The sequence below is a fragment of the Adiantum capillus-veneris genome, chromosome 14 (assembly GCF_014529385.1).
Source record: "Adiantum capillus-veneris isolate H3 chromosome 14, ASM1452938v2, whole genome shotgun sequence".
In the NCBI taxonomy this organism is placed as follows: Eukaryota; Viridiplantae; Streptophyta; class Polypodiopsida; order Polypodiales; family Pteridaceae; genus Adiantum; species Adiantum capillus-veneris.
Genome location: NC_140944.1, coordinates 30,300,615 through 30,436,811, shown reverse-complemented (window position 1 = coordinate 30,436,811; position 136,197 = coordinate 30,300,615). Strand labels below are relative to the sequence as shown.

Below are 136,197 nucleotides of genomic sequence, written 5' to 3'. Positions count from 1 at the left end.
ATTGAGATCAAGTAATCATTAGCTGTACAATAATGACAGTGCAACTTCTTTTTGACATTTTTAAAATAATTCCAAAAGAAATTGTTGCCGGCACAAGCATTAGGAACATGTAATTTACAACTCACAGAAGAACCATGAAAAGTGGCTACATTGTTGTTACCACCTTTTCTTTGAGCAGCAATAAAGGCATGATCAACTGCACACTGTTTAGCCCTTTTTTTTTTTTAAAGTGACTATTGTAGAAGCAATGTGATAATGCATCAAGCTTGATAACTTTTGGATTTCCTTGGGTCATAAGTCTTCAAGTAGTAGCAAAAGTTTGGTAAGAATCTAGCAGAGCATCAAGAACAGTCTGCACAAGGGAACTATCAAAAATGACTTCGCCTACAGAAATAAGTTTCTCATTAATATCATCGACACTAGCAAGGAAAGTGTCCATCTCATCTTCCTCATGCAAAATCTTTGACTCTAGCACTTTACGCAGTAATGCAATTTTGGCCTCATTGAGACTTGCATAAAGACCAACCAGAATATCCCAAGCCTGTTTTGCAAATTTTGCTAAATGAATATGGGGAGTAATAGTGTGCTTCACAAACAACACAATTAATGCATGAGCATGCACATCTCTTACATCCCAACGAGCTTGCTCAGCCTAGGCAAAACAAATATGATGATAGTAACCCTACCACCAAAACCTGCAACATCCTCAACATTGCTTACGTTCTTAGAACAAGGACGTACATCCATGCCCTGTAGAATATCCGAACCCCCTTTGACAAAAGGACATGTTGCATCATGAAAGCCCACATAGGGTAATTGTCCCCATTGAGTCTATCCTCAGTAGCAAACATCTTGAACACATTTGTGTTGTTGTCAGCCACGGGGAATGCATGCACCTGATGTGAAAACTGCCTAAAAAGATGAGAAACAAAGCGGAACCAATATGTGCTATATAGCACAACTTGTAGAAGACTATAAGAGACCTGTAATGCAAAAAAGGGCACTCACAAAATTTCTGCACAAAATGACAAAAACGCCTGTGTAGTGGTCTGTAGTGGAAATGGAGGCCGAAATGAGCGCAAATAAAAAATATGAGCAAACTAAGCCCTACAAGCATACCCAAAGAATTTTTCGACCTGTTGATGCTGACCAAAGGTCACACAAATAAGAGAAAGTGTGTAGGCATGTGCTGGAGCTACAAACGACTAAGCTCGGGAGGATGCAACCTACTCTGATACCAATTGTTGGAATTAGGGTTGCAAAACACACACAACTTCGCGAAGATGAAGGAAGCTCAAGGCATGCACAACAAAGAGTATATTACTTAGTGTACAGTGGAAAGATAAGATAGGCCTAGAGCGATGGGTGTATATACAATGCACAAGGGAAAAGACCTCCTAGTGAGGGAAACGGACCTAAGTGTGTTCACACACATCACTACCACATTTATATGGTAACACTCTGTGTGTTCTGCTTCTCCACGGCCCGTACTGCTCCTAACTCTTGCACTCTTCAAAAGTGATATTGAGGGCACCATTCAGTTGTAGAAGCAAGAACTTAACCATGGTATGTCCTTAACAGCACCATTGCAAGCTTAATCATGGTATGTCCTTAATAGCACCATTGCAAGCTTTGGTACTTGCTAACAATTTCTGTCAGCAAAGCACGGTAGCAATCTTCAACTCTACCTAGATTCACGTGATTGTTATTTGACCTTTTTCCAAGGGAAGGTTTGACTTTCCAATTGAAAAGTATTTTTCCTTTTTAAGAAAAATATAAAATTAATTAATAAGAAAAATAAGAGGAATTTTGGAGCAAATTCCCATGACACCATTGTGGATTTTGGTTTAGACAAATTTGAAGTGTTTTCACACTTGGTAAAACCATCCAAAGTACTTAATTTTTTAACTTAGTCTAAGAGCCTTTTTGCACACACACCTTGTGAGCGAGAAAGACACTATTGGGAGGAGTCTTCTGTGAGAATCACTTCACAATATTGCATACTATAAGGGGCATACTATAAGGGATATATATACACACATATGCAACATAAAATTGCTATTATGGCCACCTTTAATGGTGGTAATTTCTTCACTCAGTAGAGCAAAACAATATATTCGCTCATGCGTAAAAGCTTGTGGTACTTTATTGGACCACATGAAGATGTATCTGCACCTATCACTATTATGGAAACTCAAAAGGTACTTGGGTTCATTTCTATCTCACATATTTTTGGTATGAGAGATACTAAGGAATCATGGGATGTTCTCAACAAAGAGTTTGGCACAACATCTAAGAGCTCAAAACCAACTTGTTAATGCAGTTCTGCAACTTAGAAATGAAAGATGATGAGTCTCTTGTTGCCCATCTTACTTAAGCAACAAATATAGTAAAAGAAAATTTCAAACAATGAAGTAATAGATGTGCTTCTCACAAGTGTACGCGAGGAAGACGTGCCCATTATACGCAAGATTGTTGGGATTAAGAAGCAAAATGTTGCAATAGGAAAAGAAAATGGAGCACCAAGAGAAGCAACTACAAGCAACGATCACCCAATTTACCCTCCCTTATTGTATGATGTTAGCACTTTTCAAGGTTTCGGACCATTTATAGTTGGAAACTTGGGGCACCATTGGCATGCTACTCTACTAGAACATTAAGTGCATAGGGCATGGGGTATGCAAAAGTTGTAACTTTGATTGGGGGTATTTGTAGACTATTTTAGAGGCTCTTTGGGAATGAACATTTTTGAGCAAGCATTTATGAGAAACCTTGTTCCATTTTCACCCCTTGTGTCATGAGTGTCGTGATAGTCCAACATGAAGCCACTTGCAAATTATCTCTAGCAAAAGTGATGCAACAATGGCAACACTAATTTGCATACTCCTCTTGCAACGACAAAGTACATCATAGAACTTTGGTGATCTACTATTTTGTGAGTCATAAAGGCATCTAGTTGAATGTTGATTGCAGGTTTGTCTCTCCTAGCTTTTGGGCGAGCGCTTTTTAAGAATCGGGCCGGCGGATTCCCAAAATATCCTCTCTCTCTCTCTCTCTCTCCAACTAAAAATGTAACATTGAAAATTGCACGTTCAGAGCCAACTTACATTCAAACAAAAACATGATTTACCACCATGGATGCATTCAATACACTATTGATAAGACAAATAGAAGTTCATTACCCACGATTATGGTCTATTTGATATAGCAAACTCCAAATCTATGTGCTCCATTGCATCAATAGTAAATACATATGGGGGGGGGGGATACATCATGGCGGTGAGGTGGATGAAAGAAGAGCGGTGGGGGGCCATATGCTTCGGGAGGAAACAAAGGTCGTGTCAACGGGGGCAGTGCACCTGTGGGACGCATGTCTAACCTCACTATCCCATCTTATTGCAATATTAGCGAGAACCACGATTAATTTGTTAAACCATGGGACGAAGCTGACTCAACTAGTGCATAGAGGCTACAAGAGGTTGTCAATCTCTTGGAAAACAACTAACAACTCGCATCTAACTCAGGCTACACTCAAGTGACTGAAATCACCAAAAGCCAATCGCTCATCGACAAGCAAATCACATCCGTTACAGCATCAAATGACATCCAAACGTAACGAAACTTCTAGGACAAGTTTATAAGACCTACGCACACATGCCTATGGCCTCAAACCCCACTTTAGGTCAAGTTTCAAATTTGTGTATTAACAGCAGTGGATTTTTGACATAGTCGTTTTCGACCTAGAATGCATCTAAATGCTTAGCAATGATGCCCCAATATCCCGCCTATGCTTATTTTCGTTTTAAAAGTGTAAATTCCTAGTTATGATGAAATTAGGCCGCGGGTCGGCGACGCCAAAAGCTACGAAATATTGTGAATGGCTTACGTGAATGCGTAGAGCTCTTACCTGCGGTTGCAATGCAACAAACGCATTCACAATGTGACAACCAGAGAGGGGGTAGGAAGCGCGAGAAGGAGAGAAGTGAGCGCGTTAGCTCACGCTGTGTATTTCTTATCCAAAAACTTATAAAAAACTTACAAAAATTGGCTTTTATACCTTAGCCAAGGTTTTTGGGTGGTCAAAAGTAATAAGCTGGAGTTCTACCAAAGTTGGGAATTGAATGGCTGATACAATCTAGAAGCTTGTAGCCCCGGCTCATTAATTACAAGGTTTATCAAGAAAACAGGAGTTACAATATTCCCGATTTATCAAAATAATAATTGTTTTACAAGGAGAACTCCGAAAAATGGTGTCCACGTTAGCTTGTTGCTAACATTCCCCCCTCCTCGCCTATGTCGTCCCTTGACACAGCTTTATGGGATGAAGTAATCTTCGGGTTGACGGCGGGCGAGGCGGTCCTTCAATGCTTCCAGTGTTTTTTCATATCTGATTTTGCGTTCTTTGTCTGGCACTTGCAAAAACTGCATGGTGACTTTGTTTTTTAGTTCTACTGCGAGTAGCCTACAAATGTTGCTGTGAGGTTGCTTATCACCGGCGCAAATATCTTCGTTCGCCATGTGAAAAAGCCAGTGTAGAATGCCTCCTCAAAAGCTAGCATATTGTGCGATGGCAGAAACATGCATCGGGTGTAAAAGCCATAAAGAACTTCTTTCGAGGGTTGCCCACTTAGATCATAGCAGAGGCCTTTGTTTCCTTCCAAAAATGAGAGCCATGGGGCTTTGAGATACCGTATTATGTTGAATCCCCGTTTTAGAACAAGCAGCTACAAATCCTTGAGCCAATGTATTCAAACCCATGATTGACCTTGGTGGAATGTTTTGGAACCATGTCAAAGCTTTTCCTTCTAATGTCATTCCAAACTCCTTGAGTATGGAAGTCGAATATACGCTCTGCTCTTAGCACTTGCTTGAAGCTTGCTAAGTGGTCATATGGATCTCCTGATCCACTATATTTTCTGACCCATTTTTGGAAATCAGTTGGTCTGACACATCTATTCGGTTCAACTCCAGGTCTTCTGGGAGTTGGTCCTGTTCCGAGTCCTTCAAACTAGTCTGTCGAAAATAGTGACTCATGTAGCCCTGGGCTGGCCTTAGTGTCACCCGTTTTTCTACGTGATGAGGTGGTTTCTGGTTTCTTTACATTACTCTCAGATGATCTCTCACGATGTTCATCTCTTGGAGTGGTTTCTCGTCCTTGACCCAATATCCAATCCCGTATGGAATACCCCTAGTATTTGGTTTGTTCTACTTCCTCAGGAGTCATCATAGCAAAATTGTTGTTATAACAATCCCTAAACAAGTAAGTTGGTAGATCCGCAGATCCCTTATCTTTGATTTTGAAGATATAGATGATCTTCATTGCCGTTAATTACCCTGGTCTAGCATGAGAAGTCCACAAAAGATCTTTTTATGTTTCTATCTTCCCAACAATAGACTCCAATCCTAGGATTATCCGTACTAAGACGTTTCAAAGGCTTCAAGTCTACTTGATCATATCCCTCGAATTCCAAAGTTGGTGGTCCTTCTTTTGCTGACATATCTGGGATTATAGTGTTTACTTCTAAGCCCCATTTGTCTATCACATCAGGATTTTCAACCTGTACATATTGAGTTCTGTTTCGATCCATGTACATTTTTTGTTGTTTGTTTGCCCTAACCTCTTCTTTGAACTCAATACCATGATCATCAATGCGAATAGCATACTCTTCGTTAGGATCCAAGTAAACCTGGGCTCCATGATGATTAGTTTTGTAAAAAGAGAGTATATGCTTATAGCGCATTGTCGTTCCGGTTTTTCGAGTGGGTTGAGTAAGAAGACATTTCGGATGTTGAATCTGAAAAAGTATCCGAGACTTCTTCAGGAATTGTGTGCAAGGAATTGTCTTGATTCACGCTTTCTTCAGTGGATACTCTACTGGTGTTTTCCCCGAATAGGCCTTGATTTCCTATTACATGACCGGATCTAAGGTTCATATAGACATATGAAACCCTGGATAGAGTACTCACCTGGGATTGACTTGTCGTCAATGTCCACTTGATTCAATTGCAACTTCCTGTCTAGCCACTGATTCCTCGTCTGCAACCTCATTCCTGTACAAAATTTATCAAATTAGCTATTTTTCTATAAGGACAGTAGAGCTCTTGAGAACCCCAGTGACTAGTCTCTGTATTTCACTTCAATTTGTGCTATGGAAGTCAAATTTTGACTTTCAGATTCAGCTTAGCAAAATCAAAGGTCTAATCTGCAATCTGTAAACTGAGTGTATCTGTACCAATAATGATCCAATTGAACCCAACATTTTTCTATGGCCTTATATTATACTGGTCTAACACTGTATAAGCCCAAAGGTCAAAATTGAAGTCTCTGGATGGCAGAAGTAAATAATCGCGACTATTTACTTTTGTCACTTTTTTTCACTTTTTGGATTGGTTTGGCAAGTATACAACTTGTTATAGCCCTTGGGCAAGTTTCAACAAGTTTGGACAAAATTTGATCAAGTTTAACCACTGTTCCGTGTCCGCAGACTCTGATTTTGAGAATCTGGCTTAAGTCTCACTTTTGTGGTCCAAATTTCACCAAAACTGATTTGTGGGGTTCAATTGATGTGCTTGACCTTGTGGTATACTCAAATTTGCAAAATCACCAAGTTTTGAAGCAAATGTAAATAATCGCGATTATTTACTCTTGAAATTTTTTTGCAAATTTTTGTCCCAACTTTGACACAGATCTATTAAGCATCTTATGTTAAGGTCACTAGCCAATTTTCATCAAGTTTGGACAATTTTTTGTCAAATGGTCATCAATTATCTGTCCGCAGACTAACTTTGCAATTTTTGTCACAGTTTTCACTCCAGTGATCCAAATGTTACCAAATTTGGTTTGTGGGCTTATTACAACATGGTAAAGCTAGTGGTATGCCAACTTGGTCAAAAAAAAATTCAAAGACAGAGCAGAAGTAAATAATCACGATTATTTACTTTTGTCAAAATTTTGCAAGTTTTTGGTCAATTGAGCATATACACATGTTTATCACATCAATATAAGCCTATGAGCCAATTTTCAACAAGTTTGGATAATTTTTTTCTCAATTCACACTCCAGTCCAAACTTTAGTTTTCACCCAGTTTTTTGTCATTTTAGTGATCCAAATCTCTTGGGCCTTTACAAAAGTTTTTTGTACACATGCAATGAGTCAATGATATGAGTCTTGGCTAATTTAGAGCAAAAAGTTAAGAATCGCGATTATTTGCTTGAGGCTTAAAATGAGCACTTTTTTGTAATTTTCTCAAAGACAGTTCTTTTATGATGTTTTTTAAGCCAATAAATCAAGTCAAAATTTAATTTGGCCTAAAATGTCAAGAAAAAGTAAATAATCTGAGTTTTGATCAACTTCTTGAAATTTTTACTTCGAAGTGTCCTTGAGCTTACCCACTGGTTCGGACAACTCTTAGGCTTACTCCCCCAGTTGGATTGAGTAAATTCGAATCTTTTCGTACTAATTTATAGCCGTAGACCTGAAATTCTGCAGCTTTACATAACAACTCACACTTGATTCTTTCAGAGAGAGCAATGCTATGAAATCCACCTCGGATCCTACTTACCCTACTCCTAGTTTCTCATGCAATGGGGTTGTGGAAAGTGTCCACAAACACTCGTTTTCTTGTGTTTTTTATGTTTTTCGGAGTCTTGACCTTAAGACTTGTCTCGTCTACCAATCATTATCCAAATCCTAATCTAAATCTACAATCCTACAGTACCGATTACTTCCAAGCTACCTCTACACAGCAAAAGACGACAATCTTGAGCTATGGGGTTTCTAAAAGAGAGTTTTGAACTCTAGGCGAACCTAGAGGAAGTTAAAGGACAATTACACAAGACACTCGTGTTTCTCCTAGTTTAGGTCTCTTTGATCCCCGACAGTGGCGCCAAATGTGAGACGCATGTCTAACCTCACCATCCTATCTTATTGCAGTATTAGCGAGAACCACGATTAATTTATCAAACCATGGGACGAAGCTGATTCGTCTAGTGCATAGAGGCTACAAGAGGTTGTCAATCTCTTGGAAAACAACTAACAACTCGCATCTAACTCAAGCTACACTCAAGTGACTGAAATCACCAAAAGCCAATCGCTCATCGACAAGCAAATCACATCCGTTACAGCATCAAATGACATCCAAACGTAACGAAACTTTTAGGACAAGTTTATAAGACCTAAGCACACATGCCTATGGCCTCAAACCCCACTTTAGATCAAGTTCCAAAAGCGTGATTATTAACATCAGTGGATTTTTGACCTAGTCGTTTTTGACCAGAATGTATCTAAATACTTAGCAATGATGTCCCAATATCACGCCTATGCTTAGTTTTTGTTTTAAAAGTGTAAATTCCTAGTTATGATGAAATTAGACCCTGGGTCGGCGACGCCAAAAGCTACGAAATACTATGAATGGCTTACGTTAATGCGTAGAGCTCTTACCTGCGGTTGCAATGCAACAAACGCATTCGCAATGTGACAATCCGAGAGGGAGTAGGAAGCGCGAGAAGGAGAGAAGTGAGCGCCTTTAGCTCACGCTGTGTATTTCTTATCCAAAAACTTATTAAAAAACTTACAAAAATTGGCTTTTATACCTTAGCCAAGGTTTTTGGGCAGTCAAAAGTAATAATCTGGAGTTCTACCAAAGCTGGGAATTTAATGGCTGATACAATCTGGAAGCTTGTAGCCCCGGCTCATTAATTACAAGGTTTATCAAGAAAACAGGAGTTACGATATTCCCGATTTATCAAAATAATAATTGTTTTACAAGGAGAACTCCGAAAAATGATGTCTACGTTAGCTTGCTGCTAACAGCACCAAATGGTGGGGGAACTCCTCCAAATGGCAGAGGGTATGAACCATATGTGGAGAGGCCTGTAGATAGTGAAAGAACAATGGATCAACTCCGGGAAGGGTGGAGGCATTGAATGCACTGGGGGATGGTCCCGTTGCACGCCATGCCAACATTGGGGCCGTGAAAGTAGTATGTGGAGCTGCTATTGTCCCCCCCTAATTGCTGAGTGGTGTCAGCAAAGGTGGCTCTAGTGGATGAATCTGCTTTGTCACCCGCTTCGGATGCTCAGTTATATAAACTCTGTCACTCCTACGTAACATCAATGTTGAGCCTAAATCATAAGGTAGGCGCTGAGCCGACTCTAAATAAGCATTAAAAACTGACCAATCCTTCTCACAACTGATGCAATGCCTGCATAGTAGTAAACATTGTGCTGCCAATGTCCCCACTCCTGCAAAACAATCCAACACAACATCTCCCATGTTTGTGAAGGTACCTAGTAGCCACCTACAAAACAACAAAAATCCTTAGATTTCTTATACCTCCAATTTTTTAGGAACATGAAGTAAAAACATCCAATAAGTTTCTAGCACCTGGCAAACGCTGGACTCCTCTAAACACCTCTATGATAAGGCCTGTCCATACGATCAACCGTCCACTGTGTGGGATCTATACCTGGTAGCTTCTTCCACAACATGTAGTCATCTGCAGAGAAGCCGCGTACATTTGCTGCAATCTCTCCATCCGCTCGATCATACCTCGGATGCCAACACCCGTCGGTTTTAGGGGGTGAAAAAATGACTAGCAACAAAGTACCAACCTACGAATAACATTAAAACGTAGATATTTTGAAATGTGAACACCAAAGATATTGATCAACATTAAAACAAAAAACAACATACCCCCTCTACATAGTTCTGAACAGTCGTGCAGCTAGACTCTGGCAGTCGTATATACAATATCCTCAACAACTGGAAATGAGCTCGCTCTACCTTCAAAGTGACAATGGAAAGATGTTTTGCACCTCATGTTGCAACAACCATGCCATCAACCAAAGGAACCTTGATTGCGAGAAGGAATGCAACATCCACAAGCTCGCTATCCCATTGGTTTCATAAAGGAACTCCACCCGTACTAGCTGCATGTGGCCTAATGTGCAAGGGAAAGGCCATGTACATCAAACATATGCCACCCAATCTCAAGTTGGGGTTCATCTGCCGTGTTTCTACTAGAGAGCCCAAGAATCTACATAGTGACTGCATAGAACTGCATGCAATCTTTGTTAGCACTAAAATTGTGGACACAACTATGAAGGCAAAATAGTGTGGCTTACTATCATTGCACAACACATCTGGAATAGCTTCTGCCAAGCACTTGACACTAGCATGCACTGCAAGGTGGCGTGGCTCTACATGCTTATCTGTATGCTCAACATAAGATCAAATATATCTTGCATGCAATTCTAAAAAGAAAAACACAACATTAACCATTTTCATGTATCTGGAGGGTTTTCTCTGACCACTCTGACCATGTCCGATAGGTCCTCTGTGGCCCTGCCCTGTGATAGTGAACATGGAAGGGACTCCTGGGTACCCCCTACTGGTCTCGGAGTGAAGGAAAGTGTTATTACTGTTAAGTAAGGAGTCTTATTTTCCCTTGTAATTTTCTGTGGTAAAAACGTACATTTGTAAGGCACCCATTATGAGGAGAAGCCATCATGCGCGAAGGAAAATCACTCGCCAAAATATTCCTTTTCGTCGGACTATTCCTTTTCGTCGAAATAGTATGGCTGGACGGCGGCGGCGGCCGGAAAGTGGTTGGTAAAACGACCAGCCGGTTGGTCGGTTGGCCGGTGGCCAAATTCAATGGCTAGTGGCTGAATTCAAAAGCGGACTTGTCTTCTCAAGGGCGACCACACATGGGCGGATTGGAGGGTCCGATTTGGACTTATTTACACAAGGGCGGCTACACATGGCTGCCTCTCATGAGAGAGGGCAGCCCTTTTGGCCTATAACAGGAGGCCATTTCTACACACATTTCATAGTGTGAAGTTGATACAACAAGGTGAGCGTGAGGTGGTGAGAGTGAAGAGGCGGGAGCTCTATTAAGGGTATAATCCCTTTGTAAACTACTTCTTGTTTTGAAGTACTAAAACCATTGAGTGGTTGCTTTCCCGTGGACGTAGCACACATTGGGTGAACCACGTATATCGTGTGTACTCTCTCTCTCTCTACTCTATAATCTCGTGTGTGTGAAGTCTATCTCTCTCCATTAAGTAATCTACTCAAATATCTATTTAGCTACGTCTTATTTCCTAACAATTGGTATCAGAGCAAGGTTTGCTCGTAGCTAAATTATCTCAAGGAAAGGATTCCTTGAATTGAGTGGGAGTTATGGCGGAGGAAAGGAAGCTCAAGATTGAGAAGTTCAACGGCAAAAACTACTAACATTGGAAGATGCAGATTGAAGACTATCTCTACCAGAAGAACCTCTATTTCCCACTAGACAGTCTTGCAAAGAAGCCTGCAACGATGGCAGATGAAGCATGGATTGTCCTTGATCTAAAGGCACTGGAAACAATCCCGTTAAGCTTGGCGTCAATGGGGGCCTTCAACGTTTCGGAGATGAAGACCATGGAGGACTTGATGAAGTCACTTGATGACTTCTACAAGAAACCATCGGCATCCAATAAGGTATTTCTTATGAAGCACTTGTTCAATCTAAAGATGGCAGAGAATGGCTCAGTTGCAGAACACCTAAATGACTTTAACACAAACATAAGTCAACTTCGATCGGTGAAAATCAATTTCCATGACGAAGTGCGAGCTCTCCTTATACTATCATCTCTACCGGATAGTTGGGACAGCCTTGTGATGGCTGTAAGTAATTCTATTTCTGGCACAAATACTTTTAAGTTTGATGATATTGTGGGTGTTCTCCTAAGCGAGGAAATACGAAGGAGAAGCACATGAAAATCATCAAGTGTTGCACTGTCAGTGGAAACAAGAGGAAGGCCTAAGGAGAGGTTCAAAAACCAAAAGGGTCATGATCGCTCAAGACGGAGCAAGTCATGCACAAAGTCAGTTCTTGAATGTTGGAACTGCCGTAAGAAGCTGGGCCATGTCAAGAAGGATTGCTGGTCCAAGAAGAAGAAGGAGACAGAGTCTCAAAACAACAAGCCAACATCGAAGGCCAATGTGGCAGGTAAAGTAGAGCAAGATGCTCTAATTCTCTCATTAGAGAATGTGTCTAATTCCTGGATAGTAGATTCCGGGGCTTCATTCCATGCGACACCACACAAGCAGCATTTCCAAGATTACACCAAAGGTAATTTTGGGTATGTATACTTGGGAGAGGATGAAGCTTGTGAGATTGTCCACAAAGGTACAGTTTCTGTCAAAACTGCTAACAAAAATGAATGGAAGCTTAAAGATGTTAGGCATGTTCCTTCTCTTTGAAAATATTTGATCTCTATAGGACAATTGGACGATGGTCACAACATTGCATTTGGAAACAAACGGTGGAAGATCTCAAAGGGATCTTTGGTGGTTGCCAAGGGAGAAAAGGTCGGTACACTTTACTTGTGTACTATGAGCATGCAACCTTCAGCTTGTGTAGCAACTACAGAAGTTGACAGTGCGGTGTGGCACTACCAGCTTGGGCATATGAGGGCCAAAGGAATGCAAATCCTTCAAACAAAGAAGCTTCTACCAGGTCTGAAAGAAGTGGACTTAGAGTTCTGTGAAGATTGTGTTTATGGTAAACAAAAGAGGGTAAAATTTTAAAAATCAAGAAATGAAAGAAAAAATAAAAAACTTGAGTTGGTTCATTCTGATGTTTGGGGTCGTGCAAGTACACCATCACTTGGTGGCTCATTGTACTATGTAACATTCATAGACGATGCGACTAGAAAAACATGGGTTTATGTCATGAAGAATAAGTCCGATGTATTTTCTTTATGTCAAATGAACACTATGAACATCATTAGGTTTCGAAGGTCAGTATCTAGTTTACGAATAGGGGTTGACAAAGAATCTTTTGGCATTGATGCACTCTTAAAGCTGAAGCGAGACTGCACATATGACTTTTTCCATGGAAGCAGGTTTCCTAGTCAAGGTATGGAGGGGGAGAAATGTTATGTCTTCAAAATGTCCACAATTGGTCCAGCATCCGGTGTGGACGTAGTGAACCAAACGAGACAAGACAGGGATGGCGATCTTCGACATGCGTGGATCCAGTTTGATCACACTAGACATGTTAACGATTGGGTGACTATGACCTGTCATGTCTATGATCCAAGGTACATGGTGCACCTTGACAACATTGTGGGTTGCCTTTGACTCTCTTTCTAACAATTTGTTTGCAGCATGAAGGACCTTTTGACTATTGCAACTTGTGAAATGAAACAAGAAGACATGGAAATGCAATGTCTGTTTTGGGAGTGCCTCAATGATGTAATGCTATCATGTGGGTGCGATAGACCTAATTTTTTTGGTTTCATGGCGGATGAAGCTCAAGCGAATTGGAATGCAGTTCAAATTGTTTTCAATGGTGGTGACAAGACCAATACAATGAGCGGTCGAGAGCGTTCTTGTTTTTTATATTGGAAGCAAAGCTTGAATCAACACACGATAAAGTATGTGGTGCAAGCTTCTCAACACAGACACACAAAGAAATGTGTGAGAAGTGGAGGCAAGCACCAACAAAAGAGGATGCATTAGTAGAGGCTCATTTGATACGCCAATGGTGGCGTAATGATCATTGCATAGACCGTAACATTCCATACATGGATTCATGGCTTAGTTGCTGGGGCGTGTGTAGAAAAAAGCTCTGATGGACCAAACACTCCACACACAAACCTTGCAAAGAGCGAGCATGGCAGCTGGCTAGCAGGGGAGGGTTTTCCTAAATGCATTTCATTATATGATGCATGTACAACCGACCTTGCAAATTCCATCTTGTAGAGCACAAAGGCCATTTTATACAGCCATGGAAAACACATTGGGAAGGGTCCATCAATATAGAAGCTTGCGAAACGCATGAAAAACGTCCCAGTCAAGTAACAGGAGTGAACGAGGCTATCGAGGGCACTCCAATGTATAAACAATCAACTCCATTGACATGAGATAAAGAGACATCAAGGCAAAAATGCAAGCCAAAATGAGGTTATCAATGTGGAATATGATGTTGTTGGGGTGGTAAAGCCCAATGTGTTGCGCCTAAATGTTGGACGATTGGAGACCTAACCAGGAACTAACATTGACCATTCATTCTATATAAAAGAATAAGGACTCATAACCCTAACACTATTGTGTTTGGAATCCACCCAAACCTCAGTCTTCTCTCTTCTCCATTGCTGCACACACACACGCTCTCGCAGGCACACTTCAACTGGTATCAAAGCTCAGGTATTGGGAGCACCATTGGAGCTCAACAGGGAAGTAAGCAGAGAAGCACCAAAACCTACAATACGTTTTTGCAGATATGTTTCGACCTATCAAAACGTTTTCATTCAAGCCGATTCCTCTCACACATGATCGATTTTTTGTCCTCTTCAACTTTGCAGAAGAAAGTTTTCTCAAAGTCTTCACCAATTTTGAGATACGTCACTTAGATTACTTGTAGGTTGTGAAGTACAAGCTGCAGATTTTTATAGATCTATGTTGACCTATAAAAATAGCTTATTTCATGTCCATTCCCGCAATTTTCACCCGTTTTTGCGTGGTCTACAACGTTGTAGAAGGAAGGTTCTGCAAATTTTGCACGGTTTGAGAGATATTTAGTTCAGACAGCAGGGTGGCCTACCTTCATCGTTTCTTCTACATACAGGTTTTTATTGTAGACTCTTTCTGCAATCTCTGTCACATGCATATTTGATGTAAGATCTTGATGGTCTCTTAAATCAAACAAACCGCCACAGCGGTTACAGAAAAGAGTTTCTGTGGTTGATGTAAGATCTTATGCGGTTTATGTATTGAAATGGAAATATGCAAAGCCTATTGTTGAGGGTCGTGGTAAGGTTTTATTGAGTTGGGAGATTTTCAAATGTGGAGATCCTTTCGGTGATACAAGTTTTGGAGCGAGCCCCCAATATCCCCATAGTTTCAGCATCGACATAGGATGTATGTCTATGCGGTTAGTGCACTATTGGTGTGCATCTCCTGACCCGCCATTGTTGGCATTGCTGTCATCTTTATGCGTATGCGTTTGATAGTGTTCAGTTGGTCAGAGATACTCTTCTAGAGTTGGAGACACTGACAGTGACAGTTTTTTGAGATTCTATCTTGCAGTTTAGCCACTTTGAACAGCGATTCAGTCATTGTACACATTTGTTTTAGGTTCAGAAGTCAGTTTTGTAGGGGAGACTCTGCCGAAATTTTTCAGGTTTTCTATCATCTTCTTTGGTGCAGCGGATCTATCACTTTTGTTTCTTGTCGAGTGATGGCTTCATCATCGGAGAACTCTTTGTTCAACATTGAGAAGTTAGATGGCACTAACTTCCCATTTTGGAAGGAACAAATTTACAATGTCTTAGTACAGAAGAAGTAGATCCAACCGACAAAGATGAAAGGGATAAAGCCTAAGGATATGGATAAGTATGATTGGCAGGAGTTGGATGAGCTTGCCAGGTCTACCATCATGCTGACTTTGTCAAAGAATATGTACTTCAATGTGAACATTTAAAAGACTAGCTATGAGCTGTGGAAGAAGTTATGTAACATGTATGAGAAGCAAAGTGCAACATCGCAGGTTTATTGGGTGAAAAAGTTAGTTGATTTGAAGATGGAAGAGGGCACACCAATGTGCAACCATCTCAATGAGTTCAACACAATTTTCAGTCAACTCTCTGTGCAGGGAGTCAATTTCGACAATTCAATCAAAGCAATGTTCTTGCTAGTTATGCTGCCAGACAGTTGGGATACTTTTCACACAGCCATAAGTAACTCAGCACCTCCTGATGATTTAACATGTGCTGATGTTGAGGACACTTTGCTTACTCAAGAGGTTAGTAGGAAGAATCTTGATACTTCTCGTGGTACTAGCAATGCTCTTGTTGTTCGTGGTCGATCACAAGAAAAGGGCAAGCAAAATCAGAGATGAAAATCTCGTAGCAAATCACGTGGCCGAAAAGACATTGAGTGCTATTATTGTCACAAAAAGAGTCATATGAAGAAAGACTGTTGAAAGTGGAAACAAGAGAAAGGTAAAAACAAGAAGTTGGAAGAAGGCAAGACAAAGGAAAGCAATATAAAGATTGAAGAAATCAACAATGTTTTTGTTGAAGATTCTGACGGATACATTTATCTCACATCTGCCATGGATTCAGCGTTTTTGGTTGCCACTAATGACTACGCTTTACAGGATTGGGTTATTGATTCAGGTGCACCGTTTCATGTGACTCCTCACAGAGAGTGGTTCAGTACATATGATGCAGCTCGTACAGGTCGTGTTTGTCTTGGCAATGATTTTGCTTGCGACATAGTTGGTGTTAGCGATGTGCAGCTGAAATTTCAGAATGGTTCTTCATTCATGCTCAAGAATGTGAGACATGTGCCAAAGCTTACCAAAAGCTTGATTAATACAAGGCACTTCGTGGAAGATCACCAAAGGTTCTTTAGTGGTAGCACATGGTTCAAAGTCTGGGACTTTGTACTTGCTACATGTATCCAATGTTAAAAACCATGTAATTTGTGTAACCGAGCAGCCAAGTGTTTCTTTGTGGCATCGCCGATTAGGACATATGTCTCAAAAGGGAATGAAAATCTTGTCTCGTTTTGGTTATGTTCCTGGCTTCAATTTCTCAGCCTTTTCAGTTTGTGAGCATTGTCTTTATGGTAAACAAACACAGTCACCACACAAAAAGGGAAGCACTCGGTAAAGTGAGCCATTAGAGTTAGTGCATAGTGATGTGTGTGGACCTATGCCTAACATATCCATGGGAGGTTCATTTTACTTTGTTACATTCATTGATGACTTCTCAAGGAGAGTGTGGGTATATCCTCTCAGGAAGAAGGATGAAGTTCTTTCAAAATTTCAAAATTTCAAAATTTTGTGGCATTAGTGGAGAATCAGTCTGGCAAGAAAGTCAAGTGCTTAAGGTCAGACAATAGTGGTGAGTATGTCACTAAAGCCTTTCAGAATTTTTATGATTCCAAAGGCATCAAAAGAGAGTTGACTGCTCCATATAACCCTCCACAAAATGATATTGTTGAGAGGATGAACCGTACCATACAAGAGAAGTTACATAGCAAGTTGTCTAATGCAGAGTTGCATAATGGATTTTGGACGAAAGCGTTAGCAACTGCTGTCCATCTTATTAATAGGTCTCCTAACAAGGCCGTAGATGAGAAGGTACCTAAAGAGCTTTGGTCTGGGAAGCCACCTTTTTATAGGCATCTTAGAGTCTTTGGCTGGAATTGGAGCTGATCTCTTGAGACAACTAATTCCGGTGTTGGAAGATTTCAGCTACTAGTGTGGGAAGATTTTAGACAACAGGAACCAAAGACTAGACTGAAATGTGGATACTGAAATAAGAATCAGACTTATCTACTGGAAATAAGGTTCAGATTCAGATTCAGATTCAGATTCAAAAGACTAGACGAGAAGTAAGTATAACTGAAATATATTCCATGATTGGGATTACAGATCAAGATTACAGCGAATATGATTATAGAGAGAAAGTACAGCCGACAATACTGCCAATGATTCTCAAGTACAAGTATAGCCAAAGCGCTAACCCAAATGATAATAATTGCCAACCCGATTACAATGTAATGGGCTCTATTTATACACTTCAGGTTTACTGTAGTAATTACTATAGTAATTACTAAGTAATTCGCTGCCCATCTTCTAAGAAGACGTTCCCACCTAGTGACTATCCAGCCGTCTACATCCTTCCCTTCTTTCTTGAATTTTGGCAAGATTCCAAAATTTTTGAAAATTTCCCCTGTCTGATTCTGATGTGAGACTGAAAAATCCATCGTCTGGTTTTGATGTTGGGATGCCGGCTTGCCCACTGATAGAATGGCCATTCAAAGATTACGAGTAGGCAGCTGAAAAGGCCAAGCATAGCGAGAGGCGGCGGAAAAGGCCAAGGTGGAGCTCTCACCAGGCCAAGGTGGAGCTGTCATCAGGCCAAGGTAGAGCTGTCATCTCTCCCTGCCTGCTGAGAAGAAAAGTCGCCACTGAATTCTGAGATGGAACTACCCAGTATCCTTCCATTAGACCGTCTTCCGTTTGCCTTTGCCCTTTGACCTGGACGGTGCCTGAGAAGTCCCAGTACCAACATTCTCCTTCTGAATCAGTCGATAAATGGCCTTCTGCTCAAGCTGATCCCGCCGGTCGGTGGTCATCTCTACTTCATAAGGCGTGAGAGAATGATAGGTTTTGGTGTCAGGATCATAGAGTGTATGCCTGCCCTTGCTCAGTCTTGTTCTAGCCAGCTTATGACAATGCGAAGTAGTATGGATCCATCCTTCTGGAAGAGGCTGATTAGTTTTGACTCGAGCTTCGAAAAGAATCTCAGCCATCTCCCTGTACTGTGGTGCCAGACCCGGCTTTGCTGCAATGTCTTTTTCAAGCAATTTGGAAGATTCTATTGTGAGTTGTAGCAACTGATTAGTAATCCTGGTCAGTCCTCTGACTTGAATCTTCCACTGGCCCATACACAGCTGGATCCTTTGCATCTCCTCTTTTAGTGCCTGAATGTATTGATTTGGAGAGCATCATTGAACAACGTCGGCCAAGTCTTCCATTCCACAGTTGAGCGCTCATACCAATCCTGAAGCTCATCAGTAATTTTGAAGTATGTGAGACGATCAACTGGTTCTTCATGTTGAGGATACAGCGCTGGAAAGAATCTTGGCAGCTCGGTTTCTCTTGCTGGAACAGCATACAAGAGAACTGGAGAATCAGGCACAAATTCTAAGAAATTGAGGACAGCCTGGTTCTCCTGCTGCATCATCTTTCTGGTGATTCTCACTAGCTGGAACAGTGTTCGGAGAGCACTTGCATGTGATCCGACTGACATTCGCGTCTGAGGTCCTCTTCTAGTGGCTGTCTGGTCCTCAAGCATGGCTTTGACTCTCTGATCCAAAACACCTCTGGCAGTTTGCATTTGCACCAAAACTTCCTTGAGTTGTACCCTAACATCCTTCATACAGCGGTAAGTTCGTTTGTTACCCAGCAGAAGTTCCAGTTCCAGGGCTAGGGAGCGACAATCTGCAATAGACTGCCTTTGCCAATGCAAGTTTGCCACTCTCTCATTAGCATTGAGTATCCATTCATGAACTCGTTCCAGCAGCTGGAATGTACTGGGATGCGCAGGTAGTCGGCAAGCTTCTTTATCATGGAAAGCTGCTAATTTCCAATGTTCTACCATTTCCCTCGCTCCACATATAGCCTTTGAAATCTTTCCAAGTTAGTCAAGAGATCATCATCCTCAAGATACTGTCTGGTGATGGAGGCCTGTTGATGTCTCAGTTGCCTATTCAGGGTAATGAGCTGAAGTGAATGCTGATGATCAACAACTGGTCCCTCATCATGTACTTTCACTTTCCCTGTAGCATCTCTGCTGAGATGGGACTGATCAGTTGGCTGATTCCCAATGTGACTGGGTTGCTGCTCTTCAGTCTGTTGATTACCCGACTGGTGCTCTTTGTCGTGTCCTTCCTGTTGGCCCTCATTCTGGTCTAGCTGGTCTGGCTGTGAGACTGGCCTCCTTCATTTGGCCCTGTCCCACCAGTACCAGGTCTTGGAGGTGGAGATGGTGGTGGGGCATCATCATCATCCTTTGTATGCCCATCTTCTTAATCATCCTCCTCCTGATCAGCTTCATCTTACTCGTCTTCTTCTTTCTCATCCGGAGAAGTCTGTTGCTCAATATAATCCATTATAGCTTGGTTCATTAGAGCATTATTGTACTCACTCACCTTGTCTTGCAAATCGCTCTGCATACTTTCCATCAAGGACTTTAAATTCTCTAAATTGAAAACAGCATTGCCTGATGGATTTAAAATTTCAAACAAGCTGTTATAAATGTATCTTTCAGTTAGAGAAGCCTTTAGAGCTGTATGGTGCACTAGCAGTTTTCTGAATTCCGCCCGCTTCATCCTGAGCATTGTTTCAGCCCGCTCGACAGCTCTCAGTGCTTCATTCTACTGATTCTTGATGATCATTATTTGAGATTCAGCTTTAGCTAACTTTTTGTTCAACAACTCATTAGTCCTTTCTGAATGAGCTTCCAGTACCCTCTGTTGTATATTCTGCTCTTCCTGGGCTTTCTGGAGCTTTTCAATCTGATGATGTGCTTCTGTCAAGTCATCTTTGAGCTTTTTGACTTCCTCTTCTGATCCAGCAGCCTCCATCAGTTGACCCATACAACTGACAATGGTATTCCAAGAAGACTATATAAGGACTGAACATCTATCTTTGACTGTGGTTGGATCAAAATCAGTAGGCTCATATATTGCCACTGGAGCCACGTAGGGTAGAGTTGCATAATCAGCTTTGTTGAGAAGAAGATGCCCTTTCAATTGCTGAGTCTGCATTTGCTACAACTTATCATGTTTTACCAGTTGCAAAAGGTTTCCAGTATTTGTAGGAACTCCTCCAGGCAAAGTCGAGAACACTGGACCTTTCCCTTTGTCCAGTTGACTCTTGCCTTTGTCCCTTGACTGGTCTGCTATCCTCTCAACAGTGGCTGGCTTGGCATGATCTTTCCCACACCAAGTAGCAGCTGTATTTTTTTACAACTGATTGGTCAGGCACAGTCTTCTAAGCAGATTGCTGCTCAGTATGACTCACTACAGCTTTCTCAGTGGTTACTGTCTTGACCTAGCTTTCTATCTGCTTCAAAAATTCACTGCTTTTTGTCAGTGTAATTTTTGGCTTCTTTGAACTGCCAGCCTGTTCTGTAGTTGCTTTCCTTTTCAGGTCGGTTGAAATGGTTTGACTGTCTATTTCCTCGTCATCTGAGGACAGTTCAATGTTCTTTGGTTCAGGAATTGGCTTCTCACTCCAAGCCTTCTTTACTTGCTCATTAACATCTGCAGCAGTAGCCCAATACAGGAATTGCCAAACATACCAGGCCTTGAAAACATTTTGAGATTTTAGCTTGGCAGTCTGTTGGAGTACATTATGCGAGAGAATTTGACAAAGGTTGATAGGAACCTGTGGATCCAGTATCTTGGCCAATAGCATAGCAAACAATTTTTCGGATACATACGTTGGGTTGTTCTTAAGGCTTACTGCTTCAACTACAAACCTGTAAGCAGTGGAGGCTTCCAGTCCTGCTACTGGAACTCCTTGAGCACTTGCGTTGCGCTTTCGTCTAGCCGTTTCATCCTCCTTCAGAACTATTCTTATCTACTGCGCAGTTGCCATAGAAGGTTTGGGCTCATTGGGCATCCGAAATGCAAATGCTATGGCTTCTGGTGTCACTGACACCTTCCTACTATTTACCATGGCACTACCATTTTCAGCGTCGAAGAAATCAAGAACTTGCTTGATGATATCTGCATCAAAAGAAATTCTTGTAGCTTGCAACACAACTCGAAGATCCTAGAGTTGTAGCAAAGTCATTGCTTGATCAGTAAATACGTAACGTTGGATTTTACTGTATGGGATAACGGGAAGGCTTGCCTTTGCCTCAACAACTATGGCCTAGGTTTCCTCAAGAGACTCCTGCATCTTCTCTGAGCACTTCCTTCTACCCATACACTGTAAGGTCGATGACGATGAAACAGGTGAAGGAGAAGATGACTTACTTGTCGTGTCGAAGCCGTTTCCTGATGTCGCTGGCAAGACTATCTGACAGTCAATTGTCTCGTTAGAGGTCGAAGTTTGCGGCTGCAGCGAAGAAACCTCGGAGCTTGGCGATGGCGAATGGTTAATAGGAGGAAAGCATCGCGCATGGGATTTATGAGGAAAAATGCTAACTCTCCTGACTGTTATACATGTTCGCGCCATAAAAGCTCCACCACTCGCCACTTCTAGACTTGTTTGCATCGTTGCTGTCATGGCAAACATGCATTAGACAAGATTGCGACCCATCCTTGAAATAATTACCCCTGGCGTGCCATTTGATCGTTGGGTGCTTAAAAATTGGAAAATGTGTCCATACTGGTACTGGACTGATTTCCAATCTGGCTCGACCATACTGGTACTGATTCTAAGGTCAGCCTGATCTGGTCCTTCTGGTACTGGTTCTGAAGCTAGAACTAGTTGCACATCAAAAAGTCCAAAAATGTCTGATTCCGGTATCTCTTGATCAGCAACCTCCAGTTCCTTAGTACCTTGTTCTGGCCCAGTTTCTCTGGTCTCTGAATAATAAAGCTTGATCTTTGCTCCATTATATACTCCTGGCAACATCAGTCCAAATAAATCTTTCAATCTGACTGTGCCATTGGAGAAGACCCAGTCTATCTCAAAAGGTCCTACCCAGGCAATCTTCAAGTTCAGCTTCTTTAGACCCAGTCTAGACTGATATAGAAGCACTAAGTCTCCTTTCTGGAATTCTCGAACTTTAATTTGGCGATCATGCCAGTGCTTCCTTCAATGTTGAACAATTTCTTGTTCCAATATGGCCCTTTGCCTAAGTTCATCTAATTGCATCAATTCATCCAGCCTCTTCTTAAGATTATGGTTGAAATCTAATCCATACTTCACAGCCATTCTCAGACTGGGGATCACAAACTCCATAGGAACCACAGCTTCAATGCCATACACCATTCTGAAAGTGGTCTTTGCTCTATCTTCAGGAGCAATCTGTAACTGGTTATAGCCGCTATAACCATCCATGAAACTATACATCTCATATCCTGCGATCTCATCAAGCAACATATCAGTAAAAGGTAAGGGAAATGGATCCTTAATATTCTGGGCATTTAGTTTCCTATAGTCGACACAAACTCTCATTTTCCCATTCTTTTTGGGAACGACGACTATGGGAAATAGCCAATCACTGCTTGCCACTTCCGTAATGAACCCAGCCTTGAGAAGATTATCAATCTCCTCCTTGACCTTCTTTGCATAGTTGGGGTTCATCCGATATCTTTGCAATCTTACTGGCCTAGCATCCGGTTTCAGTGGTATTCAGTGCTGACAGACTTCAGGATCTACTCCCTTCAGATCTGTATGTTCCCAGGAAAAAAACATCTTTATAGTTTTGGAACATTTTTCGTGCCTTTTCCTTCATTGCTGGGTTGAGGTGCTTGTTAACCTTGATCATTCTGGGATTTTCCTCTGATCCTAGGTTCCACTCTTCTACTTCCTGATCGTCTGGAAGCAACCAGTTTGGTCCGCCTCCTTTTCATTTGGTCGATTCTTCAACGTAATCCCAGGATGGTCCATTCATTTGCTGAATCATTATTCTGATTCAGTGGGTACTCTTCATAACATACTGGTTCCTCTACTATATCAGTATCGGCCGGTTCCACCATCCTTCCAGTTAGCTGAACTGTTCTTTCCCTTGTATTGACTTCGGTAAACTGACCAGGGAATTGTCTCTTCTGCTTGTCAGCCTCCTCTTTGTTCAGCAAGACTGCATTCAAGTCGATTTCTGCCAAAGGGAATATGTTCATAGCCTTTAGCATTCGCTCGATCTTCTTGGCTGTGTACTTATGACACAACTCCTTCGGCCTCAGTTCCTTTTTCCAGCTCCTGGTATTGTTGGTCTAGATTTGGATTCTGCCCCACTGGCCCCTTCTATGGTCAAAGTTTGGTTTGCATAGTCATGAACAACATGTGTTGTTCTTAACCATGGGCGCCCTAGTAGCATTCCATATGCTCCTTGCACATCCAAGACTAGGAAACTGGTTTTGAATTTCTCCCTCCCAACTCTTATCTGCATGTTTTCAATCATACCCGTCACCTGTACGACTCTATGATCTGCCATTCTTACTTTGAATGGTGCTGGTTTCATATTAGTGATACCCATTCTCTGTTGAAGATGGGCTCCCATTATGTTGACTCCTACCCCTCCATCCAGGATAACGCTTGAGAGAGGTTCCCACTGCTTCCTGACCTTGTAGTCTACCTGAATAAATGGAACTTCATCATCCCGGATAGCCGTCAGGTCCACTGTTCTGGCCTCTGCCTCTGCCTCAGCCTTCCTACGCTGTCTGATAAAGTTGGCCACTTCATGCAACGTTTTTCTTATATCCTCCAGCTCTACAGTCAACTTCTGGATTCTATAATAAATTTTCACCTGAATTTCTTCTCTCTCTTGGTCAAACTGATTGTCAGAGCTTGAAGAACTGGTATCTTCACACTGCCGTTCTTCTTTTGCAGTGCTTCCACTCTTTCCATCCACTCCCATTTCATCAGCTAGTCCATGTACCACAGCCAGCATGGCCTCTGTCATGGCCGGTACTGACTGATCTTTATCAGTTGATTGGGCTGGTATCCTCTGAATGACTCTAGCTTCAGAACTTTTTGGCTGCTTTGGCAGCTTCTTAGCTAAATCCTCCGTGATTTTAGCTGCTAGTTCTCGTTGCTCTTGCCACTCATCTACCACCTTTTCTTTACCTTTGGCCTTCCAAACTTCCCTTTGTTGAGCCCACTTGCTGCTGTTAGGATTTACTGGTACTTCTGAAGTGTCTGGGATTTCTTCAATGACTACTCCCTTGCTCCTGGTAACTACCTTGACTGGGGCTGGCTCTGGTGCCTTAGCCTCAGTAGTAGTCGTTACCGGTGCATCTGAACATTGGGCTGCAAAATGACCATACTTCCCACAAGTATAGCAATTCATGCTCCTGTTCTGGAAGTTGCCTCTTCCTCTGCCTTTGCCCATTCCTGGTTGGTATCTGCCACGTCCCTGACCAGTACCATTGGTACCTGGTCTCTCCTCTTGAGCTACTTTGATTGGTTCTACCTTCACTGGTTCAATGTAAGCAACCACTGACACATCCTTTCCTTTCTTAAAATGGTGAATTCTGATGCCACAGTTATTCCATAGGTGACCAAAGGCCTTGCAGTAAGTACATTGTGGACATTCAGTGGAGATATGGTCCTTGGATTTGCATCTTGAACACCAAGTCTCCATCTTTCGGACTGGCTGTCTTGTGTGGCTAATTTCTACAATCTACCTAGCCATCTCTTCAATTTTCTTGGTCCATAATCCCTTCTTTGATTTCTCCTTTGCTCGTTCATTGGAGCTGCTCTCGGAGCTACTGGACATTTCACTGGAATCAGAAGTTTTAGTAGCAGAGCTACTGCTACTGGTCCTTCGCTTCTTGTGGCTCTTTTCCTTCTTATCCTGCTGTTCCAGCTTTAATGCCCTTTGGACCAGATCATTTAATTTTTTTGTAGGGGCTGGTACTTCTTGTTCCCTAAGCTTCTTGCTTCTGAACCCATTCAGGAACCATGCCCTTCAATCTCTTCTCAGATGGCGGTTCTTGCAACTGCCTGGTTAGCTCTTTTATCTTTTCCACATAGCTGCGGACTGACAAATTCCTCTGTTTGATCTTATCTAATTCACAGAGAATATCTTCGTCCCCTCTATTGTCGGAATATTTCAACCTGAAGGCCTTAAGCAATTTGTTATATGATCTCCGCTGGCATGCAGGGTAATGGTAATACCATTTCCTCGCTGCCTCCTTCAAGGTTTGTGGAAAATATTTCCCCCAATCATCTTCATCAATGTTTTTAAGTTCAACATACTGCTCGAAAGCTTGTATTTGAACATCTGGATCATCCTTTTTCCCCCCTTTGAATATTGGAAAGGAAATCTTCAGGGAAGTTGTGTAATCATTTCGATTACTACTGATCTTGCCACTTCTCTTCTTGGCTTCAGAATGACGCTTGGGAGCCTTCTTGCAATTGTCAATGTCAGCATCCCAATCAATCTCTGTCTCTGTCTCTGTCTCAGTGTCAGTGTCTTCTCTGGTTTGTCTGCTAGAAGTACGGTGACTTCCCTTACTGCCCTTGGTATCCTCATCTCTCTGGCGAGACTGAGAACTCTTGGAACTCTTTGCCTTCTGTGCTTCCCGTTCTGCCCGTCGGCATCGAGAATGACTGGAGTGTTGTGAGTCCTGCGCCTCATCATCCTAACTATGCTCCTCCTGAGCCTCAGTTGCAGTCATCTTCTCTTGCTTTGGGTCAGACTCTCTTCCTGACTCCTCAGGAATGGGGTCCGCAAGAATGGTAGATTTCCGGCCACGATTGGATTTTGGTGCCATTGTTGAAAACTTCAAACTAGGAGAAGTCTCTTTAGTCAATGAGCTTCAGCTCGAGCCACCGTGATCGCCAAAATGGAATTGGAGCTGATCTCTTGAGACAGCTAATTCCGGTGTTGGAAGATTTCAGCTACTACTGTGGGAAGATTTCAGACAGCTGACTGAACAAGAATCAGAGACTAGACTAAAATGTGGATACTAAAATAAGAATCAGACTTATGTACTGGAAATAAGGTTCAGATTCAGAAGATTGGACGAGAACTAATTATAACTGAAATATATGCCATGATTGGGATTACAGATCAAGATTACAGCGAATATGATTACAGAGAGAAAGTACAGCCGACAATACTGCCAATGATTCTCAAGTACAAGTATAGCCAAAGCGCTAACCCAAATGATAATAAATGCCAACCCGATTACAATGTAATGGGCCCTATTTATACACTTCGGGTTTACTGTAGTAATTACTATAGTAATAACTAAGTAATTCGCTGCCCATCTTCTAAGAAGACGTTCCCACATAGTGACTATTCAGCCGTCTACATTGGCTGTAAAGCGTATTGCCATGTTCCAAAGGAGTTTCGAAGCAAGTTGGCTCCTAAGTCAAAGAAATGCATATTTCTTGGCTATGGAAATCCTTGCGAGATGGGATTTTGGTTATGGGATCCTAAAGCTAAAAAGATAGTTCGCAACAATGACGTATACTTCAGTGAAGAAAAGATGCATAAGGAGCCTATGCATACATTGGAGGTTAGGAGAGTTTTTTTCCAAGAAGATGGAATTATCCACAATAGGGTTGAAGTGCCTAATGTCAGAAAACAAGTATAGAATCCTCATGTAGTACAAGATGTTGTTGAGGGACAACCGGCTCAAGCGGTTATTAGAAGGTCTACAAGAGTTTCAAAGCCACCTGATAGATTTACTCCCTCATTGGACTACATTATGTTGACAGATTGTGGAGAGCCTTCCTGCTATAAGGAAGCCATGTCAATGGATGACAAGGAGAAATGACAAAAAGCTATGCGATCAAAAATGGACTCGTTGCATAAGAATCAAACTCGGAAGCTGGTTTGGTTGCCTAAAGGTAAAGAGGCATTGCCATGCAAATGGGTGTATAAGCAAAAACTGACACCTCACGATAATAAACCCAAGTACAAGGCAGGACTTGTTGCTAAAGGATTTAAGCAGCAACAACAGGGTATTGACTTTGATGAGATCTTTTCTCCGATTGTCAAGATAACTACTCTGCGGTGTGTACTTGCATTGGTTGCTAAAGACGACGTGGAACTTGACCAAATGGATGTCAAGATGGCGTTCTTGCATGGTGATCTTCAAGAAGAAGTTTATATGCAGCAACCATAAGTTTTTTGTTGAGAAAGGCAATGAAGACTTGGTGTGTCAGTTAGAAAAGACTCTTTATGGTCTAAAACAATCATCAAGGGAGTGGTCTCGTAAATTCTACTCGTTCATGCTCTCTCAAGGCTACAAACGTAGCAATATGGACCATTGCATCTACACTAAGCGAGCTAAAGATGATATTTTACTGATTTTGGTCCTTTATGTGGATGATATGTTAATTGCCGCAAAATGCAGGGATAAGAATTCAGCCTTGAAGTTAGAGTTACATGCAAACTTTGAAATGAAAGACATGGGTGAAGCAAGCCATATCCTTGGCATGCGCATTAAGCGAGACACATGCAAGAAATTGGTCTATTTGTCTCAATTTGAGTACATTGCTAAAGTGCTCAAGAGTTTCAATATGGAGAAGGGGAAGACATTGAGTACTCCATTGGCTCCATATGTGAAACTTTCTAAAAATGATTGCCCTAAGTCTGAAGAGGAAAAGGCTGAAATGGCACAAGTGCTTTATTCATCTGCAATTGGGAGTTTGATGTATGCTATGATTGCTACACGTCCTGATATTGCTTTTGTAGTGGGAGTTGTTAGTAGATATATGTCAAATCCAGGCAAGAAACCTACCCATCCATCTTTGGATGACTTGAAGTACTGAGATTGAGTTTAAAAATAGCACTTCAAAAGTGATTGTTGAATGTTATGAGCATGTTACCATATATATGTGGTGGTTACGTGTGTGAACAAAGTTAGGACCGTTGGGGCATTTTTTCCCTCACTAGGAGGGTTTTTCCCACGTGCATTGTATATATGTCCATCACTCTAGGGCTAACTTATCTTTCCATTGTGCACTAAGAAATATACTCTCTATTGTGTGCCTTGAATTTCTTCATCTTCTCCAAGGTGTGTGTGTTTCCCTGCAACCTATTTCCAACAATTGGTATCAGAGCACGTTGCGTCTTTTTGGGCATATCCATCAGCATCGCCAACACATGCTTGCTCACTTTCTCCGATTTAGATGATGCATCAATAGGTCGACAAATACTTTGGGCAAGCTCATAGTGCTTGGTCTGCTCAAACTTTTCATTCGGGCTCATTTCGATCTCCGTTCCCAATACAAGCAGTACTACGTAGGCAATTTCGTCCTTTTGTGCATAGTTTTTGTCAGTGCAATTTTTTTGCAACACGGGTCCCTTACTGTGCTCTATTAGTTGTGCTTTATAGCACATGTTGGTCCTACTCCATTTTTCCTCGTTCCAGGCAATTTTCACATCAGGTGCAGTCACTTGTCATGGTTGATGACAACATATATAATTTCAAGATGTTTGTTGATGGGCGTAATTAGCCAATGTGGGCTTACATGATGCAACATGTTCTTGTGTCAAAGGGAGTTTGTTAGTCGTGCATGGCATTGTACGTCCGTCCGCCTTCTGTGAATACAGTCTTTGTTAAGGATGTTGTAGGTTTTGGTGGCAAGACTGTTGCTGCTAGAGCTGTTTGCCTACGGCTAAGCAGTCTTGTTGGGATGTTAGAGATGCACAGTCCCATGCATTAATTGCATTATCTGTGAAGTGCACTATTACTCCTCACATTCGCTCAGCTAAATCAACAAAACAGGCTTGAGATACTCTACTTGGTCTTTATGCGTGTCGCAATGAGACTAAAATTGCATTGCTACGTAAAGAGCTGGAATCGAAGATTATGCATGAGGAACATGACATGGACGCTTTACTTGTTGGTATCAAGGATATTAATGAGCAACTCATTTCTGCAAGCGAAGTCATTTTTTCTGACAATTCACTTGTCAAGACTGTTCTTGATGCATTGCTAGATTCTTATTTGTGATGACAAATGTACAATTCATGATCTCACTTTTGGTGATGAAATTGTTGCATCTAATGTTGCCATGGGCTGTATAAGCTCACTTTGTATAACAAGTGTGGGCAGAATTTTGCAAATACAGTTGTGGATGCAAAGGCTATTTTAGATGCAAAACTTTGGCATGCACGACTTGGGCATCTGAATTTTGACAGTTTGCTACATTTGCAAAAAATTAATGGTTGCTTCTTTGCCACCTCTTGAAGCACCTTCGAAGCATGTTTGTGAAGGGTGTATTTTGGGTAAGATCTAGCGTTCAAAATTTTCAAAGGATGTTTCAGTAAGGGCTACATGTAGATTGCAGCTTGTGCATAGTGATGTCTTTGGGCCTCCGTCCTTGGGCAAACATCTTTACTTCGTGAGACTTTCATCAATGATTACTCCATGCATGCATGGGTGTCTCCACTTAAAGCTAAGTCCAAAGTGTTCATGTGCTTCAAGAAATTTCTGGTTTTTGCTGAAAATGTCTCTAAATGACTATGGGCACCCTCTGTTCAGATCGAGGGGGGGAGCATATGTCTCATGAGTTTAATGCATTTCTGACTGATCGTGGAATAAAACACCAATGTACAATGCCGTATAGACCTCAGCAAAATGGTGTTGCTGAAAGAAAAAATAGGTCTCTTACGAAGATGGTACAATGTATGGTCAAGCTTTGCCACATTCATTTTGGCTTGAGGCTATCATGTGTGCTACTTATGTACTTAACAGGTCTCCTGCGAAAGCTTTGTAGTCTATGACTCCTTATGAAGCATGATAAGAAGCCATATGTTGATCATACGTTGGGAGGAGAGTAGCATGCCGGTTCCCTTGGTCTCTCAATGCAGGACTATAGTAGCCAATGGGAGAAGGTTCTAGGCCAAGGATGCTAACCTTAGGGGTCTCCTAAAGATATTAGCTAGAGGGTCCTATAAGAGGAGGTGGTTGGGAGGAGAGTAATACACCACTCCCCTTGGTCTCTTAGGGATTTAAGAGCATGTTCGACCTCAACAGCTATTCTTATGGGCAGGGAAAGATGCCAATGCTAATTATAGAAAAAAGCTGCATGGAATTGGCTGCTAAGCAAAAAGAAGGCAATCAACGATCTACATGGTCTGGAGCACAATTGACACCAAAAGGTGCACCTCTAATTTGTGAGCAACTTGCACTTCATTAGCTTTGGCGACGCATCCTCTACGTGGCACATTCTCCTCTTTTTCTCCAATATTTAAGTGTTGGCCCTTTGTTTTATTAAGAGAAGTTCACATCTTCAAGAAGCTGTGCACTTGAAGATGTCTTGAACAAGATTGAAGTAAACTTTTTTACAAGTCGTGCACTTGATCTAAATTTTTATGTTTTGTAGAGATCAAAGGGCAACAATTTTTCGCAACAAGCCGATTGTGCTTGTAATTTAGAAATTGCAACGAGTTGACAATATATATGTCAAAGAAATGGTGGACTATTTTCAACATATCCTATAATTGATTCACAGCAAGGCGATCTGAGTAAAACAACAATTTTGGAAGAAAATCAGGTGTGTTCTAGTCCAATTAGAGATTGCAGTTAGCAAAAAGCTCCTTTCGTTGCTTTTTGATAATATGTACATTAGTAGTTTTACACTAGAGTGTGCAATTTGGGCTAGCTTGATCATACGAAGGATCACATTTTGCTTTCTCAACTACAAAGTGTTGTATTGTGCAAATCATTGTCGAGTCTCAAAATCATTTTGGTAACTTATGCATCACATCCTCAAACATGTCTCGTTGACCAGGAAATGCATGTTCAAAGGTGATACTTGTTATAAGTTGAGAGAGGGTTTTGTGATAAGATTAGAAAATGTGGAATATACAATGCTTCCTAAAATATGAGACTGACCTTGAAAGCATTTGACAAGGAGGCCTTCAAGTGCAAAACTCTCTCTCTCTCTCTCTCTCTCTCCCTCCACACACACTCACATGCACACACACATATACATGGAACCTCTCTCTACTCTCTTCTTCTCGTTGATAAGTGCCCTTTTAATCAATCTCTCTCTCTCTCTCTCTCTCTCTCTCTCTCTCTCTCTCACACACACACACACACACACACAGCCGTTTTTTGACCTAGTAGACAGCAGTTCACTCTTTTGACCATAACTTGCTCATCCGAACTCCGATTTAGGTGATCTATAGCCTCAATCGAAGAGCACGAAGCCCTCTACGCATTGATGTAAAGACAGAATTTTTCTGTGTAATGGAAGGCTTTGCTGTAACAGCATCTCAGAACTGAAAAAACTGTCAAAACTTTGCGTTTTTGTTGCCGACTTGAAGGCAATGTCAGACAAAACTCGCAAGGGTGGAAAAGCCACACTCGCCATGGAGAATGATGCAAAATCTCCAAGGAATTTGGATGCTAATCCAACCACATCGTCTACAACAACGGAAGCAATGATCATGGCTTACTTGATCTCGTTACAAGAAACCGTCAACAAGCAAGGTGAAGAGTTGCGCGCACTTGCAATGGAAAATGGTACTTTAAGAGTTCTCGTTGTGGAGAATGAGCACCTCAAGAAGGTTCTTGAAATGCAAACAACGCGCTTGATGCATCTTGAGAATGAAGTTCAAGAATGTAAACGCTCTCTTGTGGACATGAATGTAGTGAAAGAGCGCTTGAGCAAAGTTGAGAGTGATCATGTATTGAAAGAGGAAACGATAGATACAATACGACATGATGTATGTGAGATGAGAAATGCATCCAAATCATGGGCTGATATATGTAAGAATAATGTGGTTTCTACATCTCCTATCACGCAAGCCGTTGTCCAAGCAAAGAATGTAGAGAATGTGGACACTCAAGAATTGCAAGAACGACAAAAACGCTCAAAGAACATCGTCATTCGTGGAATCAAGGAGGAAAGCATGGAAACACCCCAATCTCTTGCGGTTGCTATTGAAGAGTTTTTTGCTACACACTTTGGCATGTCAGGAATCATGGCTTATGGTGCACATCGAGTTGGAAAACAAGGAGTCCCTCGCTCGGGAGAAAGACCTATTGTATGTACCATGGCTGATGAGGTAAAGAGAAAGATCATCCTTGACAATGGTTGGATCTACCTCAAAGGAACGGGTTGTAATGTATATGAGGATCGCACTCTTATGCAACAAAATGTACGTCGCAAAGCATACGAGGAAAGAAGCAAGAAGGTTAAGGTATCATCTCAAGAAGAAAAGGCACTTGAGGAGGATGCAAGTCCACCCAACAAATAGGGACACATGATCTATGAGACCAACTCACGCTTGCGAATAAGCTTTTGGAATTGTAACGGGTATCCATGGAATGCGGGAATTGGCATTGATGAGCTTACCAATGACTCCGATGTGATACTTCTTGTCGAAACATGGGAGCATGATGCGCAACGAATTCTTGGATTTGACAAATACGATGTACATTCTTTGATGTGGGCCAAAAATGCAAAGCAACGAAGAGGCCAAGGAGGCATAGCATGTATGACCAAAAAGGGTTTGAAAGATGTTTCCATTGTCAAAGAAGATAAGTATAAACGCTACTTATGGCTGAAAATCAGCCCACCAAATGGTCAAGTCATGTTTGTGGCCGGCTGCTACATTCCTCACTATGACTCCAACTTTTATGCTCGCTTGAATATGGATAGAGATCAGCCCTTTGTTGAACTAGAGGAAGACATTGCTTATTACAAGGATCAAGGTGAAGTCATTGTTTTTGGAGACATGAATGCTCGCACAAATATGTTACAACACGACACACAACAAGTCGACATGCCGCATGTATCAAGAAGAGTGGATGACTCATACATGTATAATCGAAGTTCTAATGATGCAAAAGAAGTGGATCACTATGGAAAGTCACTTCTACATATGTGCAATAGTACCGGAATGCTCATTGCAAATGGTGTATCTCTATGGCAAGGCACTAATGACTTTACATGTAGAAAGCACAATGGTGCTAGCGTGATTGACTATATGTTGTTCTCAGAAGCCACTCTAGAATGCATACAAAGCTTTACACTTGGTGAATGGAATCCGGAATCGGATCATAGGATGTTATGTATTGACCTCAAGTGTGGTAAACGGCCCGAGCATGTAGCCTCCAATCAGGATGTGAATCATTTGTACCTACGTCTAGACTTCAAACGAGCACTTATATATGCTGATATGGTGGACCAAATGTTAAGCATGATAGAGCATCAAGGGAGCCCAACATTAGAATGCAAGTGGAAAGTTTTCAAAGAAGTAATTTTCTCTTGTGCGAAGGAATGCTTTTCGGCGAAACACATGTCTTGCAAAAGGTCTAAGAAGGGTAGCACCAAGAAGAAATGGTTTGACATGGAATGTAGTCAAGCCCGAAAACACTTGCTAAGATTGGATGCAATCAAAGACAAGGAAGTTTACTTGGAATGTTCACACACATACAAAGCAGTTGTTCAAAAGAAGAGGAGAAGGTGGGAAGTCAAAAAACAACTTCTTTTAGCACAAGAGAAAGCACATGCATGTGGCAAGTTTTGGCAAAATCTAAAAGGCAAGCGCGTTGAGAGCTTTGGTGACTTGACTCTTGAGGATATGTATATGCATTGTAAGAACCTCTATGAGCAACCCAATGTTGATAAGATGGAGGGTCGTAGCTCCCTTCCATTTATGTCTCCCTTCTTTACCATTGAAGATGTATGCCGTGCGCTTGAGAAACTTGCTACTCGCAAGGCAGGTGACCTTCAAGGTGTCAAGGCTGAAATGATTAAATGGACAAGCAAGAAAACACGATATTGGATATGCGATATGTTTAACCTTGCACTTCAGTATGGCATGCCTCATGATTGGAGTGCAAATTGGATCAAACCTTTGCACAAAGGAGGAGATGTAAACAATGTGAACAACTATCGCACTATAATGGTTGGTTCTTTGATGGCAAAGTTATTTGGATGTATCATGGAGATGAAGATAAGTGAATGGGCTGAAAAGAATGGCAAACGTGCGCTTGGCCAAGCAGGTTTTCGAAAGCATCATAGCACTATTGATCACCTTGTCACTCTTCGAGTTCTTATGGAAGCGTCTCGATTGAAAGGAAAAAAGTTGTATTGTTGCTTTGTGGATTTCAAGAAAGCTTTTGACATGGTACCGCGAGGAAATCTTTGGAGACTTATGCAAAGCCTTCAAGTGCCGAGAGAATTTATGCATGCAGTCTTTCGCATCTACCAAAAAGTGATATGTCGATTACGTATGGGAGATGGAATTTCAGAATTTTTTGCAAGCACTATTGGTGTCAAACAAGGATGCCCACTTTCCCCAACCCTCTTTGGGCTACTCATTGATGAATTGGAATACATGGTTCTTGATTTTATGCAGCAAGAAGGCATAGAAGAGGTTAAGATTGGAAATGCGGTGATCATGCTTTTGCTTTATGCCGATGATGTAGTGCTCTTGGCACATACCTTAGAAGATGCACAAAAGCTTATGAGTGTCTTGGAACGCTTTTGCCTACATAGCGGGCTGATCGTGAATGGATCCAAAACCAAGGTTATGCTTGTAAAGACCCTCAATGATGAAAATCCATGCATTGTATACAACAATGAGAAACTTGAAGTGGTAGATCACTTCAAGTACCTTGGCCTTGAGGTTCCATCCAATCATAAATGGAAGGATTGTGCAATGCGTCGCTTGGAAGCCGGAAAGAGGGCTTATTATGCATTTGAGAATATGTGCAATGCAGGAGAGATCAAGTGTTGGGCTCTCAAAAAGTACCTCTTTGACACATTGGTGACACCGGTGCTTCTTTATGGAGTGGAGGTGTGGGGTGGAAGCATCGGGAAGTCTACTTGGAAAGAGTTTGAGAATGTCCAAAAGCGTTTTCTCACCAACTTTCTCCAAGTCAAGACACAAACACCCTACATGCTCTTACTTCTTGAGTCCGGATCGCTTCCCATTGAGGTCTTGGGCATGGAAAGGGTTGTGGAGTACATGCGTAAGACACAACGTAGCCCTTTGCATCGACTTCCTAGAATCGCATATGAAGCAAGTCAAAAGGTTCAAAAGACATGCAAGAGCAAAATACTAAGTTCGGGGTGGATGCTTGATATCAAGAAATGGTTTGGAAGATGGGATGCATGTCACTTGGTCAAGGATGCGTCGATCGACTCCCAAGTTAATGAGGCCTTCTTACAACGCCAATGTATCATGGCTTGGGAGAAATCTGGAGGTTCTCGCTTCAGCCATTACACCACACACGTTGCCCCAAACTACAAATCTCTCTTCTTCTCGGAACGAGGTAACCGAACCCATTCCTACATCCTTGAGCCCATCCCGTTGAGTGCGATCCGCACCATTGCCTCCATTCGTCTTAGCTCCCATTCTCTACGCTGCGAGACAGGACGTTGGGGCACTGGCGAGGAGTGTCATCGACTTTGCACCTTATGCCCTCGTCAAGTGCGAGAGAGTGAGTACCACACACTACTTGAGTGCTCAGCTTTTGACCACATTAGGTCCTCTTTTCCCCATATATTCAGCCATGAGCTCTCCCTACATACCTTCCTCTCCCAACCACGATGTGGACTCTCTATTGCGACGCTCATTTCAGCCATTTTTGAGCATCGAGAGTCACTTATGAACTCCACTCACACCACGTGACATGTTCATTTGGTCCCATAGGTCATATTTGACCTCCCAGGACGATAATAGAACTATCTATCTATCTCTCTCTCTCTCTCTCTCTCTCTCTCTCTCTCTCTCTCTCAAAATGATCTCATTATTTATTTTCTAAAACAGTCACATTGAAGGAGTACGAGCGGAAGTGCAACGCGAGAGAGAGTGCGAGAAGAAGAGCACGACGATATGGTGAACTTGCTCTACTGTAATGTGTAGAGCATAGTGAGTTCTTATTAGGTTTTAACAAAAGAATATGTGTACATACCTGGCGGCCCGCCCACTTACCTGGGCGACCACATTGGGATTTATACCCCAACAACCTCCCACTTAAAGTCCAATGTGGTACTTTAAGTGTGAGAGAAGCTACTATACAAGCTAATATACAAGAGATGTAGAGAAGTGATGTACTACCCTACACCTAACTGCTTGCGAAAATGCGCAAAGCTCTCTGAGGGAAGTCCTTTTGTAAGTAGATCAGCAGGATTTTCTGTGGTGTGAACTTTGACAAGCTGAAGTTGCTTATCCTCGAGCATTTCCCTGATGAAATGATACTTCACATCCACATGCTTTGTCTTTGAGTGATAAACTGGATTGCGAGCCAATTGTATAGCACTTTGACTATCACAATATAACACAGGCATCTCTTCTTTGATTCCCAAATCTGTTACTAGTCGATTAAGCCAAATTGATTCTTTGCATGCCTCTGATGCTGCAACATATTCAGCCTCTGTAGTAGACTGAGTAACACAATCTTGTAATCTAGAACGCCATGATACTGCTCCACCAGCCAATGTAAAGACATACCCTGACGTAGACCTTCGGTTGTCTAAGTCACCTGCATAATCTGAGTCTGTAAAACCCTTTAAACTTAGCTCCTGACTCCCATAGCATATATGCATACTCTTTGTAGCTTTCAGGTATCTCAATATTCCTTTCACTGCCTCCCAATGTTTCTTGCCTGGGTTTGACATGTATCGACTTACTACTCCCACTGCAAATGCAATGTCTGGGCGAGTAGCAATCATTGCATACATCAAACTACCCACTGCAGACGCATATGGAATCTTATCCATTTCATCCTGTTCTTCCTCAGACACAGGACAATCTTGTTTGCTAAGTTTCACATATGGTGGCAATGGAACACTCAATGCCTTTCCCTTCTCCATATTGAAACGTTGCAAAACCTTGTCAATATACTCTGTTTGAGATAACCAAATCAACTTCTTTGATCTGTCTCTCTCAATGTGCATACCAAGTATATGACTTGCCTCACCCATGTCTTTCATGTCAAACGATTTTGCCATCTTTGACTTCAAAGCTGAAATTTCTTTCAAGTGCTTGCCAGCAATCAACATGTCATCCACATACAAAATAAGGATCAACCAACTACCATCCTTAGCCTTCTTTGTATATAGACAGTGATCGAACTCACTACGTTTGTAGCCTTGAGAAAGCATAAACTTGTGGAATTTATGGTACCATGCCCTCGATGATTGTTTTAAGCCATAAAGACTCTTTAACAACTGGCATACCCAATCTTCCTTGCCTTTATCAACAAACCCTTCTTGCTGCTGCATGTAAATTTCCACATCTAAATCACCATGCAAGAACGCTGTCTTGACATCTATTTGGTGCAACACCAAATCTAATATGGCAACCAATGCAAGAAAGCATCTCAATGTAGTCATTTTGACCACCGGAGAGAAGAATTCATCAAAGTCAATGCCTTGTTCTTGCTTAAAGCCCTTGGCAACAAGCCTTGCTTTGTACTTTGGCTGACTATCATGAGCGGTGATCTTATACCTGTAAACCCATTTACAGGGTAGAGCCCCCCGTGGTAATTTAACTAGCTTCCATGTCTGGTTTTTATGCAAAGCTGTCATCTCTGACTGCATGGCCAATTGCCAATTCCCGGAGTCCTTCATTTGCACTGCTTCCCTGTAACATGAAGGCTCATTGCAATTAGTCAACATGACATAGTTCATAGATGGAACAAACCTATCAAGAGGTCGCGTGACACGTCCAGATCTACGCACAATAGGTGGCTCAGGCTCATCCACAACCTGTGGTTCCAATCTATCCCGTCCTTGCTGCTCTTGAGCCTTGACATTTTGTCTTGCACGTGCAGGTCCATCTTCTTGGAAGACAACTCTTCTAATCTCCTCAACTTTCTCTGGTTTAGAATGATATTTGGCTTCATTAAAGTGAACATCATTGCTGTGGATAACCTTTCTGGATTCGGGATCCCAAAGTCTGTACCCCATCTCACCAGAATTACCATAGCCTAGAAAGATGCACTTTCTACTCTTTGGCTCAAGTTTGTTCCTAAATTCCTTTGCAACGTGAGTATATGCCTCACAACCAAAGACTCTGAGATGCTTGTATGAGGGCACCTTGCCTGACCATACCATCTCTGGCACTAAATCCTTCTGCAAAACCTTGCTAGGAGATCTATTTACAAGATGAACAGCTGTTGATACAGCTTCAGCCCAAAACCCATTTGGCAGTTGTGCATTAGACAACATACTTCTGACCTTCTCTTGTATGGTCCTATTCATCCTCTCAGCAACACCATTTTGAGGAGGATTGTAAGGAGCAGTAAGTTCACGTTTTATACCTTTTGACTCACAAAAGTCCTGAAAGGCCTTTGAAACATACTCTCCACCATTGTCAGTGCGTAAGCATTTAAGCTTCTTGCCACTCTGATTCTCCACAAGTGTCACAAACGTTTTGAAAACACTAAACGCTTCATCCTTGTGCTTGAGAAAGTAAACCCATACTTTCCTCGAGTAATCATCTATAAATGTCATAAAGTAAGAAGCTCCCCCTAGAGATAGGTTAGGCATAGGTCCACACAAATCACTATGAACAAGTGCCAACTGTGTATCTCTTCTACTGCTTCTATGCTTATGTGGCTGCTGTGTTTGCTTACCATACAGACAATGTTCACAGAATTCAAAATCATTAAATGAAAAGCCAGGCAAATAACCAGAATGAGACAAGATTTCCATTCCCTTCTTGGACATATGTCCTAACCGGCTATGCCACAAAGAAACGTTCGGCTGCTCGGTTACATTGATTACATTTTTAGAGACATTTGATACATAAATCATGTAAAGTCCTCCAGACTTTACTCCATGTGCTACTGTCATAGAACCCTTGGATATCTTCCACATGTTCTGTCCAAAAGTGGTGACGTAGCCAGCATCATCAAGTAAACTTGTGCTGATCAAGCTCTTTGTAATTGCGGGAACATGTCTCACATTCTTCAGCGTGAAAGAAGAGCCATTCTGAAACTTCAATTGAACATCTCCAACACCTAAGATCTCACATGTCTGCCCATTGCCTAGCCGAACATGATCTTTTGTGGTCACATAAGAGGTAAACCACTCCTTGTTTGGAGACACATGAAGTGATGCCCCTGAGTCTATAATCCAGTCACTCAGTGCATTTCCATCAGATGCTGTAAGAAGAGCTGAGTCCATTGTATTATTCAAGAAGTAGATGTCTCCTGACACTAGACTGTCATCCTCTGCAATAGTGTTTGTCACATTTATTTCTCGAATCTTCACTGAGGACTTGTTCTTCTCACCATGGTCTTCAGCTTTCTCTTTGCCTTTTTCTGCTTTACATTCTCTGCAGTCTCTTTTCATGTGACCCTTCTTGCCACAATGGTAGCATTCTATGTCACTCTTGCCTTTAGCACTGCGGGACTTGCTACGAGACTGATTCCTCTTTCCACCTTTGTACTTTTCTTTGGTCCTTCCCCTGACAACTAAGGCTGTTCCTTTGCCTTTGTCCATTGTCTTTCTATTGGTTTCTTCAGTAAGCAGACTTCCTTCTACACCTGCTATGTTCAAACCATCTGGAGGTGCAGAATTACTCAAAGCTGTGCGAAAAGTGTCCCAACTTTCTGGCAATGTGATCAACAAGAACATAGCTCTAACATGTTCATCAAACTTGACACCTTGAGCTGACAACTGACTGTAGATTGTGTTGAATTCATTCAGATGATTGGACATAGGTGTCCCTTCTTTCATCTTCAAGTCAACAATCTTCTTAAGCCAGTATACCTGTGAAGCTGCACTCTGCTTCTCATAAAGATCACTCAGCTTTAACCATGCTTGATAAGCCGACATCTCGTCTGCTACATTGAAGTAAACGCTTTCTGCCAAAGTCAGCATAATGGTAAAAAGTGCCAATTCATCCATTTTGCTCCATTCATCTTCGTCCATATCTTCTGGTTTTATCCCCTTGAGCTTTATAGGTTTTATCTGCTTCTTTTGTACCAACACGTGCCAAATCTGCTTCTTCCACAATGGGAAATTGGTTCCATCCAGCTTCTTGATATTGTAAAGAGCAGTGTCCTGTGATCCAGCCATAGCTACGCTTCACAGTGGTTTACTTTCCTGGGAAAAATTCGACAAAGTTTCCCCTGTAAACTGAGCTCTGAACCAATATCAACCTGTCAAATGAACCAAGAAAGCTTCAGATTGTGCACAAATTTCGGCAGAGTCTCCTTTGTAAAATGGCTCTGGTGTACTCAAAAAACAGACCAAAAAACAGCTCAAAAAACACTGTCTCTCTGACATGTAAGCTGCGGGTAAACCTGTCCTGCACCTGTACTGTCTCTCACTGTCCTGTCACTGTCCTGTAAGCATAGACTGTGACAATGCCTCAACGGCAGTAAAGCAAAGATGCAATCCCAACTGTCTAACTCACAGTCAATACATCCTAGCTGCCTATCTAAGGGTGCTCGAGGGATCGCTCCAAGACCTGTATCACCGAAAGGATCTCAAAATTCGAGAATCCCCCAGCTCAATAAAACCTCACTCGACCCTCAACAAAGGCTGCAGTAAATCTGACAGTACATAGACTTCCCACAAAGTCATACATCCACAAATTTCCCACTATATGCTGTAACCGTTGCGGCGGTTGTTTGCTGCGTGACTCACAGCCAGCAAACCCTCAACAAACATACATCATCTCTGACAATACATCCCATGTGGAAGTACCTGCAATGTCAGGATGAAATCTGGAATATCAAGCAACAAACACAAGCTACCTGATGAACTAGTGGATGTCGCCTACAGTGTGTAGATGCGCCCGTGTCGTATGTGACACGCCTCCAAGAACTGTGAGCCGTCCTTCGATGTGTAGACAACCACAAATCAACACTCTGGAAGTGTCGATATCCTCATCACCTGCAGTCGTAGGCCGAAAACCCCAAATTTGCATAGTCGGATCTGCACCCGCCGAGACCACGTAGTCGAAAATGGCCTGCGCAGACCTTTGTCGAAGCCGAACGGTGGCCGAGATGACCTCATAATGAAATTCTGAGAACACCAAAACCTTCGGGCTATCCCACAGGATTTGGGGCCGTGTCTTCGCCTGTCAAATTTCACTCCAATCTGAGCTGGTGACTCTAGCCTCCTGCAGTGCTGCCCCGAGCCTCGATCTGAGCTCTGATACCAGTTGAAGGAGTACGAGCGAAAGTGCGACGCGAGAGAGAGTGTGAGAAGAAGAGCACGACGATATGGTGAACTCGCTCTACTGTAATGTGTAGAGTATAGTGAGTTCTTATGAGGTTTTTACAAAAGAATATGTGTACATACTTGGCGGCCCGCCCACTTACCTGGGCGACCACATTGGGCTTTATACCCCAACACACATGAGTAAAGCTCTTATTACCACATTTTGCAGACTGCACAAATGTCAAAGAAGAAATTTATGAAATGGTCCGCTTACATGCCTTAAAGAGCATGTCAAAAAAACATATTTTAGCTCTTCACCACAAACAAAATAACAACATTGCCTCATATGAAGATCATGGTGGTTACATCCAATTCGCCGTATAACTAATACTAAGAATGAGAACTATATGCTGAACACCTTTCTCAAAACATAACTCTTTCGTTGACACGATGAACAATAATAGGTACGACATCCTCTAATTTTTGGTAAGTGGCTTTAACATGCATGCCTCATTTTATTAATTTGAGATTACATCGACCCACTCTCTCTCTCTCTCTCTCTCTCTCACACACACACACACACACACACACACACACACAAACAATTGCTATACATTATCCACATTTAAGATCGCTCCCAAACGATACCTTTTCAAAAGGAACAAGGACTAAAAAGGGGTTGAAATAGTGAATATAGGAGGTCTTTGTTCCTTTTGTGAAACTTTTGCATTTTTGCAATAGAGTGAGCGTAGTTTCATAAAGTATCTCAAGTCTCTCGCTATTGGTTGAAAGGAAAAGTAGTATTTCTATAGTTGGGTCTTGTGCAAATAAAGGGAATTCCTGTATGTGTGTGGGAATGCAAAATCAAAGGAGTATGGTGAGTTAAGAAACTCACCATGTAGAAGCCCTCTAAGCTAGTAACAAATCAACACCATAGACTGTTGGAAACAGCTATTGTTGTTGGAGAGGCAATTCTGCTTTTTTTGGTGGAGTGCTTTTCCATGTTTTTGAAAAGCATGGCGATTCACACCTCATGGAGTGCTTTTTCTTCGTTTGTGAGTAAGCTTGATTTATTTATACATAACAGTCTTCGATCTCACGTCTCCAGTTAAGGCGACAGGTTTTGCCGCAGTGTGCTGCTAACTAGTTGTGCGGGTGCTGTGGCGTTGAACAAGCGAAGCAGTTCTTCCGATGTCAGTCGCTGCTGGTGTCAGCGATGCCGCCATCGCTGTGCGAGAGAAGCTTCGTGGCAAGATTGGCCAAACTAAGGTGAAAAGATACTGGCCCGGCAAAGCCCCTGAATGGGCTGATGAAATCGATGAAGATGCAGAGGTGCCCGCTTCCCGCCTCAGCAAAGAAGAGCTCCTCCACAGAGCTTTCCCCCCAGAGGAAAAGCTTGACCTCGATGATCCTCGACTTCGCCGCTTGGCTGAGAGTCGCCGTGATCGAGAGGAGGCCATTGCCCGGCATCGCCAAATTCGGCAAGCAGAGATTGTTAGCACTCGGGAGGAGGAACGCAGAGCTCAAGAAGGTGCCGAGTTTGAAGAAGAAGATGAGGATGCCATCGAAGCAAGGAGGAGAAGGCTTAAAGAGAAGAGGCTCAATGAACCGGAAGTGGAAGAGTTGCAAGAAGAAGAGGAAGAGGAGGAGGAGGAAGAGTCGTCTGAGTATGAGACTGATTCTGAAGAAGATGTTGCAGTGAAGGCTATGGTTAAACCTGTTTTTGTTCCCAAGCAAGAAAGAGACACTATTCAAGAGAGGGAGAGGCTTGAGGCAGAAGAAAAAGCTCTAGAGGAGTCAATGAAGAAGCGGTTGGAGGAGAGGAAGACAGAAACAAAGAAAATTGTGGTTGAAGAGATAAAGAAAGAGGAGGAGATAGCCAAGAATGCAGCAGCAGAAGGTGATGGTGGTGATGTTGACACTGATGATGAGCTGAATGAGGCAGAGGAGTATGAGGCGTGGAAAGCAAGGGAAATTGCTCGTATCAAGAGAGATCGTGATGACAGAGAGGCTATGATCAAGGAGAGGGAAGAAATAGATAAAGTTAGAAACATGACAGAAGAGGAGCGTCGCGAATGGGAGAAGAAGAATCCCAAGCCTGTTTCTATCTCTAAGAAGAAGTGGAAGTTCATGCAGAAGTACTACCACAAGGGTGCCTTTTTCCAGTCAGGTGCAGATGAGAGAGGAGGAACCATAGGAGGCGATGAAATCTACAGAAGGGATTTTTCGGCCCCTACTGGCGAAGATAAGCTGAACAAATTGATACTTCCAAAGGTCATGCGGGTCAAACACTTTGGACGTAGCGGAAGAACCAAATGGACCCATTTGGTTGGAGAGGACACAACAGATTGGACTTCACCGTATGTTCATAGTCTTCGTCGGCATGGATTGCATAGAATTAACGTTCATTCACATGTGATTTGAACTGGATCTATGTTTTCTCTTTGTCCAAGGAGTTAGGTTGTTGTCTTGTGTCATGTATGCAAGTGTGTGGTTTGTGTTAGGAACATACCAGATTAATTATGGCTGTTTCTTGACCTGGAAGACAAAAGACAAATTGATTGTTTTCATGGACCTTTAGATTGTCGTGGCCTGAGACTGTTTTATTGAAGGTGTTGGGAGGGGCCTTAGCACCTTGCCAGTTGAAACTGGCTGTGGTCGTACTACAGTGCTGTACATCCTTTTGCAGATGGGCTGACTAGAGTTCTAGAGGTCCATGAGTACAATATACAACACATTCTTTGTTTGATATAGAAGGGGGATAAAGATGATGTGATTGCAGGCAAGAGTCTACTTGGGGTTCACATGCAGACATCATCGCATTAACTTGGTGTTTTTTAAGTGGGAGTACATTGTGTTTACATGGAGTTCATAGCGGGTTTACACAATGTTCACTCCACAGTAAGTGGGGTTCACTTTGTGTTTAATCATGATTGTATGGCACACAACCAATTCGGTCGCAACACTCCTGTGCAGGCATATTTGTCAGCGAGTCTTCATCGGGTTTTTGGCTGTGCAGATGTTTTAGAATTTTTCTGTTTGTGAAGGGGTGTACATTGGCATCCGTTGGTGTGAGCAAGGGACACCTCTGCCTTTAGCCTTGGTGACATTTTGCATGAAGCTTTTATCTTCATAGCACAATAGTTTCTTGTTTTGAGTTCCAGTGGAAAGCTTTAGAGTGTTTAATCCTTCAAGGGTCTCTGCTCAGGAGTCAGAAGTCAGTGGTGTTCCAGTGACAGCTATGGTGCATAGGTCATCTGGTAACTCGCTTACGTCTTATCGAGTCCAGTAGCTCAGCTTTGAGCTTTGGCATTAGAGTCCATCTTAAGGTTTCTTTTGCCAACAAGCCTCACATCCGGATTGTGTATATCTGCCCAACGAGGAGAAAACGGGGAGAGGCTGTTCCAGAGCTCAGTTGGAGAATCGGACCATGCAAATGAGTTGCTGATGCTCCGATACCTTTGTAACACACCAAGTCTGGAATCTGGCACGACCCAGGAGAGAACGACTCATTAAACTTAATCAAAATGGAATGAGAGACGACACGGCCCGGCGTAGTTCCATACCCAGAGATATTGGCCCCAAAGTCTGGCGCCCCTTTTGGTATTTATTTTTATATTAAAGCTTGAGCAAAGTACAAAGTCCGAGGGTCCTCTATGCTTAGTTAATTATTTGACTTGCTTACGGAGAAGTGTGTATTGCAACCATAACTTGTTACTATAGTGGACAATCCACGTAGCATACTTGATGATCATTGACCATCAAAATACCTCTTCTCAATAGAGAAATTCAGAGAAACCGAACAGATTTGAAATAGAGATTCTCGTGTTGGAATATCATGGCACGCAAAAGAGCACTCAAAAGAGGTATCTCAAATGCCATTCCACTTCCTTGACAACAAGGTCTGCATCTTCATGCATTATCTACGTACCCGAAAGTGTACGTAATACTCATGCTGCGTTACAGCTTCTATGAACTCGGAAGATTTCCTTCCTTTTGTAAGATTCTCAGAGTGAACACGCTCAACCAAATGATTCCTTGAGTTGGTTCCAGAGCAAACCTGTTCATTAGACAAAGTGGGATTTCAAATCTGGAATTCCATGGGCACATGCCGTAGCAGGCTCTTGCTTCTTCCCTCATAAAGAGAATGTTCATTCACTTGTGCGAAAAGCACTACTATATCTTCCCTTACCGGGTAGGGGGTGTGGACGTAGAGAGTACCTCAAGCTTAGTGAAAGGTCGGAATGGTTTCTCGGTAATGTCCTACCCGTAGTTGCAAGTAATCTTTGGTAGAACTACCGGATACCAGATCAATTATTGACCTTCTGGATGGTTAGCAAACCAGTTCATCTCATAGAACAATGTTTCAACTTGATCCTACTCTCATAAATACTCGAGAGTGATTGTCGTGGTTAGACACATGCATATCTCGTGCATAAAAGCAATACGCAGTTGATGAGTTCCTCAAAGATTTAACTTTGATCAAAGATCTGCCCTCTCACTTAAAGTTCGAGGGTCTTCTGTTCAAAATCTCAGGAGTCAGTTTGAAGTCCTGAGATTCCCAAGGAGGACTTCGTGTTCGAGAAAGCAGAGTTGTTTTGCAGGAAGAGGACCCTGGGAGCAGAGTCGGAAAAAGGTTGCAGGGATGCCATGCCCTGAGTCGGGAAGGTGAAATCCAAAGGCGAGAACTGAGATTTTGGAGGACTCAGAATAAGGAACATAAGTTTCTAGGAATAGGGCTTTTGTGAGGATTCTAGGTACTAATCCTTGATTACGACTTAAGAAACTGAATTGAACTCAATGAAAGACTCTGTGTTTGATTGATTGAATGTGTGATACAAGGGCTCCTTATATAACGAAGAGACATAAATGAAAAGACACGTCTCTTGGTGAAGAGACATGACTTTAGACGTAAAGATAAATCCTTTCAGTGAAGAGCTGCAACCATTGGGCGAAGAGTCGCACCCGTAGAGCGAAGGGGTGTGACCAGTCGTTGAAGGAGTGTGGCTTTTGGCGAAAAGACACGTCCTTTGGGCGAAGGGGTGTGACCATCCAAGTGCAGGGTTCCTCCTTGGCATGGCACTTCGCGTATCTGCAACTAGGAGTAGATGTATTGCTGTAAACATAGTCACAATCGTGACATTCCCTCCCATTTAAAATGAGAGCCCGTGTAAAAAAAATGACTTCTTATGTTGATATAACTCTGGAAAAGCATTGAATCTTCGAAAATCTTCAATCTTTGAGTTATCGGATACCTTTGTCTTGAACCTTTGCTTCTTGCGAAACCTTTTTGCTTTGACTGCTAAGTCCCATATCATTGCATTGTTCAAAGACTTTTTAGAGGAATCTGGTTTAATCAGGTTGACTGCAACAAGAGGTTGATCTTCAAAATCCTTCGTGTGATGTAAGCCTTCTGATTCAAAACCTTCCAATAACTGTGAAATATTGGCAAAGAGAAAATCTTCTCAAGACATTCTTCAGATGGGATAACTTCTAGTAATCTCTGGAGAGGATTTTGGCTTGAGACTGTAATCGTCTTCCAATAATGAATCCCAAAATTCTTCAGAATCATCTTCTGGAACTGTAACTTCATGACTTGTAATTGGCATATCATCATCCAATAAAGTATCAAAGAAAGCATAGTCGTCTTCAGACTCGGATTTTGCAACTATATCTTTATCTTTGTCTTCATCAATTGATTCAGGAGAAGTTAATGAATTCAAAAATTCATCAATAATAATATCTGCATTTGCATCGGGGATCATTTTCGTTTCATAATCCACTGTATCATGCTGTTTGACTTGTACACGTGAGGCTTGAATCACTCTTTCTGCATGAGAAAGCTCGTGTAAAGTCAATTCACGTCCATCTTTGAACAAATTGAATCATATTGTTGGATCATATTGGAATAACCAATGCTGACCAAGAATCATGTCGTAATAAGATAAAGGCATGACTTCAAAATCTAGTTGATCTGCATAAGTTTGAAGCTCGAACTCCAGTTGTCAAACTGTCTGATCACAAGTCAAAATTGATCCATCTGCTAATTCCACATCATATAAGTGAGATGTCTTCTGAGTTGGTAAGCCAAGCTGTAGAACTATCTGCTGATGAAATTAATCGAGTATCCGCTGTCCACCAAAATATTGATGGAGCGACCATTGAGTGTTCCAAAAAGGCTCAAGACTTGCTTTGAGAGAGGCTCCAAAACTGAAGAATTGCACTGAGCATGCTTCATAAGAATAGTCGTATCCTCTGAGACACGAATCGTACTGACCATAGATTTTCCTTTATCCTTAGCAAAATCTGGTTGTTCAAAATTCGATGATGTTTCCGCGTTGGAATTTCTTTTCGTATTAGACGGATTTGGTCTCTTTGGACATTGATACCATCTATGGTCACCACTGCAAATTGTACATAATCCTTGCTTCTTTGAAGTCGAAGATCCATTTGACGAAGACCCTTGCTGAGTATTGGAATGCCGATCTTGAGAAAAATTACGTCCTTTACCACGATCAAGTGAAGGGACATGTGAAGAAGATCTGCTTTCAGATTGTCGATCTTGAGAATAGGACCTTGAAGTTGAATAAGGTTGCGTTGCTTGCTGTCTGAACTGAGATTGATGTTGTTGACTTTGGCTATAGCTGTCTCTGCGCTCGCGCTGTGAAAAGCGAGCGCTTTTTGAAGATCTGTCACCAATGAGAAAATTCCGTGTAGGGCGTCGATTATCGCCAAGACGCTCCACATAGGCAATTGCAGCATCCAAGGTGGTAGGGTTGTATTTGTACACATCGTCCTTCAGGTTGGGTACGAGTCCGTCGATAAAGCTGTGAAGTTTATTAGAGGGACTAAGGGTCTCTATCTCCAGAGTTAACCTTTGGAACTCTGTGATGTACGCGGCCAAGGAACCCTTCTGGCTCAGGTGGCGAAGAGAGGACCGGGCATGAAAATCCCCATTGGCAGGTTCGAACGCCTTGCAAATAGCACGCCATAATTTATCCCAAGAAGGTGTGTGTTTACTATCAGCAACCCGTCGTTGCCACCAAAGAAATGCTGTGTCCTTCAGCAGAGAATTAGCAAGTGCAACTTTTTGACTCTTGACTAAGTCCGTGTTGGATAAGTAGACCTCCATTTTGAATAGCCATTGGTCCAGCACGCGCTTGTCGCGGCGACCATTGTATGGTTCGGGCAGTTTAACATCCAACTTTTTCTTCTGTGCAGCATTAAAAATTTTATAAAGTAATTGAAGTTCACGATTGTCTACCTCTTCAGTTGGATCTGGTTCGGTTTGTTCGTCCACTGAAGCTTCGGAAGAAGGTGTTGAAGATGCTGCATTAGTAGTTCGAGAAACAACAGGTCGACTTCGAGAAGTGTTTTCCATGTGCATCTCATCCAAGCGAGTGTGAAGTGATGCGAGGCTTGTGGAAAGTGTGGCCATCTGCTCCTTTATAATAGTAAGGGCATCGTCAGACTGACCACTTCCATCCTGAGAATTCGGCATGGTTACGCGTTAAAAGGAACTCGAACAGGTGCAAGTTCTGGGTCGGAAACAGGTTCTTCCGCATGAAAAAGTTCGCGCTCTGGAGTCGAGGAATCAGAACTAATTATCACGTCCGGCTATGACAAATCGGGAACCTCAATAACTTCCAGTTTTGGAGTATCTAGAATAATTATGACTTCGGTGTAGTAGGAATTTCCTGTCCGGAATCTCCTCTTTGTATGAAACTTAGGGGATGTCCACTTTGAATTCAACGTTTGCCATGGATACGGTGCCGATGGCGCACGGAGGAGAGGACGAGTGTGAGAGGAGGAACCAGTGGGGGCAAGGTGGCAAATCTAGAAACTCTCGCTAACTATCCTGCTGGGTTTTTCACTTTTTTAAAGTAAGTTTTAATTGAAGGGTTCAAGTGCAAACTGGCTTTCACATGGTTTTTAAACAATATGGGGTTGGGCGGCCACTTATAAAATTAAGGGCCTTGTGCTTAGCGTAAAAAAAATGTATACATTGCTGGTGTTTTAGTCTTTACGTAAGAAAGCTTGAGAGCGTCAAAAACAGCCAGCGCATGAAGGGGCAGCCAGCGTTTGAATTCAGCTAGCGTTTCAACTATTTCAGCCCATCGGTGACATTTTCAGCAACCAGCGATTTCAGCAAGGGCAGCCCAACGTTTGCAGAAAACTCAGCTCATCTGCGAGTCTCATGGCGCTAAGGGGTACTGCCAAGGTGAAGGGGTGTTGTTGGGTAGCGATCCTTGGGAAGGGGTGCGAACTCTTCAAACGGAAGGGGCACTTCCAAGGGGTGCGAGCATTGGGAAGAGGTGGCAGCCTGCCGGCGTGGTACCCTTTCTCATGAAGGGGTGCGACCATGGGTTTGAAGGGAAAGGGCGCTCGAAGAGGCTCCAGCAGAAGTTGTCCCGAAAGTCACCGGGTACGCCACACACAAACTCTGGGTACGCCACACACTCGCACACACTGCTGTCCCGTTCTGTTTATGCTGCTTTTATATGTGTAGAATCAAATCAGTTACCTCATACCATCGGCGAAGAAGTTGAATTCCATCTTTCTTCTGCTTCCATACAACGCCGGGAAAGGGATAGAGTGTAGCGTCAAGGGTGAGAGGCTCACAACCGTAGGGTCCCAGGAAAATTTTTGCTGTGATACCACTATGAGGATTCTAGGTACTAATCCTTTATTAAGTACTTAAACTATTAAGTACTTAAACTCATGATTAAGACTTAAGAAACTGAATTGAACTTAAAGAAAGACTTAGAAGACTCAGTGTTTGATTGATTGAATGTGTGATACAAGGGCTCCTTATATAGGAGACGCAGAGACATAAATGAAAAGACACGTCTTTTGGTGAAGAGACATGACTTTAGACGTAAAGACACATGCTTTCGGCGAAGAGCTGCAACCATTGGGCGAAGAGTCGCACCCATAGAGCGAAGGGGTGTGACCAGTCGTTGAAGGAGTGTGGCTTTTGGCGAAGAGACACGTCCTTTGGGCGAAGGGGTGTGACCATCCAAGCGCAGGGGTCCTCCTTGGCATGACACTTCGCGTATCTATAACTAGGAGTAGATGTATTGCTATTAACATAGTCACAATCGTGACAGCTTTGCTTTGAGGATGGAAGATGAGGCTTTCGAGAACCATCAAGTCTTATTCTAGAACGAACGTGGTAATACGTTCGGTTCAAGTGCTTGTATAGACTTCTCCTCAGTAATAAAGAAACTATTGGGGGGGGGGGGCGGGGGGGGGGGGCAGTCCATCTTTTGGTCCCCAGTACTGCGTCGATCTTCTCACTCTATCTCAAGCTCTATCTATTTCTCTCTATATTCTCTGGCTTCAGTATTAAGTGATAAATTCTATTTATCCGAGTATATTTTATATTGTTATGTGCTTCCGTTTGTGACAAGCAGATGGACCCTCTTGACACTGTTGGAACAGGAGGCAGCGCGATAAATTCGAATGGATCAGCAGATCAAGAACAGATTAAGAATACGGGCCACCTCAACCTATGGAGTATCAACTAATGGAGATGCAACGTCAGCAACAGGTTGATGATTGCGCAAAGCAGTTGCTCTAGTTTGCGAAGGATCCATAGTATGCCAAATTTTTGACCCGACACCCGATTGATGAAGTGCATACTCATTCGCAGAAAGCCATTGATACCCCAAGAAAGTCAGCCCTCAAGAAACCTCCTGTCCCAAGGATGTTTACTAAAGATGAACTTGATGACATTGTCGAAAGATGCGTGAACGAACTTTTGGGGGCGAAGAAGCAATTGAAGAAACGTAATAAGGGGACTGACTACCTTGGTTATTTGGGCCGTCAATCTTCTTTTGCAAGTGCAAAAAACAGAAGAAGTATGTACGCTTCAAAGGATTGTCCAGCTTGTCCTCATCTTCTTTTGATAGTTCGGATAGCTCTTCCTCTTTTGATTCAAGTGATGAGGACAGAAAGGGCAAGAAACGAAGAAAGAACCAGAGATTTGGAAAGAACAAGAAGAAGGCCAAGAAGAGTAGACCATAGCGCAAATATCAACATTTTTTTGACAGTTTTGACGAGGACTCATCCTCCTCTGAGGTTTAGACTCCGATGAGCACATGCTTTATTCAAAGAAGAAGCACTTTTAGAGAGCCAACCAATATGATTTTCTTGAGGACAAGGGCAAAAAGACCATGGAATTCAAGGAGGGTGGATAGGTAGTAAAGTTTGAAACCTTTTCAGGGTTTCGAGATGCTTCCAAGGCTTTAGCCTTTATTAACGTTTTGACATAGCATTCTCTGGAGGGTGCTACTTAGCGCACTCCAAAATGAGGAGGATAACATTATTTTTGAAAGGAAACGCACGAACGTGGTGGTTCACTCTTCTCTTAAGTAAAGAAGCCCCGACAAAGTGGTTTAAGGTTCTTTTGTCGGTTTAAGGTTCAAACGGATCTTTATTTCCTCTTGGCTGACTCAGGAGTACGAACAAGATGTGATTACCACTTGGAACCATCTTTGGATGACCAAGGCTGACACTTTGGATGCTTATTGTGAGAGATTTTGGGATGCTTTTCTACCTGCCTCTTCTTTTAAGAAGGTCACTTTCAAGCAACAATTTGAGCGATTTTGCTGTGAACTTCCCAAAGAGATCCGAGATTATTGCCTTCAACAGAAGTCCGAGTCCATACAACAACCGATGGTACATGCTAAGCAAGGATCTGCTATGCATTCCTGTAACCTGACTTATCCCACCGATCAAGTTTGAGTACAAGTACCGGACAGAATTGGATAAATGATAACAGAAGAAGAAGGAAGTTTCAGAAAAAGAAGGGCGCACGACCCTGACTGATCGAGGAACAGAAATCAGAATACCCCAACAGAACAAGGACACATCTCTGCAAAGTGTCCTGAAAAGGCACAATCAGAAGATAAGCAAGAGAGATCCAGTGCAACCGAAGAACGTGGCAGAAAAGGAAAGATGAGAGCAGGACTGGTACCAGATTGTATGCGGACCGACCCAAATGAGATGGATGAAATCATAGAACTTTGCCACGCGTGGGGCAAAGTACGAGATAAAGAAGCCCTCATCTTCTTTAACGGAGGAGCCAAGGCCAACTTCATTTCACCTGAATTGGTGGCTCGAGTTGGAATTACGCCCGACACAATGGGGCCACAGATGGTGTTATGAGCGCGTATAGAGCTAGAAGAGAGCAAGAGGAGGCGCTCACAATGTACAAGAACTTGGACTTGATATTAAGCTTAATATTGATTACAAGACTTAGTACTTTATTAAGAGAGCTAGATACAAGACTTGGATTACATGACTTGAGTACAAGACAAGGCTCGATTGCAAGGACAAGACTTGAACATAAGAACTAGAAAAGGGCTTTCCTCATACGAGCCTCACAATTGGTGTTGGCAAGACTGAGGGGCTTGTGGCCCAAGACTTATTTACTCTAGTGCTTGAGGAGGTTACTTGAGGAGTTTAGGACTTTCTAGGTTTTTCTTGAGGAGGTTAGAATCTTCTAGAACCTTCTTGATCCTTCTAGTTCTTTTAGAACCTTCTAGATGCTTCTTCAACTTTCTAGAGCTTTCCAGAAACTTCTAGATTCTCTCAAAATCTTCTCCATGCTTCTAGAAACTTCTAGAATCTCCTTAATACTTTTTAGAACCTTCTAGGATCTTCTAGATCCTTCTAGTCGTGATGTAGGCGATGACACAAGCGATGATGCAGGCAGCGACTGACTCTCAAGCATCCATGACATTACCCCCTCCTCTAGCGACGAGTTCCACGAGTAGCAGTGGTGTTCCTTGACTGGGGCTTCCATGGATACTGTTGATGGAACTCTTGGAATTTGAGAGATGCATGCTGAAGATTGTGTGCTGGTTTCCAGGTTCGTTCACTGACATCATAGCCTTTCCAATGCACCAAGTACTGTAAGCTGCCACGCGAAACTCGAGAATCTAGGACTTTCTCGACGTCATATTCGTCATGTCCTTGAATCTCAACCGGAGGAGGTGGTTGTAGGGCTCTTTCTGGGATCTTAGATGTGTGACAAGGTTCTAGGACTGAGACATGAAAGACCGGATGGATTTTCATGGATGAGGGCAATCGGAGTCGATAGGTGACTGGATTGACTTGACGAATAATTTTAAACGGCCCAAGCCTTCGATAATCAAGCTTTTGACAGGGACGAGATGAACGCAGATCACGCTGGAGGAGCCACACTTTATCCCCTTCTTTGTATTTTGGATGCTGCATGCGATGGAGATCCGCACTTTCCTTATACTTGGATTGAGCTTCTTTGATATGAATTGTAAGTTCTTTGTGAATTGTAGATAATTGTTGTGTAAGATGAATAGCAGCTGGATTCTTGACTTGATAGTGTCTGTGTATATCTTGTTTGGGATGTTGACCATAGTTGGCAAAGAATGGAGGGTGACGGGTGGAGGCATGGAAACTGTTGTTATAGGAGAATTCTGCTAGCGGTAGGAGCTCGATCCAATTATCCTGGTGATAATTGATAGTACAACGGAGATACTGTTCCAAAACTTGATTTACTCTCTCTGTTTGTCCATCACTTTGTGGGTGATTGGTTGAGGAGAGGTTGATTTGTACTCTGAGTAGCTTGAATAAGCTTTGCCAAATGCTAGAGATGAATTGTGGGCCTCGATCAGAAACTATGTCATCCGCTAATCCGTGATAACGATAGATATGCTGCAGAAAGAGTTTGGCTGTACCTTCGCCGGTGATGGTTTTAGTGGTTGGAATGAAGTGTGCGATTTTTTTTTTTTTTTTGAGAAAAAGATCCTTCTATTAGTTACTGAAAACTGCCCATAGGGCTACATCCACCTCTGCAAGAGAGGGCTACAACAAACATGATGGGGAGACTCTCCCAATGAAAAAACAGCATATATACAATGAGGCTAAATCAAGAAATGGGAGGAGGGAAGAGCCACACAGGTGGACAGTAGTGCCATTTGAGCACCCCCTGGACTATGGTGTAGAAAGGCCCAGGGCGCCAGAGTCGAAGGAAAGCCTCGCGGCGCTCCCGCATGCGGTCGGAGCTGCCCTGTAGTCCCTCAAGCTGTCCTCTGAGAGTATGGATCAGCTCTAGCCAAAAGTCACGAACAGTCTCTGCTGGTGGCACAGGGCGAGCCTCAAAGATGCGGAAACAGCGGGCCCGCCAGATGAACCAGAGAGCTAGGCCACTGATGAGCTCCCAACACTCCTCTCTCTCACTGCACCACTCCTGTGGAGTAAGCTCTGTAGCAGGCTGGAGTGTAGGTCGCCCCCCCTGCATCACTATCATCCGGCTGGTGGAAGATAGCTCAAACTGTAGTGCCGGGCCCGTGGGGGTGGACCAAGCCGCTGCCCCCCAAGTGTACTGTCGAGCCGTGGAGAGGGCAGGCATTAGCCGAAGAACTCGTAGCCACACCTGCTGGGCCGAGAGACAGTACCAAAGACAGTGAAGCTGACTCTCCACCAACTGGTCACAGGCTGCACATGCGGCCGAGAGACCACTATGCACAAGCCAGCTCCCTACTGCTGTGGCTCTGTGTGCAACCAGCCACTGGAACAAAGTGACGCGCCTCGGCTGTCTGGAGTCCCACAGCCTCTGCCAAAAAGCTTCCAAGAACTCGACTGTGAGGCCCTCCTCCTGCCAATGACGTGCTGCAGCGGGGCGGGCCTCTCTTTGTGCTGCAAGTATGTGACGTCCAAGCCGAACAGTGTACTGAAAGAAGGGGACTCCTGGGCGGTCTGCAAAAGAGAAAGGGTCCCTCCAAAGCCACTCACCAGGATCCCACTGTACTCGTGCCAGTGGACAACACTCCCAAGCCCAAAGCCTCCAGTGTCCAGTCTCAAGAGCTGCTGGGTCAGGGTCTATGACGCAAGTCCTCCCATAGATGCCCACAACTCGGATCCTCTGGAAACAGCACTCTGCTACTTGCGGGGCCTCTACTGCAACTCGCTGTAGACGTCCCCCACCCTGAAGCTCGAAGAGCAGGGCTGGGACAGTCTCTGAGCAGGCCCTGACTGAAATGAGAACCTCCAGTCGTGTGAAGGCTCCCATCCACCGGGGTGCTACTGGCTCGAGAGGCGTGAGCCACTCAACTGGAACTGACTCTGAGATGTCCTGACACATGCTCTGCACCCCTCTCATGCCCTGTAGCTGGGCACCCTGCACCTCCTCTGACAAACCTGTGAACTGTAGCCAGTCACCTAGAGAGCGTGTTGGACCTGCTGCCATGGGACCCCAAGAAACATGAGGCCGACTCCCAACCAAGTGGCCTCTCTCAGTGCTAACCATGGGGTTCCAGATGAGGGGCTGCCGTAGGCGCTCCTCCGTGCACGTCGGCTGTCTCTGCTCTAGGCCACGCCGTAGGAGCTCCCAAGCTCGAAGCAGACTCACAGCGAAATGGTCCTCCAGTCTCCTGCTCAAACCAACTCGATGCAACTCTGTAAAGATCCATCTGGTCGAAGGTTGCCAAGGGCCTCCTGACTGAGGCACCCTGACACGAAGCCTCTGCAGCAAGAACTCCTTCCAGGGCTCCTCGCCTGGAAGAAGTCCTCTGACGACGAACTTCCCAAGAAGGGCTCTGCTGTGTTGTGCTGGATCAATGATCCCAAGCCCTCCCTGCGAACAAGGAAGTGTGATGACCGACCAAGCCACCTTGGCTCGGGCAATCTGAGTGTCACGACCTGACCAAAGGTAGTTCTTGATCAGCCTCTCTACCTGGCTGATACAAGAACTCGAGAAAATCCAGCAAGAAGTGATGTACCACATAGTCGCCAACAACACCTGGTTGGCAACTACTACTCTACCAGCCAACGAAAGTCGTGCTGAGCTCCAATGTAACAGCTTTCTCCTGATGGACAAGAGAAGAGGAGCAATCTGCTGCTCGGGGGACAAATCCAAACCAAACTGACAACCCAAGTACCGAACTGCAGTCCCTGGAGGAATCCACCTGAAACCCTCACCTGGCATCCAATCTGGCACAGGAGCATTGCCAACCGAGAAAGCCACTGTCTTTCTCCAGTTGATCAGTGCGCGCGATGCACAGCAGAAGGTTGCCAAAGCTTGCTCACATCTGTGTAGATTGGCCTCCTGGCCCTCTAAGTACAAGGCTGAGTCATCGACAAACTCAGCGTCCAGAAGCTCATCTCCCCGTATAGGGAGTGCAAGGCCCCTCATACCAACCTGCTGTGACACCAAAAATCTGCTCATCGCCTCCGCATAGAATAGAAAGAGAAAAGGGGGCAAGGGGACAACACTGTCTGACCGAACATGTGAGCATGAAGTGCTCCCCTCTACCTCCTGCCAAAAGCACCTGACTGTGCGCCTGTCTGTACAAAGCTGACACCCCTCTGATCCAAGTATCTGTGTCACAAGACAAGGCATCCGTGCCCAAACTTGCTCTCTGCATGCATCCTGCCGCTCTGACTGGGGCTCAGCCGACAGTAGCTCACGGTAAAAGTCAGTAGCAATTGCACGCATATCCTCGGGCTCACAAACAACTGACCCATCAGGTCTCCTCAACTGATTGACCTTGGCATGCGAGTGCCGAGGTCCCACTGTCTCAAAAAAAACACCTGTCACTCTGTCACCCACCTGAGTCCACTGAGATGCCTGTCAGTGATAGGCAAACTCATGACGCCTCTCCTCTGTGCAAGCAAGCTCCTGTCGAGCCTGCTGTAACTGCTCCTCCAACCATGGACTGTCTGGATGTTGCTCCTGCATCCGCTGTAGTGAAGCAATGCCTCGTCTGAGATGCTGCTGCTCCTCTCTCGCTGCGGCCCGTCGAGCCAGAGACTCCTGGAGAAAAAAGTAGCTAAGCTGAGCTAGGCCTAAGGCCACTCTGTCTGCAGGTAAAGCCTGGCTGTCCATGCCCTCTGTCCAAAGAGCCTCTACCCTCTCTCTGAGTGCTGAGTCCAACAAGACCCGCTCTGGGATGCGAAGCATCGTGCTCCCACTCCGCTGCCTGTCTGCCACTGTGAGGATCACTGGTGCATGATCCGAGGAGGAGGTCCCTGCCAGAATGCCCACTGATCCCCCTAGGTCACTGAAGTGGTCACTAGTGTAGAAGCGATCTATCCGCGATAGATTCACTCCACCCACTCTGCGGTCCGACCTAGAGAAGGGAAGACTCTCTGGAGGCCTCACAAAGCCAGAGTGCTGCCAAGTATCCGAGACCCGCAAAGTCATACACAACCTCTCCCAAGCTGCTAACTCGACTCCATGCACAGTTGCATGGCCGCCTCCAATCATGTCAGAAGGGTCCTCCAACATGTTGAAGTCCCCCCCTACACACCAATGGTCAGCTTGTGGCAAAGACTCAACAATCTGTGACCTAAACTCTGCACGAGCACTCGCCACATTGGGCGCATAGATGTTCAGGAAGCCCACAAGGCCTCCCTGAACCTGCATAGTAATCCACTGAGCCCTGCCTGGCACAATAGTCCCTATGCCCACAATGGCCTGCTGCAATGAGTCCGCAATAGTCATACATACCCCACCCTGGATGCCTCCAGGTCCAAAAGCAGATGACCAAAAGGTATCATAATGTCCACGCAAAATCTGACCACATCGTCGAATGCGGCTCTCAGACAAATGGTGCTCCTGTAGCATAAGGAGATCAATCTCTCCTCCCACAAGGCAACGCTGAAGCTCCTGTCGCAACCGGCCCCGCTGTCGCTGAAACTGGGGCCCACCTAGTCCCTGCATGTTCCACGAGACGATCCTCGTGGGGAGCGAGAGAGAACAGATACTGCCGTAGCAGCAAGACGGGCTATCTTCGAGGCTGGCTTGGATGGGGAGTAATCCGCATCCGAGCGTCCTCTAGATAGGCGAGACTGAAGTGAGTGCCTAGTCCAATCCCAAGCAGAGCGAGTCGTGTGTAGAGCAACCTCCTCTGTCCAAGAGTCCTCATGAATGTATACATAGCAAGGCAAACACTGCGTATCAACAAAGAAGTACACCACAATGTGTCTACATCCTGCTGAGTCTGGGGGTGTCACCGCAAACTTGGCCAATGGCCACAACAAGGTAGGATCAATACGTACGTCCGGATCCTTTCCGTACCGTACGGGTGATCTGTACGGATCCGTACCGTACGGATCGATCCGTACGGTGCTGGTTTTTTTTAAAAAAAAATTCTGCCCCCTTTCTAGCATGAGGGTTTCGCTAGGCCCAGGCGACCAGTTTTTTGGCCTTATTTTTTAGGCGCTTGCATTGGGTTGCAGAAAACCAGTAACGCAGTCAATTATCTCTGCAGAGAAACAAAGTGTCACTGTGCAGGTAAAGTCTCTCTCTCTCTCTCTCTCTCTCTCTCTCTCTCTTCTCCAAGTTCTTATTGCAGGCTCCGGGGCTCCCCCTCTCTGTCTCTCTGTCTCTTTGTCTCACTCGTGTCGCGTGTGTCTTATTGTTTGCGACAGATTCATTATGCCTAAGCCATGCAACCCGTACTGGAAGGAGCATACCAATGTCATCCGCATTATCAACACTCCAGGCCAAGCGGGTTCCGGCACTCTACGATGGCAATGCAAGTACTGTAATTTTGAGCTCACGAGTACAATTTCTCGTGTCGTCAAGCATCTGACGGGCATTGGCACAACCAACAATTGTGGAGGGTGCAAAAAGGTTCCACAGGATATTAGGGACAAGCTGATTGCGGAGAATTTTCCCGAAGTACCAACACCAAAAAAAAATACAGGTAGCCAGCACACACAGGATGCTCTTCATGATGCTCTTATTGGGGATTTTGGTGGTTCATCTTCCGAGGTTCAAGAGGATCATCCCACTGCTGGTTCTAGTAGAAAGAGGGCTCGAGTTGTGCAGGAGGAGGAAGATCGAGGTGATATGGATTCACGTAGGCAAAGCACCTTGCCGTCGTGTGTGAACTCTCTCTCTTGGGTGAAGGAGCGTCAAAAGGTGGCTGAGATGGAGATTGCGCGTACTCTCATTGAGTGCAACATCTCCTTCAATGTTTTGAGGACTGAGCAATGGAAGAGGATGGTCCGGGCTATAGCTGATGTTGGTCACACAGATTCATGGTCAGGGGTGGAGTATAAGAAGATGCGCACTACAATGCTTGATGAGCAAAAGGCTTTGATAGATAAGGCTTTGGTCCCGGTCAAGGCCGGTTGGCAGCAGTTTGGGTGCACCATCATATCAGATGGCTGGAGTTATGTTCGTAGGCGGCACATCATTAATATTCTTGTGTCGTCTTGTCTTGGCACATACTTCTTGCGCGCTGTGGATGCCGGCAAGGCCGGAGAGCACATCAGTGGTGAGTTTATCTTTGGGCACATCAAGAAAGCTATAGATGAGGTTGAGAAGGATAATGTGGTACAGGTTGTGACTGACAATGCCTCAAATTGTAAACTTATGGGTGAAATGGTCGAGGCAGCTTACCCTCGGATTTCTTGGACTCCATGTGCTGCGCATTGTCTTGACTTACTTATGGAGGATATAGGCAAGTTGCCTTGGGTATTGCCTATTGTTACAGATGCCACTAAGATGACCACCTTTTTCCGCAAGAAACATCAAGCTTTAGCTATCTTCAGGAGCCATAGTACACTTGATATCGTGCGACCCTCAAAGACCAGATTTGCTTATATGTATTTAGTGCTACAGAGACTCTTCAAATTGAGGGATCCACTTCTCCAGACAGTCGTGGACCCGAAGTGGAGATTGATGCATCACTCACAGACAGAGCCCACTAAATACATACAGCGACGGGTGCTCGATGAGTCCTTTTGGACACAGGTTCAGAGTTTGACAGTGGCATTGCAGCCAGTGTATGTGCTTCTTCGAGTCACAGACATGGAGGGCTCTACATTGGGCCTAGTCTATCATCTCTTCATGGAGATGAAGAGACACCTTACAGAGTGCGTGTCTCTGACACAGACCTGGTAAGTACTTGTCTTTTGAAATCTTCTAGTAGACTTGTTGTCATTTGAATTTGCCAATTCAACTTTGTTTTATTGCTGAAAATTTCAGCCGAGATGACATCATGGCCATTGTAGAAAGGAGATGGACTTTCATGAGTCGTCCCATTCACGGGATGGCTGCATTGCTTCATCCTTTCTACAAGACGCCAGAGCTTTTCCATGAGAGGACTCTCTTAAAGCTCAAGGATGATTACATCAATATGATGTACCACATGGACGATCAGTTGGAGATTGATGCAGAGATGATCAGCTTCATGAACAATCTAGGACCATCCTTTGCTAGAGCTGTGGTGTTGAGGCTAGAGGCTACCAAGTTCCCTCTTACATGGTGGCAGAATTATGGGAGACAAGGTCTTCCAACGCTTACACATCTGGCTTTACGAGTACTTTCACAGGTAATTGAGAATCTTGAGACTTACAGTTTTTGCACAATGTACTTAGTACTTACTATTGCCATATATTAAATCTCAATGCTCATTGTTGTAGGATTGCTCGGCTGGTGCATGCGAGCGCAACTGGAGCGCTTATTCCTTGATACATACGAAGATCCGCAATCGTCTCAGCACTTCTCAACTAGAGAAGTTAGTCTATTGCCGAGCAAATATGAGGCTTGTGCGAGCCTACCACGCTTTGGGAACACCCAAGCAGGTCTACTATTAATTTTCACATGAATGATTGAGTCATGAATCATGATACACTCGGCCATTGAGTACTTAGTACATACTAAATAATATTTCCTTTGTTTTCATTTTTCAACAGGCGGACCCAACCAAGGTGAAGATGGTGGCAGATCCTGCTGCTATAGAGGAGGTGGAGGCGCAAATCAGAAATGAGCAGGAGGAGATTATTCGACTGCTTCACAGGGAGTTGGAGAGTGTTGATCGGCGTGTGACGAGGTCACGCGCACGAGCTTTGGCTATTCCTCTACGTGAGCATGATCCAGACCCAGATAGTGCTCGAAGAGAGAGCATTCGTAAAGGGAAGCTACCTGTTCGTTCTTCTCGGAAACGGGCAAATGAGGCTGTTCGTCTCATTGAGGCTTCGACAGAGGCAGTAGAGGATGATCTACATGTGGCACAGATGTCCGTGATGGCAGAGCCAGAGTACGACGAAGAGGGCAATGTTCTGACGGATGGGGACTTGGTCTCTTCAACAGAGTCTTCATCTGCATCTGATGATGATTTTTGACGATGGGGCCATCACATGGATGATGTGCTAGCTTTGAGCTAGCTATTTAGTGCTTTCTAGTATCTACTACTATATAGATAGACTTTTTGAGTAGGATGGTTTCAGTTATGATGGCTGATGACCCTTTTGTTATGGCGTGGGCCTTGTAGGCTATCACCTATGGTACTTTGTCATTTGATGTTTTCAACATTAGTGTGTTCATTGTTATTTCAGATCTCATTTGACTCTTGAGCCTTGATGTTCTTGTTCAATTATCAATGTCGTCTTAACTTTTAAGTCTCTTGCAGTAGTTACACAGTATGTGGTTGTCTTGTAAAACATGTCTTTGAATGTCTCTATAAGTTGTTGGCTTCTCTCTTGATTTATATTGGAGAAGTCCTAGAAAATGAGTATTTTGCGGTTTTTTACCAAGAGTACGTATTTTTACGTACATAAAATTTTTTCCTGTACGGAACAACGTACAGTACGTACATATACGCCACGTACAGTACGTTTGGTACCACCTTGGGCCACAATGTCTGCAGTAAATCTGTAACTCCAAGTTCTCCCATGTGGTGAGAGAACTCGAGAACCTGTGTATGCAACCATCCGACCACTGAGTCGAGGGACCACTCTGTCTCGGTCCTACCACAGAGGGGGAAGGAGAAACCAACTGTTGAGTCCAAGGCCTCTGTCCCCCTAGTGGCGAGGAACAAAGCATGGACCCTGAAGCAGGCTGCCTCGTGGTCTGCTGCGGAATCACCGAGAAAGCGAGTGAACCCGTAGTCGAAGAAATCCCAGCGACGTCGGAGGTCGATGCTCGTCAGACCACGAGGGATAGCTGCAAGAGAAGATGTCTGAATCTGCAGAGGGGGCCGCAAGAAGGGCTGACCCTCTCTTGCTAGGCGACTCGTGGCAAAGGCGCTGCCAAGAGATCTCCTAGCCGTCGGCGAGGGACTAGTCTCTTGAGTCGACTGTGGAACTGGAGCAGGAGGGGGGGGGAGAGGGAGCTGGAGGGGGCGGGGGGGGAGGAAAAGCGGGGTGGGGCGAAAGAGGTATAGGGGCGAGGTGGGGAGTGGACGGGAGCAGAGGGCGGGGGGGGGGATGAGGAGGAGGAGGGGAACTCTGAAGGGGGGGCGACTGGCGAGGGTGAAGCGGAGGTGGAGGCTGGCGCAGGAGGCTCCTCCTGCTCAAGAGGACCAAAGCGGTTCCCTGTGGGAACCCACTGCTGCTGAGTGGGCACCTGAGGGCCACTCTGAGTGTCGGGCTGTCGCTGTGGCCCCTGGCGTCGCCGGCCACGGGCCTGCTGCCACCCCTCCTCCGCTGGAGCCCCAGGCTCGGAGGGAGACTCTGAATCTGTGCGCTGTGCCGCTGGTTGCGGCTGCGGCCCAGCCTTGGCAGGTTGAGATTGAGGCTGAGGTGCAGGTCGTGGCCTCCTCCGTGGGCAGGCCTTCGCAAGGTGGCCCATCTGTCTGCAAATGAAGCACTGGTTCGGAAGACCCGAGTACTCCACACTCTGTCTAAACCAACCCCCACTCACCCGAGGCAGAAGGATGACCTTCGGGAGCGTGTGGGTATCTCTGACCAAAACTCGAACTGAGGGGATGCCAGCCGCCTTGGCAGCTACTGATGCTGCCGTACGAGGTGTCTCCAGGACAGTCCCGATGGCGGAGCCAATCCTGGAGAGAAGTGGTAGGTACTCCCTCCGTAAACCCGGAAAGCAGACTGAGATGGGGATGTCTGCCTCCTCTACTAGCACATCCGAAGTCGGGTCAAAACCATGACGCCACTGTCGAAAGTGGGCGCGTGATGCTCGGATGGCCAGTGGACTCATAGCTATGACCTTGGCAGCCATCTCGGAGGTCTCGAACTCAATCTAGTAGTACCCCCGTCCGAGAATCTGGACATCCAAGATCTTGCCCATCTGCAAGAAGGCGGGCCTGGAGAAGGTCACGCAGCTCTCCTCTGCTGGGTCGGGTGCCGAGAATCTTGCAAATGACCGAGGTCGCCTGCAGACTCTCTACCTCTGCGGCTAGGCTTGCTTGCTCTGTCGGCGAAAGAGCAAGTCGAATGGTGGGCTCAGCGGAGTCGGGCGAGGGGACTTCGGAGGAGTCCCTCTGGGGCGGAGCATGAGCCTCCATTAGTGTCTACTTCTCTGAAGGAGAAGGGCGGACGTGAAGGCTACCGCTTGAGAGCTCGGCATGGAGACAACCAGTTGAAAATCCTTTGCCAAACAATTTAAACGAGGCCTTCGGAGGGGGGGGGGGGGGGGGGGGTGAGGAAATGGGGCTGGAGCAACGAGGGAAGCGGGCAGCGAAAAAGCGGGGTGGCAGCGGGCAGGGCTGCGCCCTGACTGGACTGCGCGAAGGCTGGGTGCAGACAGGCAGGCAGCGCGTAGGCAGGCAGACAGCGCGCAGGTAGGCAGCGCACAACTGGGGCAGCGCGAGGGCGAAGGCGGGGGGAGGGGCTATGGTGCGGGGGAGCTGGAGCAGGCGGGGGGGGGGGAGGGGAACGCGCAGGAGCAGCAGCGAGCCGGCTTCCAACTGTTGAAGTGTGCGATTTTTGTAAACCGATCCACGACTACTAAAATGGAGTCAAATCCTTGTGAGAAGGGTAGCTCTACAATGAAATCCATGGAGATGGATGACCATGGTTTGCTTGGAATGGGCAAGGGATGGAGTAACCCATGAGGACGATGACGAGGGGCCTTTGATCTATTGCAAGTGTCACAAGTGCCTACATATTCCTTGACATGCTTCCACATTTGAGGCCACCAAAAGTCACGGGAGAGAAGCTTAATTGTCTTATTAACCCCAAAATGCCCTGCTGATGGAAGATCATGCCGTTGCTGAAGTACCTCCAAGCGTGTTGGTCCTGGTGGAATATAGAGATGACCCTTATAGTAAATTAGTCCATCATTTTCTTGAAAGTCCTCATTAACTTCTTGTCCTTGTAGTTGCTGTCTAATATTCTCAGCCAGTGGGTCTTTGGCAATTTGCATCTTCACCTTAGAAAGAAAAGTAGAATCTTCAGGAGCTTGGCTCATAGTGGTGTTTAGCTTAAGCTCCTCAGGTTTCAAAATCACTAACTCTTGTTGATCAAATGCTGCGTCGCCTTCTCTAGGTGCAAGGTAGGATCTTCTTGATAAGGCATTTGGCTTACCTTGTTGACGGCCAGGTCTATAAGAGATAAGAAAATCAAACCTTGATAGGTACCACTCCACCTGGCTTGGCGACGATTCAAGATGCGGGATGCCATGAAGTATTCCAAATTCTTGTGATCTGTATAGACCATAGAAACAGGGGACCGGGGGACGCGGCCCATTTATGCGGGGACGGGACGGGGGACGCTGGGACGGAGACGGGGACGCCTTTTAGGGACGTGGGGACGTCCCTCACAAGACGCGGGTCCCCGGTGACACCGCCAGATGGGACTCGGGCAGGGGGCGGGTTGCTTTCTACTTAAGAGCACCCAAGCCTCAAGGCCACTTCCTTGAAGTTCCCATTGCCCAAGCCTTGCAAGACTCAAGTACCAAGAGCCAAGTTTGAAGTTGCCCTCCGATTCTCCGAGGCTCCGCCCTTGAGTGACGAGTCTCTTGACTCTCGAGTCTCTTTCTCCTCTCTCTCTTTCTCTCCCTCTCCTATCGCTCCTCCTCTCCAAGTCGAAGGCTTGAGCCTTAAAGTCTACCCCTCTTTCCTTCTCTTCAAGTTTTCTCTAATATCTATGTACATCATTATGTTTTGCCCTGGATGCTTGATCACCAGCGTGTCGTGCACGCCGCACGCCCTTTGTTATATTTTGGTATTATGTAATATGAGTGCAAAACACACTTTTTCTTTGCAATCTTGTGCTCTTAGTGTTCACTGTTGTCTCAATATTAAATTTGCAAAGAACTAGTGTTTTTTAAAGCGCGTCCCCTGTCCCGTGTTTTACCACGTCCCAGTCCCGGGGACCTGCCATGTACCCGAGACCCGTCCCCGTCCCCGTCCGCGTCCCCGTCCCCGTCCCCATGTGACTATGGTATAGACAGTGATCTAATGAGGAGCGGCTTCAAGTAGGTGACACCAAGTGTCGAAGGAGTCGATGATTGCTAAGAGCTCTTTGTCATGGATTTCATAATTGATTTCTACAGTTGAGAACTTGCGGGAATGAAAAGCCACTGGATGTACTCGACCATCCTCTCCTACTTGGGATAGAATAGCGCCAAGGGCAAAATCTAAAGCGTCTGTTTCTAGGATGAAAGGCTTTGTAGGATCTGCGTGAATTAGAATGGGTGCGATCGTGAAAGCTTGCTTGAGAGTCTGAAATGCTTTCGCGGCCTCTGAGTCCCATACAAACTTATTATGGCCTGTCAACCTTGTGACTATTCAAGATAGTTGGCCAAGTGAATCCAGTCACATATCCTCTCCAGTTTCCACAGTCTATGCGGATTTATGCAATCTTCCATGTTTTAGTACTCGAGTCTTGCCAAACTGTTATGAGCGCGTATAGAGCGAGAGGAGGCGCTCACAATGTACAAGAACTTGGACTTGATGTTAAGCTTAATATTGATTACAAGACTTAATACTTTATTAAGAGAACTAGATACAAGACTTGGATTACATGACCTGAGTACAAGACAAGGCTCGATTGCAAGGACAAGACTTGAACATAAGAACTAGAAAAGGGATTTCCTCATAGGAGCCTCACAGTTGGTGTTGGCAAGACTGAGGGGCTTGTGGCCCAAGACCCCTATTTATACTAGTGCTTGAGGAGGTTAGGACTTTCTAGGTTCTTCTTGAGGAGGTTAGAATCTTCTAGAACCTTCTTGATCCTTCTAGTTCTTCTAGAACCTTCTAGATGCTGCTTCAACTTTCTAGAGCTTTCCAGAAACTTCTAGATTCTTCCGGAATCTTCTCCATGATTCTAGAAACTTCTAGAATCTCCTTGATACTTTTTAGAACCTTCTAGGATCTTCTAGATCCTTCTAGATTCTTCTAGAGCCTTCTAGTGATGATGTAGGCGATGACACAGGCGATGATGCAGGCAAGCATCCATGACAGACGGTGGCAATTCTAGCGGCACCCGGACGGGATGTTGCCATTACACTAGTCATAGGCAAACTCCGTTTGCATTCTCAGGGGTATTTAGGGCACGAGGACTTTTACATCATGCCTTAGGAAGGGTGTGACGTCCTCTTAGGAATCCCTTGGTACCACAATAACAACGCCGTGGTTGATTATCAGGCCAGGAAAGCTACTTTGAAGATTGAGATGGGCAAGAAAATTGTACTTAATGTAAAATTAAAGGGCGAGTCCGTCCCACTTGAATCGGCTTCGGTCATTTCCAAATTAATGAAATCCAGTCTTTTCGTTTACTCGATCTTCTTGAAAGAACTGAATGATGAACAACGAACCAGTATGTCTGACTTGGATAAGGAACGACAATAATTTCTTGGGATAGGGAATCTGTTCTTGATGATTTTATTGAGAGCTCTATAGTCAATACACATTCTCCAAGATCCGTCTTTCTTTAGTACTAGCAATACTGGAGACCAGAAAGGTGAAGTACTAGGTTGGATGAGACCCTTTTCTAGAAGTTCTTTTACTTGGTTCATTATTTGTTCATTGTGGGCTCGGCTAACTCGATAAGGTGGGTGGCTTGGTGGAATACTTCCAGGAATCAAATCAATCATATGGTCCTCAGCACGAGGTGGATGTAACTCGCCTGGTAGGCCTTCTAAAAAACAATCAGCCCTTGTGTGCAGGATCAATGATATTCTTGACAGACTATAGGGATACTCTTGCTTTAGCAGAATCGATATGAAAAGTGGATATCATCATATCCGAATTGCTCCGGGGGATGTCTACAAGACTGTAAGGTGTAGCGGAAGTGAATGTTAATATTGCTTAAGATTGTGCTTCGAATTGTGCTCAAGGGTTCCTTTTACTTACGGAAGGGAGAGCCTTCCGTTCCTTTAGAGAGAATGCAATGATCACAAACAAAGTGAATGCTATTGTGAATGAAGGTGCTGAGACTGAGAGAAAGAGAGAGAGGAATACGACACCAGACGGTTCGCAAACCCTCCTCCAAGGACCCCCCTTTCTATGGCGAGAGAGGTCTATGCTATAGATTGCACAAATTTGGTACAATGGTCTAGATGCAATGGACTTACCGACGATGTGGACGACAATTACGACGACGACGAGGACGGGCTGAAAACTGAAAACGCCAGGGCTGAAATGTTGAAATCTGCAAAGCGCTGACTTTCTGTTGATCTTTGACACTGCGTCGACGAGGATGGCGATGATGACGACTCGACGACGATGCGCTGAAAACGCAGATGCTGAAAACTGAAAACAGCGGGCTGAAACTATAAACGCTGGCTGACTCGATGGTACATCAAGGATCTGCTACGGGTAGGTGAGATCTGTGAGGCTAGGGGCTAAATCTGCGATGGCTAAGTGTTGAAAACTGAAAACGCTGATGGTCTTGGCTGATTTGGCACCGGAAACTGCAAACGCTAGGCTTGATCTACAAACTGAAAACGCCAGGCTAATCTGTTGCAGAAAACGCTAGAGGATCTGGCTCCAAAAACGCTAGCTATTGTTGTTGGCTGAAAACGTTGGGCTGTCTTCTGTCGGTCTTGTTGAGGAGATAACACTGCAAGTTGCTGGAACTTCTTATGTCTCTTTTGCTAAAATTTGCTAGGGCTAGGTTTCTTTTATAGTTCCTTAGCAATTTGCCCTACTCACTTTTCCAACAAAATTCACTTATAAAATAATAAGTGAAAAATGTGTATTTTGGGAAAAAAAGTTCTATGTTCAATAAAATGCACATGATAGGTATTGAATGTCATGCTGATGATCATGCTGTGTGGAACCAGAGGATACACAACTAATCTAAGTGCCTGGACATGCACGGTCTGCTCACAGGCTCACAAAGGTGCTAGAACACTTTCTAAGGTGACCTAAACCCTAGACCTGAGATAGCTTGTCCACATGCACATAGGGTTAGGTGTGCGTGTGACATCCCCTCCTTTTCAAAGTGAGGTACTGGTACTGAGCTGCATGGCTTCCTTGTAGTCGGCCAACAACTCTGTGTAATCTCTGAAAAACTCTTCATCAACCCACACTGCCTCGTGGGTTCCTCGATCCTTGAACCTCAAAAGTACTGTCTGACTTGCTTCTTTGAGCCATGACGAAACTAGTGCAACAACACTTGCTCCGGCTTTATGACTTTAGCTTCATCAATCATCTCGGGCTCTTCTTCTTCGGAGATGTCCTTCAGAGGTGTTCCCTGAAACACTTTCAACCAAGAACGTGGAAAACGTTGTGCATTGACCATGAGTTAGGCAATTGCAATTTCATAGAAACCTCATTGATCTTTGTAATGACAGGAAAAGGACCATACATTCTGAAAGACAACTTAGGACACTTCTTCCCGACTTGCTTAAGACGTTGCTTCATGATTTTTAAATAAAACCAGTCCCCTTCCTTGATAGAAACATCCTGACGATGCTTGTTAGCTTGTTGTGAGTAAGGCTCCTGAGCCTTGCTTAGCCGAAGCTTCACACTCTCATAAATCTAATCCAACGATTGACTTTCAGCATTGGCATCAGGCATTTGACTGACCGAACGAGTCAAAAGTGACTGGAACGGACTGCCAAAAGATTCCTCATACGGGGTTCTACCAATAAGAGGAATAAGAGTCATTCAAAATTGCTTGAACCACTGGGAGATAGAGCTCCCAATTGATCATGCATATATGACTTCAAAACATCAAAAGCCAACTGATTGTAAATTTCTGTTTGACCATTTGACTGTGGATGAAAAGCCAATGAAAAATTCAACTCAGTGCCAAAATTTTTAAAGAGTGCGTGCCAAAAATTGGACGTGAACTTAACATCCCTATCTGAAACTATTGACTTTGGCAAACCACAGAGGGGGTACCAATGCTTTATGAACAACCGTGCTACATCCTGTGCGGTGACTGTGGCCTTACAAGGAATCAACATGCAAAATTTGCTGAAACGGTCAACAATTGTCAAACATCGAGTGTTTCTTGAATGTAAACTAGGTGGAAGGTTAGTCACAAAATCCATAGAAATATCCTGAAAGGGTCCATCGAAAATAGGGAGCGGTAGCAAGAGGCTTTGCTGCTTATCTCGAGGAGCTTTTACCTTTTCACAAATGGTGCACTGTGTGAAATAATGAAACACACCCTGTCGCATTTTAGGCCAATAAAAGAATCTTTTTATTTTCCAAAGTGGTGTTCATTCTCCTATGCCCACCCGTGAGAGAGTCATGAGCATCGTGCAATATGGCTGTCCTGAGAGAGGGCAACACACATAGACGGTGACGAAAATACAACAAACCTTCACGAATGAGATAGTTGCTGGGCCCTTGGGAAGCAAGAGCCTGCAATCATTGCTTACCAAACTCGAAATCTGCATACTGGTTCTTCATTCTGTCAAAAGACACACTCTGAATAGAAACTGTAGATCTTGACTCAAGAGCCAGGATCTGTCCTTTGCGACTTAACGCATCTGCAACAGGGTTAGCTTTACTAGGTACATACTCAATCAAACTTCCAAATTGCTCAAAAAATTGTGACCATCGTGCTTGGCGATCACTCCAATGCGCATTAGGCATAGACTGGAGCCACTTGAGGGTTTGGTGGTCTGTGCAAATTGTGAACTCTCTACCATACAGAAAATGCTTCCAATGCTTGAGAGGTGAATGACAGATAGAAGTTCTTTTATGCACTATTTAACTTCCGAGAAAGGAATGCAACTGGACGGCCTTGCTATTGAAGCACAGCTTCTATGGCGACATTGCTCGCATCTGTCCATACCTCAAAGGGGTCATCCCAAGAGGCAAGGATGAGACACGATGCTTTGGTCACCGCAACCTTGAGAGATGCGAAGGCCTCAATGGTTGCTTCGGGCAAATCCACGCGCTGTCGGCGAGTCTTTACCCCTTTCAAAACATTTGTCATGGGTGCGGCAATGCGTGCAAAATTCTCTATGTGCGAACTATATGCTTGACATAAACCAAGAAAAGAACGCACATCATATGCTGTTTTGGGCAAATCCCAATTACGAACCTGGTTTACCTTTGCGGGATCGATCTTGACGCCTTCTGCAGAAATGACATAATCCAGATAAGTAACTTCAGTGAGAAAAAACTCAGATTTCTTAGCTACAATGTACAACTGATACGCATCCAAACGGGTTAAAACCCTTTCTACATCCTTTTCATATTGTTTCCACGATGCTGAAAAAATGAGAGTATCATCCAGAAAGATAAACACACACGTCAACCATATTGCCAAAACGGCCTACCATGAGACGGTTAAATATACCCACGATGCCTGTCGATCCAAAAGGCATAATCACATACTCCCATTGTCACAATCTGGTGACGTGGTTGCCCAGTACATACATACATCCTCTCCTAACATGGATTGCAGGTTGGCCAGCACAAGAAGTGAGGCTAACTGTTGACGTGGCTGGAATTCCTGAAAATTACGCGAAATGCTGACTAACAGAATTCCGTACGGTTGTTGACGTGGCAGCCCGCAAATCGCAGTGGAATTTTCGGCTCTGTTTTTAGAGCTTTTTGGCCTTGCTTTCTTTACGCAATGAAGAGAGAGAGAGAGAGAGAGAGAGAGAGAGAGAGAGAGAGAGAGAGAGAGAGAGAGCTTTATTTTAAAAGCTTTGCTTTATTTGGGGCTCAAGAGAGCTTGAGAGAGAAATCTCTTCTGCTTTATTTTTATGAGGAGCTTTTGATTTCAGCTTTTGGCATCCCTTGTACTCTTTAAATAAGCAGGCAGGGCTTCATAACTCACAGCATCTGGACACAGAGTCTGAGTGTGAGCGCCTGTCCGCACTCTTGTACTTTGAACATAGATTAATACATAAAGAAATACCGAAAGGGGCGCCAATCTTTGGGGCCAATATCTCTAGGCAGGGAATCCGTCGGGCTAGTGTCGAATAAATTGTGAAATGTGAACTGTTTTGAAGTGTTTATTTGTGCTGTCGTGGTAGATTCTCAACTTGGAGTGTCCAAGTCTGTTACAGTGGTATCAGAGCCCGATCGATTTCTCTTCTACGAGAAATCCGATCCCTATTTTTTTTTTCCGCGACACCTATGGCTTCAGGCAAAGATCAGTAGACTCCCTCTGCATTTGGAGATGTGGGAAGATTCACGCGAGGAGTACGGCCCCCCTCGGCCTACTTAGGCGGAGCGTCAAGAGATGGAGCGCCGACAATTGATCGGCGATGCAACAAAGATGATGCTTAATTTTGCCAAGGACCCGAAACTGGCACAATATATCAGCAAGACTTCTTTCGAGAAGGTGCACACGCAGTGGCAGAAAACCACAAAACCACCTCGAAAACCCGCTCTCAAGAAACCTCCTACTCCCAAGAAGTATACAAAGAAAAAGTTAGAAGAGGTGGTTGATGCATGAATTGCTCAGCTTTTTGACGCGCATAACAAAGTTAAAAAGCACGACAAAAAGCAGAAGAAAGGCATTGACTTCCCGGGTTATTTGGGTCGTCAGTCTATATTTGAAAAGGCAAAGAAACAGAAGAAGCGTGTTCGATTTGAAGGAGTACCAAATTCTTCTTCTTCTTCTGACAGTTCTTCTAGCTCATCTGCTTCGAGCGAAGAAGACAGAAAAGACAAGAAGCGAAGCAAAAAGCAACGCTTCGGAAAGGGCAAGAAAAAGGCAAAGAAGTCTAAATCTCGCCCCATGATTGACAGTTCTACAGAGGACTCGTCTACAGATAGTTCGGACTGATGACAACAACTTCAATGCAAAGAAGAAGATTTTCTATAAAGCCAACCTGTATGACTTATTAGAAGACAAAAGCAAGAAAGTCCGAGAGTTTAAGGTGGACAGTCAAACATGTTTTCTGGTTATAGAGATGCTTTGAAGGGTTTGTCTTTTGTACAGCAGTTTGACATTGCCTTCGCGGGAGGGCGTTACTCAGAGCACTGTAAGATTCAAGAGGCTTTTTTTTTCTTCTTGGCTGACTCGAGAGTATGAATGCGACATACGAACTGCTTGGAACCATCTTCGGATGACCAAGAAGGATACAGTGGACGCTTATTGCGAGAGATTCTGGAGCTCTTTTCTACCCGCCTTGTCACGTGACACATCCAACCCTATGTGTCCGTGGACAAGCTAGAGCATGACCAGAGTTCAGTTCAATCAAGTCAGTCTAGAATAGGAAGTGATCTGGCACTTATGTGAGTCTGTTTGCAGACCATGCATGTCCTGATACGTAGATGAGATGCATATCCTCCGGTTGCACACAACATAATCATCAACATTCCCATTAGAATCCAACAGAATCCATCGGGGGAATTTTCCAGTGCATTAAACCTATTTTCTCTATTTTTGACATTTTTCACTTATTTATTAAATGACTTTTGTTGGAAACTAAATAGGGCAATTTTGCTAAGATAATATATAAGCAAACCAAAGCTAGCACTTTTTGGCAGAAGAGGCAGCAGAAGCACTCGCTCAACAAGCAACTTCTCAATAGAACCCCCAAGAGGCCCTAGCGTTTTTGCTCCACAGCAGAAGGCTAGCGTTTTTGGACAAAACCTCAGATCAGCCAGCGTTTTTGCTTTGAGAATAGCCTGGTGACAGCAAGAAGCAACAGACTCCCTAGCATAGCAGATTCTCCACAGCGAGACCATTTTCAGCCCTAGTAATTTTGCATCTGCAAGACACTTCATTGTTTTTGCAGATCTTCGCGACGGAATCCCCACAAGCATCATCGTTTTCAGTTTTCAGCAATTAGCACCCGCAGTAGAAGTCCCGAACCTCGCAGATCTCACCTTTCAAGAGGTTTTTTTTTTCTTCTTGGCTGACTCGAGAGTATGAATGCGACATACGAACTGCTTGGAACCATCTTCGGATGACCAAGAAGGATACAGTGGACGCTTATTGCGAGAGATTCTGGAGCTCTTTTCTACCCGCCTTGTCACGTGACACATCCAACCCTATGTGTCCATGGACAAGCTACAGCATGACCAGGGTTCAGTTCAATCAAGTCAGTCTAGAATAGGAAGTGATCTGGCACTTATGTGAGTCTGTTTGCAGACCATGCATGTCCAGATACGTAGATTAGATGCATATCCTCCGGTTGCACACAACATGATCATCAACATTCCCATTAGAATCCAACAGAATCCATCGGGGGAATTTTCCAGTGCATTAAACCTATTTTCTCTATTTTTGACATTTTCCACTTATTTATTAAATGACTTTTGTTGGAAACTAAATAGGGCAATTTTGCTAAGATAATATATAAGCAAACCAAAGCTAGCACTTTCTGGCAGAAGAGGCAGCAGAAGCACTCGCTCAACAAGCAACTTCTCAATAGAACCCCCAAGAGGCCCTAGCGTTTTTGCTCCACAGCAGAAGGCTAGCGTTTTTGGACAAAACCTCAGATCAGCCAGCGTTTTTGCTTTGAGAATAGCCTGGTGACAGCAAGAAGCAACAGACTCCCTAGCATAGCAGATTCTCCACAGCGAGACCATTTTCAGCCCTAGTAATTTTGCATCTGCAAGACACTTCATTGTTTTTGCAGATCTTCGCGACGGAATCCCCACAAGCATCATCGTTTTCAGTTTTCAGCAGTTAGCATCCGCAGTAGAAGTCCCGAACCTCGCATATCTCACCTTCCCGCAACAGATCCTCGCCGCATGGTCAAATCTTACAAAGTTTGCAGTTTCAGCCCGGAAAACACAGATTTCAGCATCTGCGTTTTCAGCGCGTCGTCGTCGCATCGTCGTCATTGACATTGTCACTGGCATAGAGGCAGAATTCAGCAGATAGAGATTTGCAGATTTCAGCCCCTTAGCATTTTCAGATTCAGCCCGTCTCGTCGTCGTCCTCATCGTCGTCGACATCGTTGGCAGGTCCAAGCATTGTAGAGATTTGTGCAATCATAAGTAGACCGCTCTCGCCATAGAGTGGGGCCTTCAGAGGAGGGTTTGACAACATTCTGGTGTCGTATTCTTCTCTCTCTCTCTCTCTATCTCTCAGTCTCATGCACCTTCATTCAGAGTGTTCACCACTTTGTTTGTGTCCATTGCACTCTCTCACTAAAGGAACGGAAGGCTCTCCCTTCTGTAAGTAAAAGGAACCCTTGAGCACAGTTCGGAGCACTCATCTTGAGCAAAGTTCAACATTCATTCCGCTGCACCTAACATTGGTATCAGACAGTGTTCGGGAAAAATGTGTCTCAGCTTAATATCGTGCCGTTTTCAATTTCAAAATTGCCGGTTGAAGGCATGGGGAAAAGAGAAATTTCGCCCCAAAATAGAGAAAATTAGTCTAAAAGCCCAAAAAATAAACCTAATTTTCTAAGATTTCCTCTTGAAAAATTCAAGAAAGGGAATTTTGTATGTTTGGAGAAATGATTTTTCCCGAACATTGTTATCAGAGCTTTGGCAGGGTTCTGTATCACTCAAGGAAAGAACCACAAGAACCACATAATTTTTTTTGCTTGTTGCGGTCGCACGTAACCCAAGTCCTCTTGGGCGTGTCGATTCCTAATTGTGTTTTTGAAGAGTGATAGGAAACCCAAGAAAGAAGGGCTTGTCCAGCCTCCCCTTGTTTCTCTTTTCACTCATTGAGAGCGGACCGTGCACTTAGCGATCGGCCAATCGACGTGAGGTGGGAGAAAGCAACCTTGGTGTGAGCGCAAGGCTGCCAAGGGGTGCGCCCGCGGGAAAAGAGCAAAACTCGGGTGAAGAGAAGATTCTTCTCTAACACAGATTGCAAGCGAAAGAAGAACCTCAAGAACTCAAGAACCTCAAGAACCTCAAGACCCTCAAGAACCCAAGAACCCAAGTTCCTCGTGAACTTAAGAACCCAAGTCCACAAGAACCCATGACTTCAGTGGAAGGTCATCACTCGAAGCGCAATGGATACTTCGCTTGGAGGTGATGAGCATGAGAGAGGCGAAGAAGAATTTTCCCGACCAGGAGGTTTTTCCGACCCTCCCCTTCCCCATCTACGACAAGGATTGCACTAACTCCTATGGAGGAGTCGAAGCAGTTGTTTATGGAGAGAAAGTTAGAACGTGAAGAAAGAAAAGCAGGAAGAGAAGCAGAAAGAAAGGCCTACGAAGAAAGGAGGGCAGCCATAGATCGTGAAAACGAAGAAAGAGTGGCAGCCATAGAGCGTGAGCACGAGCAAGCACGCTTGGAAGCCAAAGAAAGACAAGCAGAATTTGATCGCGAGAACAAAGCACGAAAAGACGAGCGACCAACACATGAAAGATTGCGACTCTTTTCAATTGTGCAGGCACCATTTGAACAGAATTTGGAAAAGGAGACTCTCTCCGTCTCTTCTTTTCCAAAGCATGACACAGGATTTGCATGATGACACACATGATTTGGATGATAAGGACAAGCATGATGATAAGCATGATGATTTGAATGATAATGATGAGCATGATGACTTGGATGACAATGACAAGCATGATGATTTGCATGATCAAGATGTGATTTCTCACGAGCATGATGATTTGTATGACCATGATGTGATTGTTCACAAGAATGATGGGTTGGTTGATACTTTTTCTAGTGAAGCTCATCTCATTGCAGATTCGATCAATCACGAAGAACCGATCTTGGCTCTCGAGTCGAGGTCCAAAGAACCCCCTCAGGAAGTTTCGGTCCCTCACTAAGAACCGATCTTGGCTCTCGAGCCTAGGTCCAAAGAACCCTTCCAGGAAGTACTATGTGTTTGAATGATTCGTCAACACACATTGTTCGAGTGTTTCATTCGTGATCGTTTCGTGTATTTTAGTCAGCGTCTTTATGTGATCTCTTTTGGCATGACATATTGTACGTTGAGCACGTTTCACTCATGAATGAGCACGGATGTATACGGATTATTCATGAAAAGCTGAAAAGTATGCATTCACGGAAGTCACATTCCATGTCTCTTCCTTGGCATGACACAGTTGTAGACAGAGCACAAGAAAGTATGAGCACCAAGCATGGGAATGTCCATTGTGATTTACCACAGTTGATTGATTTAGATCAGAAACACAAGATTCGATCGCATTGTTTGCATGTGTTTGATAAACGGTTTGGCACTCCGTCTCTATGTTCATCTACATTGCATGCAAAGTTTTTTTGAAGAAATAGTATTTTTCCAGTCACTTTACATGGAATGGGTATGTTTATGTTTTTGTGTTGGAAGTGGTTTCAGGAATTTTCAGCCTTGGAGGATTCTTGAAGAAGGTGGACCTATGTCCATAGACAAAATTGAAGCATTGAAGGAGCTACAGAAGCCTTTGTGTCGCTTTCGGCGCGACCCATAGAAGCAAGCATTGCAGACCTTTATGAAGTTCAAGTATCGCATGACCCACACATCAGAGTGGGCCGGTGACGAGTCCTTTCCAGGATTCCAGGCACTGTTGACGATCTCCCTCGACGCCATACAGTTCGGTACCAGTACCTCACTTTTAAAAGGAGGGGATGTCACGTGACACATCCAACCCTATGTGTACGTGGACAAGCTACAACATGACCAGGGTTCACTTCAGTCAAGTCAGTCTAGAATAGGAAGTGATCTGGTACTTTTTGTGAGTCTGTTCGTAGACCGTGCATGTCCAGACACGTAGATTAGATGCATATCCTCCGGTTGCACACAGCATGATCATCAGCATTCCCATCAGAATTCATCAGGGGAGTTTTCAAATGCATTAAACCTATTTTCCCTATTTTTGACATTTTTCACTTATTTATTAAGTGACTTTTGTTGGAAACTAGGTAGGACAATTTTGCCAAGATAATATATAAGCAAACCAAAGCTAGCACTTTCTGGCAAAAGAGGCAGCAGGAGCACTCGCTCAACAGGCAACTTCTCAGCATAACCCCCAAGAGGCCCTAGCGTTTTTGCTCCATTGTAGAAGGCTAGCGTTTTTGGACAAAACCTCAGATCAACCAGCGTTTTTGCTTTGACAACAGCCTGGCCACAACAAGAAGTAGCAGACTCCCCAACGTAGCAGATTCTCCACAGCAAGACCATTTTCAGCCGTGGCGATTTTGCATCTGCAAGACACTTCATCGTTTTTGCAGATCTTTTCGACGGAATCCCCACAAGTATTAGCGTTTTCAGTTTTCAGCAGTTAGCACCCGCAGTAGAAGTCCCGAACCTCGCAGATCTCACCTTCCCGCAGCAGATCCTCGCCGCACGGTTAGATCCCGCGAAGTTTGCAGTTTCAGCACGGAAAACGCAGATTTCAGAATCTGCGTGTTCAGCGCGTCGTCGTTATCAACATCGTCACCGACATAGAGTCAGAATTCAGCAAATAAAGATTTGCAGATTTCAGCCCCTTAGCATTTTCAGATTCAGCCCGTCTTGTCGTTGTCCTCATCGTCGTCCTCATCGTCGGCAAGTCCAAGCATTGTAGAGATTTGTGCAATCATAAGTAGACCGCTCTCGCCATAGAGAGCAGGGCCTTCGGAGGAGGTTTGACAACATTCTGGTGTTGTATTCTTCTCTCTCTATCTCTCAGTCTCATGCACCTTCATTCACAGTGTTCACCACTTTGTTTGTGTCCATTGCACTCTCTCACTAAAGGAACGAAAGGCTCTCCCTTCCGTAAGTAAAAGGAACCCTTGAGCACAGTTCGGAGCACTCATCTTGAGCAAAGTTCAACATTCATTCCGCTGCACCTTACACGCCTCTTCATTTAAGAAGACCTCGTTCAAGGAACAGATTGAGCGGTTTACCTTGGGTCTTCCTACAGAGATCTGAGATCACTGCTTGGAACAAAAGTAAGCTTCCATTCAGGAGTTGATGAGTCATGCGAAACGGGGTTTTGCCATTCACTCAGACAGTTTGACCTACCCCACCGATGAGATCATGACACAAAGAGCCGAACAGACTTCGACAAATGAAAGTAGAAAGAGAAAGAGCAACCCATAAAAGAAAGATGCATGACCCAAATTCACTCCTCATTGCTCAAGAGAGAGCTCGTTACATCAAGGAAGGGAAGTGCTTTGGATGCAGGGAAACTGAACATATCTCCGTGAAGTGCCCTAAAAAGGGATAGAAAGAACAGAACGACAAGGACGACGAAAGGTCTGAGAGTTTGAGAGCAGCTGAGGAACGTGGAAGAAAAGGCAAGATGAAAACAAGACTGGTTCCAGATTGCGTGTGTACCGATCCCAACACGTTGGACAAGAGTACAGAACTTTGTCGAGCTTGGGGCAAAGTGAAAGACCAAGAAGCCCTGATCTTCTTTGATGGAGGAGCCAAGGCCAACTTCATTTCACCGAAATTGGCGGTGCGGATCGATCCCGATCGGATTGGACCACTTGCAGAGGCAGTTCTAGCGGCACCCGGCAAGGACTTAGCCATTACACCTGTCATTGGCAAACTTCGGTTGCATTGTCAGGGGTATTTGGGGCATGAGGACTTCTACATAATGCCTTTGGAAGGTTGTGATGTTCTCTTGGGAATTCCCTGGTATAACAAGAACAACGCTGTGGTAGACTATCGGCTGTAACAGAAGTCATTTGAAGTATATTGTGATGCTTGTGGTCGTAGTCTGGGTGCGGTCTTAATGCAAGAAGGCCATGTCATTGCTTACGAGAGCCCATTGTCCTCAAGGCCGGAATTGACAGCATAGATTTATGAGAGAGAGCTTTTGGCGGTTATCCATGCTCTTACTCAGTGGCAACACTACCTACTCGGAGTGGATTTTACTGTCTTTAGACCATCAGAGTTTACGCTACTTCTTGTCACTGAAGCAGCTACCAGATGCGGTGGGCGAACATCTTGTCACAGTTTCACTTCCAGATTGTCCATGAGATGCTTTGTCTCAAAAGCCGTTGGTTATGGCTATTTCTGCGATACATCATAGGAGCTTGGAGAATATGGCCGACCAATATGCCACAGATACGGATTTTGCAGACGTTTTCACACGGATACGGGATGGGGAGACAATAGCGGGATATTCCATTCGGGATGGCCATTTGATGAGGAAAACAATGTTGTTCGTTACACAGCCGTTGAGGCAAAAGTTTATGACCGAATGCCACTATCCGCCTTTTACGGGTCACCACGGCATTGCTACCACCTTGAAAGGGGTAGAGAGATATTTCTTTTGGCCGAGACTCAAGAAGGATGTGGACGAGTTTGTGCGCAGTTGCTTGGTATGCCAGAAGGTCAAGTTTAACAGGCATAAAGCAAAGGGATTGTTACAGCCTTTGCCCATACCCACCCGCCGCTTGGAAAGTATTGCAATGGATTTCATTTTTGATCTCCCGAGAACATAGAGTGGTCACGATGGTATCTGGACTGTTATTGACAGATTTAGCAAGCAGACTCATTTCATTCAAGTGAAGAAAACACTGAACAGTCAAGCCGGATCACTTAGCGAGACTGTTTGTGGCCCAGATCTTTAGATTACATGGCATGTCCGAGACAATTATCTCTGTCAGGGACCCCAGATTTACAAGTTTGTTTTGGAAGGCAATTTGGAAGAACATTGGCACGCGGTTGCAGTTCTCGTCATCTTTCCACCCGCAGACTGACGGGCAATCTTAGATTGCCAATTCAGTGGTTTTAGATTTATTGAAGTCTTACATCTCGGATCAAAAAATTCAATGGGAAAATTATCTACCTTTGGTGGAATTTGCCTACAACAACACGATATACTCTTCGACGGGGAAGGCGCCATTTGAGATTATTGAAGGTGCTGCAAAGGTTCCACCCTTCCTAAGCACCAAAGATAAGATTTTTGAAGATGATGAGTATACGTGCGACTTAGACACGGCTTTTGCCAAGGTCGGCGAGGCTTTGCAGAAATCTCAAGAAAGAAAGAAAAAGGTAGCGGATCGCCATCGTCGCGATTTGAAATTGGAGGAGGATGATTGGGTGCTCTTACGTTTTGAGAAGGCACGCCTGAAAAAGAAAAAGGGAAAGGAGAGGCTTTTTCCAAAGCTTAGTATGAGATACTATGGACCTTTCTAGATCTCCGAAAAGATCAATGATGTCTCCTTCCGACTGAAACTGCTTGACACTTGGAGGATTCACAATGCATGTCATGTGAGTCTCTTGAAACCTTTTAAAGGTGATGTGCCCAAAGACGGGGAGCCCGATTATCAACCTGAAGTGGAGGAAAACGAGGAGATCCTTGTTCCTGAACAGATTTTGGCACATAAGGACAGAAAGAATAAAGGTAAAGTAAGAAGGCGGTTCTTGGTTAAATTCAAGAACTGTCTTGCATTGGATGCGAAGTGGATGGAGGAGAAGGACCTAGCAGATACTCAGTTTGTGAAACTTTACCTTGAAGCTTTTGGTTTAGCATAGTCTATTCCAAATGGAACTCAGAATTCGGCTTGGCCGCAAATCTAGTGCAGTGGGATGCACAAGAGGGGAGCTACTCCGCTCCTTTGTCAACAGATGCCTTGATTTTTAGAGTACTAGAGTCATTGATATCTCTTTGAGCTTCAGGGATACTGAGAGTTGACAGTATTCTGCTGTATGACTTTATGAAATGGAATCCCGGAAAAATATGAAACTAATTTGTTCTTGACTTGTTTTTAAGTGCAGGAACTGATAGGTGAAATGACTGCAGCATTTTGGTCTGAATGATCTCGAATAGACATGGTTGCACTAGGGGTTAGTCAATCGGGCATCTATGAGGTCCTGAGTGAATCTAGATGCGATTGCTAACTGCATTGCCGAAAAATCGTGGTTTAAAATCCCGATGAATTTTGAATGTGATTTGTCATGTGATGTCGTGTGATATCAAGTGATGTCCTGTGATATCGTGTGATGTGACTGTCGATTGGTACATGTGCTAGATGTGTGTTCCTAGTGCGTAGGTACTAACAGTCAGTGTCTGCTAAGACAGTTCATGGCTTCTATCTGTTTTGCAGGCATAATCGAGGGCGATTACAATGCTTTCAAGAGGGGGGTATGTCACAATCTGGTGACGTGGCTGCCTAGTATACACACACATCCTCTCCTAGCATGGATTGCAGGTTGGCCAGCACCAGAAGTGAGACTAACTGTTGACGTGGTTGGAATTCCCGAAAATTACGCGAAATGCTGACGTGGTAGAATTCCGTACAGTTGCTGATGTGGCAGCCCGCAAATCGCGGCTGAATTTCCGACGCTGTTTTTACAGTTTTTTGGCCTTACTTTATTTACGCAATGAAGAGAGAGAGAGAGAGAGAGAGAGAGAGAGAGAGAGAGAGAGAGAGAGAGAGAGAGAGAGAGAGAGAGAGAGAGAGAGAGAGAGAGAGAGAGAGAGAGCTTGCTGATGACACTATGTTGATGTTGCGCTATTTGCTAGCAACTCTTGATGCCATGCGGGAGGCCTTGGAGGTTTTTTGCATTGCCAGTGGTGCACGCATTAACTGGCATAAATCCTATGGGTTACTGGTTGGCAGTGATGACATACCTACTTGGGGGGTAGCTGATGGTTTCACATGGCTGCAGCCGGGTCAGACATACAGATATCTGGGCTTTCAGGTTGGATTTGACGTTTCCTCACAGCAGCAGTTTGCACCCGTACTACAGTCTATTCGCAGGAAGCTATGTCATTGGTCTTCACGTCATCTGTCGTTGGCTGGCCGTGCATTGGTCGCCAACCAGGTCATTCTGGCTACAGTATGGTATACGGCCTCTTGTTGGATGCTACATTCTGGTGTGATAGCTCAGCTCCGCCGACTAGTGCGGAACTTTTTATGGAGTGGCACAGATGGGACTACTGATACTTGTGCTCGAGTTCGCTGGTCTACGATTATTCGTCCTAGGTCAGAGGGAGACCTTGGCATTATTGATCCAGAATTACAGAGCCGCGCCCTTCTTACCAAGCTTATTGTTCGGGGTCTTTTTCCCGGCCAAGAACCTTGGAAGATGCTTTGTCACCAGCGTGTGACTACTATCTATCCTTTTTGTTGATTTCTTTCTTATTATCATTTACTTTCACTTTTTGGAAACACCCCTCGGGAAATCTAACTGCCCTGCATTGCATAGCTAGTGTGGAACTGTCCAGAGGGAGTCGAGGCCTGAGGGCAAGAGAGCACTAAGGTTGGACAAAGACTATGGTTAGCCAAAGTGGGGTCATTGACTAGCCAAAGTGGAATCCTTTGCTACAGAGGCTACATTTCAGTTCTGGATGTGGCCGCAGTGTACAAAGAGGGTCGGATGACCTAGAAAGATACAATGGCAGTATCTCCTAAAATTTAGGGAACTACTATTTTGGGACCTGAAAATGTGTTGACGTCATTACCTCCGGAATGACAAGGGGAACATTTTCTTACTCTGCCGTGAAGTCAACTGGGCAACCGGTTGGGATATTTTTAGACGGCAACCCCGAAACGGGAAAATGCTTATAAATGTGCCAAGTGGCACCTTCTGGTGCACTTGCCTCATGCAACAAGAAGTGGCGCTGAATTTAGGAGGGGGAGAATCTCATTTTCAGTTTTTGTCACAGGTTAAGAGCTATGGAGTGCTTGCTTTCCCTCTTATGCACAGTGCGGTGCCAGGAGTGATGCCCTGCACGCTACGCACTGCCCTCTCTCTCCCCTTTGGCAGTATGTTATGCCCCTCTAGTGGGCTCTTCATTTGACCAATGTACAGTTGTGTGGGTTCATGTGCGATTGCCGAGGCAAGAGCCTCTTGCACAGGTACTGGATTAGCTAGCGGCTAATCCCCCCGCAGGTACAGGTGAATTCGGAGAGGTTTCACGCCAGAAATCTCGTCCGATTCAGAGGGCAAGTAGCCCTACAGGTGTGGGAGCTTGAGGACTTGCTACAGATGCGACCGGCACGCGAAACGGAGCCCGAAACAGTGAATTACAGCCTGCTGTGTATTTTTGCAGGTTTAGGGTTTTGGCCCTAAACGGACCCTAATACCCCCAGGAGGTTCGGGGACGCAAGGGGACCGCTGTACAGGTGATCTGGCGCATTTTCAGGGCTGAAAACAGAGAATTCAGCGTGCTGCAGATTCTCGCCAGGTTTTGCAAAGTGCCCGTATGCGTCGGGAAAGTCGGCCAATGCATGGGAATACTGACTGTGAAGGGTTCTAGTACAGTTATGCTGCCGAAATCAGGCTGGAACAGTGGAAATTCAGCCGAGTTTGTGCGGGGTAGCTTGTAGGGAACCACAACGTTTATTCCCTCTTTTGAACAATAAAGAAATACCGAAAGGGGCGCCTAAGTTAGGGGCCAATCCGGTGTCGGTCTACTCATACAGGTGCAATCTAGCAGCCTGTATCCCTCTCCCCTTTGTTGTGTCTTGAAAGTACAGGTAAAATAGACGACTAATAATGGGTGAAAGCTAAATCAAGGTTTAAAGTAAAGTCTACCGCCCTTTTTGGATTAAACAGGCCGGTTTCATGCTTCTTCAGGCCTCTCTTTGCACAGCGACTCCACGCCTCGGCACTAGAGATGGTCATACTTGGCATACAGGGTATCGTTTTCTCTTTACGGATGCCCCCTTGTTCACCAGCACTCTCTCACCCTTCATTCGATCGCTCCTTCAGATTTGGGTTTCCATGCGACGGGCTATCATACGCTCACCTCCCTCATGTCATGAGGAGATTGAGCGCCAGCCTCTCATTTGGAATGATGCAGTTCTTGATTCTTCGGTTAATCCACCCCGTCAGCTTGGAGAGAGGACTCACATTGATTGGGCTGCTTGGGACACTGGCCCTGCTGCCTCTATGCGGTTGTTTCATGAGACACGTATGTTGGATGCAGATTTTGTGGCAGAACATTATGACATTGGTCACAGGGTGACAGACAGACTGCTTGAGATTGACTCCGCCGTTCCTTCACAGTGGGACGCAGTCATGCCTCCACATAGTGGCTGGGAAGGTCTCTTTGCTCAGAGCACTCTCTTATTAGTTCGTTTAGACACCATGCTGTTCACAGTTGATACTGACTACTCTCATGGGATTCATGCTAGATTGACATATGATACCACCTCTCCGCACCTTGTCTACCCCAGCGCTCGATGGGAGGCCATACGAGTAGTTGGCTCCCACGGGAAGCGTCGTTGTGTTGACCCCCGTTTCGCTTCCGCTGATGCCGCACTTTGGAGGCTTTGGGTGTGGGAGGGTCGTGCCCTATCTCAACTTTATTGGGACCCAGGAGAGTGGCATTGGCCTCACTCTAACCCCACCAGTACACCTGTATGATTCTTTGAGTACACTGTCAGGATTGGAAGATTAGCATTGATGAGACAGCACCCAAAGCAGCCCACTCGTATGCGTTTTTGGTTACATTCAGGTCTCTCCCATGCATATCTACAGCAGTTTTGGTCAGCCATCTGGGATTTACATGCGGCTCGTCGTATTTCTTTTTTCATGTGGATGATTGCACATGCAGGACTTCCTGTTGGGACTTGGCTAGCTACTATGGGTCATGATCCGTTATGTACTCGCTGTCCTTTGCGACTACATGAGTCACCTGCACACTGTCTTTGGTCATGCTCATCTTCTCATGTAGTGTGGCTAGCAGTTTGCTTTTTACTTAGCAGAGCCGGTGTTCAGCATGGATTTCTCACTTGGGGATCTGTCTCATGGTTGATACCGATGCCCGGACCGCATCTTTTCTACGAGGGCTCAGACACAGATCCAGCTCTTATGCTTACCTCGACTGGTTATCGGCAAGGGACTTTGGCTATGTTACCACAGATTGCTTGGCAGGGGGATTGTCACCAGCGTGTGACTACTATCTATCCTTTTTGTTGATTTCTTTCTTATTATCTATTTTCTTTCACTTTTTGGAAACACCCCTCGGGAAATCTAACTGCCCTGCATTGCATAGCTAGTGTGGAACTGTCCAGAGGGAGTCCAGGCCTGAGGGCAAGAGAGCACTAAGGTTGGACAAAGACTATGGTTAGCCAAAGTGGGGTCATTGACTAGCCAAAGTGGAATCCTTTGCTACAGAGGCTACATTTCAGTTCTGGATGTGGCCGCAGTGTACAAAGAGGGTCGGATGACCTAGAAAGATACAATGGCAGCATCTCCTAAAATTTAGGGAACTGCTATTTTGGGACCTGAAAATGTCTTCGCGTCATTACGTGCAGTTTGACATGGGGATCATTTTGTTACTCTGTGGCCAAGTCAACAGAGGCTGCAGGTGAGATATTTTTAGACCCGAGGGTCTAAAGCGGGAAAATGCACAAATGAGTGACACTTGGCACTCTGAGGCCAGTTTACTACTTATAGAGAAGGCAAAAACGTGATTTATAGCTGGGAGGCTCATTTTGCAAGTCTCTGTCACAGGTTAAGAGCTATGGAGTGCTTGCTTTCCCTCTTATGCACAGTGCGGTGCCAGGAGTGATGCCCTGCACGCTACGCACTCCCCTCTCTCTCCCCTTTGGTAGTATGTTATGCCCCTCTAGTGGGCTCTTCATTTGACCAATGTACAGTTGTGTGGGTTCATGCGCGATTGCCGAGGCAAGAGCCTCTTGCACAGGTACTGGATTAGCTAGCGGCTAATCCCCCCGCAGGTACAGGTGAATTCGGAGAGGTTTCACGCCAGAAATCTCGTCCGATTCAAAGGGCAAGTAGCCCTACAGGTGCGGGAGCTCGAGGACTTGCTAAGGATGCGACCGGCACGCGAAATGGAGCCAGAGACAGTAAATTACAGCCTGCTGTGTATTTTTGCAGGTTTAGGGTTTTGGCCCTATACGGACCCTAATACCCCCAGGAGGTTCAGGGACGCAAGGGGACCGCTGTACAGGTGATCTGGCGCATTTTCAGGACTGAAAACAGAGAATTCAGCGTGCTGCAGATTCTCGTCAGGTTTTGCAAAGTGCCCGTATGCGTCGGGAAAGTCGGTCAATGCGTGGGAATACTGACCGTGAAGGGTTCTAGTACAGTTATGCTGCCGAAATCGGGCTGGAACAGTGGAAATTCAGCCGAGTTTGTGCGGGGCAGCTTGTAGGGAACCTCAACGTTTATTCCCTCTTTTTAACAATAAAGAAATACCGAAAGGGGCGCCTAAGTTAGGGGCCAATCTGGTGTCCGTCTACTCATACAGGTGCAATCTAGCAGCCTGTATCCCTCTCCCCTTTGTTGTGTCTTGAAAGTACAGGTAAAATAGACGACTAATAATGGGTGAAAGCTAAATCAAGGTTTAAAGTAAAGTCTACCGCCCTTTTTGGATTGAACAGGCCGGTTTCATGGTTCCATCGACGGGACTAAATCACTTTTTCCCATAGAAGTGAGCCTTGGTCAGTTTTGGGCTTGAAGACACAGGGGATCATAGACCAGACACAGGGAATTGTAATTATGGCTGACAGACCAGATGATGTGACTGAAGAGGTTTCCTCTTCACAGGGTCAACAGACACATGAAGTGGGTGAGTCCTCAAGACCACCACAGACTGATGATGATATATTCAGGACCCAGTTGGTTACTGCTGTGGCTATGTTTACACAAGTAATGCAGAATCCGAGGTTTTTAGCCTTTCTGCAACCTCCTGTTCCGTCTCAGCAAGTTGGGTCACTGGATCATATTCAAAAGCCTGTTAAGGCTCGAGCACAGGTGATTCATACCGCACAGTCAATGGAAACACCTGTACACTTGACGGAGAACATGCAGTCTCCACAACCTGTGCCTAAGGTGCAAGAACAGGTGGCTGAGATGCCAGTTTTTCAAGCTGTACCAGTTCAGCCCGCCACCTTTCAGCAGCCTATAGCTGGTTCTAATGGGCAGGGAAGCAACTTACAGGCTATGCAACAGGTCTTCCCACCACCTTCAGTACACCCTGGCTATTTTGGAGGTGGATCGGTATTCCAGAGCATGGCTGGTCATGCACCTGGAAATCAGTTTTACACGCCAGGAACAGTGTTTGGGGGTGCTCAAACGATGATGCCTAACCCCATGTACAGTGTCATGGGTATGCAACCAGGGTTTCAAAGCACTCAGGGACAATTTGGGATGCCACAAGCAAATTTTGGTATGGCTGGAATTACAAATCAGCAGCCAAATATGGCATTTCCAGGTCAAGTTAATAGCGGCCAAGGAACACAGATGAACCCTAATAGTGTTCCCATGTTTCAGTCACTTCCATATGACAATTTAACGCCGCTGGAGAGGCCAACTCCGTACAAAGAAGGTGGCAAAGGTGTGTCATTCACGACCTTTACAGGGTTTGATGACAGGAAGAAGGCTCTTTCATTCCTCCAGCAGTTTGATAAGGCCTATGCAGGGGGAAACTTTACAGAGGCTTCAAAGGTCCGCAAGGCAGCCACTTTCTTGACAGGGAATGCGGGACAATGGTGGACAACTTTATTGCTTCAAGGGCAAGCTCCGTCCACATGGATTTACTTCAAGCAGATTTTTGCAGCAGCATGGTTATCTGATGATTTCGAAGCAGATGTCATGACAGAATGGCACCAGCTAAATGCTGCCACTTGCAGAAATCTGGATGATTACAATCGGAAGTTTTGGAAAGCTCTACTTCCAGTAACTTCCTATAGGTTTGTGCCATTGACAGAACAGATTGAAAAATACTGTTGTGGCCTACCCAAAGGATTGAGAAAATACTGCACGAAGACAAAAGTCACTACTTTGACGCAGCTCATCGAGGTAGCAAACACTGGCAATGGTTTGCTCAAGGGAGAAGATTGTGAATTTAACACTGGCGTCAAGGCAGGATCAGGCAAGAAAAATTCAGCCAAGAAGCACGTTCCCAATGAGGCTCCTAAAGGGACTCAGGAGTCAGCCAACGCAGGGAAAGACAAAGCTACGGCTGAATCAGAAAAAGGACCAGCAAAGAAATGGAAAAGACGTTTTCCTCGCAAGTCAGAAGAGCAAAAGAAGGTCCTGAGGACAGAGAACAAATGCTTTATATGTGAGCAGCCTGGCCACATTGCTTACAACTGTCCTACAAAGAAAAGGCCAGCTGATTCTGAAGACAAGGAAGACAAGAAAGGAAAGAAGCCCATGGCTGGTCTAGTGCCAGATATGGTGGGCGACAAGCCAAATTCAGATGCAAGTGAGCTTTGCAGAGCATGGGGAAAGGTTAGGGATCAAACAGTGCTTATCTTCTTTGATCCAGGTGCCAAAGCCAACTTTATTTCCCCAGAATTGGCTTCAAAGTTGGGAATCAGACCTGAAGAGATGGGGTATACAGCAGAGGCAGGTTTGGCATGTCCTGGCCATACAGAGGCTGTGACACCCATCATTGGAAAGTTGCGTCTACATATCCAGTCCTATGTAGATGCTGAAGAATTTTACATCATGCCACTGGACGGATGTGATGTGTTGTTAGGTATTCCTTGGTTGTTTCGTGTACAGGGAATCCTGGATGCCTACAACAAAAAGATCACTGTACAGAGCAGGGGAAAGACTCATATTCTGGATGTAAAGCTTAAAGGGGAGTCTATTCCTACTGTATCAGCTTCTGCTATTACTTTTGTAATGAAAAAGCATCTTTCTGCGTACTTGGTTGTTGCACGTGAAGTGTCAGATTGTGATGAATCAAATTTATCTGTGCTAGATAAAGAAAGGTCAATGTTTTTACAACAGTATAGTGACTGTTTTTCCGATTCATTACCGTCTCAATTACCGCCAGAGAGACCCGAGGACCATGCGATAGATTTGGTGCCAGGCAGTAGCCCACCAAATAAGCCTCCATACAGGGTTAGTGCGGCTCAGCAGAAAGAGATAATGGGCCAAGTACAGGAGCTGTTAGAAAAGGGGCTGATTCAGCCCAGTTCATCTCCATTCTATTCTCCAGTGTTGTTGGTGCAGAAAAAGGATGGCTCATGGCGAATGTGCATCGACTACCGTGCACTGAACAAGAATACCATCAAGAATAGGTTCCCTATACCTAGAATTGATGATATTATGGACAAATTAGAAGGAGCAGCTATGTTTAGCAGGATAGATCTAAAGAGTGGGTACCATCAGATCCGCATTAGATCAGAGGATGTGCACAAGACTGCTTTTAGAACGACGTTTGGCCTTTACGAATTTTTAGTGATGCCCTTTGGTCTCACAAATGCTCCTGCTACGTTCAATAGGATGATGGACAGAATTTTCCGTCCACACCAGCAGTTTGTTGGTACATTCTTTGATGACATGATAGTCTACTCAAAGAATGAAGAGGAGCATAGGCATCACTTGGCCATTGTGTTCAAAGAGCTACGCAGTCATAGGTTGCTCATCAATGCAAAGAAAAGTGAGTTTTTTCTGGAAGAGATTTACTTTCTGGGACACATTGTCTCAAAAGATGGTGTCAGAATGGATCCTGCAAAAGTTGAAGCGATCAAGTCATGGCCAAATTTGAAGACGGTGCATGATGTCCGAAGCTTTTTGGGACTATGCTCCTATTACAGACGGTTTATCCGAAATTTCGCTGAGATTGCTTCACCTTTACATGCTCTTCAAAAGAAGGCAGTCACCTTCAGATGGACACAGAAAGAGATTTCAGCTTTTAATCTCTTAAAGGAAAAGATGACTTCAGATCCAGTCATTGTGTTGCCGGATCTTAGGAAGTCATTTGTGGTCCAGTGTGATGCCTGCGGTAGTAGCATTGGTGCAGTGCTAATGCAAGATGGCAGGGTAGTAGCCTATGAGAGCAGAATTTTGCAAGGGCCAGAGATGACCATGCAGGTCTATGAGAAAGAGTTACTGGCTGTGATTCATGCGCTCTTAAGTTGGAAACACTACCTGCTAGGTGCAGACTTTGTTGTCCAAACGGACCATCAGACCTTGCGATACTTCTTGACACAGACAAAGTTATCTGAGAAGCATATGCGATGGGCAAATATCTTGTCCATGTTCCATTTTCAGATTGTGCATGTGGAAGGCAAGAAGAACGTTGTGGCTGATGCCTTGTCTAGGAAGCCACAAATTTCAGCTGTGTCAATTCCTTATCATCATGAACTTGATGATATGAGAGAACAGTATGCAAATGATGAAGATTTTGCAAGGGTCTTCGAGCAACTAATGGATGGACAACGTCATGAACACTATCTTCTTAAAGACGGGTTCATGATGATGCATGGCAGATTGTGTCACAAAGCCATTGCGACGCAAAGTTATGGAAGAGAGTCATGTCCCACCGTATGCAAGGCATCGTGGTATCGATGCTAGAGTTAAAGCGGTTGAGACATTCTTCTATTGGCCTACATTGAGAAGAGATGTGGATGCCTTTGTGCGAGAATGCCTAATATGCCAAAAGGTCAAGTTTGACAGGCAAAAGGCACCAGGGTTATTGCAACCACTACCTATTCCAGATAAACCATGGGAAAGTATTGCTATGGATTTTATCTTTGATCTTCCGAGAACGCAGACAGGAAACGATGGTATTTGGACCATTATTTGCAGATTCAGCAAACAGGCTCATTTTATTCCTGTCAGGAAGAAGATAAAGCCAGATCAGATGGCACGCTTGTTTATGAGCAATATTTTCAAGTATCATGGCATGCCACAGTCGATTGTTAGCGACCGTGATCCACACATGACAAGTTTGTTCTGGAGAGGCTTGTTTGAGAATATGGGCACCACGCTCAAATTCTCTTCGTCATTTCATCCTCAAACAGATGGGCAGTCAGAAGAGGCAAATTCTACTGTCCTAGATCTGCTGAAGTGCTATGTGTTAGAGCATAAAGGAAAGTGGGAGCAGTATTTGCCATTGGTGGAGTATGCATACAATAATACAGTGCATTCATCAACTGGCAAGGCACCCTTTGAGATAGTTGAAGGTGGCAAGAAAGTTCCTCCCATACTGCATACAAAGGACAAGATATTTGAAGCAGATAAGTATGTTCAGGACATGGATGAAATGTACAAGAAGGTCAAAGTGGCCTTAGAAAGGACTCAGGCAAAGCAAAAGAAAGCAGCTGATCGTCACCGTCGTGAAGTGGTATATTCACTTGGTGATTGGGTGCTTTTACGCTTTGAAAAGGCACGGTTAAAGAAGATGAAGGGCAAGGAAAGACTGTTTCCAAAGCTCAGCATGCGTTACTATGGGCCTTTTCAAGTATGCGACATAATCAGTGATGTTGCATATAGGCTGAAATTGCCTGACAGTTGGAAGATTCACAATGCGTTTCATGTGAGTCTTCTCAGACCCTATGTGGGTGATGTGCCAGAAGATATGCCAGCTGAAGATCAGCCGGAAGTCGAGGAACTTGACGAGATCTTGGTCCCTGAACAGATTTTGGCACACAAAGAAAGGAAAGTGAAAGGCAAGGTTGCTAGGCGTTACTTGGTAAAGTTCAGAAACTATCCACCAATGGATGCTAAGTGGATGGAAGAAGGTGAACTTGCAGAGTCACCAACTGTGTTATCACTTTACCTGGAAGCCTTCGATTTGCAACCTACCTTGACCCCTTGAGTTTCAAAGCTACATGGATTGTCAGTGTGACAATGGCTTCTGAAACAAATGATGTACATGGTATTTAAAGTGAGCTCAAATCAAATACCTGTTACATGAATGTTAGAGCTGTACAGATTGTCAGTTTGGCAATTGCTCTTATGGAATGTCCAAAAGTTTGGTTAGTGCTATAGAAGTGAGTATTTCTTGTCAGTCTGTCAAGGATACAGTGATTGCTTCTATTAAAGAGTACATGTGTAACTGCATTCTTAAACTGTCGGTTTGGGTATGCTCGAAAGTGTTACGGGATCCAACGTGTACTATAAGACAGTGGCAAAATGTGCAGCTACAATTTTGTCATTGGAAAGTTAGTGACTCAAAGCAATGGCAGAGTGCGAAGCTACCACTATGTCATTGGGACAGGGTTCACAAGCAGGCAATACATGAGTCGACGAGGTGTTGAATACACTAGGGTTGACAATGAGCATGTATGTGTCGTATATGTGTCGACAGGTGTTGAATACATCAGTGTTGACAGTAAGCATTTACGACATAGATGCAAACGAGGACGTTTGAGATTTCAAGAGGGGGGTATGTCACCAGCGTGTGACTACTATCTATCCTTTTTGTTGATTTCTTTCTTATTATCTATTTTCTTTCACTTTTTGGAAACACCCCTCGGGAAATCTAACTGCCCTGCATTGCATAGCTAGTGTGGAACTGTCCAGAGGGAGTCCAGGCCTGAGGGCAAGAGAGCACTAAGGTTGGACAAAGACTATGGTTAGCCAAAGTGGGGTCATTGACTAGCCAAAGTGGAATCCTTTGCTACAGAGGCTACATTTCAGTTCTGGATGTGGCCGCAGTGTACAAAGAGGGTCGGATGACCTAGAAAGATACAATGGCAGCATCTCCTAAAATTTAGGGAACTGCTATTTTGGGACCTGAAAATGTCTTCGCGTCATTACGTGCAGTTTGACATGGGGATCATTTTGTTACTCTGTGGCCAAGTCAACAGAGGCTGCAGGTGAGATATTTTTAGACCCGAGGGTCTAAAGCGGGAAAATGCACAAATGAGTGACACTTGGCACTCTGAGGCCAGTTTACTACTTATAGAGAAGGCAAAAACGTGATTTATAGCTGGGAGGCTCATTTTGCAAGTCTCTGTCACAGGTTAAGAGCTATGGAGTGCTTGCTTTCCCTCTTATGCACAGTGCGGTGCCAGGAGTGATGCCCTGCACGCTACGCACTCCCCTCTCTCTCCCCTTTGGCAGTATGTTATGCCCCTCTAGTGGGCTCTTCATTTGACCAATGTACAGTTGTGTGGGTTCATGCGCGATTGCCGAGGCAAGAGCCTCTTGCACAGGTACTGGATTAGCTAGCGGCTAATCCCCCCGCAGGTACAGGTGAATTCGGAGAGGTTTCACGCCAGAAATCTCGTCCGATTCAAAGGGCAAGTAGCCCTACAGGTGCGGGAGCTCGAGGACTTGCTAAGGATGCGACCGGCACGCGAAATGGAGCCAGAGACAGTAAATTACAGCCTGCTGTGTATTTTTGCAGGTTTAGGGTTTTGGCCCTATACGGACCCTAATACCCCCAGGAGGTTCAGGGACGCAAGGGGACCGCTGTACAGGTGATCTGGCGCATTTTCAGGACTGAAAACAGAGAATTCAGCGTGCTGCAGATTCTCGTCAGGTTTTGCAAAGTGCCCGTATGCGTCGGGAAAGTCGGTCAATGCGTGGGAATACTGACCGTGAAGGGTTCTAGTACAGTTATGCTGCCGAAATCGGGCTGGAACAGTGGAAATTCAGCCGAGTTTGTGCGGGGCAGCTTGTAGGGAACCTCAACGTTTATTCCCTCTTTTTAACAATAAAGAAATACCGAAAGGGGCGCCTAAGTTAGGGGCCAATCTGGTGTCCGTCTACTCATACAGGTGCAATCTAGCAGCCTGTATCCCTCTCCCCTTTGTTGTGTCTTGAAAGTACAGGTAAAATAGACGACTAATAATGGGTGAAAGCTAAATCAAGGTTTAAAGTAAAGTCTACCGCCCTTTTTGGATTGAACAGGCCGGTTTCAGGGATCCTCAGACACGTGATGAAGTTTTTTCAGTCATCACTAGCATTACACTATGGAATGTTTGGAGAGCTCGTTGTCTTTACATTCTCAGTGCGGCTCCTCAGCTCCTTCAGGATACCCTCACTGCCATTTGGCTGGACGTCATTCACACCCTAATTTGGCAGTGGGATTCTTCCTAAGGTAAATCTCGAGCAGCCGAGGCTCGTCGATTTGTCTTCCTTCGGCGTTGGGCCCAATCTCCACTCTTCTTCACACTTACAGTTGGCCAGATTACATGGCATTATGTCCCCCCTCTGTGGTTTCTCCTCCACTCATCACACAGACCACCATGAGATTGTTCTAGTCGAGTTGTCACTATAGTGGCTCTCACCCTTACATTCAGCTTGTACACCCCACGTGATAGGCTATTTTGGCATCCGTTGGGGATTATATTGTACTCAGTAATATACAGCCCTGATTTTTCCACAAAAAAAAAAGAGAGAGAGAGAGAGAGAGAGAGAGAGAGAGAGAGAGAGAGAGAGAGAGAGAGAGAGAGAGAGAGAGAGAGAGCTTTATTTGTTCCAAAAAGAGAGAGAGAGAGAGAGAGAGAGAGAGAGAGAGAGAGAGAGAGAGAGAGAGAGAGCTTTATTTGGGGCTCAAGAGAACTTGAGAGAGAGAAATCTCTTCTGCTTTATATGAGGAGCTTTTGATTTTCAGCTTTTGGGACTCTGCTTTGGCATCCCTTGTACTCTTTAAATAAGTAGGCAGGGCCTTATAACTCAGAGCATCTGGACGCAAAGTCTGAGTGTGAGCGCCTGTCCGCACTCTTGTACTTTGAACACAGATTAATACATAAAGAAATACCGAAAGGGGCGCCAGTCTTTGGGGCCAATATTGTGAACTTTGAACTGTTTTGAAGTGGTTATTTGTGCTGTCGCGGTAGATTCTCGACTTGGAGTGTCCAAGTCTGTTACACCCATTGCCCTCACTCTGTGCGAAAAGCGGTCTTGTAGATGTCGCCTTTGAATACCCTTACTTGATGGTATCCACTTTTGAGATCGACCTTACTGAAAACCTTTGCCCCATTGAACCTATCGATGTCACGTGACACATCCAACCCTATGTGTCCGTGGATAAGCTACAGCATGACAAGGGTTCGGTAAGTCAAGTCAGTCTAGAATAGGAAGTGATCTGGCGCTTTTGTGAGTCTATTTGCAGACCGTGCATGTCCAGACACTTAGATTAAATGCATATCCTTTGGTTGCACACATCATGATCATCAACATTACCATCAGAATCCATCAAGAGCATTTTCTAGTGCACATAACCTATTTTCCCTATTTTTGACTTAAGTGACTTTTGTTGGAAACTAGGTAGGGCAAAATGAGTAAGATAATATATAAGAAAACTAGGGTTGTGGGGGATCTTGCTTGAGAGAGAGAAGGCTGGCGTTTTTCCACCAAGCAACATTAGCGACTTCAGCCCTGCCTTTAGCGATCTTAGGCCAGCGTTTTCAGCAAGGAAATTCAGCAAGCGAAGGCCCAGCAGAGCAGCGTTTTCTACACAGCAGCACTCAGCCTTTTCAGCAAGTAAAAGGCAGCAACATAACCAGCGTTTTTCAGGCTGCTGTCCCAGCGTTTCCAGCCCCATCAGCAGCGTTCCTGCAGCAGCATTGCAGCCAGCAGTACAGCGTTTTAGAGCAGCGTTTTCAGCAGAAATTCAGCGACAATATAGTAGCAGAATCAGCGTTTTCTGTCAACATCCAGTTAGCGTTTTTGCAACTAGCAAGAAGTCAAGCGTTTTCAGCCTTCAAGTCCACAGCAGCAGATAGAGGTCATCATCACCGTCGCTCTCGAAGCATTCAGTTTCTTGCATTAGCATCACTTAGCTTCGCGTCACACTTGTAACAGATTTGTGCAATTAGCGTAGACCTCTCTCGCCATCGAGAGAGGGGCCCTTGGAGGAGGTTTTACCACTTTCCGGTGTCTTATTTTCTTCTCTCTCTATCTCTCAGTTTGAGCACCTTCACGCACAGTGTTTATCCACTTTGTTTGTGATCACTTGCACTCTCTCATTAAAGAACAAAAGGCTCTCCCTTCCCTAAGTAAAAGGAACCTTAAGCACAGTTTAGAGCACTCATCTTGAGCAAAGTTCAACATTCACTTCCACTGCACCTTACAATCGAGGATATACTCAATGCGAGGCATTGGAAACTTGTTCTTGACGGTCATCTTGTTCAATGCCCTGTAATCAACACACAAACGAGACAAATCATCCTTCTTGCGGACAAATAAGATGGGAGTTGTCACCAGGAGGTGTATTTTTCCTGTTGCCTTCCATAAATAAGTATTAGATATATTTATTTTATTTTTACTTGTTTGTCCCAAAACCCTTGAAAAGGTGCAAGTGGAGATTGCATGGCCAGTGTGAAACGGCTGTAGCCAAATGGGTTTCTCACATCGGGGATCTAGGTCGCTCAGACAGGGACTGCCCGAGCCAGTTAGCACTGAATTCTGATGAGTATGGAAGCTCGTGTGCGCCAAACTGGAATTTGGGCCACTCGTCAAGTCACTGTAACTTTATAAGTTGAAAGGGGCCAGTAAATTAACCCACACTATAGATGGTGGTCAAATGGTAGTCTTCAATGATGGTCAGGAGACCGATAGGGACGCCATGGAAGCATCTCCTAAAATTTAGGGAACTGCTATTTTTGACCAGAAAATGTGTTCGCGTCATTAGCTCTGGAATGACAAGAGGAACATTTTATTGCTCTGCTGCCAAGTCAACTGACGCACCAGTTGAGATATTTTTAGCAGGGAAAGCCCAAACTCGGAAACTGGGCGACATGTCAGCCTGTGAGCGATTCTGCCACTTTGGGAGGCAAAAACGAGCTACATATCAACAAAGGGGGCGCCATTTTCAGCCTCAGGTGGATTGTAGCAGGTACAGAAGCTATGGAATGCTTACCTTGCCCTCTATGCACAGTATGGTGACGGGAGTGATGCCCCGCACGCTACATACTGCTCTCTTTCTCCCCTACGTACAGTATGTTATGCCCCACTAGTGGGCTTCTCATTTGACCCATGTACAGTTCTGGGGGTTTATGCGCGTTTGCCAAGGCAAGAGCCTTCTGAACAGGAACCGGATTAGCTAATTGCTAATCCCCCACAGGTACGCACAGTTCCATCACGAAAGATTGCGAGTTTGGAGAGTTTTCTCGCGTGAAAACTCGTCCAATTCACAGGGGAACTGTCCCATTGCGTGCGGGAGCCCTTGGGACACGCGTAGGCGTGTTCGCTCCGCTAAAAACGATCCGAAACAGGGAATTACAGCCTGCTGTGTTTTTCTGCAGGTTTAGGGTTTCGCACCTAAACTGCAAGGGAACATCGGGGGAGCCTTGTGAGAGCCTTGGGATACGTGTACAAGCTTTTGGGCTCCCGGCAGTGAAAAACAGAGAATTACAGCCCGCTGAATTTCTGTGACAGCTCACCAGATATCAAGGGAATCCGTCCTAGACAGGTGTTTTTGACCTACAGGGGTTTTTGCGCCGTTATGCTGTCGAAATCCGGTCGAAAACCTGCGTTTTCAGCCCTTGCCAGGTTTGGACAGCTTTGTGAAAGCTTGTGCTAAGTGGTCGGATCGTCTACCTTAATTTGAATAAAGAAATACCGAAAGGGGCGCCAGTCTTTGGGGCCTACAGGGTGTCGGTCTCGTGTGCGCAGTGACATTCTAGTCGCTGGAGGCAACTGTGTTCTCTTCCCTTCTCAGTGCTCTGTGTAAAGTTAACAGGTAATTGAAATAGTACCGCCCTCTACGTTGTACGGGCCGGTTATATGGTTCCATCGACGGGATAGTCGCTTTTTCTTCAAAAAGTGCAGCGTGGATTGTTGTGGGTGAAAGCAAAACAGAGCTTGTCGATATGGCAGAGAAGAGAGACCAAATACCTGAAGAGGGATCTTCCTCACATGGCACAGAGAAAATTCCTTCAACTCTTCAAGAAGAGGACAGGTTGTTTAGAACTCAACTGCGTTGTTGCATGGACATGTTTCAGCAGCTGGCTAACAACCCAAGGATGCAGGAATTCTTACAGGCTCCGACACAGGGTTTTCAGCCTCTTACACAGGGCATGATTGAGCCGTTGCAGGAAAAGGAGATTTCCAATGCGCAGAGGACTCATGATGCTCGAGGGAAAGCCCATGTGGTTGAGCAACTAGCGGTGTCCAATGATCCAAAGCAACTTGCTTTAGGTGGACAGGAACCGTTTGTGAATGGTCAAGGAAGCAATGAACAGGCTATGCGTCAGACCCTTCCATTACCTAATACTTATCCTGGTTATTTTGGAGGTGGTTCAGTGTTTCAAGCTATGGCTGGACCTTCCACAGGTTATATGCCAGGGAATGTGTTCGGGACAATGCAAACAGGCATGGGTAACCCTATGTACGCGAACATGGGTGTCCAACCATGTTTTCAGGGTGCCTATGGTCAGTTTCGAGTGCCTGGAACACAATTTGGTATGGCTGGGTTTTCGCAGCCATACGTACAAAATGCAGATATGACAGGGAAAACAGTTGATGTGAGTGCTGGAATGAACACTCATGGAGCACCACTGTTACAGGCACCTGTTTATGATAATGTGGCTCTTTTGAGTCAGCCTAAGGATTACAAGGAAGGTGGGCAGGGAGTGAAGTTTGAAACTTTCAGAGGAACTGAGGACCAATTAAAGGCTTTGACCTTCATACAACAGTTCGATGCAGCTTATGCTGGAGGCAACTTCACGGAATCTTCAAAGATACGCAAGGCTGCCACTTTCTTGAAAGGGAATGCGCTTCAATGGTGGACCGCATTGTTGAACCAGGGTCAAGCCCCAACAACGTGGGTCCAATTCAAACAACTTTTTGCGCCTGCATGGTTGACAAACACTTATGAAGTGGATGTGATGACGGAATGGCACGAGTTGAATGCTAAACAGTGTGCGGATCTGGAAGAGTACAATAAACGGTTTTGGGCCGCACTGTTGCCAGTCACCTCTTACAGGTTTGTGCCATTGTCAGAACAGATTGAGAAGTACTGTTGCGGATTGCCCAAGAAAATTAGGGACTATTGCACAAAGACTACTGTCATGAATATGTTTCAGTTGATAGAGAATGCAAGGGTGGCCAGTAATCTGTCGAAGGGAGATTCCGATGGATTTAATAGCCACAAGAAAGGGTCCCAGGGCAAACAGTTTTCAGCCAAGGGCAATGTTGTAGCAAAGCCTTCTGAGTCTCCTGCACAGAAGCCCTCCACTGAAGAAGCTGATACGTCCAAGAAGCAGTCTAAATCTTCTTCGGAACGAGGACAAGGACAAAAAAGGCATTTTTCTGGCAAAACTTTTCAAGAAAGGAAAGCTCTTAGGGAGGCCAAGAAATGCTACATTTGTGAACAGGAAGGACATTTTGCAAATGAGTGCCCATAGAAGAAGTCACAGGATAAGGATGACAAGTCAGACCATAAAGGGAAGAAGCCAAAGCCGAGTGCAGGACTTGTTCCAGATTTGGTTGGAGACCAGCCAAACACAGATGCCACGGAGCTGTGCAGAGCTTGGGGCAAAGTTAGAGACCAGACAGTGCTGGTTTTCTTTGATCCAGGAGCCCGTGCAAATTTCATATCACCAGAATTGGCATCAAAGTTGGGCATTCGTGCAGAGGAGATGGGTATGACAGGCGAAGCAGGTTTGGCATGCCCAGGATATTCAGAGCCTGTTACTCCCATTCTGGGAAAGCTTCGTCTGCACATTCAGAGTTATGTCGATGCGGAAGAGTTTCATATTATGCCGCTTGAGGGCTGTGATGTGTTATTGGGTATCCCATGGTGTTACAGGTTGCATGCTATGGTGGATACTTACAACAAAAAGATTACCCTTGTACATAGAGGAAAGACTCATGTGCTTGATGTAAAGCTTAAAGCCGAGTCTGTTCCAGTTGTTTCTGCTTCTGCTATTTCATCTGTAATAAAGAATCATCTTTCTGCGCACTTGATCTTTGCAAAAGAAGTACCTCAAGTTCTATCTAATTTGTCTACCTTAGATAAAGACAGGTCAACTTTTTTGAGTGGTTTCAGTGATTGTTTTTCGGACTCTTTGTGAGGGGAGTTACCTCCTGAGAGACCTGAGGATCATACTATAGATCTTGTGCCAGGTTCTAGTCCACCGAATAGACCACCATACAGGGTTAGTGCAGCCCAGCAGAAAGAGATTATGGGTCAGGTCAATGAGCTTTTAGAGAAGGGGCTGATTCAGCCTAGTTCATCCCCTTTTTGTTCGCCTGTACTCTTAGTGCAGAAGAAGGATGGTTCATGGCGCATGTGCATTGACTATCGCGCCTTGAATAAGAATACCATCAAGAACAGGTTCCCCATACCGAGGATAGATGACATTCTTGATCGGCTTGAGGGAGCGTCATTGTTTACAAGAATAGACCTAAAGAGCCCGTCATCAGATACGCATTAGACCAGAAGATGTCCATAAGACTGCGTTCAGGACAACATTTGGTCTCTATGAGTTTCTTGTCATGCCATTTGGTCTCACAAATGCTCCTGCCACATTTAATAGAATGATGGACAGAATTTTTAGACCACATAGAAACTTCGTGGGTACCTTCTTTGATGACATGATTGTCTACTCAAAGCTTGAAGAGGAGCATAGGGATCACTTGACTGCAGTTTTCAATGAGTTACGTAAGAACATGCTACTCATTAATGCGAAGAAAAGTGAGTTCTTTTTGCAAGAAATTCACTTCCTTGGGCACATTGTTTCAAAGGATGGGGTACGCATGGATCCCGCTAAAGTGGAAGCAATTAGGTCATGGCCAGACTTGAAGTCCGTACATGACATTCGAAGCTTTCTAGGCTTATGTTCCTATTACAGGAGGTTCATCCGAAATTTTGCTGAGATTGCTTCTCCACTCCATGCACTGCAAGGAAAAGGAGTTACTTTCAAGTGGAGAGCCAAGGAAATTTTAGCGTTCAAACACTTGAAAGAGAAGCCGACTTCAGATCCGGTAATTATTTTGCCAGATCTTTCTAAACCTTTTGTGGTTCAATGTGATGCGTGTGGCCATAGTCTTGGTGCAGTTCTAATGCAGAATGGCCGAGTAGTCGCATATGAGAGCAGAATTCTTTTGAAGACTGAAAGGAACTTGCAAGTCTATGAGAAAGAATTGCTGGCAGTAATTCATGCTCTCACTAGTTGGAAACACTATTTGCAAGGGCTGATTTTGTTGTCCAAACGGATCATCAAACCTTGCGATATTTTCTTACACAGACGAAGTTGTCTGAGAAGCACATGCGATGGGTGAACATCTTGTCAATGTTCCATTTTCAGATTGTGCATGTGCAAGGGAAAAAGAACGTGGTGGTTGATGTGTTGTCACGAAAGCCCCAAATTTCAGCAGTGTCAATTCCGTACCATTGTGAACTAGACGAAATGAAGACACAATATGTTGAAGATTCAGATTTTGCAAGGATCTATGACCAGCTTGTTGATGGGCAACATCATGAGCACTATATGCTTAAGAATGACTTTCTCATGATGCATGGAAAGTTATGCGTTACTAAACAGTTACGGCCAAAGATTTTGATGGAAAGTCATGCTCCACCTTATGCTGGGCATCGTGGAATTGATGCGACAGTGAAAGGGGTTGAGGCATTCTTCTATTGGCCAGCTTTGCGTCAAGATGTTGACACATTTGTAAGATCATGCTTAGTATGCCAAAAGGTCAAATTTGACAGACAAAAGCAACCGGGATTATTGCAGCCATTGCCGATCCCTGATAGGCCATGGGAAAGTATAGCAATGGACTTTATCTTTGATCTTCCAAGGACGCAAACAGGAAATGGTGGGATTTGGACTATCATTTGTAGGTTCAGTAAGCAGGCCCATTTCATTCCTGTTAGGAAGAAGATAAAGCCAGAACACATGGTCAAGATATTCATGAGCAATATCTTTAAATATCATGGGATGCCTCAGTCAATTGTCAGTGACAGGGATCCACGTATGACAAGTCTTTTCTGGAAGGCATTGTTTGAGAACATCGGCACTACGCTCAAGTTCTCTTCTTCGTTTCATCCGCAAACTGATGGACAGTCAGAAGAGGCAAATTCTACTGTCTTGGACCTACTCAAATGTTATGTCTCAGAGCACAAGGCAACTTGGGAACACCATTTCCCATTGGTTGAATATGCTTACAATAACACTGTGCATACATCAACAGGTAAGGCACCATTTGAGATAGTGGAAGGAGGAAAGAAAGTCCCACCCATTTTGCAGACTAAGGACAAGATATTTGAGGCAGACAAGTATGTGCAAGATATGGATGAAACATACAGGAAGATAAAGATTGCTCTTGAGAAAACTCAGGCTAAGCAAAAGAAAGCTGCTGATCGTCACCTTCGTGAACTTGTATTTTCACTTGGTGATTGGGTACTGTTGCGCTTTGAAAAGGCCAGGTTAAGGAAAAGGAAAGGAAAGGCAAGGAACGCTTGTTTCCTAAGCTCAGTATGCGATATTATGGTCCTTTTAAGATTTCAGAAAAGATCAGCGATGTAGCTTACAGGTTAAAGCTACCAGAAGGCTGGAAAATACATAATGCTTTTCATGTCAGCCTTCTAAGGCCCTTTGTTGGTGATGTACCAGAGAATATGCTTGATGAGGAACAACCCGAAGTGGAAGAATTGGATGAAATCCTTGTTCCTGAACAGATATTGGCACATAAAGAAAGAAAGGTTAGAGGAAAAGTTGCAAGACGCTATTTGGTGAAGTTCAAGAACTATCCATCATTAGATGCCAAATGGATGGAAGAGTCTGAATTGCTTGATTCACCTCAGCTATTGCAATTTTATCTTGAAGCCTTTCAAATGGAACCCACAGTGACTTGATGCAACCTTTTTGGAGCAAGGCAAGAGCATGGTTCATGATGCTCAAGAGAGTAGTTAAGCAATTGTATCTACTCTTTCCATACAGAATTTAGCTAGAGAAGTTTGTGCTCAAGAGTACACCTAGAAGACTTCTATGCTTGATATATGTGTCGTAGCCAGGTTGGTGGGATTGTTAAATCGTCCAATGCTACATTTCCGGAAGTATGTATATCTTGGATTCCCATCATAGAATATATGTGATATCAGGAGATATCTGCATGTATTATTGGCATGCAAGCGAGGTTGCTTGCAATATTTCAAGGGTGGGGTGTGTCACCAGGAGGTGTATTTTTCCTGTTGCCTTTCGTAAATAAGTATTAGATATATTTATTTTATTTTTACTTGTTTGTCCCAAAACCCTTGAAAAGGTGCAAGTGGAGATTGCATGGCCAGTGTGAAACGGCTGCAGCCAAATGGGTTTCTCACATCGGGGATCTAGGTCAGTCAGACAGGGACTGCCCGGGCCAGTTAGCACTGAATTCTGATGAGTATGGAAGCTCGTGTGCGCCAAACTGGAATTTGGGCCACTCGTCAAGTCACTGTAACTTTATAAGTTGAAAGGGGCCAGTAAATTAACCCACACGACGGGCCCCTTGAAGACAGTCCCTCGGCTGCGTGCGGGTAAGAATCCCCGACGGGCCCCTTGAAGACAGTCCCTCGGCTGCGTGCGGGTAAGAATCCCCGACGGGCCCCTTGAAGACAGAAGTTCCCTCGGCTGCGTGCGGGTAAGAATCCCCGCCGGGCCCCCTCCCCGACGCGCCCAGAAGCTGGGGCGTCACACTTGGTATCTTACCCGCACGCAGCCGAGGGACTGTCTTCAAGGGGCCCGTCGGGGATTCTTACCCGCACGCAGCCGAGGGACTGTCTTCAAGGGGCCCGTCGGGGATTCTTACCCGCACGCAGCCGAGGGACTGTCTTCAAGGGGCCCGTCGGGGATTCTTACCCGCACGCGGCCAAGGAGTCAAATGGTAGTCTTCAATGTTGGTCAGGAGACCGATAGGGACGCCATGGAAGCATCTCCTAAAATTTAGGGAACTGCTATTTTTGACCAAAAAATGTGTTCGCGTCATTAGCTCTGGAATGACAAGAGGAACATTTTATTGCTCTGCTGCCAAGTCATCTGACGCACCAGTTGAGATATTTTTAGCATGGAAAGCCCAAACTCGGAAACTGGGCGACGTGTCAGCCTGTGAGCGATTCTGCCACTTTGGGAGGCAAAAACGAGCTACATATCAACAAAGGGGGCGCCATTTTCAGCCTCAGGTGGATTGTAGCAGGTACAGAAGCTATGGAATGCTTACCTTGCCCTCTATGCACAGTATGGTGACGGGAGTGATGCCCCGCACGCTACATACTGCTCTCTTTCTCCCCTACGTACAGTATGTTATGCCCCACTAGTGGGCTTCTCATTTGACCTATGTACAGTTCTGGGGGTTTATGCGCGTTTGCCAAGGCAAGAGCCTTCTGAACAGGAACCGGATTAGCTAATTGCTAACCCCCCACAGGTACGCACAGTTCCATCACGAAAGATTGCGAGTTTGGAGAGTTTTCTCGCGTGAAAACTCGTCCAATTCACAGGGGAACTGTCCCATTGCGTGCGGGAGCCCTTGGGACACGCGTAGGCGTGTTCGCTCCGCTAATAACGATCCGAAACAGGGAATTACAGCCTGCTGTGTTTTTCTGCAGGTTTAGGGTTTCGCACCTAAACTGCAAGGGAACATCGGGGGAGCCTCGTGAGAGCCTTGGGATGCGTGTATAGGCTTTTGGGCTCCCGGCAGTGAAAAACAGAGAATTACAGCCCGCTGAATTTCTGTGACAGCTCACCAGATATCGAGGGAATCCGTCCTAGACAGGTGTTTTTGACCTACAGGGGTTTTTGCGCCGTTATGCTGTCGAAATCCGGTCGAAAACCTGCGTTTTCAGCCCTCGCCAGGTTTGGACAGCTTTGTGAAAGCTTGTGCTAAGTGGTCGGATCGTCTACCTTAATTTGAATAAAGAAATACCGAAAGGGGCGCTAGTCTTTGGGGCCTACAGGGTGTCGGTCTCGTGTGCGCAGTGACATTCTAGTCGCTGGACGCAACTGTGTTCTCTTCCCTTCTCAGTGCTCTGTGTAAAGTTAACAGGTAATTGAAATAGTACCGCTCTCTACGTTGTACGGGCCGGTTATAGGAGCAGCAAAAGGACTTACACTAGGACGTATGACTTCTCTCGCCACCAACTCCCTGAGTTGCTGCTCTAACTCTTCTTTTTAAGTCTTGTTCAAACGGTAGGGAGCCTTACTGATTGGCTGTGCCCCCTCCGTGAGTTCAATGCAATGGTCCTCCGGCCGCTCAGAAGGGAGACAGGGTGGAAGATCATCCTTCAAAAAGAGGTGCTTATACTTGGTAAACAGAGCTGAATACCTGTTTGGAGCCTTAATGCTTTGGGTAACTGGAGAGGCATAGATGAATGCCGCTTGTGCTCCTCTTCGTAATTCACGCTTCGCTTGCACATGAGAAATGAGAGGTAAAGAATGTAGACCCTCCTCACCACGAATGATCATGGGAGAGTTACTTTTGGCATTTAGAGTGAGAGTATTGTCTGCCCAATCAATGAGGGGTTATGCTCACGAAACCATCTAATGCCCAAAATCGTATCACATCTTGAGCGAGGAGACGTGACAAATTTTCTACGGAAGAAAGCTTGTTGAACAGTGAGTAACACATCAAGGCACTCTTGCGTAATGAGAGAGTCCATACTGGGAGCGAAGCCCGACAGCTCGAGAGTTGTCGTCTGGCTAACCTCTTGGCGGGCTCTCTCTACAAGAGAGTCACCAATCACATTATACATACTGTCTGAATCAAACAATATGACAAAACGCTGACTCTTCACATGACCATAACATTTAAAAAGAGACTCATCAATGTGTGTTAGAAACATGTGGGGACTCAGATTGGTTCACTAAAGTGCTTGTGGTCGTTGTCGGTGCTTTGGGTTCTTTAGGTGGTGCTGTCTTAGGACAAGCCTTCTTAATATGACCCTTGACGTGACATTGATAACATCGACCTTCCTTAGCATAAATGACTTGTTCTTCTGGCGTTATGTATCCTCCTATAATTCCTTGTGCGGCTTTTTCATCCGGGGTTAGCTTAGGTTTAGCATGTGTTTTAGCTTTACCCTTAGATTCATTTTGAGAGTTCTTTTCCGAAGGATTAGAGGAAGTTTGACTAGAAGAGTTACCGTTCTTACCGTTCTGTGGAGGAGTCTCAGAGGTACTGTGAGAAAGACTTTTTTTTTTTCTGAAAAAAAGATCCTTCTATTAGTTAATGAAACTGCCCACAGCGCTACAACCACCTCTACTAGAGAGGGCTACAACAATCATAAGGGGAGACTCTCCAAATGAAAAAAGAGCATATGTACAATGAGGCTAAATAAGGAATAATAACTAGCTGCATACAAGAAATAAAATAATAATAAAAAAACACCCTTAGCGATTCCAAGTTTCCACGTTGCCCCTCTCTTTCCTCCAGATCTGGCTCTCTGTTGCTCCTCTGCACGCCGTTGGAACCACCACCATGGCCGATGATAACACCTTTCGTATCTCTCGTACATAGTCGAAGTTCTGGCGCAGATTTTACCAGCAAATTGTACAGGAGGTGATCATTAGACGGAATATTCCAGAACCTGAAGTCGTCATAATTTCTCCGACATTCCAAACAGAATTTCCGCTCTCGGAGCACCTGTCCCAAAAACAGAACCTAAGAAACCATGCCGACATCTCAAGATATGCCCTCACTCTTATCAAGGAGTAGATGGCAGCACTTTCCACAAGCATCACCTCAATCAACACTCGCCTAGAGCAAATGCAAACACAAAACTCATCACGGATTGATCATACTGCTTCTTGAACTACACATGCCACTTCGATACCTTCTTCCGAAGCTTCTGTGGACGAATAAAACGCACCAGATCCAACTGATGAAGTGACAGTTTCTGAAGATGACTCTGAAGAATTTTGGGATTCATTATTGGACTACAATCTCGAGCCAAAATCCTCTCCAGTGATTACTAAAGTTAAAGTTACCCATCTGAAGAGTGCCTTGAGAATATTTCCTCTTCACTAAATATTTCGTAGTTATTGGAAGATTTTGAACCAGAAGTCTTACATCACATGAAGAATTTTGAAGATCAATTTCTTGTTGTAGTCAGCCTGATTATGCTAGATTCCTCTAAAAAGTCTTTGAATAATGCAATGACATTGGATTTAGCTGTCAAAGCAAAAAGGTTTGGCAAGAAGCAAAGGTTCAAGATAGATAACTCAAAGACTGAAGATTTTCGAAGATTCAATGCCTTTTCAGAGTTCTATCAACATCAGAAGTCAGTTCTTTAATGGAGACTCTCATTTTAAACAGGAGAGAATGTCACGATTGTGACTATGTTACAATATTACATCTACTCCTAGTTGCAGATATGCAAAGTGCCATGCCAAGGAGGACCCCTACACTTTGATGGTCACGACCTTTTGCTCAAGAGACATGCCTCTTCGCCAAAAGCCACACTCCTTCAACGACTAGTCACACCTCTTTGCTCTACGGTCGCGACTCTTCGTCCAATGGTTGCAGCTCTTCGCCGAAAGGATGTGTCTTTACGTCTAACGTCATGTCTTTTCACCATGAGACGTGTCTTTTCATTTGTGACTCTTCGTCTCCTATATGAGGAGCCTATTGTACTCACTTTTCAAGTATTCATTCAGTCAATCAAACATACTTTCAGTCTCTTGAGTCTCAATTTGATCTTAACACTAGTTCGGTAATTGGATACTTAAGTGTCCTGTTTTTCTACCATGTTTTGGCAATTTATTTGTCAAGCTAGAATGAAGTTTTTTACACCTTGCTTCTACCATAGATTGGTTATGAGGGAAAGAAAACATTGGAATATTTCTCCATATCAAAGTACAATCTGTACGGAGAGAATTCTTATAAGTTCTAAAACATAAATTTTAGTAAAATTTCAAGCTGTTTTGCCAAAAAAATCATAAAATTATTTTATCTTTTTGTAGAGATGGTCCGTTTTATGTTTATAAAAGCCAAGTGTTAGCATTTAGTGTTACAAAACAATGGAATGCACTACAAAGATAAGTTTTCAAGTCACATGTAAGCTATAGACATAATTTCATACTTGAGTACGTACTGAATAAGAGTTCTGGTCTTCCTAAACCGTCTAATGCAAGTAGCATTTAATTTAAATTTATTAAAAAAGGACACTTAAAGTGTCTTGTTTTGGTACCAAACTAGTGTTAAGTATGAAGTTTTAAGTCTTAATAATAGGATTAGCACCACTAATCCTCATAGAATCTTCGTGTTCCGATCCCGGACTTATTAGCCACTCCACCCTTCAATGCGCATCGGGCGCGCTCCCGCCTTCATTGCTTTGTCTTACAGGGCATAAGCCATAAAGAATCCCAGATTACACATGGGTTCTCGTGGAGAATCTGATAGAGATAACACCTTTCAATGGGCAGACAAAGAAAAGTTGCAATCCGGCGCGGGAATTGAAAAACAGAATAGGATAAACTTTCGGCAAGGAAGAAGACCTTTAAAAATCTCTTCAACGGTTGAGAATTTGGATATGCAACTGGAGGCAAAGTTGATCCTCTTAACAAGCTTCACGCAGGGTTTTTACAGAAAATTTCAATGTGTAGAATCAATGTTTTTGGAAGCTCTTGTTGTCTGTGTGCTGATAACTACTAGGAGCAAGGAACATGCATATGAAAGCATTTGGAAGCACGTAGCTGGCACATCGACTCTTTTGCAACAAGGTGAATCATTTGCTTGAATTTTTAGCTGTTTTGCAGGTGAAATCGAGGATGACATGGCAAGGAATTTGCATCTGAAAGCAATCAAGAGCAACGGCAACTCATGAATGAATCCGTCGATTCAAGATAGTGAACTGGTTTATAGGTGTAATGGACGGCAATTACACTTCTTTCAAGAGGGGGGTATGTCACAAAATGATGACATGGCAGTACGGACAACTAATGACGTGGCAGAATTGTACGGACAGGCCTGAGAATGGCGTTGGCATGTTGACGTGGCCTGTCGTACTGATTTCCGCAATTTGCGATGGCTATGATGATGTGGCAGCAATACTGATTTTTGCAATTTGCACTGGCTATGCTAACATGGCATTTGTACGGATTTCTGCAAAACGTGTTGATAGCTTTTGGGCGCTCGTGCTTTTGGGGACATATGATTTTGAGTTTGACTGCTTTTCTTGTAACTGTTGTTCAAGGCCAAAGGTCTTTAAATATGTGCAGAGGGCTCATTCTCTTACACACTTCTGGGTGAAGGTGCAGAGCGTGAGTATCGGCATTGTACCGAGTTCAAGTAATATAAAGAAATACCGAAAGGGCCGCCAAGGTTTGGGGCCAGTGCTCTCTTGGGATGGAATTCCGTCACTCCACGCCTCGTGTGTTGTGCACCTCTTTGAGTTCAGTTGTTATTGAAGTGCTAAAAGTCTGTTGAGTTTGTTCTTTTCAGTTGGCACGTGGTGCCCGTCCCATTACAATTAGCTTATCCGACATCAGTGAGGTCCAATGTGGATCTAGATGCGATTGCTAAATATGTTGCCAGAAATCATGGTCTGAGATCTCGATGGAATTTTTATGTGACTGATTTGGATATGATCTGAATCTGCACTGACTGAGTCATCTCTATGCAAGTGCTAGATTTGTGTTGTCTAGTGCGTCGGTACTTAGAGTCAATGTCTACTGAGCTGGTTAATGGCCGGTACTTAGAGTCAATGTCTACTGAGCTGGTTTATGGCCTCTATCTGTTTTGCATGTGTAATCAAGGGCGATTACAATTCTTTTTCAAGAGGGGGGTATGTCATAAACTGATGACGTGGCATGCCTAACGAACATTAAATATAAGTTGTCCCAACTTATGGGTACTTGTCGACAGGGCCCTAGGGACATTAGCGAAAGTAACAAGAGCTGGCAGGCTGACTGTATGGATCGCCGCAATTCACGCTGGCTGATGTGGCAAGCCGTACGGATGCTTTGCATTTTCCAAATACCAATACGGACATTCTGCGTTTTGCGCTGCCAGCTTTTGGGAGGAGTCGCTTTTCATGTAACTGCTTTTCAATGGCCAAGGGCCTTTTAATAAGACCCCTGGGTTTCTCTTTGGCTCTCATGTGCTGATGAGCCTGTGAGCAGAGAGGACCCGCGGGCAACCGTACTTTGCTCAAGCATCAATACAAAAATAAATACGGCAAGGGGCACCAACCTTTGGGGTCAATCTCTTTGGGCATGGAACTATGTGATTTAAGTGTGAAGTATTTTAAAGTGATTCTCTCTCGTGTGTCATGCCAGATTCTTGACTTGGGGTGTCCAAGTCTGTTACACATTAGGATAGCAATTCAGCTCCAGATCTTCCCCTTGGTGGCCATCTGCAGTCCCACATCAAGACTATTCTGGTCTTTTTTAAGTATTTTTTACTTATTTGACATGAGAGTTGGATCGGGTAATTCAATTGAGGGGTACATAACCCTTAGTCCCCATTGTAATAATCATCTAATTTATTATTGAGTGCTGGTTTGGAGAATCTCTCTCTCTCTCTCTCTCTCTCTCTCTCTCTCTCTCTCTCTCTCTCTCTCTCTCTCTCTCTCTCAGGCTCCAGATTCGCCCCTATTGAGGAGGAGTCACCGTACGCATGCCTCACGGAGGAGATTATGGAGTACTCCACACTGGGTGAAGTCTTCCTTATGGGGGACTTCAATGCTCGTACGCGCAGTGAGCAGTGTGAGGCATATGACCACGAGGACCTAGAGGCACTACACACTCTAGATGAGGAGGCTACTATGAGAGATACAGCAGACAGAGCTCCAGTCACAGCCTACGGACGACATCTACTTCGACTTGGCTCCCAGCACCGTCTCGTTATTTATAACGGGATGGTCCAGTGGCCCACCTCAGGGGGCCTGACTTGTATGCCACATGGAGTTGCAGAGGGAGGGGGGAGTACAGTCGACTATATTTTGGGACCCAGGGAGGCTACACACCTTATCACATCCTTCACCATTCCACCCATACCCATAAGAGCCGACCACACATACCTCTCTTTCTCCATCACCGGAGATACCATCCCACACAGCTCCATAGCACACACTCCACACACCACCATCCATTTCACACATGAGCTAGCCTCTCTTTACTCGGCCGAGGTCGAGCATGGCCTATGCCTCCTCCACCCATCCACACCACTCTCAGTTCTCACATCACATATCTCTTCCGTTCTCCACACTTCAGCTATTAGCTCTTTTCCACACACCACTCACACAGGACGCACTCCCCCCCCCGGGACTATGCCTCAGAACCGCTAGTATGATGATGAGTGCAGAGAGCTATACCGACGCCTCCGTGCACGGCGAGCCTTAGGAGAGATCACAGAGAGAGAGGCCAGACGGCATATGAAGACGCTGACACGCCAAAAGCGGTGAGCATTCGAAGAGGCACAGGAGCTTGAGCTATACCGCCTATTCATGAGCATGGATAGCGGGACGGCATGGCGCACCCTGCACGAGCCACGTCCGACTACAGCTATTGAGGATCCACAGATATGGCATGATTATGCAGAGCGACTTTATGAGGTGCCAGGGCAGCCTCCTATCCCACAGCCACACGAGCCACGCCCCACGTGCTCCTCCTCCTTTACAGCAGAGATGGTAGAGAGGGCCATACGCCGCATGCAGCACAGACGATCAGCTGACCATACTGGATTACAGAGTGAGCACATCATTTATGCGGCCTCCACTATAGCCCCGTTGATTGCACATGTCTTCAACCGGGCTATAGGGGAGGGCTTCCCAGAGGAGTGGACACAGCACACCATAGTGCCTATCCACAAATCTGGCGACACCCTGGACCCAGGGAACTACAGGACTATCATGATTGGCCACACGATGGCCAAGCTATATGGAGCAGTACTTGAGGCACAGCTCAGCTGCTACGCAGAGATCGAGGGTTTACGAGCTCCAGGCCAGGCAGGTTTCAGACGAGCTTTCTCCACCACTGATCACATCTTCGTTCTGCGCTGCCTCATTGATGGGGCAAAGGCGCGGAAGAAGAGGCTTTACTGCTGCTTTGTGGATTTCCGCAAGGCCTTTGACACAGTCCCACGCGAGAGACTCTTCCAGCGCCTTCACAGCATTGGGGTACCAACAGAGATGATTTGGGCCATATATGCTCTCTACGAGAGGGTGACGGGTCGAGTTCGTTGCCCAGGCGGTTTTTCAGAGACCATTGCTAGCACCATTGGTGTTAAGCAAGGATGCCCACTCTCCCCGACACTCTTTGGGCTCTACATCGACGAGATCTCCGACTACATACTGCGAGCAGGAGGAGAGGGGAGCGACTTGGCAGGTACTCCGGTCCACATCATGTTATATGCTGATGATATTGTGTTGATTTCAGAGTCACCCGAGGGCTTGCAACGCCATCTTGAGGCCTTGGACGAATTCAGCACACACAGGGGGTTGACTGTGAACCTTGGCAAAACCAAGGTTATGATCTTTCACACATCCAGTGCAGTGAGGAGCACTGCCACCTTCACAGCAGCAGGAGGACAGGTTGATGTAGTCACCTCCTATGTCTACCTTGGCATCACATTCACCAGCCTACCAGGACCCTTCACTATGAGGCAGGCTGCTGCTGACAGGCTCACCGGAGGATATGCAGCTCTGGCCATGCTAGAGCGGAGATGCCACCAGGCACACTTTCAGGAACCTCGCACGAAGGGGTGGCTTTTCGACACCTTAGTCACCCCGGCCTTGATGTACTCGGCGGCAGTATGGGCACCAGGATTGACAGCTGACCAGTGGACACAGCTTGAGAGGCCACAGGTATGTATGATCTCACGCTTGCTCCGCAGCAAGAAGACAGTGCCACATGACATTATTAGAGCTGAGCTCGTGACACCACCTATGGTTGTAGAGGCACTATTCCAGACAGTCTGCTTCATCCAGAGGATGAGAGAGCTACCTCCTGACAGACTTACTCGTAGAGCATTTGAGGCAGCTATACAGCTATCAGAGAGTGGGCATGAGAGAGCATGGTACTCACAGGTCAGAGCATGGTTTGAGGGACACGGTCTTGACATGGAGAGCCTACCACCATTCGAGTACGACCCCCACTCACCATATGTTCACCTCTCTCGCAGTGAGAGGAACTTGGTATTGAGACAGGATTTGTGGCAGCTATACACTAGGAGAGTCTGGGAGTCACCTGGCTTGGGGATGAGGATGTCAGATTACAGAGACCAGTTTCTCACCATATTGTTTGGGGGGTTCATACAGAGACCACGCTACATGGACACATATATGCCACATAGCTCACGGGTGGCGATTGGTCAGCTGAGAGTGGCTTCACACAGGTTAGAGATTGAGATCGGGAGACATACTGGTGTTCCCAGGGAGGAGCGAGTCTGCAGAGCCTGCACAGAGGAGGTGGAGAGTGAGGAGCACTTTGTATGTAGATGCAGAGCATACACTGAGATCAGAGGCAGGTATGAGGCCTTATTCAAAGGACAGCCCACTCTCCGATAGATCATGGACTCTCGAGATCAGAGACAGCTCGGACGTTTCTTACTAGAGATACAGAGCCATCGGGACACACTACTACAGCCACACACAGCTACACAGACAGAGGGGAGACAGTCGCAGCTCACAGACTTCTTTCAGAGGATTGTCGCCCCTCCCTCACCAGACACTCAGAGGGGAGTGACACTCCCACAGGCGGAGGTGAGCCGAGCTAGACGACGACCACGAGTCACAGGCTACAAGGGCGCGAGCTCCCACCACCGACAGATCGAGGAGATCCGAGCCCGAGAGCGCCGTGCCACTGAGGAGCGAGTGGCTCAGATGAGGGCCGACCCGACAGCTTTCATCCGGGTAGCCTTGGCACCAGACCCGCCCATGTACCACATCTTACATCCCCCCATTAGTACAGGATGGAGCTAGATAGCTTGATGCATTCTCATGATTGTACTACCTTGAGCATATAGACATGCATATACCCCTAGAGATAGAGCTCCATCCCTCCTCAGATACTCCACTACCTACATTCAGTTCAGTTTTGTATCAGTTTTGTTTCATTTGTCTTTCCGATAGACGGATGACATACACACCATGTACATTTGATTTGTCTCATAGGCCGATTTCGGCCTGACATAGACGTTAAAAATCTTTCTTTCTTTCTTTCTTTTCTCTCTCTCTCTCTCTACGCTTCCGCATTTTCTACTTTGATAGTTGCAGTCTCCTTGCCAAGTGACTCATTGATTTCAACGGTATTAGAGCTCAATCAATTGTTCTTCTTTAAATAGTTTAATCCAAAGCCGCCACAAGTAACCATAGAAGAGTCAAGAATTCCTAAATATCAATAGGAGAGGAGTTTGAGGAAGTGTTAAGAGAGTGGAAGAAGAAGAAGAAGAGCAACAACAAGCTTATGGGGATGATTAAGAGGATTATTGAGACTTGGCATGCCAATCCACAAGATGTGGAACGGGCTTGACAAAAGGAAGTCGACATCCACGTGGAACATTTGCTTGCTATTGCAAGGAGCCTTGTTATGCGGAGTAGATTTTGAAGTAGTGCTGGAAATAACAGATAAATGTGTTGCTTTTCGGCTATACTCTTTAGTATGTAGTGATTTTTAATTGCTTTGCGAGGATGTCATTAGCACTCAGATTCTATCACATAAGAGTGCATGTGATAACACAGATTAGTTGTAAATGTGATAGTTCATGAATAAAATGAAGGAATATTTCTAGGGGCGCCAAGGAATGAGTATCAGTGAGTGGAAACTCTAGCAATGTGCCTCCTCTGTAGTATATATATTTTCAAGTTCAATTTGCTGTTTGCAATTTAGTTCAGTGTTGTCATAGTGTTTTCACCGCCTTCTTAGTTGAGTCACCGGTTTCAGTTTTTGCGGTATAGCGAAGGGAGGTTATCGTCAAATGTGCAGCGGAAGAGGGGGTTGAGAGAGAGAGAGAGGGAGGGAGGGAGGGAGAGAGGGAGAGAGAGAGAGGTAGTCACATTTTACTGGCCCCTTTCACTATGCAGGAGATGCGTATGTATGGTTGGTATTGATGGTGCCTATTGTCTTAAAGAGGATGGGTTGACACGACAATTTTTTTTGGAGTTTTGGGATGTGCTCAGTCAAGTTATGATCTTTGGTTTGGGGCTTATTTTTGTTACAGGAGAGATGCCTCGGGGCTCATTTCTCTTATAGCGAAAGGATGCATCTTCCTTTCGATAGTGGAGGCCAATCACTCTCATGTCGTCCGTGTATAAGATTTTAGTCTTCATGTTTAGTAGGCGTTTGAGACCTTTTTTACCTGACCTCGTCCATGCTTCTTAGACAACAGTGCTGTCATGATTAACGGCCACATTGGTCGGAGGTTTCATCTACCTCACTTTGTTCGGCAAGGATGGGTCCCCTCTATTCCTATTTGAGTACATTGTCTCTTGGAGGAGGGCAAGGATGGGTCCCCTCTATCCTTAATTGAGTACATTGTCTCTTGGGAGGAGGATCATCTTGAGGACATGCCAACCACCTTACCGTCAACGCTAGTGATAGGTATTGCAAGATTAATGCACCTCTCTAGCTTTTCAGCAACAGTTTCAGTCATGCATTTGGAGCATCAGGATCAGCCGCCGGATATGCTATTTCATGTGGTTGATTGCACATGCATGATTGCTTGTAGGCACTTGGCTGAGACTACTATTCATGATTCGACTTGCCTGAGATGTACTTTGCATCATGAGTCCTTGAGGCATTGTTTCTGGGTTTGTTCGTGCACTCAGCAAGTGTGGAGGGTCGTTTGTTCTTTATTGATGAGAGTTGGAGTTCATGATGGATTTGTGGCGTGGGGGGTAATTGCATGACTTCTGCGATTTTCAGGGTCATGTACTTTTTCTTTTCAAGGCTTCCTGATAGATATGGCGCTTATGCTTACATCATTAGGATATAGCTTGGGTGCTTTACAGATGGTTCCCAATAGTGTCCATCAGTCAGACTTCTCTCAGAGGGATGTAGTTTTTACTACGATGTGCAGCATTACCTTATGGATCATGTGGAAGGCTCCGTGTGCTCGGTCCACAGTCCCCAACATTGACCACTTTGACAGCTATTTGGACGGAGGTGCTGCATACTCTTTGCAGCCAGTGGGATACTTCAATGGGCTCCTCCAAGGCAAAACCAAGGTGTCAATACTCTTTTCTAAGGACATGGGTGAGATCTTCAGTTTTTTTGAATTTGGACCATGGACACGTCATATGGCACTACGCACCTCTCGAGCGCTTCATTTTGCATTCATCATACCATGCCACCTTGATGTACACAGCTCTCACTTTGTACTCCTCGGGGAGTCTTGTACATCCTCTGGGTGATAGGCTTGTGAGCGTCCCCAACATTTTCTTTGTACACGGTTGTCACGTGCACATGGCTCAATGTGCCACATGGATATGCTTCATGCACTTCCAGAGCCTATCTCTAGATAGGAGTGTCTAGAATTGTAGGAGGATTAGTACCGGCAATTTTGTGAGCCCATTAGATTAGGTTTTCCAATTTTGGAACACTTTTGCATAAATGGATTGTACAAACGTTTTGACAAATGTGATTACAATTTGGTGGGCATTTGGCATGATGAGCATGCAGATCTAGGTTACAGAAATGTGTCGGTCCAGTCCCTTCATCAAATGGGTCACAGAATAGTGAGTTATTGTTAGAAACTCACATGTGCGCACATTTGCACATTTTCCCGATTTGCACAATTTCCCGACCTGGTACCTCAAGAAGTCCTAAAAAAGGAGCAACAAACCTAGCGTTTTCTCACAAGTTTAGGGATAGCCAGAATTCAGCCTAGTGTTTTTGCAACAGCAAGCCTTGGCATTTTTTGCTTCAGATTGGAGGACAGCCCCGACGTTTTGCATCTCAACCAGAACCCTGTGCATTTCCAGCTTATGACGCTTCTCCCAAAAGGCCTCCTGCTTGCTAACACGCATTCCCTACTGCAGCTCGGTTGTTCGGGAATCCATTGAGCCTCTTCTCGGCGATTCCCTCACTGCATCAAGTGCTTCCGCTGATCTGCTGCAAAAATGCGGGGTGATCTGATGCAAAAACGTTGCGGCTGAATCTGATGTAGGCTGAAAACTCTAGCGCTGAGCATAAAAATGATGATGGAGGTGTTGGTGATGGAAACGCTAGTGGGTGCTTGAACTGCAGGTACTGGATTCTACTGTCCTTTAACTGAAGGCCAAGTGACTCTTTTATAGTTCTTTTAGCCATGTGCCCTCCCTACTTTCAATAAATGTCATGTTAATAATTGACTTAAGTGATTGATCATATGCCTATATGCTTAAGTGACTGTAATGTGCAAGTGAGGGTATGCAACTTGACCTGCCTGATCATGCACGCCCTTCTAAGCTAGCTAAGAGTGATGCTGACCAAGTGCAATGCGCACGTGACAATGAGAGACCACACACACGCGCGCACGCACGCGCACACACACACACACACACACACAGAGAGAGAGAGAGAGAGAGAGAGAGAGAGAGAGAGAGAGAGAGAGAGATTGGCACAAGGTCCTGCTCTACGGCTGTCATCTTTTATTGCACTCTACTACAACGTGCATGCAGCGAGGGGAAATAGGATTGCATGATGCCTTCAGTTCCAGCCAGCACCTTGTTGAGCAATTCCCCCAGTCTACATGGAATGCCAGGGCTGATCGCATGAAAAAAGGTTTCTTTCAGGTTTTTTGGGAGAGAACTCCAAGCAGCACTTTTTGGCATCATCTGGGGTGTTGCACACGGAAATGGACACAGTTTTATCCATTGCCTCCCTCTATTTCTCTTCCTTGTTTGCAGCAGAGCCCCTCACTGGAGGTAGTTCAGGCCAGGGGGGAGACATGGTATCTTGCACCTGTTGCGTCTGTTTTGTGCCACTAGAGTGTATCTTTGTATGAAAATAAGCAGAATAGGAATTAGGCTTTTCCTATGGGAGCTGTCTTTTAGGTGGCACCTTGCTAGGGAGTGCCATTGGAGTGTTATCTTTGTATGAAGATATGCCATGGGAGCTGAGTCTCTCTTAGTTAGCACCTGGAGGGTTTCATTGCTGGACACACTGGACATGCTTTGATCCCAATCACCCTGTCCAGCGCTTTTGATAGTTGCTGGAGTTTCTTTTGTATCATTTTCTGTTTTATCAATAAATCTTCTCTAGGGTGTGGTTTATTTGCATGTATTGGCGGGCTGATTTTCGGGTAGCTTGTCACAGCTGAGATCGCAAGAGTATCTATAATATATGCTGATGTGCTTGTGTGTGTGTGTTTTGGGGGCGGTTGGGGGGTGGTCGTGTGGTGCTGATAGTCAATACTCTGCATGAAGGTGCTTATGGTTACAATGTCTTGTGGATAACTAACATCAGTCTATAACTCGCATCCTTCATAGGTGAATCTGGAACTTTTTTGGACTCTAGGGACACGTGTGTGTGTGTGTGTGTGCGCGCGCGCGCGTGTTTGGAATAGAGAGTTTGTTGATGTCTGGTCGACACATCTTTATTGTGAACGATTCTCGACTGATCAACAGTAGGTTTTTTTTTAACGGATCTTGGGTCTAATGATGTTATTTTTGCTGTTGCTGAACAGATGGGCACACAATGATACTCTACGTGCAACCTATAACAACAAGATGGCTGGATATAATAAACCTATTACCCGTCCACAAGGCAGCAAAAAGCTGAAGGATTGGGAGTAGGCTCTTGAAGAGTTTCAGACATTACGGAACGCTGAGAGATTGAAGAACGTAAGACGGCAGTGCACAGATGGCAGTATTTGGCGACAGGCATTTTGCCTCTTTATGTAATATGCAGGATCGACAGCATGCATTCACCTTCGGGATGGTCAGACAAATAGAGAAAGATGCTGTAATTGGGACATTGTTTGAAAAGCAGTTTATGTGCACATGCTGTCTCATGTTCTTGCCTCTGGATGGAGGGACATTTCAAAATGATGTGAATTCTGGGAGGGTATAGTTGCTGGTAAACAATGTTTTTCTTTTGCAATGCCCCTTACACTAGCTCATTGGTATATATCCCTTGCAACATTTCTTGAAGTGGTGGTAAGTTCTAAGGGTTCATGTTGTTCATTTGTTTCCCTCGACTTATGATCGTGTGTTACAATGGATGTGCGTTGAAGAGTTCATATTATCATTTGTTGGCACTGCCTTTCAACAGAGAGGGAGGGTGTATGGATGGGCAGTTTCAGCCTGTGTACAATGGAGTATCCTTGGGTAATTTTGAAGGAACATTTTTTCATTTTTCTCTCTCTAAAGTACAGAGTACCCCCTTCCCTTTTTGGCTTTGCAAGAAATATTGTGTGCATGTTGCATGCACTGACACAATTGCCTCATTGTGTGCAAGGGCATACCTCTATATGTGCATTTGCATATGCATATGTAAAATCCTCTTTGCACAAAATGAATGTCGAAGGCCCCTTACAGACGGAGATCTGCATGTGCTGATATTGAAGAGATTACCTGTAAATTTGATGATTGGAGGGGTTCTGTCGCACACATCAATTTTCCACTTTAGAGGTTTAACAAGATTGATCGAAGATCTGTCAATGATAAAACTAAACTTTTTCAAAGCTTTTTTGTTTTCATTACTGCCATTAGAATTTGACCAGGATGACCACCAGCTACTCTACATTCGAACATATAGCAAGAGCACACACCAGCAAAACTTTGTACATTTAGACTCTATAAACCCTAATCTTTGTAGCCGGATTGGAAGCTCCCATGTTCATGTAAATGATGACACATGCTTATCTGCATCATTTGTGTCGTGGTGCTGCGAGACAAATGTTGCTTGTGTATGTAAGTTATATTTTTTGGACAATATGCGCAAATGCTACATGTACTTCTGTGAGTAGCTTTGTCAACAAGATTTCAATATGTTGATACTCATTTTTAGATCAGATTCCTAAAATAGTCCATCAAATTCAAGCTACCCTTCACTTAAACTCTCAAAAAATCAAATATCTTGCAAGTCCACAAAAATAAACTACAGCAGCTTGTTAAGACACATTCACATTGACTTTGGAGTTCAGCAATACACAACAGAAAAGAGCAGCTGCCATTGATATATATTTATTGAAAAGTAAGCTTAAATGTAATCTTCATTGGCTTTTCAAGTGATTTGGTGTGGTCAAAATAAGGTTGACCTTTTGTGTGCTTTTGCTGTTTGTTTAAGAAAGTGTTTTGTAACTTGTGATCACATCATTTTAATGATGAATGAGTACTTGAAGTTGGATACCATTTTCTTGGGGGGTGTGTGCACACATGCGAGAGAGAGAGAGAGAGAGAGAGAGAGAGAGAGAGAGAGAGAGAGAGAAGAAGAAGAAGAGAGTTTTAACGTCGTAGGAAACTATCCCAAGAGACCTTAAAGATCTAGCCGACGGGAGTTCAACTCAAGAGAGAGAGAGAGCCGGCACTTGTGCTTTCTCCTCATCCATCCTTCATCATAACATTGCAACTTAAGGAGTGTACCTTGCGCTCAAATCGTGGTGGGTTTATATATCAATCATCTACCAAATTAATTTTTAATGTGTTTTATTTCATGAAAGCTTTCTATTGAGTCTTGCAAATGCAATTTGTACTTGCTAAAATTGTACCATTAGTCACACTCACTTGGTATTTAACTGAGCTCCATGCTTTACATCAAAATTCTCTTCTAAACTAACTCTTTGAATGGCAAGACAGGCTTCACCCTAGCCGAAGAAACTACCCCCTAAAGAAACATCACGAAGGTCACCACCTTGCTCTAGAGATGTCAAACACCATTGCACTTGTTCGAGAGCTCCTCCGATTTTGCACACCATTTGTCCTCAAATCTATCATTGCTTCGGTGCTCTTTGTCCCCGTTTCTACAAAAATTGTCACTATCTTCTATCGCGAGGTATGAGCTTAGTGCCTAACCTTGAAATCTTTGGGCATGCAAAATGGCCGATGATCACCATTCATAAGGTCAGAAATTCTGTTCAAACTCATGAATAAGAGAGGCTAAAACGCTCACAAAAACACACAAGCAAAGCAAGCAATAAAATGGATGTCTTCTTTAGCCACCTCTATAAATTCTTCCATCTAGAACTGTAGTATTCCGTTAGGCGAGAAAATAGTATTCTTCCTCAAGGCTCACCTGTAAGCCATTCACCCTTTCATATAGATAGTCTTAACTCAGCCAAACACAAAGTGTTTTGCTGGGCTTAAGGATTACAACCATGCCTACAACTATTCCACCTTGGGACATTCAATGTTTCTCCATAAAATTGTCACGTGATGTACCTTGTGCGGTGACTCCGCCGTTTGGACATTTAACTCATAGTAGAGGGACACTGGCACAAAGAATCCTTTTGTAATACATACGTACAAAATGTTTTGTCTTGCCCTTGCCATCATAAAGTAAGGAGCTCTTCCACCAATCTTGGGAGACAACTGATGTGTTGGTGGTCATTGACATTCTTTGCAGGCACACTACGTACATGTGTTCGTCGGCGGCAGGTTTAGACTCTACCCTCATAAGCTAACAATCCTACATATTCTTCAGTGATTATCTATGTGTGCATCCTACACTCTTAAAGCGTAAAAAAGAAGGCCAAACAAAGAGAAACCGATGCAAAAGCATGGAGAGGCAGGAGACATAGGATATTACCTCTTGCTTGATCTGAAGGCTTTGTGAGAGAGACTCTTCTCCAATGGCTCGTCTTGTGCGCTTCCTTAAACCACTATCATACTGTTGCTAGTTGATTTCAACCTGTTCCATCCAGAATTATATTCTTCCACAAAAGGATTTCGATCCTTGTAATTCTTCAAATGTAGTATGTAGCTGCTTAGCTCTTGTAATTCTTTAAGAGGCAGGCGAACATGAATGGAAACGGGTCCTCGACCTTGAGGTTCACAATGCACAGGTTACTAAATGCAATTGTTTATGTGGTTGACAGGTGACAATGGATCTCTAACATAAGATTGCTTGTTACTAAATGCGTTTTTTTATGTGGTTGACAGGTGACCGTGGATCTCTACCATGGGATTGGCATAAGCTCCACTGTTACCTATCAGCCACATATATAATCACATATAGTAAATATACATCAATCACCACACATGCGTTGCTCATGCTAAACGCTGACATCCGTTGCATCAAATGAGCATACCCTGACCCATTAGATACATAAGATGGTTATGAACCGGTGGCCCGGACTGTGCGTCCGACGTTCAGAGTACCCACCAAGCTCCTGTCATGGCAAGGAAAGTTTGGTCACCAGAATTGAAGGGCTTTTCCAGATCACCAGCGGGCGGCGGTCTCGTTCCCTTAAGTACACTTTTGAGAGCATGGCAACATAGCCATAGCTTTCTGGTTTGGAATCCAACTCCTTCTGAATGGATTCATCACCCTTGTCAGCCACAAAGCTTCTCTGTCCATCTTTTCTTCTTTGCTTCTTCTTCTGTCCATCTGTCGTCGTTCTGTAGCGAGCGCTGTTCGAGTTTCGCTTCCCCGCCTTAAACATACTACAATGCTTTTCGCGCCTAAAAAAGCAGCACACCGCTAAGGCGAACTAAAAGCAAACCTTTTTATTATAGGTTAGCACGTGACTGAACGAAATGACATCCCCCCTATCAAAACGGATCAATGGTCACAATCAGTTGATGGCAACACAATATGATGCTGACCGTCCTATCGTATAGATCTGAGATCATACGAGAACTTGGTATCAACCGTTGTCAACAACACGCAATGTGAACGTTGTGCGTTACCTACCGGAAAAATTAAGGCAATTTACACTCTAGATGTGCAAGAGCATGATGGTGAGATCTTGGAGTGGTAATCTGTGAAATGCAAGTCCAATACCAAGGGGCTCAATGGTCCAAGTATTTGTTGCCCTTGTTACTTGTTACTTGGTTGGCCTAAGGGGATTTTCTGAAATGAAGCCCTAGAAAGCTCCACGTAGCTTAATACCAGTCATTATATACAAAAATTTGTTAGGCGGTTGAGATTCTCTCACACACGACAGCGCCGACCAAGGCTTTTCAATGCTTTTCGGCACGCAAAAGGGCTACGATGGGTTGAAATCTTTAGAGTACTTGTCATGTATGATGCATGGTCGGCACGTAGCCGGAAGCCAACATCAGTCGGTCTGACAAAGTGTTAGTAGAGTCCATCATCGACCTCACCTAGAAGAGAGAGAAGCAAGCATTTGGATTCAACCTTCCATGGGCTTTCTGTCCTTGATGACAACGGGAGGAGAATCAAAGATCTGCAAGAGGAGCTTGAGTATGAGGCTAAGTTGAAAGAAGAGGAACAATACGGAAGCAGTGGTGAAGGTAGACATGATATCAGGAGTGAACAGGACTATCGTCTTGATGGTAGAAATAGCAGAATATAGAAGAGATTGTCAGACAGGTGTAGACACCCAACAAGGAGCAACGCAGACACCCTGAGGCCAATAGTAGCCCTTGGTTGCCATCTAGCAAGAGACATATTGGAAAGGCAGAGCATGTGTTGAAGAGTATGTTGTGACAACAACTAGCCACTGGTCAATAGCCGCAAGCACTTGCTATTCGACAACAAAAGGCAACAGCCGTCAAGGATGCAAGATTCGGGAAGTGTAGGTAGAGTGATATTGTACACAGGACCTAAGAGCAGAACACCTTTGACTCCTAGTGGAACAACACCAAGCAGTAGATGGCTGTACTCTTTGATCAACCCTGTGTCGTTCAACTGCACCCTGAGTCCCAACTGCCCTCTACAACGTGCGTTCCAGTTGCCCTCTACAACATGTATCCACGGCCACTCTCCAAGAGCCACCATGCCCTGATTGATGCAGCTTTTCGGCAGGATGACAATGGACTTGTTCCTCATTTTGAAGTCTACATAGAGCTGGAATCATGCTCCGACAAAGAGTTGGCAGAGTTCATCATTGATCTTTCTAGCCAAAAGCCTCAAAGTAAATGGCTCTGAGCTTCCTGAGTACTTCAACAAAAGTTTTCTCACGGGCATTCATGATGTTCTTGCCCCTAAAAGCATGACTATTGACAAAGAGAACAATGCTAAAAAAGCCAGCAGGTCAATCAAGAAACACATAATCAAGCATCGAGATTCAACCTTCTCTGGCTTTCTATCCTTAACGACAAAGGAAGAATCAAAGATGTGTGAAAGGAACTTGCACAACATAGAAGTAGTGGTGACGGTAGACATGATAGCAAGAGTGAATGCTATAGTCAAGACAATGTGAGAAGTCGTAGAAAAGATGATGGAGATCGCAATAGACATGATGGAGATTGTGCTAGTCGTAGAAGTAAATCTAGCCTTTCCATGAGGGAAATAGACCAAAAGATAGGTCAAGATCTTTTATTGATGAAAAGAAGGTCATTGGATGAATGAGTAATCTAATCCCACTTGTATGAATCAACCTTCATCATGGCTCTCCTAGGCAACCACTACAGAGAATCATCTCACCTGAGAGATGGTAAGCAAGGACTTGAATACAAAATTAAAAAGACAAAACTCACATGTTTGTGGTACAGACTTGAAGCATGAATATCAAATTATCAGAGAAAAATTCAAGTTCCTTATCTTGTTCTTGAATACCATGACTATGTAGCAGGAAATGGACTACGGGGCAGGGCACGACTTTAGTTTCTTATAAATTTTGGAGAGATATAGTGCCACTCTCCACCATACTGCTGTATGTCACTCACATAGAACGTGCACTATCTAATTTTTTTAATAATTTAAAGTTTTCATGGCATGGAAAGTTTAACTATTGTTATACTTTTGCTTGTAGTTCATCAAAGGCAAGCTTTTTGAAGCATGTAAATGTTCAAGCGAAATGCTACAAATAAGGTGAATGCTCTATCTTGATGTATACATTGCACTAGTGCGTTACACAAAAAAAAAGTATTTGATTGTAACATAACAATTACAAAATGATTTTCACATTTAAGACTGTGTGGAAAAAGAAATCTTTAATGTTCATCTTGATGTGTTATTTGCTAAAAAAGTTCTCCAATAGTGTTGTACTATATCTTAAGGAAATAGATTTTCACGACAAGGCCAACCAAGCAAGACTAGTTTAACAAAATTGTGTCCCAACGGCAATTTGCACCCTCCCTCGATAGAAAAAAATTGCTTTGCTTCCACAATCAAGATCTATCACATCATGTGCTTTAATTGTCTTCGTGCGTTTATTGGGGAAATGTTCTCTTACAAAAATGTCCTCAAAAAGTTGGGTCCATCCCACTATTGGGGCTTTTATCCTATGATCTTCTTCTATCATAACCAAGTAAATGGGGAGAAACCAAACAGAGAGGGCATATAGTGCTTTGTCCAAAAGCTTAATTGATATGGCAAACTAATACTTTTCGCCCTTGCAAGCATGGGAGATGTCTCACTCCTTCTGTTTCGCTTTCAATCATTGCATAGTGTGGCATCAAAATGCCCCTCCCCCCAAGCTTTCTCCCTCTCAAGACAGTTGTTAAGAATAATTTTGACAGACCTAGAACATCCACAAGGAGTACTTGTTAGAATTAAGTGGTTACTAAAGTATCACTTAGATTGACGTACTAAAGGGAGAGAGGTACACAATACACGAGAGAGAGAGAGAGAGAGAGAGAGCATACATAAGATATATGTGGTACTCAATTGTGGGATACATCCATGGGAAAGCACCCACTCTATGGCTTTACACTTTAAACTTGAAGTCATTTACAAAGAGCTTAGAAGCCCTCAAAACTCATCTTGCTTGATCCTCTCTCTAGCTTGCTTCTCTTGCTTTATGTGTAAAAGAGGCCTCCTTTTATAGATGCCAAGGAGCCTCTATGGGATTCCCTCTCACATAAGAGGAAACCACCCATATGTAGACACGTCCACCCTAAATCGGCCATCGGCCATTGACTGCCTCCTGCTGGCCATCAATGATGTATCCATCCACCACTTTTAGCCTCCCACCAACCATGTATCCATTGGCCACTTTCCGTCTCTCCCACCGGCCATGTATCCACCGGCCACTTTTCGACCACCATCTAGCCAAGATATTTCGATGAAAAGGAATATTTGAGTGAGTGCTTTTTGGTTATTTATTTTTGGTTTTCATGCGAGTGATTTTTCTCATGCACGATGGCTTCTTCTCATAATGGGAGCCTCACAAATGTGCTTTTCTAGAATACAAATCACAAGGGTAAATCAAGCTCCATACATAACAGTACTATCCCTATGGCACTTTGATGGGTTTTGCATACATAGCATATGAGGAAAAACAGCTCAAATTTGTCATATATTGCTTGATTGCAATTGTAGGACATGGAAGAAGATGCAAGGTCTCATTGTCAATCCACATGGTGCATGTCTCTTTTGAAGCATTGAACCTACTCATCTCTTTCTAAGTTCTATAGAACAATAGAACAAATGTGGCAATAAACATTCTTGAGAGCCCTCATTAGAGAGGGTCTTAGCCATTGGGTATGGTTAGTGGTTAGTTTCTTGACAAATAAAATGGTCTAGACCATAAAGACCAAAATGACGTAAAGATGGTGGCACAAAAAGTTTACATAGACAACAAATTTCTAAAGCACATGGCTTGCGCATTTAAGAATACACACGTAAGACTATTTTATATTATGATTTAATGAACAATGACAAATGAACTCATGGCTTGAGCTTCGTTTAAAATCTCGTGTTGTCCTCACTCCATGTGGGAATTGGTCATAGGTCGAGAATCACAAAAATGGCCAAGACCTACTACAAACAAAGGCAAGTGAGAGCAAAATAGTTGCACATGCAACAACAAAGCAAGAGTGAGTAGCATGTTGTTTGATACGTATGCCAAGTGTGGTCAAGTTATCAAAGAAGAACCTTAACAGATGGCAGGTTTGCTCACATCTCGCATCTGATTTTTTAATGAGATGCAAAGGGAGCATGTCTCTCCACTTGCCTTAATGTATTGTTGCATAGCTACTTTTGATGAGCTTCGATATGTCTAGAGTGTCTCACAAAATAAGTCCAACAGGGGCAAGACAAGAAACTATGGATCTCTTTATTAGATACAAAGCAAGGGCTTATCTCTAGATGCGATCGTCTATGCTTGCATGTCAAAGGTATACAGGAGTATGGTTGACGGTAATGTTGTAAATTTGTGACGCAAGCAAAGTGGAAGGGTATATGCTAGCTTTCCAAATGTCAAAAGAATTGATAGAAATTTTAATCTAATTCATTACAGACCTTGATAGGGATTTTGGCGTCAAATGACCGAAAAACAAACACAAGCTAGAAAAGTAATCTTAATGTTCATGTACATTTCAATTATTATAAGCTACCAATACCCAAATGTACAAATGGTGGACACATAATAAGTGGGAGATAATGTCTCATTAAAATCAATGCCGTTGTCTTTAGCATAACCTTTGGCACAAGTCAAGTCTTATATCAATTAACACTCATTAGGCTTAGCTTTGAAATTTTCAATCCACTTAGTACCAATGGGCTTTTGGCCAATGGAAAATTTCACAAGATGCCCATGTACCATTCTTCATAATGACATCACCCATGGATTGCATTACATCCACATGATTGTAGAGTTTTGTGCTCATTAAATGGCAAAGGCTCCTCCTCTTAACAAGTACTAGACATAGGCAAGGAATAACACTCAAATGCATAGAGGCAAGCTTTGAGCCTGAATGTGTATGATTGGACATAAGGTGCAGTGAAATTACTATCATGAAAGTTTTGCACTAGCCATTTTGGAATATCTATAGCACATCGTGTATGTCTACATTGATAATGGACTTATTCGAAACATCATTTGAAACCCATATAGGTTGTACATGTGCGTAGTTAGGACTTACATTCATACTCCCACCATTAAACAAAGAGAACAATGCATCATAATATATGAGCTCATATATGTCTATATGCTACATGCTAACAAAGGTTGAATTGCATTTTCCACAAAAACTACATGTCATCTAATCAGAATACACGGTTTGTGGATGAAAAGACACATATGTAACCTTTGTTTTGGAAGTTTTGACGTGCACACAAATACATTTCACAAGACTATCATCCAATTTTTTTGGATTTTTGCTTATGCGCCAAAGCATAGGCCAAGCAACCAAAGACACCCACTTGTGACTACTCTTGATGGCCTCAAATAAAAAAAAGGTGGTAAAGCTTTGCTTTTGACTATGCATCATGCCATCTCCATAAGTGACCTATTTTCCCTCTCAACATCATTAGTTTGTTGAGGATTATAGGACACTTTAATGTTTTATCCTATGAATAAACACTAGAAATACATTGAAATCTTTGGAAATAATCCACCCCTTGATTAGAACAAAGGATGCACACTATGCAATCAAATACATTTTCAACCATAAGCAAACATTCCTTGATGAACCTAAGCACTTTGGAATTTCCCCATGCATGCATGGATTAATTACCAGTAAAACTCATAAAGTAAAAATGGCTCTCAAAAGATTAAGTATGCTTCAAACCACAAATGTGTTTCCAAATTATGGTAGGATGTGTGAACATATTAAGGATCAATGGAGAATTTTCTTCCCTTGGTAGGATATCTTTCCACTTGGCTTGTATACACACCCATCGTTCTAGGGCAAGCCTAATCTTCACTTAGTAAATCTACTTCCTATTGTGTGCACTTGAGCTTCTTCTTCATCGTGTTCATGTTTGGGATTCATGTGAGAAATTGTATTTCCACCAATTGGTATTAATGTATGCTTTAGTATCTACGAATGTCCCCACCACTCTCCCATGAAAATCTCTATTGGGGCTCATTTCGACCTTTCTTTCCACTACTAGCAATATTGTGAAGGCAATCTCATCCTTTTCTGCAAGTTCTTTTGTAGTGCAAGCTTCAACAAAAATGGGCACTTTGTAATCTCTTATGGGTTGTGCAAAGTGAAAGAGGTTGGTTTTGAATCATCCGTAATGGTTGACAATAATGATTTTTTTTGTAGGTTCTTTTAAGGAAAAATTGAATGCAATATACCCTTGTTGCAAAAGGAATTTGGAACATTGGACTACGATATAAGATGAGGTTTTGTGGATGCAAGTTTAGTGGATTATGGTACAAGTTATTGGAGTTCCACTAGCATGCTAGAACGTTAAAGATGTACAAGAACATGTGTTGATTGTGCTTCTATTATGTGCTAAACAACAAAACATGTCAGAGATATACTAGCTTCTTTATATGTTGGATCTGATTAGAAACAAATCATGTAATGATTCTTCAAGCATTAGGCCTGCAGCAATAACTATTACTAACGGTCTCCCCATCCACTTGGTCAATTTCATACGTAAGCACCGCAGTCTAGTATGGAACGAGTAACTTCCTAGAGGGATTGATGTAATGAGATTTCCAAGCATCGGCTTTTTCTATAGCATTTGTAGCTTGTCGAGTGCTATATGCCAAATGGAAGAACTTACCATGAAGGACTTCTCAAAAGTACAAGCATGAGCCTGTTCTTTCCCTTTGTCTACCGTGGTCTTCGGGGGTTCAATGGCTATGACCCTTGAAGCTGACCATCATCTGGTTGCAAAGTCTTCAAAGTAATGCTTGTTGGTCCTGCTTTTTGTTTGGCCTTCGATTGTTTTAAGAGATCAAGCATGTTTTTCAATTTCTTGGGCACTCCTGCTAATGTTCCTACTTTTGATTGCTTCGTAGTCAAAAGTATGTCTGGCCTTCGATTGTTTTAAGAGATTAAGCATGTTTTTCAATTCTTGGGTACTCTTGCTAATGTTCCTACTTTTGACTGCTTGGGTACTTGTTTGCCCTTCTTGGGTACTCTACTCAGTGCTCTGATTGGTTGTGGTTGCTTCACCTCTAGCTTTTACCCAAGCCATAGTTGCATTTACATGTGGGGGAATGCAAGTTGCCTAGTACAAAAACTGCCATACATACGAATTGCAAACTCCATTGGCACCACTACTTTGTGCCATATACCATCTCAATGGAGTCACACCCATTGTTACCTTTTGAGTTGTTGTATGCCCACAATTTTGCCTGAAGTTTTTCATCCCACTAAAAACTTCCATACATACGAATTGCAAACTCCATTGGCACCACTACTTTGTGCCATATACCATCTCAATGGAGTCACACCCATTGTTACCTTTTGAGTTGTTTGGTATGCCCACAATTTTGCCTGAAGCTTTTCATCCCACTGAAGCTTTTCATCCCACCCATTGTTACCTTTTGAGTTGTTTGGTATGCCCACAATTTTGCCTGAAGCTTTTAATGTGGCTCCTTCTAAAAAATATTCATCAAGAATGGTCTTGGTTCTTTTATTACTGCTTTCAACTGGTTTGTTGCATCTGTGATAGTAAGGTGTGGACTTCTGATGCTTGATAAAAAAATATTTCAGTCAAGATCTGAAGTGTTTCATTGATGAAGTTTGTTCCCTGATTTCAAACTATCTCAATTGGACAACCAAATTTGCAAACAATGTGCTCATACAAGAGTCATGCCATGGACGTCGCAATGTTATTTAGTAACACCTTGGTCTGAATCCACTTGCTGACACAGCAGGTAGCCATGATAATGTATTTGTCCTTCATTTGGGTGACTTTCTTGAATGGACCCATGAAGTCCAGACCCCACTTCATAAACACACCTAATAGTTGTATGAGGGTCAAAGGTGTCATATATGCTATTGTCGACCTTCCCATTCTCTAACAAACGTCACAAGTCTTGCAAAAATCCTTGACATCAGCCATCATGCTTTGCCACCATAAACCTGCTTGCAAAACATTCTCGTAAGTGATTTCAGTGGAGAAGTGACCTCCTACACTCCCACTATGAGCTTTTGTTAGAACTTGCATCCTTCCTTGCATAGGCACCCAACGTTGAAGCATCCCATCATTGCCTAGTTTTTATAATGCCCCTCTTATGATGGTGAACTTTAAACTCTTGATTATCAATGCCGTTTTATTGGCCTGGGAATAGTCCTCTGGAAATTTCTCAAAGTGAAGGAAATCATACACATACTATCACTCTAGATGTGGCCCATCCACTGTCGTATTCTAAAACAACTCACATTTATTGGATCGTCCCTCATTGATGTTGTTGATATGTCTTCTATAGTTCTAGATATAAAATATGCACCGCAGTGAGTCTTGTCTGGCTTGTGGAATATCTTGAGCTCAAACTCCATTGGGAACATGATCCATTTGATTAGTCTACCTTGAAAAATTCCTTTGTTAATAAAAAATAGGAGAGCCTATTGATCAACATAGAAGTGAAACAACTTCCCCGGTAAGTTGTGTCTGAATTTCATTGCATTGAAGACAATTCCAAGTGCTTCCCTTTTGATCATTAAGTATCCCTATTCAACTGAACTAAACGTGCAACTTGCGAAGTAGACTGGGTAGTCTATCTTCCCATTAGGTTGGGATTATATTGCTCTCGTCATCATTTTAGATGCATCCACATGTACATGAAAGATTAACTCCCAGTGTGGTTGGCGAAGGATTGGCTTCTTGCTGATTGGCTCCTTCAAGTACTTCACATTTTTGGGTCTAGATAAATTTCAGTCCCTTGTGGGTATGTCCATACAATATAAGAGCCTTCGTTGCAAACACATGAATAAATCTACAATTAAAATTTATATACCCCCATGAATGAACCGAGTTTAGACACGTTCGTTGCAACTCGAGCTTGCTACACACACGTGACTTTTTCTTCCACCATTCCAATACCATTTCTAGACACAATATGTCCTAGAAATTGGCCCGTTGAGACCATGAAAACCGACTTAGATGGATTCAGATAAAGTGTAAGAAACTAGGTAACTAGGCTCTACTGGATTCTCCTCCCAACCTCCCTTTATAGGTGGGCTCCTAGCCCCTTGCCCTAGACGGATCCCCTGTCCACACTGCCTAGCCCGGTCCTTGGCCGTAGTCCTTGCCTAGCCTAGTTCTTAGGGTACAGGACCCGTGTCCTGACATTACTCCCCCCTTAAAGAAGAGTTTTCGTCCTCGAAAACAAAAGTGGGAAACTTCTTCTTAAGAATACTGATGTTCTCGTTATTGACGTCCCATAAGTGAGCCAGTTGTCTATATGACCGATAATTGGTGCAGTGAGGAGGTTCAATGAAACCAAGAGGAATATCTTGATTTTCAACATTGTTGTCCATTTGCAACCACTTGGGTCTAAATGGTAACTCCATATATAACTCACTTGAGTGCTTTAAAGGAGTAACCACAATGAAGAGTCACTCGGGTTTAAATGGTAACTCCATTTATAACTCACGTGAGTACTGTAAAGGAGTAACCACAACTAAGAGTTGTCCAAAGGCATAACCAGTTTTCAGATCTTCTGAAGGTATTGGAACAATGCAAGGAAACCTTGGCGTAACTTTCCATGCAATTGTGAGCCAGATTTCCTACTCGTCTGAGTATCTTGAAAAGTCCGTTACATGTTCGTCCCTAATGAAGGTTACGTGCCAACGTACTTTGTCAGCACACCTGGTAAGTCCTTGACGTATGAAAGTATTGACACAATCTCCAACCCCACCACAAGAGGTGTTCAAAGTCGAAAATCGTACTTAAGCAAATTCTAGAATAGGGAGAAAATCATCTATCTAGAAATGCGTTGTGCTAACGTATGCTCTTAGCAGATCCTTTAGCACAAGATTACTCTTTGTAATCTTTGTAATCTCCCTATCCCCTTGGATAACTGACAGTACTGCGGTGTGTTTTCCTTACGGTTTACAGACAGTCATCCCAGATGGCTGGTAAACGGGAAAGCACCGTAGTGTTTAACATTGGTGAAGAATCAACAATGTCCGAAATAACCATCGTGGTTAACTTGAAAAAATCCAGAAACGCCCAAACTGAGCCATGACCTCTATTGGTGATTAGTGGATTTAAAAGTAATCTCAGAGAGATAGTGCACATAGAGTGCAAAATGCTTCATAAGCAACAACCTGTGGAATATGCATGCCGTTCCAAATCAGCCTTTGCGAAACACTAGGGCCCATAACACCTAGTGTGCATGCATTTAGCAAAAACTAACCCGAACCTGTATATCCACAATGATCCTTGCCAATACTTATGGCAAATGTGATGCGCCTAGCACACAATAAAAAAAATGTAAATAGTTCTGAAAAGAAACTAAATACTTTTAGTTTGCAATCTTTTGCAAGCCTTGCTGAAACGTCTGAATCACAATAAATGGTGAAACATTGCTCACTTCTAGATACAGCAATGAAACTTTTTCATTAACAGCTTATAGCCTTGCTATATGTATAAACAACCATCTGTAATGTTGTTTAGCAGTAATTGTACCTTAACAAGTCATTCTAAGTATCCGACAATTTCTGGCCATGAAATTGCTCCTGATACGTCGTGCTAAAAAATGGTCTAGAAAACAGATGTGACCAGCACCTAGGGACTTTGTCGTGACACATAATTGAAATAATGGCGCCAGTGTCAGTCCAGAGACTCATATTCTCCACATGTGGAATATGTCTCATGTAAGGATGTGTAAAAAGAACATCCTTTAAGTACAAGATGTACTTGTGGGTGGAGGTAACTGTAAACACTCTACGACGGGAGTGAGAGGGACCCTCATTCATTGCTCCACACTGGCTAAACCGAACTCCTTGAGTTCCTAGACCATGTTGTTCCCATGTGACAACATGTGCCAAATTGAACCCTACAAGTAGGTTCGTAACAGCGTAAGGCTGCAAGATAGATTGGACACTTGGCCCAAAGTACGTTGTGCCGACATGTCCTTGGCATGGCTCTGTAACGTTCAAGCGTACTTATACGTCTTGAAAAACCAAGCAAAGCATACTAAAAATGGAATAAAACCAAATCAATAGATGCGTACCTGGAGATTTGAACGTAATGTACACTGACCTGTGTGCAAATGGAGAGGAGCACATCCCCTACCTGAAAAACAAACAGCATTGCACTGGGAACCTTGGGGTTGCCTTGGAAATCCAAGCCCTTGGATTAGAATCTACGTAGTCAAACCCCTTGGTAAGACTCCTTGTAGAAACTGCTCAACTAGCAGATAATGGTAACCAACATAGTTAACCGTGTACGCAATGATTGGAATCAACTTGAAAGTGTGTCCGTGCGCTATCGCGTTTGGTAGATTGCAAAATTCTTTCCTTGAAAGTATAACTGGGAGAGATCAATTGCGATCCTCAATGCAAATCAACTGTGATCCTTAATGCCTATAGGGTGATGTAACAATCACCTGCCGGGGCTTACCCCAAAACAGTATGTCCATAGACACTCGTAGTGCTATAGAGAGAGCAGGAGACCCACACTTGTGAACTGCCGATCTCTTGTGGACAGCCATGCTGTCACAATTGATTGTTGCGTCTATACTCCGTGGTAGAGATCAGCTGGTGTGACTTGAAGATTATCAAAAACTCACTTGAGCGTCACACCAAAAACATGTAGTGAAAAAAAATGACATCCGAAACTTTCGTAATGACAAGACGCTTGCTTGTCAATCAACGTCAATGGCTACGCTACTAGGTAGAGCTGTTTGATCTTGAGAACAATTAAGGAATACCAACAAGTGGATCTTACCCTAGATTTAACAATGGCTCTTAGCCAGCGTGTGTGGCTCATAGCCCTTATGGTAATTAGTGTTCAATCGTTGAACCGATGAAGACTAATGTGGATGGCATCTTGCCCAATTACTAGCTGAGAGTTAGAGCATCATGGCTCAGGAGAAAACATGAAACAAACTTCGTAGAAAATTTTCATGTTGTACCTTAGAAAAAGAGGTGAAGAAAGAACAGAAGAGCATGCTGGGCTCAGGGACTTTCCTTAAATGTCTAGTTTGTGTGTGCCTAGAACTTGTGCGCTTAGACATCTTATGCCTGACTGGCAGCTTATCCTATAAGCATGCAACTATCTGACTATATGATGCTCGCATCGACTTAGCATTGGCACTTTGCCCGTACAGTAAGTCCTTGTAGTGTTGGTGTGTGTTGATAGCAACCAACAAGCAGAGTAAAAAATTCATCCTTAGTCTGTCCTTGACAGAGTGGCGAGTGTGATAGTGGAAGTGTAATGCATGAAATTGGTAGAATTAAATCCACCTCATTAGCATGCCTTGCATGCAAAAATGTAAGCCCTTATGGAGAGTGATGGCCTCAAGTGTGAGAAACCATAAGTGCCTTGCACAGTTGAGACTGGTAGGGATTCTGTAAGTTGATATTCCCAATTTTGGCAGTTCCCCAAAGCCGTGCTTCTTCTGGTCGTTGTTGTTGCAACCAGTTGTCATGAAATTTGGAAGGAAAAACTCATTCCAGAACAGTGCATAGCCATATCTTCACAGACGTCGTCGTATGTCCTATACCCCCGTCTGGTACATAATGAAAGAACCTGCAGGAGGAAATAACCTGCAAACACATTGCCTATCTCTTCCTAATCATGTATGGTCATACCATATGCCAAATTTGACGAGCTTCAATGGCAGATGTAGAAATTGAAGCCTTGCTTCAGGGAACTCTGTCTCGCCTCATTGCCAACAAAGGCTATTGACGACAGTTGTCATAGCCAAGAGAGTCGACGGTGTCAAATTGTAAATGTAAGTGAAAATGAGTAGAATACGCACAAGTTATGCAACTCAGACCGGCCTGGTTCTATGAATGATTTCCGTGACCGTCCACTCCATTGCATACGAGAGTTTATCAAGTACATGCGCAATAACTACTCTACCTCATGCTATCAAAGGCCTTGCCGAAAGACATAATATTGAGAATCATACCATTGCTCGATGCTCATCTACAGCTGAGCTAGCAAATGTCAGGTATTATCAAATATTGCTTGATCAAAGCAACAAGTTAACATACCGATTAACTGCCTTTGGCAGGGGAAACTATGGTGTTAGCTCCTAGCTATGGAATTTTCTTATCGTTTACAATCTATAGATTCGTGGGCGGGATCATACTGCCAATACATATTGAGAGTGGCGGACGGAGCCTTGCTCCTTGGGTAAAACATGGTTGATGTACCCCTTTCAAAATCGACCTTGTTGATATGGCCTATTTTACTTGTACGCCTAGGCCCTAGGGCGGTTACTTATCAAAAGCTTCCTATATCACGTGCGTTCAAGAGGTTATTAATAATACCTCAATATACATACTATATTTACACTACGTGCCTATTTAAAAAACCCCCACCCCCCTCTATATGCATACATTTTGATACATTTTGATCTTTTAATAATCCTCTCCGGTTAACTCACATGATAGCATACACATTCTAAAAAGTGACCTCCCCGGGGCCTAGGCAACCTTGCCTTGTAGGAGCCCATAACATTCCTGGTAGAGGGTAGTGTTGTTGGAGATCGGCTCCGTAGTCCGTGT

General features: G+C 44.2%; 3 protein-coding genes across 4 annotated transcripts; all 3 read left to right on the top strand.

Moving 5' to 3' along the window:
* The first annotated feature begins 42,368 nt into the window (after nucleotides 1-42,368).
* Nucleotides 42,369-118,996, top strand: LOC147442159 (uncharacterized). 2 transcript variants are annotated; one of them, XR_015190185.1, is made up of 3 exons: nucleotides 42,369-43,666; nucleotides 116,694-117,013; nucleotides 118,434-118,996. XR_015190185.1 is itself a non-coding variant. In XM_086528445.1 (2 exons), exons 1-2 carry the CDS (start codon nucleotides 42,498-42,500, stop codon nucleotides 118,540-118,542), a joined length of 1,278 nt encoding a protein of 425 aa, XP_086384571.1. In that variant the 5' UTR covers nucleotides 42,372-42,497; the 3' UTR covers nucleotides 118,543-118,938. The 2 variants fall into 2 exon arrangements, 1 of the variants encoding a protein (XP_086384571.1); XM_086528445.1 differs by lacking the exon at nucleotides 116,694-117,013 and having other exon boundaries at nucleotides 42,372-43,666; nucleotides 118,434-118,938.
* Nucleotides 58,733-60,230, top strand: LOC147442161 (uncharacterized). The gene has a single exon (XM_086529600.1). The coding sequence runs from the start codon at nucleotides 58,735-58,737 to the stop codon at nucleotides 60,208-60,210; it is 1,476 nt and encodes a 491-aa protein (XP_086385726.1). The 5' UTR covers nucleotides 58,733-58,734; the 3' UTR covers nucleotides 60,211-60,230.
* Nucleotides 60,359-61,869, top strand: LOC147442160 (uncharacterized). Its single transcript, XM_086529899.1, has 3 exons — nucleotides 60,359-60,640; nucleotides 60,732-60,893; nucleotides 61,005-61,869. The coding sequence occupies exons 1-3, from the start codon at nucleotides 60,359-60,361 to the stop codon at nucleotides 61,431-61,433; spliced, it is 873 nt and encodes a 290-aa protein (XP_086386025.1). The 3' UTR covers nucleotides 61,434-61,869.
* Nucleotides 118,997-136,197: the final 17,201 nt, after the last annotated feature.

What these genes read in the sequence shown, in the direction of transcription:
- LOC147442159 (XM_086528445.1), top strand. Translation starts at nt 42,498, where the DNA reads ATGTCAGTCGCTGCTGGTGTCAGCGATGCCGCCATCGCTGTGCGAGAG. An exon ending in ACAACAGATTGGACTTCACC is followed by an intron (nt 43,667 to 118,433) that starts GTATGTTCATAG and finishes GTTGCTGAACAG; the next exon opens with ATGGGCACACAATGATACTC.
- LOC147442161 (XM_086529600.1), top strand. Translation starts at nt 58,735, where the DNA reads ATGCCTAAGCCATGCAACCCGTACTGGAAGGAGCATACCAATGTCATC.
- LOC147442160 (XM_086529899.1), top strand. Translation starts at nt 60,359, where the DNA reads ATGGCTGCATTGCTTCATCCTTTCTACAAGACGCCAGAGCTTTTCCAT. An exon ending in CTTTACGAGTACTTTCACAG is followed by an intron (nt 60,641 to 60,731) that starts GTAATTGAGAAT and finishes TCATTGTTGTAG; the next exon opens with GATTGCTCGGCTGGTGCATG. An exon ending in CTTTGGGAACACCCAAGCAG is followed by an intron (nt 60,894 to 61,004) that starts GTCTACTATTAA and finishes ATTTTTCAACAG; the next exon opens with GCGGACCCAACCAAGGTGAA.